This window comes from Carex rostrata, chromosome 17 (genome assembly GCF_964058835.1).
Source record: "Carex rostrata chromosome 17, lpCarRost1.2, whole genome shotgun sequence".
Classification (NCBI taxonomy): Eukaryota; Viridiplantae; Streptophyta; class Magnoliopsida; order Poales; family Cyperaceae; genus Carex; species Carex rostrata.
In genome coordinates this window covers 5,943,311-6,087,489 of record NC_135934.1, presented here as the reverse complement: position 1 = coordinate 6,087,489, position 144,179 = coordinate 5,943,311, and the positions used below count along the sequence as shown (strand labels likewise).

Below are 144,179 nucleotides of genomic sequence, written 5' to 3'. Positions count from 1 at the left end.
ACAAGTATGAAATTTCACATACTAAACTTGCAAAAATTTCGCCATCTTTATTTTTTATTTTACTAACATTTATTTTATCAAATGGATAAATATTAAATAATGTTTCGATCATGATTTATTGACCAATCTAATTAATGAAATACATTATCACATTACGAAAAGAAAGACATTTACACATATCCAATAACTACAAAATTTTCTCTCAACATGTTCTAAATTACATTTCACTTTCAAGAAAAAACATTGCAGTACTTAGAACTATTTTTTTTTTTTGGCTACTGAAATTATTTAACTTATTTGAGTAATTATATCCATATAGTATGATTATACATAGTAATTCAATTTGTTCTTATATTTTACATAATATGTAAAATTGTGTCAAAGCATTCTATACTGTAATAGAAAATTAATAAAATAAAGTTAAGATTGTCAATATAAAAAATTGTCAAATTTTTGTTGGTAAATTATGTATATATAGATGGATAATATAGCAACAAAATTTCTCTTTTCTTAATTGTGGTCTTTACGTAAATCAAGTAGTAGTCCATTTTTTATATTGCATTAAATGTTTCCATTGATAACAACATTTTCAATGTTAAATTAAACCGGACAACATTAATTAAAGATAAATTTGCTATAAACGAAGAATTATCATTTTAGAAAGTTACAATATGTGCCTTTAGAATAGCTAGAGAGGAGAAATAAGGAAATAAATAAATTGATTGTCTCTTCAATTTTAATTGTAACATACCGTGTGACAATATGTGTGGCGAGTATATTTCTAATTAAATTTAGACTTCTACACGTAAAAAAGATGCATTTAATCAAAAAAAGACAAATTATTTGATCGGAGGACCGAGATTAAATTCGAAGTTTCATCTTTCAATCGTAGCCGTTGGCGGATCGGACACCCAACGTGCTTAATAATAGAATGAAGATATATGATAATCTTTTATTTATAATGCACAACTATATAATTTTATATTATTATAATTAGATTGATTTAAATAATTTGTCATATAATAATTTGTTGTAGTAATGTATGACAAAATTGATTTATCTAATATTTTTTAAAACGCAGCCCGTGTCTCTCTCATTTAACATTACAGATGGACCTCAGATAAATAACCAATCAACGGAAGGGGCTTTCTCACACAACCGATAGTAGGTCCCGTAAAAGGCCTTTTGGTTTAGGTGCGGTGTGTTCAGTGCAGTGTTGTAAAAAACGTCCAGTTAAGCCGATTAGTTGTTGATGGTGACCAAATCGTCCTGGTTTTTTCTGATTAATTAACCGATTATTTCTAATTATTTTTTATTAATCGCTTGGCAGTACCTTGTCCATCCGACAACCACATATCGTTATTTACAACACTGGTTTAGTGTGAAACATTATCAATTCTTACTTTCATCCTGGGCACAGTTCATGAAAACCATTCATTGATTTATAGTTTGGTGCATGTGCTCCACACTTAAACGAATTGAAAAATCACCCTCTCTCAGAAATATCTATAAATCCGAGTGAAAATTCAAGAAAATGAGAAATGCCAAGGAAAGAAAGGGAAAGGTCAAATTGGGCGCCAAAATCAAATTCCTTATGTATGGAGAAAGGTAGAGATGAGGAGAACAGATTTGGAGCGTCAATTTAGATCTTGGTCATCAAAGAAGAGTAGAAAGCTGGTGGGTTCTTCGGAGTTGACTTGGTCAACTGATCAATTTCAAGGTGAAAGTTAAAACCGCATAAAGTGAAGTATCATGATCAAGGTTCTAAATAGCGATTATAGCGGCATAGCGGAGAGACAAAAAAAAAAGCTATTGCGAATAGCGTAGTTATAGCGGAAGCTATCACATATAGCGATTTTCCCTTTTCAAACTTTGTATTCTATATTTCTACTAATTATCAACATAATCAATATTATAAAATTGATGTAACAACTAAATGACAACTAATCTAAGTCTATATTTTTTATCAATTATGCAAATAAGAAGGAAAAAAAATCTAAAAAATAACATTATTTAATAGTTTATACTTCATGGTATTACAAAGAGCAATTAATTTTATAAGGTAAATGAAGTCAATATACATATTTAAACATTTTATAATTATAATAATAATCAAAATCAGCTTTCAATTGAAACGAACGATAATAATTTTACAAATGAATACTATAAAAAGAGTAATCAAAATGAAGAATTAGTATTTGAATATTTATCGATATAGAATGATAGAATAAATCACAAATAAAAATAGAAGCATATAGTTTGGTATAGTATACTTATCGTAGAAGACCATGTAGCATTAGAAATAAGAATAGAAGTATAGAAATCCATATAAATTGCAAAAAAAAAATCATGTAGCATAGCGGTAGTTATAGCGAGTCTCATATAGCGGTAATAGCGGTCAGCTATTATAGCTATAGCGGTCGTAGCTGAGTTAGCGCAATTTTATCTCATAGCTTAGCGTTTATGGTCCGGAAAAGCTATGGCGTAGCTATAGCGCCGCTATAGCTAGCTATTTAGAACCCTGATCATGATTAGTGGCGTAGTCAGGATTTGAGTTAAGAGTAAACAAAAATCGAGTTCGAGTTCAAATAAACTGACAGGTTCAGGTTCGAATTCGGGTTTAAGATAGAATTTTATGGATATTATTTTGTATGACCATAATTTATGAAATTTAAACAAGCAGCAAAAATAAAAGCCTCAAAATTTTAAAATTATAACTATCACAGACAAACTTTTTTGGATTTTGTCATTATACAGTCATGCTGGAACACATAGATATTGTTGGTTCCAAAAGCATCTGGGGGGAGGGGGTAAATAGGATCTTTTTTTTTTTAATTTAATCTAAATTAAATTAACTAGCATGTCTATAAGTTATTCTTGACGAAAATTTGAATAACTTGAATATAAACTAATAAGTATGAAAGTAAATAAAATAGTTTAGAGATACTTGACATGAGAGTTGTTTATGGAGTTCGGCACTAACATCTACGTCTCCGGAGCCCGTATGACCAAATGGAGGTCAAAATACAAATGGTGTGCAGGCTGTTGGATTTATTTCATTATAACAGTCGGAGCCGTTGTGTAATGGAAAAATTCATTTCCGAAGTCCATTTTTCTGCCAAAACTCCAATGGCTGACCGTTGTGGCACCATCACAACGCCTATGGCCCGTTACAACGGTCATCAACCATTGTGGAACTTCATCAATCTTCAAATAGGCGTATCTTGGCGCTCGAGTGTCCGATTTCAGCATATGACCACTTTTCGAAAAGCTTGTGAAGAGTAGATATTGATTTTGAAGTCTCAGCATTCATTGGAATAATGATGCAGTCAGTTATCTCAAGGACAAAGGAAACAATCTCAATAATCTTGTTGCAATTCTAAATCTTATGAACCTGTACATATCTCAACTCAAGGAAATTGTTAAATTCAATAAATATATGTTTTGAAAATCTAGTTAAACAGACAAGTATATTATGACACAATCCAACAGATATATGCACACTACCATGCATAGATGTATGTAACACTCTTATACGAGAGTAGCGCATATTTAATTATGAAAATTAGATTTACAAATGTAGTAAAAATAGAAAAGGTACAATTGGTAGACATATCATGGGTTTTGTGAAGAACAAATATCCCATCTCCAGAGGTGTAAGCTTTTTTCAACCCTTTCTTCTTCCCTATGAAGCGTTAGATAATTATGCTAGAAGAAAGCGCAAGTGTTATCCTTTAACTCTAAGGCAGAGGACTAGAAGAGAGGAATCAAGGGAAGAGGGGTGGCGTTTCTTCTTCTCTGTGCATTTCACATTTTTTTCTCCACGTTTCCATGTTTCCGGATCACCGATCGCCTGAGAATCGCCAGATTCGACAAGGGTTTATTCACACGTATCTTTTTGGACAAACGGGTTGAATTATGTTTAGCTGGTTTGGGTTTATAGTGAATCGGTTTTGAGTTGGAGTCAATTGGATCGGGTTTGAGTGAGGATTAGAGGATATAAACAAGGGTAGGCAAAGCTAATTTTAAGGATAGACAAAGTTAAAAATTTATTCTATTTCTATTCAAATTTTCAAATTTAGGAGTAGGCAACTGACTACCCCTGATGTACATTAGCTCTGTCACTCATCATGATGCTCATACGACCTTGCTTTACTACTCAATTGGACTCGAAAGTCGAGACAATGCCTATTAACGGGAACACAAAATGGCACCCGATCGACTTGAGTCAGGTCAAACCAGTCATGTAGAATAGAAGGGGTTTAAATTATTTTATATTTTTATTAGTATTTTATATCTATTTCTAACTGAAATTCTAATCCACTCGAGATAAGGAAAGTTTTCTAATAAATAGGATAAAATGAGGGGCCAGCAGACCCACCGAGTTGGTTTTCAATGCCAGCTCTTCTCCATGAAAAGGCAAAATAGGATTGTAATAAAGAAACTTCACTGTAGTCCCAAGTTCGTCCTCTTATCTTTCTCGGGAAATGCGCATCGGTTAACCAACCGTCCATCCGTGACCTCGGTTGTTCGATCCCAAAAGAGGCCACTCTATCTCTTTCTCGCTGCGGAGAGTACGCATTTCAAGGTACTTGACTAAACATACAATCCAGATTTACTCTCAGCCTGTACTTACTCGGGATAGTGCAAGGGTAATATTATTTGTGCTTTGAGATTCGTATCAAGCTAAAAAGAACAATTTTGAACCATCCGATTCAATTGTAATCAGTCTGGTAACCTGAGGGGATGTGAATTCCACTTCAAGGGTCAAGCACCACCAAAACCCAAAACGAGGCTGGGTTTTTTCTAGGTTGGGCCTATATATGGGCGAGCAGGTGTTAAAAACCCAGTAATATAATTTCTTCTATAACAAACTAAAGGCCACATGGACAATTTGATTATGACTAGTTTCTATCGTTTAATACGCGCATTAAGTCTTTTTGTATATCTTGAATTATTCAGCTACGACTGACGAATATCTTCCGAGCAACTGTTATAAATATTTTTGTCTTTTAATTAATATCCCAGTCAAGGTCAAATTCAATCCATGGAAAATTATTATGAAGTTTGCAACAATAACACGTCTGTGTCCCTATCTTCTCCAAAATTTAGAAATATCTATAACTTGAAATCTTTGTTGGTTCCATTTTCATCTTTAATGGCCGCTTTAGTACTGGCTTGTCTTTTTTTCATTTTCTTCCTTCCCTTCTTCTCCAACTCATGTACACCTACACTTCCATGTAATCCTTCTATTCAAGTTATGCCTCCTTTCTACTTCCAATCAGACATCATCATGGGTCTTAGTTGTCCAGGTTATTTCATAATTGGTTGTGACGATATTAAGCCATCTATTCTCTTATGGCGTTCTTTGTCATTACCATTAGAAAGCATCTCATATAACACCAATATCCTTAGGGTTCGAGATCCTTATCTTAGTAATACTTTGAAAAAATCTGGCTGTGGTCATCTTTATTTTAATTTTCCTAGTCCTGTCAATAACTTTACCAATGCGATGCATACTTTATTAAATACTAGCCTTACTTCTGTGAGATGTCACCCTCCCAGTCAGATACAATCCCCACCCAAGATATTTGGAAAGGACTACAACCTTAGCTACTCGCCGTCTCTTGATGATGATAAGCCTCCACAAAATTGTTTGAGGCCTAACAATTCCGTTGAGTCTTTTGAATACATTTTCTCATTCAAAACTGACAGCGGACAGCTTTCTCTGATATCTGCTAGTTATTCGAGTGATCTTGTAGCGCAGCCCGGTTGCTTTGCAAACTCGACAGAGATTTTCGATCGTGAAGATATTGGTAACTTTACAAACTTGACAGAGGTTTTTGATCGTAAAGATGGTAAATTCACAAACTCGGCAGAGGTTTCCGACAGTGGAGATGATAAAGGTTAGTACGTAGCTTGCAGATTTTTATCAATTTGTTATTTATATATGGACAGTTCCATTTTTTTTTAAACTAGTTGCAAAATACAGTACCATTTTTTTTGGGTAAAATTTCATTTTCCCTTTTTGGCATAATTAATGTTAATGGGTTCTTGACATAACAGCTCTAATTGGGATAAGATGCCGCAATTTGTATTCATAGGAAAAGCAAAAAAAAATATATATATATTAAAAATGAGAACGGTTGCAGGGAAATTTGAAAAACAAGAAGGCAGAATCGGCCCATGGCATCCCAACGGAACGTTGCCAAACTTCGGTTCTACAGAAAAAAGAAAAAAAAAAATTAACATGGGATGCCATGGGCTTATGGCGTCCAACTTTTTTTTAGTTTTGTTGGTTGGGATGGCTTATGGCGTCCCACTATAATATTTTTTTTTTAAGATTTGGAGAGGGATATGCAATGGCGTCCCACTATAATATATATATATATATATATATATATATTTTTTTTTTTCAGAGCTAAAGTTTGATATGCAATGGCTTCTGTAGTTATTAAAAACAAAGTTAATAGCAGAATAGACTGTTTGATATGAAGTAAATAACTAAATATCAAAGAAGAATTCATCCAAAAACAAATCTAGTTGTGATTTGCAGATTGTGACAAGAGAAGACTTTGACCAATAAATAGACTTTCTAAGCTCAGGAGTATTCACTAGAAAACTGTTTCCTTTTTATATATTTTTTTCTGCATGCGAAAATCTTATTCAATTGGGGCCAGATAACAAAAGTTTACCTTGTGAAGGTTAAAATCTTTAGCATCTTTTTTGCACGCGCTGCTATAACTGTGTTAAACCTTCTTTGTAAAGTCATTCGATACGAAGGAATGCTCTTGTAGTCTTGTTATATTACTGCTACTGTTAACTTCAAGGTTGTTAGTTATTCACAGATATTTGTATTATTTTTCTTATATTGCAGCAATGAAAGATGGTGACAATGGGATAGTTCTTATGATAGGCAAGTATCTCTCTTTGCATCATCTGTCATTAAATATCTTCTCCTTGATGCCAAATCTTTATGTATTATTTTTTTAAAACCTTTTGGAATACAACTTGGTATTTGTTCTGGCCTTCTTTTGTTGTCGATCAAGTTGAGTAATATAATTTGAGAAGGGCCATTGCTGCCTCCAATGCTGTTGATGGACCACGATCACTGCGATCACCTAATAATGGGTGGCACATGGTTATACAAATAACCCATTTGTTTGCTTAATTTGTTTAATTTGTGTTTTAAATTTATTTATGATCCATCTAAAAGAACTTGACCAAATATATTTTCTTTTTCCTGTTTAATCTGATTTAACTGTGAGGTGCTGAGCCGTAAGGTGGGTATCAATTATTGAGTGGCTGTTAATATTGTTACTAGCTGGTGGTATGGCAAATCACTAAATTGGCAGGGGTATTATCACTGAACTATCTTGGACAAATGAAGAAATTCACATGTTCTCTTGTATAAACCCATCTGAATTGGATTCAATTCCCCAATACCCCCTGAAAAAAACTTACTCTGTTAGTTTCTAAATATATTTAAAACATTTCCACTCGATAGAAGTTGTATACATTCTAATTACTTTTACTTTTTTAATGTAGGTTTCTCTACTGGATATATAGCATTCATCGTAGCATGCCTTATTTTGATTTTAAAGATTAAAGGTTGCAAAAGTTGTGCTGAATGCATTTTATGGAGCAAAGACAGATCTCAAGGAAATATTGAAATGCTCTTAGAAAAATATGGATCGTTTGCGCCAAAAAGATATCAATATGCAGAGGTAAAGAAAATTACATGTTCGTTTCAGGATACACTTGGTAAAGGAGGTTTTGGCACGGTATACAGAGGAAGACTGCAGGATGGCCGTTTGGTTGCTGTCAAAATTTTGCACAACTCTTCAAGTGATAGAGAGGAGCTTTTAAATGAGGTCCTGAGTATTGGCAGAACTTCTCATGTAAATGTTGTTTGTTTACTAGGCTTTTGCTTTGAAGGCTCCAAGCATGCTCTAATTTATGAATACATGCCAAATGGATCGCTGGACAATTATATATACTCTGAAAATCCAAAAGCAGTTCTTGGTTGGGAGAAGCTTTATGAAATAGCAATTGGTATTGCTAGAGGTTTAGAGTATTTACACCGAGGTTGCAATGCACGTATTGTGCATTTTGATATAAAGCCTCAGAACATTCTGTTAGACGAAGATTTCAATCCAAAAATTGCAGATTTTGGTTTGGCAAAATTATGCCCACCAAAAGAGAGCATTCTTCCAATGGCTGGGAGGAGGGGAACCGTTGGATACGTTGCTCCCGAAGTTTTCTCTAGGAGTTTTGGTGTTGTTTCAATGAAATCTGATGTATACAGCTATGGAATGATGGTGCTGGAGATGGTAGGAGGAAGAAGGAATGCAAAACCAAGTGCTGAAAACTCAAGCCAAGTGTATTTTCCACATTGGCTTTATGATTGTCTTGTTGAAGGAAGTTCACTACAAGCTTGTGATATATCAATCGAAACTGAAGAAATTGCAAAGAAGATGGGCATGGTTGGTTTGTGGTGCACACAAACATCGCCGGCTAATCGGCCCTCAATGAACAGAGTCGTGGAAATGCTGGAGAAAAATTTAGATGAGTTGGAAATGCCACCAAAACCTTACCTCTGTTCTCTGCCTCATTCCACAATATTATCAGATACTTCTCATACTCCCAAGTTTGGATTAAATTCAGAGTCTGATTCCGACTGTTTAGTTGGGGCTAACTCACTATGAGTATATGGGTGGCAACTCACTAGTATCTGTCACAGGTTTGATTAATTAGTCCCCAGGTTTGATTTATGTCATATTTTTACAAGGAGATTGGCATTAGATGGGCTGTCTCCTCAAATGACAAAAATAAGCATTCATTTTGATAGGCAGTCAATGTTATTTGTGTTAAAAATTTAAATTCCTGTTTATAATTGAAAATAATTATTTGTGTAAAAAATTTGAAATTCCCGCAATTTTAATATTCCAGATAATAATTTTTCTTCCACATTTCTCAGGCTCAGGCTCTCTCCCACCCTGTCCATCAGCGAGCTTGGCTGTGTGAGGGTGCGTGCCTTTGGATCCCAAAGCCTAACGGGTCTGCGTACGCAGTTCAAGCACTACAAAATATTCTCCAAATCGGGGCTGAGCCAATGGATTTAAACCCAGTAATATCAATTTCTCCAATACTTCCCACTGGAAAAGGCTGTCAACTATATGACCCAGATAACTCCGAAATTTTTAAATATACCATACCTTCAAAAAAAGATAAATCAAACAATCACGATTTCTAAAAATTTACAATTTTGACACGGCCGCATTCCCTGGATGCGGCCACCTTTTTGCGGGTCGCATTCCCTAGATGCGGCCATCCCCATTTTTTTTCGTTCAGATTGAACTGCTGCACAAGAAGGGGAAAAAAAAAAAAATGGGCTGCATCCCCTAGATACGGCCCGCAGAAAAGTGACTACATTTAGAGAGTGCGGCCGTGTCAAAATTCGAAATTTTCAGAAATCGTGCTTCTTTGATTTTTTTTTTTTTTTTTTAGTATGATATATTTAAAAATTTCGGCAGATAACTAAAGGCCACAATTAACCATGCCATGTAGTTATCTGTTCAACCACAAGATTTTATATTGAAGGTCAACGGGTGGGGTTTTTGTCCAAAGCCCTTTGGACAAAGGCATATACAAAGCTATTCCAAACCGTCTGATTTTTCTTAAAATTCATGCAGACCGTTTGAATTCAAGGAGTCACTTAAATTTATTAAGTTTAAATCATTTGCATGAATCTTAAAGCATAATGAACAGTTAAAGTTCAGCTTTGGACGAGAATTTGTCCAAAGCCCTTTGGACAAAACCCAATCCGGAAGGTCAACAATACCATCAATTGCAGGACAACCAATTATTGTCTGACAAAATAAATACATGCGACAAAACTAGTCTTTCATGGAAACAATTAATGCAAGAAGGTGTTTACTAGTCAACTGTCTTTTAAGCTCAAGGCTGGCTACCTCACTATTACCGTGTTTTTTTTCTCAGTCCTCGTATGTTTTTATTTTTATTTTTTTAAATTGCCTGTGGTTTCAATTGTCTTGGTATCGTTGCCCAAACTACATTAAAGTCTTTTCAGGACTTTTATTAAGGACTTAGAAGACTTTGAATATACCACTGTTTTTTTGAGACAGAAACGAGGGTCAAGCCCTCCTTTAATTGAATCAAAATATGAATATACCACTGTTCTTTTCAAATGGTTAATTTCATTTTTATTTTCCTCTTGTTATCTATAAAACTCTTTATCTATATGTGGTACAAAGTGTACAAAATGCTACTAACACGCCTTTTAATTAGTTAGAAGTAACATCTGAGGGGAAATGGGACGAACCATCCATTGCGCTCAAATCTTATGTGATGTACCGTCTCAGGAAAACTTAACTGGAGCCATTTGGCTTTTTTTCTGTTTAAGAAAAATATTTTAAAAGCAAAAGTAACCTTTTAAATAAACTTCAGTCAAAGGTCAGAAATAAACGTTTGGGTCATGTTTGGTTGAGGTCTAAACTATGAAATAAAGGATTTAGGTCTTTATTAAGCAGCTAAATGGGATTTAATTGAACTGGATTAAAATGACATAAGCCGATCATTAGACCGGTCTAAAATCTAAAAAATTAAGCTACCTGTCAAGGTAGTTTAACATTTAGTCCACACATGTGGTTTAACTTAAGGTTGGTTCAAATAGAATTAATAAAAAAATTACTAAATTATTTCAAATTATCTAATTAAGAGATTTTTAACTCATTAAATATATCTCTATAGTATACTTTTGTACCTAAAATTATTATAAAAAACATATTAATTTATTACATAATTGTAAAATTATGTTATTTTTTAAATTAATAAAAAAAATTGTCTACTTTTTTTTTTTTTTAATTTCTATTGTTGGTGTGTAATATTAACCAGGGAGATACTAACATGTAAAAAATCGAATTTTAACTTCATTTCTTTATATATATATTGAATCGCTTCATAATTTTATTTTATTTAGTTTGCAAATGTTTATAATTTTTTACCTCTAGCAACATAACAGGGGTTAGCTCTACTTCTTAAGCTATAAACTTTAACCAAACAAGAAATAGACTAAACTATAATTTAACTTTAGATCTTAACTATAAATAACTTAAGCCGGCCTAAGTTAGAATAACTAACTTAGCATGTGATAAGAATCATATTGGTTTAGTAAATTCTTTTCTCTTTATGGTTTCTAAAAACATTCTTCTGTCGAGGGCCCAAGGGGACCGGGCCAAGCCAATGTAAATAACAAGAGGCTAGACAGCAAAGTCTTATGTTGCATTAAAAAAGTTAATAGCCCAGCCGATCTATTTTATTTGTAGCATTATTAAAAAATAATAGTGAAAAATGAAGTTTAGGTTATACTTCTAATTTGCCACATAAAATATGTGGAATTTCGTTACTTCACTCAATTCATAGATATATTTCTGATTTTTTACTGAAAAAGTAACATATCACAATTTCTTTATCTAATTAGAGATTGCAAGTAATCATGCTTCTTTTGCCTTGGTACTTTTGATCTTCACTGAAAAAGTAACATATCACATTTTTTTCATTTTAGGACGAGGGCATCTATACATAAGAACCAAACAAATATCTAAACATTAATAGATATACTAATTAATAAGGTCTAGCAGTGAATGTAAGAGTTGTAGGAAACTAAACTCGTTCAAGTATATGATAATATTGCTAGGAGTTTAGTTTTCTCCAATATCTTATCTTCACTAAGCTGGATAGAATTCAAATGTCTATTTACTTTATTTTTGTATGCAAGGTTGGAGTTTTGAAGTTAAGAATTAGATAAAATCAAATCATTGTATTTGGAGAATAATGGTTTGATTTTCTCTGATATGTTATTTTCAATTGCTCAATTGTTCCACGCTCTTCATATTGGCGAATGCCAGCACAATTATTTGGCACCATCAGAAAAGATAAGTGGTGATCGTTTATGAAGTAAAATCCGTTAAGCAGATCTAAAGCAACAAAATATAATCAGCTATTATGCAGCCAACTCTCAACTTCTAGGGAGGTGTCATTGATCAAATACAAAACCGGTTTACGTTTGTTCGAGAAGAGCCGCATGTTTCTTTCTCTCCAAAGTGCCCACAACTCAGCTGCTCATACCACATGCCAAATCAGTTTCCGTCTTTTCTAGAGTCCCGTTTCAGTATGCACCCATAGATGCTCTATGTTCTCCCCACCTCGATAAGTGACCCCATATTGCACCATTAGAGACCCAATTTTCCCTACTCTCTTTTATAACAAGCATAGAATTGTGTTTGTTATATTTATCCCATCTCCTATCAGAGAGAATATATAGTCGTTTTCTTATCACCTCGTCCCATAAAAGGACCTTGCTAAATTTGTTTTAAATAAATCCAAACGGTCTTATTAGAAATCAACATTAGTTTATTATATGCAGTGCATGTCCGGTAAAATGTTATCAATACTTTTATTTTTTTATATTTAAAGAACTCTCTTAGCCAATGCTATTAGAACAAAGAAGAAAAATACTATAGGATCACTGACCTTCCTCCAAAAATACAACAACACACATATGGCTTACCAAATAGAAATCGTGTAAATTAATTTATTAATATAAGAAATCACAAATATTATATCCGTGAGTGCAAACATCCAATATTTTGTATGTGGTTATGGGGTGTGTGTGCGTGTCTGTGTATAAAGATGTTTTGAGTATCAGCATGCCTTGGTAGCGGTGTGGTTTCCTTGTTCATTATCTTCATTGATTTGGCCCGACCTATGATTGCGAGTGGTGTTGTCTTTTTTGCGAGACGTCTCTCAGTTGAATTCAGTATACAACAGTTTCGCTTTGACACATTATCTCTGCTTCTCATCTTCCCTACTAGTTAACCCAAAACTGCACTATCAAACAAGTGAATGTATTACACCTACGACCTATGCATCTCAAATTAAAATCTCAACATCACAGATCGCATCTCACTAACTTGAAAGATAATTTATTGCCTGTACATCCAATTTCATCTTATTTATACCAATTAGATGGTGACTAACTTATAAAACGTCAATTCTAGATGCACCCAATAGAAGATAGAAGTCAATTTTTCTATTTATAAATAAATGAGAAGTCAATTATACAAGGCAATTGCATTCTTCAGAGCTGTACCATCTTTAAGCTCCATCACTGCTAATCTTTGTTATGCTAGAAATCAATTGTTGGCCAATAACCTCCTCCAACTTTCTAAGAAATTGATTCCCACTCTCTCCGGGAAGAGTTTGAACCTCTGATCTTGTAGCAACAATTACAAAATTGTCATTATCCTCAACATCTATTTTGTACAGCTCTACAAACACGTCACTAAGGACACCAACCAAGTGCCTATAAAAGGATCCACTGTCTAAAGGAGGAATCACATTCATTACTAAAACACCGTTCTTACATAGGATTGATTTCACAGCTAGAAGAATATCTTTCTCAATAAATTCCAATGGAGGTGCACTCACCCCGCTAATCACATCTCCAGAGTCCAAATCAACCATAATTGCATCATAAATTGAAGGAGGTTCCTCCAGGCTTGTGTTGCCGCTACCTTTCTCTTGTGCATATCTTTTGATTGTTTTAATACCATCACCAATGTTGATATGAAGGAACTCATCTCCAACCAATCCAAAATACTTTTTAGCTACTTCTAGCATAAATGAATCAGTATCCAGTCCATGTACATCAAATCCCAACCGGGTCCTCAAGCACATTAGAAAAGCACCACCACCGACTCCAACACATAGACAACTCGGCATGATCTCACACGCAACTTTCTCGTCTGCTACATTGGTAATTAGAGAGAGACCAGCAACCATTGGTGCGAGATAAGGCTGCACCAATGACCCGAGCTCGACCTGAAATGACCTGGATTTCAACACTGCCAACAAATCAGAAGTAGAACAAGAAGAAACAACCAAATCAGGTATCAGGCGAACTTGGGTCTGAATTAAATAAGGCATCCTCTTGAATCGAAGCCTTCGGCGAATCTCACAGGAATTAAACTGTTGAATAACAACATCCTCTATAATCATCTCTCCAACAGAAGGTCCTTCAAGCACCTCCACAGGCAATATGTGGAGAGCATCATCCTCAAATGAGAGAAATGGCACTTGAGGTATGTAGCCATGATCAAATGCCGATTTGGGGGAAAGAGCAAGTAGAAGAGGAACGAGAGAATCCTGAATTAAATCAGGATCCTTATCGGGTAGGGGACTTAAGCGGGTATATGTTTTGGGAAAGGAGCAAGGGAGGGAACCAATAAGGACAAGACGGTAGAATGGAGGGGAGGATGAGGAGAGGAGCAACTGGAGGTGTCCGGCCTCGGTGGAGAAAATCCAGTCGTGCTCACGGCCAGGTGGGACCAGCATGACAGCGATCTGAGACTGGGGAGGGGAGACGGGTGAATCGAGCACAGCGATGCGAAGCGGATCAGAGTAGTGATTTGGCGGGTTTGGGTTTGGGAAGGTGAAGCACTGGAAGCGGCAAGGAGAGAGTTCCGAGAAGTCCATGCTAGCCTCCATCGCCTCAAAACTAAACTATCATAAGTTCAAGGAGGGTTCCAGTGCACCAAAAGTTGCAATTTGTTGGGTGTATTAGAACCCTCCTGCATTAGTTCATAACTTGAAATTAATCTTACTGTACCTTTCATGAAAACTTGTTGTGGTGGGCCTATGGGCCGGTCAGGTAATAAGAAACCTAGTAATATCATTTTCTCCAACACTTACCACTGGAAAAGGCTCTCTACTGAATGACCCAGATGGGCCCAAGATACAGAATAGATCTCCATTCTTATATTATGTACGTAGTTGTCCTGATCCGTCAACGATTGAGATTGAAAGATGAATTTTCGAATTGAATATTAACCCTCCAATCACATAATCTGTCTTCTTTTGATTAAATACATCTATTTTATGTGTGGAAGTTTAAATTTAGTTAAAAACATGCTCGCCACACAGACTGCTACATGGTTTATCACATTAAAATTGAATAAATCCTTAGCAATTCATTTCCTTATTTCTCCTTACAATTAAATTATTTCTATTCTTGCAATTAAATTATTTTCTTATTTCTCCATTTCATCCGTTTCATTTCCTTGCCATCTATAAAAACTAATTAATTTGCATATGCCACATTTTTTGTTAACTCTCAATGAAGATTTTTACAATAATCAATTGTCATTAATATGTGTAGACTAACTTATATAGAAAGTTTTCTAAATATCGAAAAATTAGCTCACATAATGAACAAAGATAGAAAAATACAATCCAATGTCTTTTATGAAATAATTAATAATAAATGAAACAATTTATCTAGAGAATAATCATTATAATGAATATAAAAAAATTAATAATAAGAATATCAGAAGGTATTCTTTATGGCCCTGTTCGGCAGAAGAGTGAAGATTACTGTTCACGTGGGAAAAAAAATTCACTCAATTCAAAACTTTTGATTCTTATTCCTCTAAGGCACGCCGAACAGGGCCATATGAAGTTATCCAGGGGAGAGTTTCAATATAATAAATTTAATGTGCAATTTGGGTTATAAATTTTCAAATATAAACAAAAAAATATATTTTGCTACAAAATGTTGTAGCATTATAGAGAATTTTTTATTTTTAGAAATTATTATTAAATAATATAAGAATATAGATTTAGCATGTGAACTTTTTTATGGCTTAGAAGGCGCTGAGTAGGTAACTCGGATTTCAATTTTGGAATTGAGTTTGTAGTCTGGGTCCAAAGTTTAAGTCCGAACCACTAATTTGACTTCAAAGTTTTAATCTGAACTACTAACTTGATTCGAAAATTTTAATTGAAACCACTAACTCAGAGCCTTCTAGACCATTGAAAATCCAACGTATTCAATCTATTTTCCTAAATTATTTAATAATAATTTTTTAAATTGAAAAATTCTCTGACAAAATTTTTGTGCTATAAAATGTTCAAAGTTTACCTTTTCATTTATATTTGAAAATTTATAACTCAAATTGCACATAAAATTTATTGTATTGGAACTCTTTTCAATATAACTTACCCTTTTTGCATAAAAAAAATCTTGTGGTAATTTGTTATAAATTTATTTTACTTGTGGTATTATAATATAAGAATGGAGATTTCATAAAGACAAACTGGATTTTTTTTTCTATTTTTGTTGACCATGTGAGTCAATTTTTCTATGCTTAGAAATATTATGACGGATCAAGTATTTAATTATTGTGAAAACCATCATTGAGAGGTCCAAAATGTGGTAGATCAAGATTGGTTAGTTTTCATAGATGGTAGGAACGTTCTGCACACAGGTGGACAGAGGATTTGATTCCTTCATTTCTCCTCTTCTCCTATAGTTTCAACAATGAAAATGAAAACAATTATATCTTTTCGTATTTTGTTTAAGGTTATTGTATTTTTGTGAATAAATGAATAGCAGATTTTGTGCTGACAAAAGCAATAAATCTTTTTGATTTGAAGAGAAAATGAAGAACATCTAAAACTTTCGTGTAGAGAAATTTCTAATATTAAAATAATTTTCATCAAGAATATATATGTAAAGAAAATCCTTATTTGAATCATTTAATTATATCTTTTTCAAATGTGTTTCTTAACACATCATCTCCTTAAATCGTTTAATGCACTGTCTGACTTCTGGAGAAAATTAGATATTAAATAACAATGTTATTTCAAAAAAAAATTCATGTTATATTTGATTCTTTTTTTCATTTGTTATTATTTCTTTTATTGTTATTTATTATTTGGATTTCCATTTTTTTCAATTTGTCTATTATTTTCATTTAAATATTTTTTTTATTTTGTATGAATGTCAAATAAAAAAGTCTCTTCATATTATATTCAATCTTATAATATGTAACCGTTGTAACGCACGGGCACGATACTAGTAAATAAATAAAGGACATTAGGACACACAATCACTTCACAAATCACAACTGATATCTTGTTAGTTGTTATCGATCCAATCATCCAACACTTGAAAATTAATTTCATTCATCAAGCTGTTAAACATATATATTCTCCTTTCTAGCACCCTCTCATGAACAATTTGATTATGACTAGTTTTTATCGTTTAGTACGAGCATCAGGTCCTTTTTAGTATATTGAATTATTCAGCTACGACTGACGAATATCTTTGGAGCACTTATAAAATATCTTCCCTGCTTATCTTTCTGAGTTTACTTCACAGTCAATGGTAGGATGGAGGTGATGTAAAGATAGAATAATTAGTCGTAAAGACTTGTACTTGACTACAAGAGAAAACCTTGACTAAGTCAATTATCTTTTAAGCCCAAAGAAAAATTATATTTACAACCACATGCAATTTTTCACCAGCAAACCATACTAAAGTCGCGGGAAAAAGATTATAGCTTACCTTTTTCTAACATTTATGCCAAAGTTACCTACCAGTCTACAAGTTATTCTATCTTTGGAAAATATTCCCTTCTGAAATGAAATTGGGGGCCTTATGTTGTTGTTATTATTTTCTAATGAATTGTACCCTAGATTTCGGTCATGCATTGGGTACAGTAGTCAAGCACTCAATCTTTGGGTAGTGAAAGAGATGCATATAATTTAGAAACTAAACTACCTTCTTGGTGACATTTTTCATAATTGTAGGGCCTAATTGCTTATCTTTCAGTATCCCAGTCAAGGTCAGCTAATTCCCCAAAATGAAGTAAACTGTGTTATCGTCAATCCATTGAAAATTATAAGAGGTTGCAAGAATAGCATGTCTGTATCCATATCTTCTCCAAAGTTTAGAAATAGCAGCTATAACTTAATATCTCAGTTGGTTCCATCTTTAATGGCCACTTCAGTACTGGCTTGTCTTTTTTTCATTTTCTTCCTTCCCTGCTTCTCCAACTCATGTACAGATAAACTTCCATGTGATCAATCTATTGAAATTAAGTCTCCTTTCTATCTCCAATCAGATGTTACGAAGGATCCTAATTGTCAGGGTAATTTAACGATTGGATGTGGTATTAATGATGATAAGCCATTTCTCTCTTGGTTTTCCAAGTTATTACCATTGGAAAGCATCTCATATGACAAGAACACTATTACGGTTCAAGATCGTGATCTTAGTAGTTCCTTGAATAAATCTGGTTGTGGTAATCTTTATTTTAATTTTTCTACTCCTGTCAATCATGACTTTCACTTGATGCAAGAGCTATTGAATAGCCTTTCTTCTGTGAGATGTGACCCTCGTAAACCGATACAATCACCACCCAATATATTTGGAACGGATTACAACCTCAGCTACTCACCACAGCATTTTGATAAAGATGATAGGCTTCCACTGTATTGTTGGAGGCCGGATAATTACCTTGCTTCATTTGAGTACATTTTCTTATTCGAAAATGACAGCTCACAGCTTTCTCTTCTATCAGCTAGTTACTCAGGTGATCTTGTAGCAAGGTCCGATTGTTTTGTAAGCTCCACAGAGGTTTTCGATTCTATCAGAGGTTTTCCATATTTTATTAATTTATCCATTAATTTTCTTTCAATCTTTTTGTAAATTATGGACAGTTCCATTTTCTTTTTCCTTTCCCCTTTGTCATAATTAATGGGGTCTTGACATAACAGCTCTAATAGAGACAAGATCAAAGACTTTGACTGATTAGTTAAACTTTAAGCCTATGACTCTTCAAAATTATTACAATAATATATAGCTAACCTTTGGTTTTCTAATTTCCCTTTCAAAGTTTCCTGGTCTTACTTTCATGTGAAAAAATCCCAATTTTTTCCATACTTTTTCTTATAGTTAATTATTATGTTCCCTTCTAAAATCAAATCAGAAGCTTTTTCCTTGATGCCTAACTCAATGTTTAGCACAAGAATTGAATAACATTTTACTTCTAGTACTGATGTTCTTTATTGCTTCCATGACGTGCGGCTCTCTTAATTTGATAAAACCACCACCCAAAATTTTCAGAAAGGATTATAATATGAAATATTCGACAATTGGGATGATGATAGTAGTGTATTGACAGATGGTTCATATCATAATTCCTTTCGGTCCATTGAGTTGACATTGTCATTCAATTATGACATCGATTTATTTCCTAGATATCAGCTAATTATCAAATCATCTTTTACCAGAGCATGAAGGCGTTGCTAACAACACATTGGGACGCGCTTGTGATCAACAGTGTAAAGGTCAATAACTCTGCTAACATTCTATTTGGTTATTTTATTTCTCATTCTTTGCTAGTAAACTGTATTGTAATTTTTTAGTTATTGTGCTTCTAAATGTTATTCACTTTTTAGTCAGGTGAAAAGAAAGCAAGAAGTCTATCAAAATTGATGATTTGTGACATTTTTGCCTTTACCCATATTGCAGGGAAGAACTTTCGAAGAAGAATTATAATAGGCAAGTATCATTTCTCTTTTAGTTTTAGAATAAACTAAACATATGTCTACTTTTTACCATCTTTTACATGAAAGTATATAACCTTCAATACGACCCTTATGTTTTGCACCTATTTTTAGTACCCTGTAAGGGTCTGTATCTTCTTTTGAGGTGTTTGAATGATTGTCTTACTATTTATAATCTTGCTGCAAGGGATTGTTTTTGCCAGTTTAAATGACTGTCTTACTATTTATAATCTTTCTTCTGTTTGCAGTAATTTGTTAGTCTCTTAAAATAAATAAAAACATTTCCACTCTATAGTTTGTAATGTGTATACGTGCTGAATACTTGTATAGGTACAGCAGTAGGATCGTTAGCATTAGCATTCATTGTAGCATGCCTTATTTTGTTGGTAAAGCTTCGAAGTGGCAAAATTTGTGCCGAATGCATTTTATTGAGCAAACACAAACCTCAAGGAAATATTGAAATGCTCTTAGAAAAATATGGATCGTTTGCCCCCAAAAGGTACAAATATGCAGAGGTAAAGAAAATCACATCCTCGTTTCAAGATACACTAGGTAAAGGAGGTTTTGGCACCGTATACAAGGGAAGACTGCAGGATGGCCGTTTGGTTGCTGTCAAAATTTTACACAAGTCTTCAAGTGATAGAGATGAGCTTTTGAATGAGATCCTGAGCATTGGCAGAACTTCTCATGTCAATGTTGTCAGTCTAGTAGGTTTTTGCATTGAAGGCTCCAAGCGTGCTCTAATTTATGAATATATGCCAAATGGATCACTCAACAATTATATATACTCCGAAAATCCAAAAGCAGTTCTTGGTTGGGAGAAGCTTTATGAAATAGCAATTGGTATTGCAAGAGGCTTAGAGTATTTGCACCGAGGTTGCAATGCACGTATTGTGCATTTTGATATAAAGCCTCAGAACATTCTGTTAGACGAAGATTTCAATCCAAAAATTGCAGATTTTGGTTTGGCAAAATTGTGCCCACCAAAAGAGAGCATTCTTTCAATGGCTGAGATGAGGGGAACCATCGGATACATTGCTCCCGAAGTCTTCTCTAGGAGTTTCGGGGTTGTTTTAACGAAATCTGATGTATACAGCTATGGAATGATGGTGCTGGAGATGGTAGGAGGAAGAAGGAATGCAAAATCAAGTGCTGAAAACCCAAGCCAAGTGTACTTTCCACATTGGCTTTATGATTGTCTTGTTGAAGGCACTTCACTACAAGCTTGTGATGTATCAATCGAAACTGAAGAAATTGCAAAGAAGATAGGCATGGTTGGTTTGTGGTGCACACAAACGTCGCCGGCTAATCGGCCATCAATGAACAGAGTTGTGGAAATGCTGGAGAAAAGTTTAGGCGAGTTGGAAATGCCACCAAAACCTTACCTCTGATCTCTGCCTCATTGCACAATATTATCAGATACTTCTCATACTCCCAGGTTTGGATTAAATTCAGTGTCTGATTGCAACTGTTTAGTTGGAGCTCACTCACTACTGGTGTCTGTCACAAGTTTGATTTATGTCATATTTTTACAAGGAGAGTGACATTAGAGTCTGCTCAAGTGACAAAAATAGGCATTCAGTTTGATGGGTAGTCAATGTTATTTGTGTAAATTTTTTAAAATTTGTGTTTATACTTGGAAAGTTCACATTTTATGCTATATCTATATATATTTGGTATCTTTGTATTTGACATTGTTTTATATACGTATATTTCTGCATTGTTAGATTCTTCGAATTATGTAGATTGAATGTATGGTGTAGTCAAAATGAAAAGGTAAAAAAGCAAAGAACTGACATTAAGAAACCTTGCTCGGATGGGCCTTTGGGCCGTGCTGGTACTACGAAACCTGTTAGCTTCATTTTCTTCAGCATTTTCCTCTGGAAAAACTGTCTACTAAATGATCCAGATGGGCTTAAGAAAGAGAGTAGAAGATAACTAAGGCCACACAATTGCTTCACAACTGATATCATGTTAGTAGGAACTTAAATTAACTAAACCATGTAGTTATCTATTCAAGCAAGAGATTTTATTGTCAAGTCAGCCATACAGTCAATTGCAGGGTCCTTGTACTTTTTTTTCTTTTTGGGAAATAGCGGGTGGCTTCAATTGTCCAATATACCTGAAAGTCTTCTCAGGACTTTTTGTGGATTTCCAAAGTTTTTATTTTTACCATTCATAAAAAAAAAAATTTAACTAAAATTACGAAATTTGAGAAATTTCATTTTTGATATAGTTCAAGTTGCGGCCAAATTTTTTCTTTTGTTTTACCAAACTTGTTTGCTTTGACCGAAATGGAGGGTTTTGATTAGCCAAAATATTTGAGAAAAAATAAGAATCATGCTTTTATTTTATTATATTGAATGATTAATTACAAGCATACTATAGTTTGTAAAATGACAATTGAGCTTTTTAAATTAAAAAAAATGAGATAACAGATGAAAAAAAATTAAGGAATCAGAAATCAAAAAGAAATTTAAAGGGTCTTTCGTTGATACCGATAAAACCTAAAACCTTTCTCTTCATATTACAAAATACAAAATCAACAAAACGATCCTATCCGCTATTGTATACGATTGACTTGCATATTTGCGCAACATCTAAGAAAAACACAAGTTAGTGATCTTTATCAGGAGATTTGAAATAAGTTCAAAGCTTGTTGCCAAATGGTTAAAGTTAGTTTATTCCAATATTTTATTTTATTAATTTGTTTAGCTAAATTGTTGAAAAACAATATTTATTTTTAATTACTTTAAAAATATATTGTGTGGACTTGATGGCTAATATATTAAGGAGTTACGTATAATTGATGACTTATAATAAATATGACAAAATTATACAAATTTCATTGGTAGTGTATTTATGAAATTTTTTGCTATAATTTTGTTAGGGGAACACTATAGGCACACAATTAAAACTAAATATTCTCTACATATAAAGAAAGAGTTTTAGAGTTGTAGCAAGTATTGATGGAATGATAAAAATGCGCTGAATTTTGGTCTATGGATGGAGATGCCCGAACAATAATCTAATTATCAAGGTAAGGTTGCCACATTAAATTTGTTTTCTAAACTCACATTTCACAGAGAACTCATCATGTAATCATGCATCTTTTGCCTCAGTAATTTTGACATGCATCTTCACTTAAAAATAAACATCAACTAGTGAGAACCTTACCAATTAATAGCTAGACCTAGACCTTCACAGATATACTAATTAATAAAATCAGGCAGCGAACGTAAGAGTTGTAGGAAGTAGTGAAGTACTGATGGGATGGTAAAAACAATGTAGAATTTTGGTACATGTACATGGTAAAAGGTGATACTTTTAATTTGTCACATAAAATATGTGAAATTTCTTACCTTCACTCAGTTCATAGATATACTTTTGATTTTTACTGAAAAAGTAACATATCTCAATTTCTTTATCTGATTAGAGATTTCAGGTAAAATCATGTTTCTTTTGCCTTGGTACTTTTGATCTTCAATGAAAAAGTAAACATATCACATTTTTATCATTTCAGGACCAGGGCATCTATAAATAAGAACCATACAAATATCTAAACATTGATAGATATACTAATTAATAAAGTCTAGCAGTGAATGTAAGGATTGTAGGAAACTAAACTCGTTCAAGTATATGATAATATTACTAGGAGTTTAGTTTTCTCCAATATCTTATTTTCACTAAGCTTGGTGGAATTCAAATGTCTATTTACTTTATTATTTCTATTTTTTTATTTTTGTATGCAAGATTGAGTTTTGAAGTTGAGAATCAGATAAAATCAAATCATTATATTTGAAGAATAATGGTTTGATTTTCTCTGATATCTTATTTTCAATTGCTCTACGCTCTTCGTATTGGCAAATGCCATCACAATTATTTGACACCATCAGAAAAGCTAAGTGATTTTTTTTTTTTAAATATTGTGTCATTTTATCAAATGTTGTGAACTTGTGATGTATATTGAATCCAACTATTCACTATCATTGAAAATGAATTTCTTTTATTTTTCAACTTCTTGCACAAATTCAAAACGAATTCATGTCAGTGAGCTTAGTGTAGCAGATACAGGTCGAGTTCAGCATGAATTCGAATGAGCTTAGTGTAGCAGATACAGGCCTTATGCTTCGTTCGAACTCAAGAAAATCTGAGCCTTCAATTTTTTGGCAATCGATTTCAGCCCTTCGTTTTAAACTTCTAATAATCTTGGATCTGAGTTTCTTAATTGCGAGTTCAAGACCAAGTCCAAAACGGGTGGGGATCCTCTAAACTTATCCAAACAAATTCGAACCAATTTGAATAAATTGAAAATATAAGAAATTGTTTTAAAAATGGTACTAATTTAGAAAGAACGATCCAAATTCAAATTGAAATTGAAATTTTGAATATATTACAGAGTTGCTAAACACAAAAGTGACTGGTTATCTTTAATATATACAATATTCTTATAATTTTGTTAAGATAGCACAAGGCAAGCCAACATCATGACCGGAAAGAAATTAGATTACCTCAAATATTATAGTTCTTATATGCACAGAAGTTAAAGAGAAGAATAAAGGAATTATAAGATAGAGAGGAGAATGAGAAGGGGGTATAATAGTCATTTCTGAAATTTCTCAAATGTCAGTTTTATATATATTGAAGAATTGATGGGAACATTTCTAATTAACAATCTTTATGGTAGAGACTAGTTATTAGCATAGTCACAAGATTCGCGAATTATTCATGAATTAAATCTGATAATTCGTTTGTTTGGTAATATCAAACCGAACGCTGAATTATTCGGTTGACCAAATTTTGATCAAATTAAACCCGAATTATTCGCGAATTATACGAATTGTTTGCGATTTTTTTTCTCTCTTGCAGGACTGAGATTGTTCACACAAAAGTATGCATAAAGTTTCAGTACAGCAAGCTGTACCTTTTAACTTTGATTACACTTTCGACTCAGATTGCAAGTGTACAATCCTAATCGCATAGTATTATCAGGTATCGATCCACAGGGATGGTTGAAACTTAATTGGACTTTACTTAAATTAAATAAACTCTAGAAGTTGAAAATGTGATTTTGGTGTTTTAAAAAGATAAATAATAATATTCAAAACAATAAATATTTTTGGGGTTTTGTTTAATAAGAATAAAAAGTCGTTTCCAGGGTTCATATTTCATTTCTGTTCAGCTCCGAGGCATACGGCCCGTACAGATTCCCGTACGGTCCGTATCGGACCCCAAGTTGATGTTGCAGCTACTGCTTTCTGTGTTGATACTAATGTCTAGGGTTTCTATCGACCAGATCTAGATACCTAATCTCAACTTTCGCATTTTGGCCTAGTACCCGATTACCGGACTCAAATACTTCCCTCTTAGATGCGTTAAACCTCAATTTTCGCATTTTGGCCTAATTTATCTAAGTTACTTGTCGGTTTACTAAAAGTATCCAAGGACTTTCGCCTCAAGGAAAGTTTCATCTTTCGGGTACTCCTTGGTTTCACCCTACTTCATATACTTTATTCGGTTGGATTAAATGTCATAGACTTGGCTCCTAACACTTAGATGTGCGCATTCATCTAACGAGATGACTAATCGATTCAAGCAAGCACAAATAAAGCAATCAAAATACTACACAACAAGGTAAAAACAAAGCATTCAACACAAAATCCAAGTAGCATACAAACAAAACCAAACTAGAAACTACATCTTAGCCTTGGAAACTAAAAGAAAAGAAAGCAAATAAAACAAGTAAAGATAATGATAAGGGAGCTCATGGCAAAACTCGAGGAAGGAAGAAGATCCGTCGCAAAACTCTCGTTTTCCTCCTCTCTACTTGCTCTCCAAGCCAAGCCCTCGCTCCCAAACCCTAGGTTGATCCCCCCATGATGCAGAATGATCTCCCCCTTGATGCAGAATGATCTCCCCCTCATTTCCTGGTGTGGAATATCTCATTTAATGCCCCAGATCACGCCTCCAAAGGCTTCCTTTTCGGCCCTCTTAAATTATGCTCATTTTAGATTCCAGCTAGATTTTTCGAATTAGCGTCGTACGGCCCGTATGAATATGTGTACGGGCCGTATGCCTGTGCTTTGTCTTGGAGACTTTGTGCCTCTGTTATGGAACCTTCTGTGTGGTTGGGCAGATCTTGTACGGTCAGTACAGAATGTCATACGGGCCGTATGAAAAGTAGTCAGATCCAGTTTTTCGCCTTTTCTCCTGCAAAATACCAAACAAAGCATAGCAGTACCACATTTCATCGAAATACAAGTAAAAAGTCCACATTTATAGGCTTTAAAGCACAGGTTTCAGTGTAAATCAGGGCCGTAATTTAGATATAATATGGAGATATCAGAGATCTCTGATTCGGATAATTCTGAATCATTCCCAAATTATACCGGAATCACAAATTTTTGACCTCGCCGAACTGAACCCGAATAATTCATTTGTCACTTATTAGAGACCCAATTTCGCCTACTCTTTTTGATAAGATGCATAGAATTGTGTTTGTTATATTGATCACACTGAATATATAGTCGTACGTTTTCCCTTAACATCTCATCCCATAAAAGGACCTTGCTAAATTTGTTTTAAATAAATCCAAACGGTCCTATTAGAAATCAATATTAGTTTATGAGGAGGATTCAAATGCCTTCATTTTTTGTGCCTCTACCATGTCTCCATTTTTTAAAACTTTAATAATTCAAAATTTAAAACTTAAAAATCAAAATAAAACCATTAGATATGATATACATCATTTTATCTATGCACATGTAAAAAATTATGACATTTCAATTTTATTTTGATTGTCATCAAGAGCTTGTAAAAAATGCACTAATTTGGATGATTTCTAGACGTTGATTTTTGAACTTATTGATTCACATAAAAACAAAATTGAAATGTGATAATTTTTTATGAGCACATAGAGAAAATAACATAGATCATATCTAACGGTTTTATTTTGACTTTTAAGTTTTAAATTTTGAGTTATTAAAGTTTTAAAAAATGGAGGCATGATGGAGGCACAAAAAATGGAAGCATTTGAACCCTCCTCTTAGTTTATTATATGCAGTGCATGCCCGGTAAAATATTATCAATACTATTATTTTTTTATAATTAAAGAACGCTCTTAGCTAATGCTATTAGAACAAAGAAGAAAAATACTATAGGATCACTGACCTTCCACCAAAAATACAACAACACACATGTGTGTTCGGCAGGCCTTAAGGAGGAATGATGGATTAAGAATTTAATCTATCCTGAGGAGAACTTGTTCGGTTAGGTAGAAAGATTAAGAATGAAAATTTAATATGGGTAAAATATGTGTTGAAGTATGTAATGACCTAAATGCCCTTTGTACTTTTTGTGATTTAATGTAATTATCCTCTCCAACAAAGTTATTACCACTAACTATAAAAATTAAACTTGCCTAAAGTTATTGATTAACTAAATTAGGGAAAACAATTAGTATTTTATTTTGAAGGTCAAGACGACAGTGGTCAACAAATATATTTTATTATAGTTAAAAATGAATTTTAACAGGAGACATTGATATTCCTCAGAGATTTTTTGACAAACTTCACTATGCCAAGCGAAAATCAAATCACACCAGTTGCGAAATTTTCTTTTTTTATCTAGTCATGCTCATTCCTCTCTCCTCTGTTCATGGTCGACATTCATTCCTATGCAAAGAAAAATATAGAGAAGGAAAAGCCAGTGCGGCAGTGCTAGATGCGACAAAAGTTCTTTCTTACGGAAGATTCTCAAACTAACTGAAAAGAGATGATGCAAAGTTATTTTTATGAGAAAAAAATATTTTCATTGTTAAATAGAAAAACCTTCGAGAGATTTTATGAAAGAGTTCGCGAAGAGTAGGAGAATACCCATCAAGTTGGGTGTCTATAGAAAGAGCTTGGCGGGACGAAACTATCGATAGTGCTAGATTTACGAGATTGTTACTTGAGAACCAACAATTTTGAGTAGAGATAGAAAAATGTTTATATTGTAGTGTCTAGAACACCGTGCCATCGTTTGAGGAAGAAAGAGTAGAAAATAATAAAAAAAGAAGTTGCTCCTTAAGGAGCTGTACGAACTAGGGATATGATGGTCCAAAAAGAGTCCAAAATTGCTCTAAGGAGACTCCTAAGGAGGGCAAAACGCTAAGGAGGGGGGAGGATTGGATTAAGACTGTAGTCTAAGGAGGTGTGCTTAATCCACCGTAAGGAGCTGCTGTTCGGTCAATTTTAGACGAATTAAGGTCTTAAGGAAGCTTAAGGACCCTTAAGGAAGGGTTGCCGAACACGAATATGGCTTACCAAATAGAAATCATTGTGTAAATTAATTTATTAATATAAGAAATCACAAATATTAAATCTGTAAGAGTGTAAACATCCAATATTTTGTATGTGGTTATGGGTGTGTGTCAGTGTGTAAAGATTTTTGGAGTAATATATAGCAAATAGGGGTGTCAATGGCACCCTTTTATTTGTTTATCCGACCTGTATTGTATCCGAAAACACGAGTACGGGAAATATTTGTTTTCTTTAGCTTATCGGGTACGGGTAAGAGTAATAATTTTTTCTTTATCTTACCCATTATCGTATAAGATAATTTTTAAAAATAAAATTATATATATAAATATAGATTTTGTATAAAGATGATACATGTAAAGTTTTGTATTTTATTAAATTTTCATAATACAAATTAGTTGTATTCATTATTATTTTTTTCTTATTTTGAAAAATATTTTATCGAAAGCACAAATTAAGATGTCAATGACACTTTTTTTATCCGTTTACCCGACCCGTACCGTATTTGAAAAGATGGGTAAGGATAGAGATTTTTTTTCGTTATTATTACAGATACAGGTATGAAAATGCCTCCACCTGATCCGTACCGTACCTGTTGACACCCCTAATAGGAAACTCTGCTGGGATGGTTAAAAAAAAAATCAGGATGTTGGTAGATGTAGGTGCAATTATCAAACAAAAATAAGTAATAACAATGAATATTGAATGAAGGTCATGTGATACTTGCCACATAAATCATAATATGGATTCATTTTCCTTTACTCATAGAGAACTCATGCTTCTTCTTTGTCTTGGTACTTGGGCATCTTCACTGGAAAAGTAACATATCACAACTTTTCTATTTCAAGACCTGGGCCTCTATATAAGAAAGAACCATACAAATACCTTAACCTTGACAGAAATACTAATTAATAAATCAGGGAGTGAATATAAGAGTTGTAGGAAACTAAACTCGTTAAAGTATATAATAATCAATATTGTTAGGAGTTTAGTTTTCTCCAATATCTTATCTTCACTAAGTTTGATGAAATTCAAATGTCTTTTTGTTTATCTTCATTTTATTTTATTTTGTAGTCCAAGGTTGGGTTTTGAAATTGAGAATCAGATAAAATAAAATCAATATTTTTGGAGAATAATGGTTTGATTTTCTCTAATATCTTATTTTCAATTGCTCAATTGTTTTATACTCTTAATATTGCCGAATGTCAACAAACAATTAAACAATAATTGGGTAGAGAAGCACAATTATTTGGCACCATTGTAAAAGCTAATAAGTGACAGTTTTTCTTAAATTTGGGATGTATATTAAGTGATCATTTTTCTCAAATATTGTGACGTATATTAATCCCCATTATCTCATATTTAATCCAACATAAATCTGATCCAATTTTCTTTTCTTTTTTGCACCAATTTGCGCCAGTTAGTCAGGCACTTTGAATTATTTTGCTAATATACTCGTTCGAGTATATTACAACAGAAATGTGCCTAATAAAATATATGATAACAGAAATGTACCTAATATAAATGTACAAAAAGACCCCTCGATTTGGTTATTCATCCTATTTGCGTTTGTTTATGATGATTTAAAATAGACTAAAAAATAATATTTCTTATATATTATAATCTGGGTTGACAAAGGTCACCAAATAGCATGCATATGGTTTTAAAAAAAATATATGAAATTTGACATTTTTTTTAATAGATAATGGAAGCGGTGTGATTTCCTTGTTCATTATCTTCATTGATTAAACCCGAGTTATGATTGCAAGTGGTGTTGCCTTTTTTGCGAGACGTCTCTCAGTCGAATTCAATATACAACAGTTTTGCTCTGACACATTATCTCTGCTTCTAGTTAGGAAATAAATCTGCTGTGATTCTTCGGGGATCGCAGGACCCTGTTATTCCAAATCCATCCATTTATCTGTCTAGAGATTCGTGCATAAATAGTAAGTATTGTTAAGATTTGTGCATTTCAAAAAATGAAAAGTTAGAATTGGAATAACAGGGTCCTGCGATCCCCGAAGAATCACAGCAGATTTATTTCCTACTTGTTAACCCAAAACTGCACTATCAAATAAGTGAATGTATTACACCTATGACCTATGCATCTCAAATTAAAATCTCAACATCACAGATTGCATCTCACCAACTTGAAAGATAATTTATTTCCTGTGCATCCAATTTCATCTTATTTATACCAATTAGATGGTGACTAACTTATAAAACGTCAATTCTAGATGCACCCAATAGAAGATAGAAGTCAATTTTTTTATTTATAAATAAATGAGAAGTCAATTATACAAGGCAATTGCATTCTTCAGAGCTGTACCATCTTTAAGCTCCATCACTGCTAATCTTTGTTATGCTAGAAATCAATTGTTGGCCAATAATCTCCTCCAACTTTCTAAGAAATTGCTTCCCACTCTCTCTGGGAAGAGTTTGAACCTCTGATCTTGTAGCAACAATTACAAAATTTTCATTATCCTCAACATCTATTTTGTACAGCTCTATAAACACGTCACTAAGGACACCGACCAAGTGCCTATAAAAGGGTCCACTGTCTAAAGGAGGAATCACATTCATTACTAAAACACCGTTCTTACATAGGATTGATTTCACAGCTAGAAGAATATCTTTCTCAATAAATTCCAATGGAGGTGCACTCACCCCGCTAATCACATCTCCAGAGTCCAAATCAACCATAATTGCATCATAACTTGAAGGAGGTTCCTCCAGGCTTGTGTTGCCGCTTCCTTTCTCCGGTGCATATCTTTTGATTGTTTTAATACCATCACCAATGTTGATATGAAGGAACTCATCTCCAACCAATCCAAAATGCTTTTTAGCTACTTCTAGCACCAACGAATCAGTCTCCAGTCCATGTACATCAAATCCCAATCGGGTCCTCCAGCACATCAGCAAAGCACCACCACCGACTCCAACACAGAGACAACTTGGCATGATCTCACACACAACTTTCTCGTCTACTACATTGGTAATGAGAGAGAGACCAGCAACCATTGGTGCGAGATAAGGCTGCACCAACGACCCGAGCTCGACCTGAAATGACCTGGATTTCAACACTGCCAACAAATCAGAAGTAGAACAAGAAGAAACAACCAAATCAGGTATCAGGCGAAGTTGGGTCTGAATTAAATAAGGCATCCTTTTGAATCGAAGCCTTCGGCGAATCTCACAGGAATTAAACTGTTGAATAACAACATCCTCTATAATCATCTCTCCAACAGAAGGTCCTTCAAGCACCTCCACAGGCAACATGTGGAGAGCATCATCCTCAAAGGAGAGAAATGGCACTTGAGGTATGTAGCCATGATCAAATGCCGATTTGGGGGAAAGAGCAAGTAGAAGAGGAACGAGAGAATCCTGAATTGGATCAGGATCCTTATCGGGTAGGGGACTTAAGCGGGTATAGGTTTTGGGAAAGGAGCAAGGGAGGAACCGATAAGGACAAGACGGTAGAATGGAGGGGATGATGAGGAGAGGAGCAACTGGAGGTGTCCGGCCTCGGTGGAGAAAATCCAGTCGTGCTCACGGCCAGGTGGGACCAGCATGACAGCGGTCTGAGACTGGGGAGGCTGCAATTGGGGAGGGGAGACAGGTGAATCGAGCACAGCGATGCGAAGCGGATCAGAGTAGTGATTTGGCGGGTTTGGGTTTGGGTTTGGGTTTGGGTTTGGGTTTGGGAAGGTGAAGCACTGGAAGCGGCAAGGAAAGAGTTCAGAGAAGTCCATGCTTGCCTCCATCGCCTCAAAACTAAACTATCATAAGTTCGAGGAGGGTTCCAATGCACCAAAAGTTGGAATTTGAATTTAGTGACCTGCTTTACCTACTGTTCAAAGGAAGCGGGAGGAGGGGTGAGGGGATCCGGCGGCGTTGGGGAAACGGAGGACAGAGAACGGGAAATAAATGGAGTGCGTCCAGAAAGGAAATATTTTTTTGTAGCGGATGCGATCTGGATCGTGCATCTTATTTATTTAAGATGTTCGGTTAATAATTGAAAGTAACTTGGAGTAATAAATTTGGGTGTATTGGACCTAGGACTGCACACGAATCGAATCAAATCAAATTTCTCTCACTTTTGAGTTGAGTTTGAATAAGATTTAAACCGAACTAGTTTAATTTGTTTCAAAACAAATTTCAATCGAACAAATTAATTGTATTTTTTTCGAATCGAACTGAAGTTAATTGAATCATGAACTACAGATTTTTATGGCAGCCACCAGCAATTTATGCATTAGTTTTCTTCACGCGGTTTCTTTTTACCTTTTACCTTTTACGAATTCACACTGATGAATTATGGGCCAGCCCAAAATTCCCTTGTCTTTTACGATGTTGGATTGATTAAAATCACAGCATGAACCTAATCAAATGAAACTTATTTTTCATTATTAATTTGTTACGCTGCTGAAGCATTTTCTTATTGTAAGTTATCATTATATTAACAACTTTGAGCTCTGATATAAATTTGGTTCCTGCATTATAAAATAATGATGGTTGAAACCATTAGTTGCATTATTTGAGATTCGAATCTAAATAGTTTACAAATCAAATTCGAACGAACTATACCTAGTTTGACTTTGAGTTTGAATAAGATTCAAACTGAACTTATTTGATTTATTTCAGAACAAACTAATTTTGAATTGAATTAATTACGAACTACAAACTTTTATAATAAAGGTATAGATTATGATTCTTACAAAGACATTGAAGTTATATATAACTTGAATTAATTGATTGAGTCATTATTGTACTCTCCTGTGCCTCTTTTGACAAGGTTAATTAAGTTCATTATATAAAAGAAAATTAAGTGTAGATTCAATGGAAGTAATCATTAATCGGCCCTTCGGAAGGTAATAATTGTTAAAAGATAGCTTTCAAAATACACATCCTTCAATATGCAAATGGAGAACCTGAAAATTCCCAAAATAAAATAAAATAAAAATAAAAATGATCAGGAAGAGGAGGAGGAAAAACTTTGTTTCACTTTCTGGAAAGACAGTGTACTTGTTTGTTTAAGAGGTTCAATATAACATCATATATAATTAAGGAAATCACTTACCTTATTTGTTGCCTCATAATGCCAAGAAACTCATCCTGTAGATCTCTGCTAGGGGTGTCAATGATACCTTTTTAGCCGTTTACCCGACCCGTATCGTATTCGATAAGGCGGGTATGGATAAGGTTTTTTTTTCGTTAGCTTATTGGGTATGGGTATGGGTAAGAATTTTTTTTCGTTAAATAAATGGATAAGGGTATGGGTAATGACTATTTCGTACCCGTTATCCTATAGGGTAATTATAAAATCAAAATATATATTCAATTCAATTTTCAACCCACTTAAAAGTATATTCGTGTTTTTGAATTTTTATTCTTTATAAAAAATAATTTAGTTGGAATAGATTGCACATTTATTTTATTTTTTTATTATAAATGCACTTATATATGTGTTAAAATGAATGAGTTTTTGATGTTTAATTTGTAAAATATAATAAAACTAATTATTATACTAGTATTATCCGTTATTCACCCGCTACCGTTTCGTTACCCGATAATATTAATGGGTAAGGGTAGAGTAGGGTAAGATCAATTTTTAATGGGTATGGATAGGGTATGAGTAAGGTCAATTTTAATGGGTATGGGTATGAAAATGTCTCCACCCGACCCGTACCGTACCCATTGACACCCCTAATCTCTGCTCTTCACAAAAGCACCCTTTTATGTTTCAAATATGTTTAGATCTGTATTTAAGTCCATATATTTGTATTTAGATCATGTTTGGTTGTTGTCGGTTGTTCTTGTTCTATAACTAGCTAGTCAACAAGTCAGTCCGTGGTAGGATAGACTCTTAGAGTGTGCTTTCGAAGTCTGTCGTATAGAGAAAGGGGATGGGAGACAAAGGAAGGGGAATGCGATTGTGTTACTCCGTCTATATCCCGAATCAGGGGTACAAATTTCACAACTTTCTACGCTTGATTTTCCCTTGTTACAGTGCCATCTCCCCTCCTCTCCTCTCCGATCTTCTCATTTCTGAAGCGAGTAAACGAAGCGGGCAACAGCAGGCTGAGCACGTCTCCCTTTCCTTCCTGAAGGACTTTTGCCCCCGAGCACACCTTAGATATTAAGTAATTGTATTGGAACTTTGGAAGAACTGATCCTTGGAAAATAAATGAGGTGGTCATTTTCAGATACTGACAAGAGAAGACTTTGACTAAGTCAATTACATATTAACCTCAAGAATACTCATTATTATAGTGATGTCTCCATCTAATATCATTTTCCTTTCTGCGCAGTCTACAAGCAATAAATCTTCCAAGTCTTTCCAAAAGACTAAAGAACTGCCCTCATTTTCCTCTGAAATTTACTTAAAGATACTTTTTAGTGTTGGTTGTTGGTTTTAAAATATAATAGGGCCATAAAGGTAGCTCCGAAATTTTTATTAATATTAAAAAAAATAAAGAATTTCAAAAACTATTCAGGTTTTTGAGTTATTTTGAAATCTACCCAAACCACAAATTTTTTTTTTGCATTTTTGGAATTTCAAACTGCAATTTTTTTTTGTGGTTTTAGGCCTACCCAAACCACAAATTGCATTTTTTTTTTTTTTGTAAAAATCCCTTTTTGCAAATAATTTTTGCGGTTCTGTCTTTTTTTTAAACAGAAAAATTTATAATTTAGTTATTTTTTATATTGAAATATTTAATATATTTCTTTGAAAATAGATGAAATATTATATAATTTAATTTATTAGAAAGACTGCGACAAATAACCCGGATTTTTCACGGCTGTAAGAAAAATTAATATATTTCTTTGTGTGTTACTGGAAAAAAATAAAAATGCTTGAATTCTGAGTTATTGAACTTGGTTTAAAAGTCAATTCTAGGTAAATACAAAAAATATTGTCATCTTTCTAGTACATTTAATTTTTAAAAAGTTATATCTATTTTTGAAATAAAAACAAAAACTTTAAGTTATTTAATGATTGTTATTCAAAAAGATCTCAAAATAGATACAACTTTTTAGAAATTTAATGTACTAGAAGGATCACATATTTTATGTATTACCTAGAAATGACTTTTGAACCGCGATCAATAACTCAGAATTCAAGCATTTTTATTTTTTTTTCCCATAACACACAAAGAAATATATTACTTTTTCTTACGGCCGTGAAAAATTCAGCCCAAAAAATGTTGGTCCGGCTATTTGTCACCGTCTTTCTAATAAATCAAATTATATAATATTTTATATATTTTCAAAGAAATATATTAAATATTTCTAATATTTCAATAGAAAAAATAAATAAATTATAAATTTTTGGAAAGGGAGTTCTGGAATCACCAATAACCTTTTTACGGTTATCTGGTAAAGACTTGTACTTGACGACAAGTAGGGGTGTCAATGGGTACGGTACGGGTCGGGTGGAGACATTTTCATACCCATACCTATTAAAATTGACCTTATCCATACCCATTAAAAATTGATCTTACCCTACCCTACCCTTACCCGTTAATATTATCGGGTAACGAAACGGAAGCGGGTGAATAACGGATAATACTAGTATAATAATTAGTTTTATTATATTTTACAAATTAAACATCAAAAACTCATTCATTTTAACACATATATAATTGCATTTCTAATAAAAAATAAAATAAATGTGCAATCAATTCCAACTAAATTATTTTTTATAAAGAATAAAAATTCAAAAACATGAATATACATTTAAATAGGTTAGAAATTGAATTAAATATACATTTAAGTGAGTTGAAAATTGAATTGAATGTATATTTGAATTTTATAATTACCCTATAGGGTAACGGGTACAAAATAGTCATTACCCATACCCTTACCCATTTATTTAACGAAAAAAAATTCTTACCCATACCCATACCCAATAAGATAACGAAAAAAAAATCTTACCCATACCCGCCTTATCGAATACGATACGGGTCGGGTAAACGGCTAAAAAGGTACCATTGACATCCCTAACGACAAGAGAAAACTTTGACTAAGTCAACTATTTTTTTAACTTTTAAGCCCAAAGAAAAATTATGTTTACAATAGCATGGAATTTTTCACCAGCAAACCAGACTAAAGTCGCAGGAAAAAGATTATAGCTTACCTTTTTCTAACATTTATGCCAAAGTTGCCCACCAGTCTACAAGTTATTATATCTTATCTTTGGGAAATATTCCCTTCTGAAATGAAATTGGGGGCCTTATGTAGTTATGTTGTTGTTATTATTTTCTAATGAATGATACCCTAGATTTCGGTCATGCATTGGGTACAGTAGTCAAGCACTCAATCTTTGGGTAGTGCAAGAGAGGCATATAGTTTAGAAACTAAACTACCTTGTTGGTGACATTTTTCATAATTGTAGGGCCTAATTGCTTATCTTTCAATATCCCAGTCAAGGTCAGCTAATTCCCCATAATGAAGGAAACTATGCTATCGACAAATCCACGGCAAATTATATAAGAGGTTGCAAGAATAGCATGTCTGTCTCCATATCTTCTCCAATGTTTAGATATAGCTATAACTTAATATCTCGGTTGGTTTAATCTTTAATGGCCGCTTCAGTACTGGCTTGTCTTTTTTTCATTTTCTTCCTTCCCTGCTTCTCCAGCTTATGTCCACCTACACTTCCATGTAATCATTCTATTCCAATTAGGCCTCCTTTCTACATGCAATCAAACATTACGAAGGTTCCTAATTGTCTTGGTAAGATACTGATTGGATGTGACTATAATAAGCCATTTCTCTCTTGGTTTTCTAAGATATTATCATTGGAAAGCATCTCATATGAGAACAATACCATTACGGTTCAAGATCCTGATCTTAGTAGTTCCTTGGATAAATCTGGCTGTGGTAATCTTTATTTTAATTTTTCTACTCCTGTCAATGACTTTCACCATGAGATCCGCGAGCAATTGAAGACTAGCCTTTCTTCTATGATATGTGACCCTTTTAATCCGATACAATCACCACCCAAGATATTTGGAACGGATTACAACCTCAGCTACTGGCCATTTTCTGATGAAAATGATAAACCTCCGCCGAAGTGTTGGAATTCCCTTGCCCCGTCTTTTGAGTACATTTTCTCATTCAAAATTGCGAGCGACCAGCTTTCTCTGCTATCAGCTAGTTATTCAAATCATTTTCTAGCACAGCCTGGTTGCTTTGCGAAGTCGATAGATATTCTCGATCATAAAGGTGGTAAAGGTTAGTAGCTTGCATATTTTATCAATTTATCCTGTTAATTTTCTTTAACCTTTTTGTAAATTATGGGCAGTTCTACTTTTGAAATAGTTGTACAAATACAGTTCCATTTTTTATACAAGTTTTTCTTTCCCCTTTGGTATAATTAATGGGGTCTAGCAGCTCTATCAGAGACATACGAGACTTTCCTGATTAACCTTTAAGCCTATGACTGTTCAAAATTATTATAAATAGCTAACACTTTATTTAAAAAATTTCCATTTAAAGTTGCCTGGTCTTACTGTCATGTGAAAAATTCCCAATTTTCCCAATTGAAAATGATCAGATATCATACGGACCGTCAGATTCAAAATGGACGGAACAACTCGCCTTGTACTGTCCGATTAATTAGCGCCTATGCGGCTGTGCACCCCTCCAATAGCTGTCTCCCTGTAACATGCTCACCACCAATTAGCACCTTCACCACCGGAAATTCGATCTTTCTCTTCTCTTCTCTTCTCTGTAGTACTCCTTTCTTAGTTTCTTTCTTCTTTATGCCGCCACCTTGTGCAGTTACTTTTTTTTGATGGTTGGCAAAAAATATGCCAACAAATGCATTGATAAAGAAAAAGTTTTTATATACAAAGCCCTAAAGTTACTCTTATTCTGCTAATATAATAATTACAAGAATACTACCGTGATATCTCAATAATTACACAAAACTTGCCCAAAGGATAATTTCCATAGCCGTATCATCAATTAGACCATGCACTAATTTCCTTTTGTTAGAGAATAGCCTTCTATTTCTCTCTCGCCATAGGGCCCACGCTCCAGCCGCCCATATAACATCCCAGTGAGCCCTTTGCATCCGTGTCATGTTACAGTGTCCCCGTATCCAAGCCTGTAGGATACCCCTCTCGCTCCCGATTATCAAGTTATGGTGAGCGCCCAAACCTCTCCAAAATCTTCTTGCAAAGGGACACTCCCACATTAGGTGATCCCTTGACTCCGTCACGCTGGAGTCACACAGGTGGCAACCCGGTTGCACTATGCATCCTCTTACACCGAGAACTTCCTGTGTCAGGATCTTATCCTCCAGCATGAGCCATATGAAAAACCTTCATGGGGACCTTAATTTTCCATAGCCTTCGCTGTGTCCGAGATCTTAGCCCCCGATCGTGCATGGTTGTATACGCTGTTGCACATGAGAATTTTCCAGTGTCGGTCCACCTCCAAGAGATTTCAGAGCTAGTCCTGTCCACCGAAATTGAGTAGAAAGGAACCAATATAGCGAGATCTTTTATAAAAAAGGACGCATCTTGTGCTGGTAATCTTAATTGCTCTGCCGTAGTGATGCCATACAATCTTCTTATGGTGTTAGCCCATAGACCCGTCTGGTTGCTTTCCATTGTCCAAATCCATTTTGTCAATAGAGCATCATTTTGACAAGCCAGATCGATAACTCCCAGACCTCCATTAGTTTTCAGGGTGCACACCCTCTCCCAGTTAGCTAGGCAGTTGATTCCCCTACATATCCCATTTCCTTTCCAAAGAAAATTTCTCCTCATTCTGTCTATATGTTGCATCACTCCAATTGGTATTTTAAGTGCCTGCATGTAATGCAAAGGCATTGCTGACAAAACTGCCTTGACCAGTGTGATTTTACCCCCATAAGATAGTAGGTTGGATGCCCATCCCTCCAATTTGCCCTGTATAGCTGAGAGCATCGGTTGAAACTCGACCTTCCTCGGTTTTTTGACTGTCAATGGCAGCCCCAAATATCTAATTGGTAGGGTAGAAGATGGTGAGGACAAAATAGTCTGAATCGCCTGCACCAGACCATGTGGGACTGCTATTGGAAGAAAACAGCTCTTTCCCCTATTTATTTTCAGCCCCGTCAGACCTGCATATGCATCAAGCACATGGGTGATAATTCTCAAAGTTGCTGGATGAGCCTCACAAATTATCAATGTGTCGTCTGCGTACTAAATCGTTTCAGGGGATAAGAATACCGGAGCAGGCATCATTTGTACCGCGTTTGCCAGAAATCTGTTTAACGAGTCTGCCACCAGGATAAATAACATAGGTGAGAGCGGGTCCCCCTAACGCAGGCCCCGTTTATGTCGAAAATATCCCGAGTATATCCCATTTACCCTAATCGAGGAAGAGGATGAGCGCAGAATGCTCAGTACCGATGATGTCCATTGCGGTGGAAACCCCCTCTCGATTAGAAGGTTAATAAGAAAGCACCAATCTACTGTATCAAAGGCCTTCTCGAAATCTATCTTGTACAGTACTGTTGTTCGTACAATAATCTTTTACGTCTATTTGACTAATTTGCAAAAACATACAATTATTGAATTTTACGATTTCTTCTATTTTTTAGAATATGTAGGTCCAAGAAGAGTAAGAACTGCTGTATAATATGCTTGGACTGAAGAAATCACGAAGATTTTTATCAAGAATACTAATTGTAAAATCAAAAGCTTGGTAAAATATATATGAGGTTGATTAAATTGAGATAAAACGTTGGTAACGTTTTATAATGATCAGAAGCTTCAAAAGAATCAAGTTATAACGTTATAACGATTATAAAACCGTTGTAACGTTTTACAAACGTTATAACGGTTCACAAACGTTGTAACGTTTAACAGATACAGAACAACTGAAGAACTGTTGTTCAGTTCAAGTTATAACGTTATAACGATTATACAACCGTTGTAACGTTTTACAAACGTTATAACGGTTCACAAACGTTGTAACGTTTAACAGATACAGAACAACTGAAGAACTGATGTTCAGTACAAACTATAAACGTTGTAACGTTTATAAATCGTTATAACGTTTTGGAAACGTTGTAACGGTTATAAAACGTTATGTAACGTTTTACTAAGCTGTCAGAGAATTAAAATCCTAAAACGCATTTGAATAAAACGTTAGTAACGTTTTACAAAACGTTGGTAACGTTTTATATCAAACAGCTCATTTTTGAGCTGCCACTATAAATAGACTGAGGAGATCACTTTTCAATACACCTCAGCCGACCCTAATTAATTCAAAAGTGATTTTCTGAGAGCTTAGCCTACTCCATTGTTGTGAGAGCTTAAAACTTCAAAATCTCTCAAGCAACCTCAAACCTACTTCACTAATCTTGTTATAGATTAGGTTAGAGTGATCTATTGAGTGTTTCTCTTGTGTTCCTAGACAATCGAGACCTTGTTCTCATCTCTTTGAGTTGGCCGTTTGACCTCCCGCTTGGTGTGTAAGGGCTCAACGGTTCACAAGTTGTAATCCTTTCGTATTGGGTAATAGGAAGGCGCACCTCACAAGGTTGCGAAGCCCCGGAGACGTAGGCCTTTGTTTTGCCGAACTCCGTTATCACCCCGCGTGTCAAATTTCTCTAAACTCATCTCTTTACTTTCAATTGCAATTTAATTTCAGTTTTTGAGCAATTAGAGGTGCCCCTAAGGGCAACAAAGTGGTATCAGAGCAAGTTACTCGAATTAAGACACACTTAATTGGAGATTAGATCAACTTGACAAATGGCACCTTATAGATCCGTGAAAGAACCCCTAATTTTTGGTACTACTACCAAAAATTTCATGCATTGGAAGAAAACCATGATTAATTACTTGAATATCCTTGAGGTATGGTATGTGGTTGAAAAAGGGTATACACCAACATACTCAAGTGTAGCTACCGATAGTTCAACCGATGCCAAAATTGAGACCGTTGATTCCAAACAAACCAAGAAAGACAATGACCTAGCAACCAATGCCATATTCAATTTGGTTAGTGAATCGATAGCCTCACTCTTTGGTAGTGCATCAAGTGCGAAAGAAATGTGGGATGCTCTTGTAAACTGGTATGAAGGCAATACCCAAATCAAACGAACCAAAATAACCGGTTTAGAAGCAAAATTTGAAACCTTTAAGGTTGAAGATGGTGAAAGCATTGAGGATATGTATAATAGACTTATGCATATCCAAAATGAGTTTACCGAGTTGGGAGAACCACTTTCTAACAATAAACTTGTAGGAAAGCTATTGAGGGTGATGCTCATGAGGGATAAATGGTCCGGGTTGGTGAGTGCTCTAGAGGCAATCCAAGGCACGCACGACACATTCACACCGGATGACCTCTATGCTCATTTTAGGAGTTTTGAAGAAAAACTTCGACAATCCGGTGATTTGAAGCAAAGCTCAAAGTCCAAAACCGTAGCTTTTCCGGCACAAAACCGAAACTTTCCAAGCTCCTCAAACACCCGTCTTTCAAATGATCAATTTATCAACAAAATTGATCATGAAACATCCAAGGATGCCCTTCTCTTATCCAAAATGTTTCAAGGAATGCTTGACTTTGAAAGAAAATACAACAAAGAACGAGAAAAGAAGAACAAAAGGCTAATGTGTTTCGCTTGCCATAGAGAGGGGCATTCCATTCAAACATGATTCAAGCTATTTCCACAATTGAAGAACACGGATGGGGAAGCACAACAAGATCGAAAACCAAGACAAAAGTATGATGGGTACAAGAAGAAGAAAGCCAAAGCTATGCAAGCTTTGTTCTCGGATAGTGAGACGGAACAATCCGATACGGAATCGGAGAATGAAGAGGAGATCAACCTTGCATTGATGGCAAGTGTAGATGAAGGTCCCTCGAAAATTGACATAGACTCAATTATAGCTAGCAAAAACATCACCGATGAAACAACCATCAACTTTCTCATGGAGCTTGTTAAATCAAGGAATGCCAAGGAGGGAGATGATGGAGTCAACACCTCAACAAACTTCGCTAGTGAGGTACACTCAACACTTAGTCTTGATGGTTATGAGACCGAACTTGAATGTATAAATGAAGGTGGTGAAGAATATAGTGGTGAAATTGATATTGAAAATTGCATAATCACAAATGAGACCAACAATGATTTGTGTACCAATAGATTAGACACCAATGATGCAAGCACTTTCAAAAATGAAATTCTAACGCATGATGATCATGAATCTAGGTTGAAATCACTCCTTGATGAGTCCAATAGAACCTTGGTTGAGAAGGAAGGTATCATTCAAAAATTAATTGCTAAAAATGACATGTTAGAACTTGAAAATAAAAAGTTAAAAGCATCACACTTAGGTGAAATAGGCATTTTAAAAGTTAAAGTTCAAACCTTAGAAACTGAAATTCGGGCATTGAGATCTCCTAGTGAATTATCAAAAGTCACTAGTCTAGATCCCTATTATGTGAGCAAGTTGATACACGATCAATCCTATTATAAAAATGATAGAGTTGGTCTTGGATTTGAGAAGGGTAAATCCTCACTTAAATCTAATCACATGCAAGGCCCTAAAGGAAAAGGGGAACATTCTCAAACTTCAAGTATTCCAAATGCCAAACTAAAGTTTAATTGTGAACAATATTCAACTTATCAATTTTTTACTAAAAATGGTTTAACTCCTTTGAACAAGGAGTCATCTAAATTGAAGTCTTCTCATGTTTCACATGCTAAACAAGATCAAAAGTCACCAAATTATGCATTTAGGTATAAGTACAATAAAAGAATATCTAAGAACAAAAATGCTTCTAAAGATAGTGATAGGAACACTCTTAATCCAAAAGGGTCAAACAAAACATATTTTAAAGGACCCGATGGATGGTTTTATGAATTCAAAAATAAAATTGCTTTACAAAACCAAACTCAAAGAAATGGTTTAGCTAGAGATGTTCCCCAACATCACAATAGATTTGATTCTAATAAAACCAAGAGCATTGCATCTAAAGTTGCAAATAGGTCACATGGTAGTCATAAGAGGAGTTTGCATGAAGTGAAGTACCAACCCATTCTCAAACAAGGCCCTACTACTCAAAAGCAATCAACTACAATATGCAACTATTGTTGCAAACTTGGCCACACTTCCTTAGAATGTAGCTTTAGGAATGTAAACAACAAACATAATGTTGTTTGGGTTCCTAAAGCTATACTAGCTTAGGTTCACACTTAATCTCCCCTAAAAAATATTATAATTGCCAAAGATAAAGGGGGAGATTAAAGACAAGGTATATGTTAGTTACTAACTCAATAATAACTAATATATACTTTGTAGGTGTGTTTGATTTCATCTCAAAAGGAAAGTGCTTGGATCATTGATAGTGGATGCTCACACCATATGACCGGTGACAAATCTAATTTTAAATTCTTAGAACCTTATGATGGAGGTACGGTTACATTTGGAAACAATCAAAGAAAGAGCTCTATTATTGGTATAGGCTCAATTGGTAACCAACACTTGACCATATCCAATGTATATCTTGTTGATGGATTAGACTATAACTTACTCAGTGTAAGTAAGTTATGTGATTCGGGATACTATGCCAAATTTGATGCTAATGCTTGTCACATAGTTAAATCTTCGGATGATGCTCTAATCTATTCGGGTAAACGAAAGAAAAATGTTTATTACTTGTATTTTACTCATTTTGATTCCGGTGAAACTTGTCTAAGCGCCGTATCTAGTGGATCATGGTTATGGTATCGTAGGTTAGGTCATGTTTCAATTGATACCATTAAGAAATTGGTCAAACTAGACCTTGTGCGTGGGTTACCAACACATAAATTAGAACTTGAAGGATTATGTGATGCATGTGTTCAAGGTAAACAAACCAAGAGTAGTTTTAAATCCAAAGACATGGTTTCAACCGATCAACCTTTGCAATTGTTACATATGGATTTATTTGGACCAATTAGTGTACCAAGTTTGGCCAAAAAGAAATACGCATATATAATTGTAGATGACTATAGTCGCTTTACTTGGGTTTTATTCTTACAACACAAGGATGATGCAATTAGCAACTTCATTGAATTTTGCAAACGTGTTGAAAATGAAAAGGGGTCAAAAATCATTAGAATTAGAAGTGACCATGGGGGGGAATTTGAAAATGCAAAATTTGATCAACTTTGCTCTAAAAGGGGATATAAGCATGAGTATTCGGCTCCTCGCACACCTCAACAAAATGGGGTAGTTGAGAGAAAGAACCGAACCTTAGTTGAGCTTGCCCGAACCATGCTAAATGAATACTCCTTACCCAAACACTTGTGGGCCGAGGCGGTAAATACATCATGCTACGTGGTAAATCGCGTAAGCATAAGGACCATATTGAATAAAACACCATATGAGCTATGGAAAGGGTACAAGCCTAAGATATCTCATTTTAGAGTATTTGGTTCAAAATGCTTTGTTCTTGATGAATCTCCCAAAGTGACTAAATTTGATTCTAAATCAATTGAGGGAATGTTTGTAGGGTATTCAAATTCAAGTAAAGCCTATAGAATTTACATTCCATCTCAAAGAATTGTAACTGAATCCGTGCATGTTAAATTCGATGAAAATGCTAATCAAAAGGTCGAGAAAGGTATTGAGATTGTAGGTGTTGAAGTGCCAATTCTTGATCAAGATGAAGTTGAGACAAGAACCGACACAATTGAGAATCAACCCGAACAAACTCAACCCGAAATGGATACAACCAACAATATTGAAACAGATCAAATAATTGAAGATGCAACCAATAATGAGATGGATCCAATAGTTGAAGGACTGCAAACCGAAGAGATACAACCTCCAAGAATTGAGTACCAAATTCCTCAAGACCTAAGGGAAGTACCATCTCATCCTCTTTCTAATGTAATTGGTGATCCTGGGGAAAGGGTTAAAACAAGATCCAAATTAAATCAAATGATAGGTCATTGTGCATTTGTATCTCATATCGAACCTAAAAATTTCAAAGATGCAAATGTAGACCCTAATTGAATTTGTGCCATGCAAGATGAACTTGCTCAATTTGAAAGGAACAAAGTTTGGGAACTAGTACCGAAGCCAAATGATAGAATGATTATTGGAACCAAATGGGTTTTTAGAAATAAAAAGGATGAAGATGGAAATATAATTCGCAACAAAGCTAGGTTGGTAGCTCAAGGGTACAAACAACAAGAGGGTATTGACTTTGAAGAAACCTTTGCACCCGTAGCTCGTCTTGAATCCATTAGAATGCTTTTAGCATACGCCTCAAACAAAAATTTCAAATTATTTCAAATGGATGTTAAAAGTGCATTTTTGAATGGATTCATAGATGAGGAGGTGTATGTTAATCAACCTCAAGGCTTTGTTGATCCAACATTTCCTAATCATGTGTATAGACTCACCAAAGCACTCTATGGACTCAAACAAGCCCCTAGGGCATGGTATGGTAGATTAAGTTCCTTTCTAATTGACAATGAATTCATTAGAGGCAATAATGATACAACTCTTTTCACCAAGAAGAGAGATGGATCACTTTTGGTGGTGCAAATTTATGTAGATGATATAATTTTTGGTTCACCTAATGCGGCACTTGCCGAGGAATTTTCTTCTCTTATGAGTAGTGAATTCGAGATGAGCATGATGGGTGAATTGAATTTCTTCTTGGGACTCCAAATCAAGCAACTCATGGATGGCACCTTCGTTAGTCAAACCAAGTATGCGAAGGAGTTGATCAAGAAATTTGGAATGACCGAAAGCAATACAAGCAAGACTCCAATGGCTACGAATGCAAATCTTGACTCGGATCCAAATGGCACATCGGTGGACATCACTCAATACCGAGCTATGATAGGTAGCCTACTCTATTTAACTGCTAGTAGACCCGATATAATGTTTGCGATATGTCTATGTGCTAGGTATCAAGCAAATCCCAAAGAATTGCACTTGAAAGCCGTTAAAAGAATTCTTAAATATGTCAAGGGTAGTTTAAATTTGGGATTATGGTATGGCAAACAATCGGATTTAGACTTGATAGGATATGCCGATGCCGATTTTGCCGGAGACCGTATGGATAGAAAAAGCACAAGTGGTACATGCCAATTTCTTGGTGGTTCACTTGTATCTTGGTCAAGTCACAAACAAACCTCGGTTGCCCTTTCCACAACGGAAGCCGAGTATGTAGCGGCCGGTAGTTGTTGCACACAAATTCTTTGGATGATTCAATCCCTAAATGATTATGAAATTCGCTTCCGCAACGTACCAATTATGTGTGACAATACTAGTGCCATTATGATATCTAAAAATCCGGTCCTTCATTCTAGAACCAAGCACATAGAGATAAGGCATCATTTTATTAGGGATCATATAGAAAAAGGTGAAATTGAACTCATACATATCGACACCAAAGAACAAATTGCCGATATATTCACAAAACCCCTAAATACTCATCAACACAATGAATTGAGATTTAAATTAGGCATGCTTGAACTTATAGAATAAACATATTCATAACTTATTTCAATATAATCCTTTGCAATCAAAATAGTTCATTTAAAGAGTATTTTACAGAAATAAAACGTTATAACGTTTTTGAAAACGTTGGTAACGCTTTGTGAAAATTCAAAAGTCCGAAAGGTAAAACAAAACGTTGGACAAACGTTACACAAACGTTATAACGTTTGAGAAACGTCACAACGTTTTTAGAAACGTTGCAACGTTTGTTTGACAGGGGCTTACATTGTAAAAGTTTTATTCAAAATGTTGGTAACGTTTGTAAAGCGTTATAACGGTTACCTGACAAGGGACCAAAGTTGCAAAAATTACCTATGAAAACGTTGTAACGCTTTCCAAACGTTGGTAACGCTTTGTGAGAATTCAAAAGTCCGAAAGGTAAAACAAAACGTTGGACAAACGTTACACAAACGTTATAACGTTTTAAGTAAAAACAATGCATTTTTAACAAACGTTGGTAACGGTTTATAAACGTTGGTAACGATTTATAGCGAAAAGATGTTATATTGGCTCCAAATCCGTCCCTTCCTCTTACCTTCTTCATTTTTTCTTCTTTTCTTCTTCTTCTTCTTCTACTCCGCCTCTCTCTCTCTCTCTCTACCCATTCTAGTCATTTTCTTCACCAAATCAAGAGATTCTTCTTGATTTCTCTTCTCCTCTCTTCTCTCTACTCTATTCTCCTCTCCAAATCTCATTTCTCTCTATCTATCTCTCTCTCTCCAAAACCCTAGCCAAAACCCTAGGCGCAAATCCGACGATCCAACCGTTGGATTGACGATTCGGCTTCACCACTGCACTTCTAGGGTTCTCCTCTTCTCGGATTAGCGCTTCACTTCTTAATCGGTAAACTTTCTCTCTAAACCTAATCTAATGGCTCCAAAGAAAGATGCGGTGGCTAAGGGTGGTAAGAAAAGACGTGTGGACTCGGAGGGTGGTCAAGGAAGTGGGGGGAATCTAGAACCAAATTGGATCATTCACCGGTCAAATAGATACCTATTCCGGGATATTGTTGCCTATGAGAACTATGCGGGTTCTTTCATGAATAGGAAAATAACCGAATGCTATCGGTTTGACAAATCCGTAGTCACCTTCTCACAACCCGAGGATGACAAGGTAATTGCTTAAGTGAATCATTTGGGTTGGGAACCTATTATGACATGTTTTGAACCCTACACTCAACTTCTTACCCGCACGTTTTATGCAAACATCAAAACTAGTGATGAACCATTCATGATTACCTCTTGGGTTGGCGGGAAAGAAATCGTGCTTTCTCTGAATAATGTGGCTCAATGGCTTGGGGTTGAGAATGACGGGGAGGAAACCTACCCCTTGAGGAGTTGGCCTCTTTATGCCGATGGAACCTCAAATGATTATAAGAAATGGTTTGACTGAAATTACATATCCGGGTCTTCAATCTATGTTTCTCACCTTCCGTCTCTACATCGGTTGCTTTTTCTTTTCATCAACAACATCCTCATGCCCAAAGCCACAATCAAAACCAATCTTGAGTGGGGACCCATGTACTTTCTTCGTCATCTCATTCAAATGGATGGAAAAAGGATCAACATACCCTACTTCTTCCTTCGACACATTAATGGTGCATTTTCAACCACAAACCACTCTCTACCTTATGCCCATCTCATTCACAAAATCATCCGCATCAACGGTATCCAATTACCTGAAGATGCAGAAGTAACCTTCCCGACCAATTTGGTTGACCACTTGACAAGGATCGGGTGGGTTTATGGTCATTCAGACTCGGGTCTGAGGCGCTACGAACCCGATGCAAGACCCATCAACCAATGGATAAACCATCAAGAGGCCCTACCCAATCAATATTGGGATCCAGAAAAAGAAGTGGCACCAGCTCAACCTCAACCACAACCTCAACCGCAATACGTGCCACAAGCGGGTGAGTTTGTTCCTCCTCAAGGCCAAGAAGCGCAAATGATGTGGCTTTGTCAACAAATGTATGCTCAAAGTCTTGAGATTCAACGGAATCATCAAGCCACGCAAAAGAGGTTCGATAATTTGGAAAAGGGGCAAATGAGTATAAGAAAACAAATGCGAGCACATGCTCGAGCTCTCAATGTGCTTGATGAAGCACAATCCAGTCTCTCAAATCGCTTCATTAAGCAATATGGTCCCTCGGGAAGCCCGGCACGAGCACGTGAGAATCTGGTTGAGGAAGAGGATCTAGATGATGTGGAAGAGGAGCTTGAAGGTAATGGAGGAGAAGAAGTGCCTGACGCACCAAACGACCCCATGAATGACGAATAGACCGCACTAGTTTCAAAATTAAAAACTTGCTAATTTAAAATTGTGTGTTAATTGCATGAATTGTTTGTTGATTGCATGTTTAATTTTAATTGTTTGAATTGGTTCTAATTTAGTTGTATTAGTTGAATTGTTGCTTTGAAATGGTTTAAAATTGTTTTGAATTGTTAAATTGGTGAATTTCAACTAGTTTTAATTTGTTTGAATTGCATGACTTGATTGAATTGTGTTATTTGGAATTTGGTGTGGATATGTATGAGATGTAGATGTTCTTAATTGTGATGTATGAATTGCTAACTTGTTAGGGGGTATATTGCAAAATTGGTTGAATATGTCCAATTGGATATATTGGAGCCTTGACAAGTTGTATTAAATTGCTTGGATTGTATGAATCGAAATGTCTTATATGCATGGTTTATGCATATTGATATATATAAGTTGATATGGTGAATTGAAATTGAATTGTATTGCATGTTAAAGCTATGCCCTCAACTTTATTTTTATTTTCTAAATTATTGTTGCTATATTACTAAATTAAGGGGGAGTGCATGATTTGAGGGGGAGCACTTTAAATTAGTGCTAATTTTTCACCCTTTCGTCGATTTCCAAAAGGGGGAGAAATTGGTACAAATGGATTGAAATGCAAAATCAAAATTGGATTAACTAATATTTGAAAATTTTCGATTTATGCACTTACTCACATTGTATGTTTTTGCAAATCGCCAAAAGGGGCAGTACTGTTGTTCGTACAATAATCTTTTACGTCTATTTGACTAATTTGCAAAAACATACAATTATTGAATTTTACGATTTCTTCTATTTTTTAGAATATGTAGGTCCAAGAAGAGTAAGAACTGCTGTATAATATGCTTGGACTGAAGAAATCACGAAGATTTTTATCAAGAATACTAATTGTAAAATCAAAAGCTTGGTAAAGTATATATGAGGTTGATTAAATTGAGATAAAACGTTATGAACGTTTTCAAAACGTTGGTAACGTTTTATAATGATCAGAAGCTTCAAAAGAATCAAGTTATAACGTTATAACGATTATAAAACCGTTGTAACGTTTTACAAACGTTATAACGGTTCACAAACGTTGTAACGTTTAACAGATACAGAACAACTGAAGAACTGCTGTTCAGTTCAAGTTATAACGTTATAACGATTATACAACCGTTGTAACGTTTTACAAACGTTATAACGGTTCACAAACGTTGTAACGTTTAACAGATACAGAACAACTGAAGAACTGATGTTCAGTACAAACTATAAACGTTGTAACGTTTATAAATCGTTATAACGTTTTGGAAACGTTGTAACGGTTATAAAACGTTATGTAACGTTTTACTAAGCTGTCAGAGAATTAAAACCCTAAAACGCATTTGAATAAAACGTTAGTAACGTTTTACAAAACGTTGGTAACGTTTTATATCAAACAACTCATTTTTGAGCTGCCACTATAAATAGACTGAGGGGATCACTTTTCAATACACCTCAGCCGACCCTAATTAATTCAAAAGTGATTTTCTGAGAGCTTAGCCTACTCCATTGTTGTGAGAGCTTAGACAATCGAGACCTTGTTCTCATCTCTTTGAGTTGGCCGTTTGACCTCCCGCTTGGTGTGTAAGGGCTCAACGGTTCACAAGTTGTAATCCTTTCGTATTGGGTAATAGGAAGGCGCACCTCACAAGGTTGCGAAGCCCCGGAGACGTAGGCCTTTGTTTTGCCGAACTCCGTTATCACCCCGCGTGTCAAATTTCTCTAAACTCATCTCTTTACTTTCAATTGCAATTTAATTTCAGTTTTTGAGCAATTAGAGGTGTCCCTAAGGGCAACAAGTACAACCGGGAGTTTCTTACTCACACAGAAACTCAGGAATTCCCTAGCCGAGAGAAAGGACTCCATTAATGATCTACCTTGTACAAAAGCCGTCTGGTTTGGAGTAATTAGTTTTGATAAGTGCGGCCTCAGTCTATTAGCATAAATCTTGGTAATCAACTTGGCTATAGTGTTTATCACACTGATCGGTCGGTAATCTGAAACTTGTTCTGGATTTGGCTTCTTTGGGATGAGTGTAATAGAAGCCCTATTAAGCCTTTTTATACACGTATCCTTTGTACTAAACTCTCTGATAAAGGCCATAATGTCATGCTTGATCAGTGGCCAGAAAGCTTGATAGAATTCTATTGGCAACCCATCTGGCCCGCTTGCCTTCCCTCTCGGCATGTCATTAATGGCCCTTAAAGTTTCCTCCTCAGAGATTGGATCATCAAGGCTCTTGAGATCTTCTGCCAGAGATGGACCAACTTTTCCGGATAAATCAAAAGGTCGTTGATGCGGTGACCTATGGCCCATGATTTCCAGAAAATGCTGACGTAAGAATTCCGGCATGTCGTTAGCCGGTACTGTTGTCCCTGCATCTGATAGGACTGACACCATTGAGTTAGCATTTTTTCTACTGTTTGCCACTGCATGGAAGTACTTAGTATTCTTATCGCCTAGTTTAAGCCAGGTGCATCTTGATCTTTGCTTCCATTTGGCCTCCTTATCTCCTGCCAGCACTCTGATATGTTCTCTTAGCCGAATCCTCAGTCTGAATTCAATTGTATTTAGTTCTCTGAGTTATTCTACTCTGTCAAGTTGTTGTAGAACCCATTTGGAGCGGCCCAGTTCTGTATCCCTTTTCTTGAATTTTTCCTGCGCCCATTTCCTGAGTTCTTGCTGCACCACATAGATTTTTCGCCTAAAGCTCTCTATTGGTTCTGGGCATGAAATAGAAGCCCAAGCCTGGGCTACCACCTCATGAATATCCCGGTAATTAAGCCAGAATGTTTCGAACTTAAAATGCCTTTTTGGTGGGTTGATATGTGGTGTAATTCTTAACATCAGTGGGACATGGTCAGATGCAGTAGCTGGCAAGTCTCGTAAGTCAAAAGATGCACCACAATTGTTCCAATGGTTGGATAGAAGGGCTCTATCAAGCTTTGAGAATGTCGGTGATGGTCGTTTGTTTGACCAAGTGAATGCCCACCCTTGCAAAGGAACCTCAGTGAGACTTGTATCATCTATAAAATTATTAAAATCCAACATGGTTCCCAAATTGCGAACCTCCCCTGTTGTATCTGTAATAGCACGGTATAAATTAAAATCACCAAGGATCAGCCAAGGCAGAGAGTTTTTTGCTCGAATGCTTGTAAGTTCTTGCAAAAAAATTCTCTTTTCCGGATCCTCTTGAGGCCCATAAACACTCGTACACATAAAAGTTAAATCTTTTATTTTTAATATTACAGTAACTGTGTATTGTAATATAAAGGAATCGATAAGAGAGAATATATGGCTCCACGCGAGCAAAATCCCTCCTCTCGACCCTTCCGCCTCTAAAGAAAAAAATTGTCTAAATTTAGGAGGGCACACTTGCCTAACCTCAAAGATAGAACAATTACTCAACTTGGTTTCTTGAAAACATATTATGTCCGGATTATGTTCGGATGTTAGGTCCTTTATAACCGCACATTTTTTTGCATCTCCCAAGCCTCTCACATTCCAATTTAGAATATTAATAGGAAAAGAAATTGCATTAATCATTTAAAAGAGGTAGTTCACACAAAAACGCACTCGGCGGTGTTACAAACCCGGCACATGCACGGTATCACAAAATTAAACACCTAACACAATGCTAACTACCTAACTCCTCATCGGAGAAATCATCCGCACTATCAAACTCAAACCCATCTAAAACAGACTCATTTAAATTCCGCCCCACATTAACTATACCTACTGATTCACCAATTTCCTGACTTGTGCTTGCTGGATCCCAATTACCTTCTTCAGCTTGGCCGATTGCAGCCCCTGTTGCACTTGGATCCAAGACCCTTCTTCCCAGACCCGATCCAGATGCCACATTAGTGAGAAACCCCATGGCCACCTCCTTCAATCCACAGTATTGGTCCACCAGATCCACTTGTTGCTGTTGAAGCGGATTCGGGGCCAAGACTTCATTCCTCAAAGCCATGAGCAAGGCTGCTTGCTGCTCCGGATTCATGGTGATATTACCATCTTTAGTCGTTCTCTTGACTCTAGGTTTCGTGTTATTATACCTCTTAGTCACACCTCGTACTGAAATTCTCGCACTTCTCCTCAAATTATGCTAGCTTTTGGGTTCAAAAGGCTGGGGTATCAGTGGTGGTGCCTCTTCTTGCTCAACCTCCAATTGGGGAATCTCGGCCTCTCCTTGCACAACCTCCACGTGTAGAGTTGACGCTGCTGCAAAAAGATGTGCTTGAGCGGGGTTTGCCAAGGCACCCAGATATGCCTCTTCTTCATCCCTCAACCTGTCTTGCTCATCCAATTCCAATTGTAATTTATTAATTTCATCGTCAAAGTCCTCTTCTTGGTAATTCGAACCTGTTTGATCCATCTGACCCATTTCGGTTAGTAAAGAAGAATGGTATTCTGACTCTAAATAATCATTCACATCTAAATCCTCTTCATATGACTCAAAAATCAGATTAGAGTTAGAACCAATCACGGGATCTGGCTCCTTCCCTGGCTCCACCAGCACCACCTCTTCCAATTCTTCCTCTGGTTCCTCAAACGGTTCTTCATTCATAGGGTCAGGTTCATTTCTTTCCAACTCAGTTGACTGCTCTGTTTCAGTCAAGTAGTCACCCACCACTGGCTCCATGAGATGGGAGTCAGAGACAAGGCTGTTGGGATGGGGAGAAAGAGGGTGCGGGTTAACGGGTTCAAGAGATAGGCTTGGGTTGGGTAACGGGTTTGAGACTGGTGATATTAAATTCAGCTGTGCCGAATTAATTGGGATAATCTGGTTGGGTTGGGAGTGTTCAGAGGCTTGGCCCGGTTGATTAGCTTGATCCATAATTGAATTTATTATTTGAGTTGGAGAAAATTCAATTACAGGGCCTATTTGAGAAGTTGGGCTTTGGATGAGAATTGGATTTAAATTTGTATTTTCGGCATGGATAGGAGATAAGCTAATTGTTGAATTAGAAGTGGTTATCTGTGCCTTGCTTAGCTGTATCTCGCTGTGCAAATTCAAATCAGGAATTTGAATGTTCTCTCTGACCAAAGTCATCTCATGGGTCCCACTATTGCTCTGTTGAATTACCAAGGTACTAGGTACAATTTTAGAGGCCGTATCTAACCTAATAGATTTTGTTTTAGATCCCCTCTTTTTTGATCTCACTGGACCCTCCATTTGTTCAGGAAATGCCTTACCTTTTCCTTTCCACTTTTGGTCAGTGACCGGAGTCGGTTTTGCGGCGGCGACAGGTTGCGCCTGTTGGTGATGATTCACGAATTTTGGATTTGCCCGCAAGGTCCCACCGAGGTCATCCTTCTCTTTGCCGGTTGGAAGATTTACCCAAATATTATACAAGGTTGCAAACTCAATAGTTACTCCATTACCTTCTGTTATATCTTGGTGACCGGCTACAGCCCTTGCATTATCCAGTTTCACTTTTTTGAAGAAATTTTCGGTTGGAGTTGTGTCAATAGGAAGGCTAAGTGGTACCGATTCTTCGATCCAACTATGAACTTGTAGATCAATGTCACGAGCTATGCCTCGAATCCACATCCTTAAAGCAAGAGGGATGTCGCTTAATTCGGGTATGGCCACCACCGCCATCATACTCTCGAGAGATGACGACTTGGTAAGAGAGGAATGATCAAGCACAATGCCAAAAGAGCTAACCGCCGCAATAAGGTAGTCGATGCACCATGCTTGTGGTGCTAGTTTCTTGAGTTCAACCCACACCTTATACTTTAAAGACATTGGATAACCATTCACTGGAGCACTCCATGGGAAAGCTACGTACCCGAGTTCTTGGAGAGGCTTGCCAAAGTTGAGAAGGAACTTGTGTCGGTCCATACCGATTGGCAATAAAAGGAGGTATTGTTGACCCGACATGTGAGTGATCGGGTAAGGGTAGTCCGAACGGCACGTTGACATCAAGACTGCTTGCAAGATATGAGTCGTGTTAGCGGGACGGAGCCTTGCGTCGATGACTATTGCACGGTTTAAGTCGAGCGCATCTTGCCTCATTTGTTGTGTCTCAGGAATAAAAACATTCACCACTTTCGGCTGGTTCTTGGGGAGCTCCTCTTCCCCCAAGTTGCCTCGTGGAATCAAAGGGTCGAACCGTGTTTGATTCGATGCACGCGAGCACGACTTCGCCTCGTGACCCTTCTTCCAACATAATGCACAAACGCGTTCGTCACTCGTACACTCTTGTTGGCTATGTCCTAAATTAAGGCAATTATAACAGCGGCCCCTCCATTCCTTAAGGTTGGGGTCAGGTGGAAGGGGAAGAGGATTTGGGGGTGGGGAGGAGCCAGGCTTGGTCGAGGTTGTTGCGGTTGAGGCTTTTATTGAGGAAGGCTCCCATGGGTTTAGGTCCAGAAAATGACGCCAAGGTGGATATTGATATCTTTGAGTAGAGTTGGGAGTGGGGATTGATATGGGCCGTGTACGGCCTGTGAGAAGGAGAGAGCAGGGGGTGTGGTGGAGATATTAGGACTTAAATGGGTGGTACGTAAAGCAGCATGGCTTTGCATTAAGTGAACGTATGGAGAAGGAAAATGGTTGGATTTTCTTTTTGCCATTAAGTTCTTTGTTGCTGGTGGTTGAAAGGAATTAATTGTGAAATTTTGATGAAAGGCAGAGTTATCTTTTGTAGTTGAAAAAGGTCTGGCGCCATTCATGCTTGGTAGGGGTATGGAAGGAAATAAAGAAGCAATAGTACCCATGTCATTAAATTCCTTGACATCTCGTTGATGTGGTAGCCGTCTAGCATAATGATAACTACCATTAAATGAGAACTGACCTGGGGAGGGAGAAATAGTACTGTTGAAATGCTTTTGGTGTTGTGAACGGCGGGCTTGAGTGTTGTTTGCAACCCTGTGCTGTGGCCGGCGTGTGAATTGCCTTGGAAAGGTGTCATGTCTCCTCTGTCTCCATTCATTATTTTGCTTGTTTTGAGAGAAAACCCTTGGGAAGGAAAACCTCTGACGACGCCATCCTGCTTTGCTTGGTTGAGTTTGCCGGCAGACAACAGTGTACCAGCCGTCACCAGTATGTGTAGTCTTCAAGTTCCCCATTGCTGATCGCTTTTCAAATCGCCAAAAATCGCCTTTGAAATCTCCTTAGTTAACGGGTCCGCTTACCTTAATGGGTCGTTCATCACATCATTTCATCGTTTGTGCAGTTATTATTGCATACCAGGTGCTCGATCATTTGTTTCTGAAAGAGCATATTAGCTAGACTCCAACATTTCCCCCCACCGTCCATTTTGTATTCAACCACCATGTTTCCTACCACTGTTGAGTTTTGAACACGGCCGTCTGTTGCTCTTTCTCTACCTCGACAATCCCTTTACGCACTTTATCACATGCTTACATAGGTGTTTGATGAAATGCCTGAAAGAGCCTGTTCTTGCTAGGCTTACGTCAACCAGTTTGGTGCTGCAAGACAAGAACTAAGTGATGTACTCCTGGACGGGCTTCACTTTCTATGGGGGCATATCAAAGGATTTGTCTATACTTGGCTTTCTTCATACATCTCTTCTCAGCTGCCATGACACACAAATGCAGTTCCACTATCATCATCACTGCATATTATGTAGTACTCTTGTTAGGTATCTAATTATGTTTCTCAATGAAGAGTGGAATCAAATATCCCTTCTTTTGAATATGAAAAGAAAATTAAACCAAAAAATTTCAAATAGTCAACTGATTTAGTGCTTCTAAAGGCCCGGTCATATTAAACTCAGTTACTCTCTTCTGATATAAACACTTCTTCATAAATCTTCTTTTTGGGGTATTCTAAAGCCTTATCTTATCTCTACTACATTAGCTTGTTTTTTTTTTCAGTCAATTAAAAAAAAAACACTTTCAAACTGAAAATGATGTTACAGAGCAATTTTCTTTTCAACAACCTTGTTGGAATAATTAAGGGGATGGTGATTTCCTGATGTTGAGAAGAGAAGATTTTGACCAAGTCTATTGTCATTTGTGCTTATGCCTATAATTTAAGTAAGCTATTGCTTGCCTTCTTTCCTACTTCCGTCTAACGCTGCCCATGTAATTGTGACTTTAAGGCCTTATTAAATCAATGTTAGATAGTCTTTGGCTCTTTTACTTTTCCAGAGAAATTCCATTTTTGAAGGTGGTCAACCGTTTCTCTGAAGGTTTCCATTTTCTTCTGGTTTGTAGCACATCTCTCACACTAATGTACTCTGGAAATTGCAGATTCCAGTACTAATCACTCTCCACTAATTGATCTCGATTGTGTTTATTATTATTTTAACTAGTTCTTCTTTAAGCTGCTTAGATACCTGCTTCTTTTTCCTCTTTTTGTTAATAAAGCAAGCCTGAGACTAATTTTACTCTTCAATTTTTCATGCTCATGTACTCATTATTCTATATTGACCTCTATTTTTGTTTCTTTGCGCTGCAGGGAAAATGGTCAGAGCAAAAAGACAAGATGTCATTATAATTTGTAAGATATTATTTAGCTTGCATCCTCTCTATTCATTCCATTTCATTAGCATGTAAGATATTATTCAGGCTCATGTGCTCAGTTAACCAGATATGGCTGCAAAATTTCTGGAAGAAACTTCATTTCATAATTCAGCAATATTAGGTTAAATTTACTTCTATGTCCCCGAGCTTCATCTTACAGTCCACTATAGAAAAGAAATGTCAAAGAAAAAAGAAGGAAGAAAGTAGCGTAATAGAAAATTAAAGTTTTTTTTTATTACCTGATTTGTACTGTTCTGAATTAATAAGGCCAGCGCTAATGCTTGCAAGTATCCATTATTCTCTTGCTACTCCTTTTCTTAATAACCTCTCAATCGTTGTTGAACCATGATAATTTTTCCATTTCTCAAGAATAGTTTCCTAATAATCTATTTGTTTTCCCTTGTTTCTTTCATTCCCCATGTTTGTCGAACCTATATTATCTGATATGAAACCTAAATTATTTGTTTAATGTGAAATTGATACTGGCAGTAGAACTTTTTAACTATAAATAATATATATCAGCTGTCAGACCAGTATCCTATCCATTATCTCTGTGTTGAGGTTCTAATGTAGAATATCCCAACATGCTCCCATTAAGATCCAGCTAAAAATATATTCTAACTTGGTAGTGGAAGTTAATTTTTTAATAAGAGAACTAGTGGAAGGTAATTTAAATTAATATATTATCTATTAGTGACTTCATTGTGTAATTTATTCTAAAGTGACCATCTTACTATTTATATTTCTCTTCTGTTTACACTAAATCTGTTAGTTTCTAAAATTAATTAAAAATATTTGCACTCTATAGTTTGTAATGTGTATACATACTGATTACTTGTATTTGTTCTTAATGTAGGTACAGCAGTAGTACCGTTAGCATTCATTGTAGCATGTCTTATTTTGATTTTAAAGCTTCAAAGTTTCAAAAAATGTGCCGAACGCATTTTATCAGGCAAAAACAGACCTCAAGGAAATATTGAAATGCTCTTAGAAAAATATGGATCATTTGCACCAAGAAGATACAAATATGCAGAGGTAAAGAAAATTACATGCTTGTTTCAAGATACACTAGGTAAAGGAGGTTTTGGCACCGTATACAGGGGAAGATTGCAGGATGGCCGTTTGGTTGCTGTCAAAATTTTGCACAAGTCTTCAAGTGATAGAGAGGAGATTTTGAATGAGATCCTGAGCATTGGCAGAACTTCTCATGTCAATGTTGTCAATCTAGTAGGCTTTTGCATTGAAGGCTCCAAGCATGCTCTAATTTATGAATACATGCCAAATGGATCACTAGACAATTATATATACTCTGAAAATCCAAAAGCAGTTCTTGGTTGGGAGAAGTTATATGAAATAGCAATTGGTATTGCAAGAGGTTTAGAGTATTTGCACCGAGGTTGTAATGCACGTATTGTGCATTTTGATATAAAGCCTCAGAACATTCTGTTAGATGAAGATTTCAACCCAAAAATTGCAGATTTTGGTTTGGCAAAATTGTGTCCACCAAAAGAAAGCATTCTTTCCATGGCTGAGATGAGGGGAACCACTGGATACATTGCTCCTGAAGTCTTCTCTCGAAGCTTTGGGGTTGTTTCAACAAAATCTGATGTATACAGCTATGGAATGGTGCTGTTGGAGATGGTAGGAGGAAGAAGGAATGCAAAACCAAGCGTTGAAAATCCAAGCCGAGAGTACTTTCCACATTGGCTTTATGATCGTCTTGTTGAAGGCAGTCCAATACAAGCTTGTGATGCATCAATCAAAACTGAAGAAATTGCAACGAAGATGGGCATAGTTGGTTTGTGGTGCACACAAACGTCTCCGGCCAATCGGCCCTCAATGAACAGAGTCATGGACATGCTGGAGAAAAGTTTGCACGATTTGAAAATGCCACCAAAACCTTACCTGTCTTCTCCCCCTCATTTCACCATATCATCAGATACTTGTCATACTCTAAGTTTGGCTTAAAGTGCAAGCATATAATGCGCCAAGGATTTATATATTTGTACCATCAACTATCAATTCGGAGTCTTATTCCGACTATTTATTTATTTGGGCTAACTCACTGTATATCACTGTACGGGTGACAGCTCATTTGTAGGAGAGTCAACAAAACCCTTTAACTGTTTATACGATATGTAACGTATTCGATGAAGTATGGATAAGAATATTTTCTCGTTAACTTCGTGGATATGAATATGGGTAAAAAAAATATTTCGTTAGCTTATCAGATAATGGCACAGGCCGTATCCGTTACCCTATATAGTTTAATTGATAAATATTATATTACTAGTATCGTACCCGTGCGTTGCAACGGAAACATATTATATAATGAAGAAGATCAAGAGCTTGATTTATAATTTGAATTTCAAACTTTGATGCAAGTAAAGAAATTTGATAAAAAAAAAAAAAGACAAATGACTTGTAGAAATATATACATCTCATAGGCAAAAGCCAAAATGACAAAAAAATATTAAAACCCCTCCTCAATATATGTTCTTTATATAATTAACAACTGAAACTAAGAACGAACATAAACATACTAATAAAAAAAGAATATTTTATCTTATCAAAATTAAAGAAATAAAATTGAAAAAAGATTCACCATAGTTAAAACTTTAAATTGAGTAATGTGTTAAATTTGGAGATATTAAATAATTTGATAAAATATCAAATACTGATAAAATATTTTTAAAAGATATCAACTTTTGCTATTCTTAAAAGTAAATTGATCATTTATCATAATTTTTAAATAAGAAAATAATGAAGGTCACGCTCTATTCAGCTCTCATCTAGTACAACGTTGAGGGCAAAAAGAGATTTTTGTTTATCATACCAGATATACCCCTGTGACCTATTCAATGATCTTCTTTTTATGTTAGATTATTGTGCGTAATCAAATGATTCAAATCACCGTCAACTAATTAAGGAAGGGGAGATATTTATGTAAAGGATGTATCATACATTTGAAAACTCTTTTATCCGGATTTAAAAAAAATAATAATTCTAATTAGTTAAAAAATAGCAGCACAAGTATGAAATTTCACATACTAAACTTGCAAAAATTTCGCCATCTTTATTTTTTATTTTACTAACATTTATTTTATCAAATGGATAAATATTAAATAATGTTTCGATCATGATTTATTGACCAATCTAATTAATGAAATACATTATCACATTACGAAAAGAAAGACATTTACACATATCCAATAACTACAAAATTTTCTCTCAACATGTTCTAAATTACATTTCACTTTCAAGAAAAAACATTGCAGTACTTAGAACTATTTTTTTTTTTTGGCTACTGAAATTATTTAACTTATTTGAGTAATTATATCCATATAGTATGATTATACATAGTAATTCAATTTGTTCTTATATTTTACATAATATGTAAAATTGTGTCAAAGCATTCTATACTGTAATAGAAAATTAATAAAATAAAGTTAAGATTGTCAATATAAAAAATTGTCAAATTTTTGTTGGTAAATTATGTATATATAGATGGATAATATAGCAACAAAATTTCTCTTTTCTTAATTGTGGTCTTTACGTAAATCAAGTAGTAGTCCATTTTTTATATTGCATTAAATGTTTCCATTGATAACAACATTTTCAATGTTAAATTAAACCGGACAACATTAATTAAAGATAAATTTGCTATAAACGAAGAATTATCATTTTAGAAAGTTACAATATGTGCCTTTAGAATAGCTAGAGAGGAGAAATAAGGAAATAAATAAATTGATTGTCTCTTCAATTTTAATTGTAACATACCGTGTGACAATATGTGTGGCGAGTATATTTCTAATTAAATTTAGACTTCTACACGTAAAAAAGATGCATTTAATCAAAAAAAGACAAATTATTTGATCGGAGGACCGAGATTAAATTCGAAGTTTCATCTTTCAATCGTAGCCGTTGGCGGATCGGACACCCAACGTGCTTAATAATAGAATGAAGATATATGATAATCTTTTATTTATAATGCACAACTATATAATTTTATATTATTATAATTAGATTGATTTAAATAATTTGTCATATAATAATTTGTTGTAGTAATGTATGACAAAATTGATTTATCTAATATTTTTTAAAACGCAGCCCGTGTCTCTCTCATTTAACATTACAGATGGACCTCAGATAAATAACCAATCAACGGAAGGGGCTTTCTCACACAACCGATAGTAGGTCCCATAAAAGGCCTTTTGGTTTAGGTGCGGTGTGTTCAGTGCAGTGTTGTAAAAAACGTCCAGTTAAGCCGATTAGTTGTTGATGGTGACCAAATCGTCCTGGTTTTTTCTGATTAATTAACCGATTATTTCTAATTATTTTTTATTAATCGCTTGGCAGTACCTTGTCCATCCGACAACCACATATCGTTATTTACAACACTGGTTTAGTGTGAAACATTATCAATTCTTACTTTCATCCTGGGCACAGTTCATGAAAACCATTCATTGATTTATAGTTTGGTGCATGTGCTCCACACTTAAACGAATTGAAAAATCACCCTCTCTCAGAAATATCTATAAATCCGAGTGAAAATTCAAGAAAATGAGAAATGCCAAGGAAAGAAAGGGAAAGGTCAAATTGGGCGCCAAAATCAAATTCCTTATGTATGGAGCGTCAATTTAGATCTTGGTCATCAAAGAAGAGTAGAAAGCTGGTGGGTTCTTCGGAGTTGACTTGGTCAACTGATCAATTTCAAGGTGAAAGTTAAAACCGCATAAAGTGAAGTATCATGATCAAGGTTCTAAATAGCGATTATAGCGGCATAGCGGAGAGACAAAAAAAAAAGCTATTGCGAATAGCGTAGTTATAGCGGAAGCTATCACATATAGCGATTTTCCCTTTTCAAACTTTGTATTCTATATTTCTACTAATTATCAACATAATCAATATTATAAAATTGATGTAACAACTAAATGACAACTAATCTAAGTCTATATTTTTTATCAATTATGCAAATAAGAAGGAAAAAAAATCTAAAAAATAACATTATTTAATAGTTTATACTTCATGGTATTACAAAGAGCAATTAATTTTATAAGGTAAATGAAGTCAATATACATATTTAAACATTTTATAATTATAATAATAATCAAAATCAGCTTTCAATTGAAACGAACGATAATAATTTTACAAATGAATACTATAAAAAGAGTAATCAAAATGAAGAATTAGTATTTGAATATTTATCGATATAGAATGATATAATAAATCACAAATAAAAATAGAAGCATATAGTTTGGTATAGTATACTTATCGTAGAAGACCATGTAGCATTAGAAATAAGAATAGAAGTATAGAAATCCATATAAATTGCAAAAAAAAAATCATGTAGCATAGCGGTAGCTATAGCGAGTCTCATATAGCGGTAATAGCGGTCAGCTATTATAGCTATAGCGGTCGTAGCTGAGTTAGCGCAATTTTATCTCATAGCTTAGCGTTTATGGTCCGGAAAAGCTATGGCGTAGCTATAGCGCCGCTATAGCTAGCTATTTAGAACCCTGATCATGATTAGTGGCGTAGTCAGGATTTGAGTTAAGAGTAAACAAAAATTGAGTTCGAGTTCAAATAAACTGACAGGTTCAGGTTCGAATTCGGGTTTAAGATAGAATTTTATGGATATTATTTTGTATGACCATAATTTATGAAATTTAAACAAGCAGCAAAAATAAAAGCCTCAAAATTTTAAAATTATAACTATCACAGACAAACTTTTTTGGATTTTGTCATTATACAGTCATGCTGGAACACATAGATATTGTTGGTTCCAAAAGCATCTGGGGGGAGGGGGTAAATAGGATCTTTTTTTTTTTTAATTTAATCTAAATTAAATTAACTAGCATGTCTATAAGTTATTCTTGACGAAAATTTGAATAACTTGAATATAAACTAATAAGTATGAAAGTAAATAAAATAGTTTAGAGATACTTGACATGAGAGTTGTTTACGGAGTTCGGCACTAACATCTACGTCTCCGGAGCCCGTATGACCAAATGGAGGTCAAAATACAAATGTGTGCAGGCTGTTGGATTTATTTCATTATAACAGTCGGAGCCGTTGTGTAATGGAAAAATTCATTTCCGAAGTCCATTTTTCTGCCAAAACTCCAATGGCTGACCGTTGTGGCACCATCACAACGCCTATGGCCCGTTACAACGGTCATCAACCATTGTGGAACTTCATCAATCTTCAAATAGGCGTATCTTGGCGCTCGAGTGTCCGATTTCAGCATATGACCACTTTTCGAAAAGCTTGTGAAGAGTAGATATTGATTTTGAAGTCTCAGCATTCATTGGAATAATGATGCAGTCAGTTATCTCAAGGACAAAGGAAACAATCTCAATAATCTTGTTGCAATTCTAAATCTTATGAACCTGTACATATCTCAACTCAAGGAAATTGTTAAATTCAATAAATATATGTTTTGAAAATCTAGTTAAACAGACAAGTATATTATGACACAATCCAACAGATATATGCACACTACCATGCATAGATGTATGTAACACTCTTATACGAGAGTAGCGCATATTTAATTATGAAAATTAGATTTACAAATGTAGTAAAAATAGAAAAGGTACAATTGGTAGACACATCATGGGTTTTGTGAAGAACAAATATCCCATCTCCAGAGGTGTAAGCTTTTTTCAACCCTTTCTTCTTCCCTATGAAGCGTTAGATAATTATGCTAGAAGAAAGCGCAAGTGTTATCCTTTAACTCTAAGGCAGAGGACTAGAAGAGAGGAATCAAGGGAAGAGGGGTGGCGTTTCTTCTTCTCTGTGCATTTCACATTTTTTCTCCACGTTTCCATGTTTTCGGATCACCGATCGCCTGAGAATCGCCAGATTCGACAAGGGTTTATTCACACGTATCTTTTTGGACAAACGGGTTGAATTATGTTTAGCTGGTTTGGGTTTATAGTGAATCGGTTTTGAGTTGGAGTCAATTGGATCGGGTTTGAGTGAGGATTAGAGGATATAAACAAGGGTAGGCAAAGCTAATTTTAAGGATAGACAAAGTTAAAAATTTATTCTATTTCTATTCAAATTTTCAAATTCAGGAGTAGGCAACTGACTACCCCTGATGTACATTAGCTCTGTCACTCATCATGATGCTCATACGACCTTGCTTTACTACTCAATTGGACTCGAAAGTCGAGACAATGCCTATTAACGGGAACACAAAATGGCACCCGATCGACTCGAGTCAGGTCAAACCAGTCATGTAGAATAGAAGGGGTTTAAATTATTTTATATTTTTATTAGTATTTTGTATCTATTTCTAACTGAAATTCTAATCCACTCGAGATAAGGAAAGTTTTCTAATAAATAGGATAAAATGAGGGGCCAGCAGACCCGCCGAGTTGGTTTTCAATGCCAGCTCTTCTCCATGAAAAGGCAAAATAGGATTGTAATAAAGAAACTTCACTGTAGTCCCAAGTTCGTCCTCTTATCTTTCTCGGGAAATGCGCATCGGTTAACCAACCGTCCATCCGTGACCTCGGTTGTTCGATCCCAAAAGAGGCCACTCTATCTCTTTCTCGCTGCGGAGAGTACGCATTTCAAGGTACTTGACTAAACATACAATCCAGATTTACTCTCAGCCTGTACTTACTCGGGATAGTGCAAGGGTAATATTATTTGTGCTTTGAGATTCGTATCAAGCTAAAAAGAACAATTTTGAACCATCCGATTCAATTGTAATCAGTCTGGTAACCTGAGGGGATGTGAATTCCACTTCAAGGGTCAAGCACCACCAAAACCCAAAACGAGGCTGGGTTTTTTCTAGGTTGGGCCTATATATGGGCGAGCAGGTGTTAAAAACCCAGTAATATAATTTCTTCTATAACAAACTAAAGGCCACATGGACAATTTGATTATGACTAGTTTCTATCGTTTAATACGCGCATTAAGTCTTTTTGTATATCTTGAATTATTCAGCTACGACTGACGAATATCTTCCGAGCAACTGTTATAAATATTTTTGTCTTTTAATTAATATCCCAGTCAAGGTCAAATTCAATCCATGGAAAATTATTATGAAGTTTGCAACAATAACACGTCTGTGTCCCTATCTTCTCCAAAATTTAGAAATATCTATAACTTGAAATCTTTGTTGGTTCCATTTTCATCTTTAATGGCCGCTTCAGTACTGGCTTGTCTTTTTTTCATTTTCTTCCTTCCCTTCTTCTCCAACTCATGTACACCTACACTTCCATGTAATCCTTCTATTCAAGTTATGCCTCCTTTCTACTTCCAATCAGACATCATCATGGGTCTTAGTTGTCCAGGTTATTTCATAATTGGTTGTGACGATATTAAGCCATCTATTCTCTTATGGCGTTCTTTGTCATTACCATTAGAAAGCATCTCATATAACACCAATATCCTTAGGGTTCGAGATCCTTATCTTAGTAATACTTTGAAAAAATCTGGCTGTGGTCATCTTTATTTTAATTTTCCTAGTCCTGTCAATAACTTTACCAATGCGATGCATACTTTATTAAATACTAGCCTTACTTCTGTGAGATGTCACCCTCCCAGTCAGATACAATCCCCACCCAAGATATTTGGAAAGGACTACAACCTTAGCTACTCGCCGTCTCTTGATGATGATAAGCCTCCACAAAATTGTTTGAGGCCTAACAATTCCGTTGAGTCTTTTGAATACATTTTCTCATTCAAAACTGACAGCGGACAGCTTTCTCTGATATCAGCTAGTTATTCGAGTGATCTTGTAGCGCAGCCCGGTTGCTTTGCAAACTCGACAGAGATTTTCGATCGTGAAGATATTGGTAACTTTACAAACTTGACAGAGGTTTTTGATCGTAAAGATGGTAAATTCACAAACTCGGCAGAGGTTTCCGACAGTGGAGATGATAAAGGTTAGTACGTAGCTTGCAGATTTTTATCAATTTGTTATTTATATATGGACAGTTCCATTTTTTTTTAAACTAGTTGCAAAATACAGTACCATTTTTTTTGGGTAAAATTTCATTTTCCCTTTTTGGCATAATTAATGTTAATGGGTTCTTGACATAACAGCTCTAATTGGGATAAGATGCCGCAATTTGTATTCATAGGAAAAGCAAAAAAAAATATATATATATTAAAAATGAGAACGGTTGCAGGGAAATTTGAAAAACAAGAAGGCAGAATCGGCCCATGGCATCCCAACGGAACGTTGCCAAACTTCGGTTCTACAGAAAAAAGAAAAAAAAAAATTAACATGGGATGCCATGGGCTTATGGCGTCCAACTTTTTTTTAGTTTTGTTGGTTGGGATGGCTTATGGCGTCCCACTATAATATTTTTTTTTTAAGATTTGGAGAGGGATATGCAATGGCGTCCCACTATAATATATATATATATATATATATATTTTTTTTTTTTTTTCAGAGCTAAAGTTTGATATGCAATGGCTTCTGTAGTTATTAAAAACAAAGTTAATAGCAGAATAGACTGTTTGATATGAAGTAAATAACTAAATATCAAAGAAGAATTCATCCAAAAACAAATCTAGTTGTGATTTGCAGATTGTGACAAGAGAAGACTTTGACCAATAAATAGACTTTCTAAGCTCAGGAGTATTCACTAGAAAACTGTTTCCTTTTTATATATTTTTTTCTGCATGCGAAAATCTTATTCAATTGGGGCCAGATTACAAAAGTTTACCTTGTGAAGGTTAAAATCTTTAGCATCTCTTTTGCACGCGCTGCTATAACTGTGTTAAACCTTCTTTGTAAAGTCATTCGATACGAAGGAATGCTCTTGTAGTCTTGTTATATTACTGCTACTGTTAACTTCAAGGTTGTTAGTTATTCACAGATATTTGTATTATTTTTCTTATATTGCAGCAATGAAAGATGGTGACAATGGGATAGTTCTTATGATAGGCAAGTATCTCTCTTTGCATCATCTGTCATTAAATATCTTCTCCTTGATGCCAAATCTTTATGTATTATTTTTTTAAAACCTTTTGGAATACAACTTGGTATTTGTTCTGGCCTTCTTTTGTTGTCGATCAAGTTGAGTAATATAATTTGAGAAGGGCCATTGCTGCCTCCAATGCTGTTGATGGACCACGATCACTGCGATCACCTAATAATGGGTGGCACATGGTTATACAAATAACCCATTTGTTTGCTTAATTTGTTTAATTTGTGTTTTAAATTTATTTATGATCCATCTAAAAGAACTTGACCAAATATATTTTCTTTTTCCTGTTTAATCTGATTTAACTGTGAGGTGCTGAGCTGTAAGGTGGGTATCAATTATTGAGTGGCTGTTAATATTGTTAGTAACTGATGGTATGGCAAATCACTAAATTGGCAGGGGTATTATCACTGAACTATCTTGGACAAATGAAGAAATTCACATGTTCTCTTGTATAAACCCATCTGAATTGGATTCAATTCCCCAATACCCCCTGAAAAAAACTTACTCTGTTAGTTTCTAAATATATTTAAAACATTTCCACTCGATAGAAGTTGTATACATTCTAATTACTTTTACTTTTTTAATGTAGGTTTCTCTACTGGATATATAGCATTCATCGTAGCATGCCTTATTTTGATTTTAAAGATTAAAGGTTGCAAAAGTTGTGCTGAATGCATTTTATGGAGCAAAGACAGATCTCAAGGAAATATTGAAATGCTCTTAGAAAAATATGGATCGTTTGCACCAAAAAGATATCAATATGCAGAGGTAAAGAAAATTACATGTTCGTTTCAGGATACACTTGGTAAAGGAGGTTTTGGCACGGTATACAGAGGAAGACTGCAGGATGGCCGTTTGGTTGCTGTCAAAATTTTGCACAACTCTTCAAGTGATAGAGAGGAGCTTTTAAATGAGGTCCTGAGTATTGGCAGAACTTCTCATGTCAATGTTGTTTGTTTACTAGGCTTTTGCTTTGAAGGCTCCAAGCATGCTCTAATTTATGAATACATGCCAAATGGATCGCTGGACAATTATATATACTCTGAAAATCCAAAAGCAGTTCTTGGTTGGGAGAAGCTTTATGAAATAGCAATTGGTATTGCTAGAGGTTTAGAGTATTTACACCGAGGTTGCAATGCACGTATTGTGCATTTTGATATAAAGCCTCAGAACATTCTGTTAGACGAAGATTTCAATCCAAAAATTGCAGATTTTGGTTTGGCAAAATTATGCCCACCAAAAGAGAGCATTCTTCCAATGGCTGGGAGGAGGGGAACCGTTGGATACGTTGCTCCCGAAGTTTTCTCTAGGAGTTTTGGTGTTGTTTCAATGAAATCTGATGTATACAGCTATGGAATGATGGTGCTGGAGATGGTAGGAGGAAGAAGGAATGCAAAACCAAGTGCTGAAAACTCAAGCCAAGTGTATTTTCCACATTGGCTTTATGATTGTCTTGTTGAAGGTAGTTCACTACAAGCTTGTGATATATCAATCGAAACTGAAGAAATTGCAAAGAAGATGGGCATGGTTGGTTTGTGGTGCACACAAACATCGCCGGCTAATCGGCCCTCAATGAACAGAGTCGTGGAAATGCTGGAGAAAAATTTAGACGAGTTGGAAATGCCACCAAAACCTTACCTCTGTTCTCTGCCTCATTCCACAATATTATCAGATACTTCTCATACTCCCAAGTTCGGATTGAATTCAGAGTCTGATTCCGACTGTTTAGTTGGGGCTAACTCACTATGAGTATATGGGTGGCAACTCACTAGTATCTGTCACAGGTTTGATTAATTAGTCCCCAGGTTTGATTTATGTCATATTTTTACAAGGAGATTGGCATTAGATGAGCTGTCTCCTCAAATGACAAAAATAAGCATTCATTTTGATAGGCAGTCAATGTTATTTGTGTAAAAAATTTGAAATTCCTGTTTATACTTGAAAATAATTATTTGTGTAAAAAATTTGAAATTCCCTCAATATCAATATTCCAGATAATAATTCTTCTTCCACATCTCTAAGGCTCAGGCTCTCTCCCACCCTGTCCATCAGCGAGCTTGGCTGTGTGAGGGTGCGTGCCTTTGGATCCCAAAGCCTAACGGGTCTGCGTACGCACTTCAAGCACTACAAAATCTTCTCCAAATCGGGGCTGAGCCAATGGACTTAAACCCAGTAATATCAATTTCTCCAATACTTCCCACTGGAAAAGGCTGTCAACTATATGACCCAGATAACTAAAGGCCACACAATTAACAAAAACCATGTAGTTCTCTGTTCAGCCACAAGATTGTATAGTCAAGGTCAACAATACCATCAATTGCAGGACAACCAATTATTGTCTGGCAAAATAAATACATGTGACGAAACTAGTCTTTCATGGAAACAATCAATGCAAGAATGTGCTTACTAATCAACTGTCTTTAAAGCTCAAGGCTGGATTAGCAATTCGGGATTTACAAAAGGTAAATGAGTCTTTACTTATGAAAGCTCTTTTTAAGGTGGCACAAAATAGTGAGGCGCAGTGGGTAAAAATTGTGATTGCTAAATATTTACCAAGAAGTACCCTGTGGCATAGCTCAAGAAATACTAAATGTACAAATTTTTGGAAAAGTATCATGGGTGTTAGAAATCTGTTGTTACCACTGTTGCAGTGGAAGCTAGGGGATGGTGAAACTTGTAGGGTTTATGGGCAGCCGTGGTTCGTAGGTGCTCTGGAGTTCTTGCCAACAGTGAGGAGTAACCAAAATTTGCAAATGGTGGTGGCTGAATTATCTGAGCAAGCAAGTGGCAGTTGGAATGTGGAGAAATTAATTGAATTGTTTGGCTACAGTAAATGTTTACAAATTGTCTCCTCTGTCATTCCACCACTCCAAGGTGAAGGTTCTGACCGTTTGATTTTTTCTCCATCTAAAAATGGTTCTTTTTCTGTTAAAAAAGCCTATGAACTGATATCATGTGAAAGGCAAGAGCAAGGGAGTTCAAATCAAAAGGATCTTTGGCGGTTAGTTTGGAAGAAAGGCACAATACAACCGCGGATACAGTTATTTCTTTGGAAGCTGCTAAGTCGTGCCCTTCCTCTAAATCACACTCTAGCTACAAGATTACACAAAGGGGATTCTAAATGCCAAGTATGTGGCGAAGGAGAAGAAGACACCACACATTTAATGTTCCACTGTTCTTTCTCACGTGCTTGTTGGTTTATTATTTGCGGGCTCAGATCAGACACATTGGGAGTTGATTCGATACAAGGTTTGCTTCACTTAGGCGATACAGCAACAGATTGGGAGTGGACTCAACGTGCAAATATCCTATGGGCGTTATGGAGGTGCAGGAATGAGCGAATGTATGCGGGAACTGAGCCTACCTTCAAAAGGTTCATGAAATTGTTCAATGAGATAAATATGGAGACTGAGGTAGGCATGACATATCATATGGTTCAATCTGAAAGCACTTTATTCAATTCAGATTTGTCAGTAGATAGATGCAACACTTATTCATGTTATGTAGATGGGTCATGGATGGATCGATGGAGTGGAGGAATAGGCTATATAATTTTTAAGGGAGACTTGCTGATAGAGTATTGTTCTGCTGCAGTGAGAGCTTGTTGCCCAGCTCAAGCAGAAGCAATTGCTTTAGTACAAGCTATGAAAAAGGTGGCCTCCATGAATATAACCTCATGTATATTCTATACAGATTGTCAAGTGTTAGCAAATTCTTGTACTTCATTAAGGCCTCCCAAGTTCTGATTCCGACTGTTTAGTTGGGGCTAACTCACTATGAGTATATGGGTGGCAACTCACTAGTATCTGTCACAGGTTTGATTAATTAGTCCCCAGGTTTGATTTATGTCATATTTTTACAAGGAGATTGGCATTAGATGGGCTGTCTCCTCAAATGACAAAAATAAGCATTCATTTTGATAGGCAGTCAATGTTATTTGTGTAAAAAATTTGAAATTCCTGTTTATACTTGAAAATAATTATTTGTATAAAAAATTTGAAATTCCCTCAATATCAATATTCCAGATAATAATTCTTCTTCCACATCTCTAAGGCTCAGGCTCTCTCCCACCCTGTCCATCAGCGAGCTTGGCTGTGTGAGGGTGCGTGCCTTTGGATCCCAAAGCCTAACGGGTCTGCGTACGCACTTCAAGCACTACAAAATCTTCTCCAAATCGGGGCTGAGCCAATGGACTTAAACCCAGTAATATCAATTTCTCCAATACTTCCCACTGGAAAAGGCTGTCAACTATATGACCCAGATAACTAAAGGCCACAAATTTAACCAAACCATGTAGTTATCTGTTCAGCCACAAGATTGTATAGTCAAGGTCAACAATACCATCAATTGCAAGACAACCAATTATTGTCTGGCAAAATAAATACATGTGACGAAACTAGTCTTTCATGGAAACAATCAATGCAAGAATGTGCTTACTAATCAACTGTCTTTAAAGCTCAAGGCTGGCTACCTCAGTAGTACCGTGTTTTTTTTCTCATTTGCCCTTGTATGTTTATTTTTTATTTTTATTTTAAATTGCCTGTGGTTACAATTGTCTTGGTATAGTTGCCCAGACTACATTAGTCTTTTCAGGACTTAATATAAGGACTTAGAAGACTTTGAATATACCACTTTCTTTTTAAATGGTTAATTTCATTTTTATTTTCCTCTTATTATCTATAAAACTCTTATCTATATGTGGTAAAAAGTGTACAAAATGTTATTAACACGCCTTTTAATTAGTTAGAAATAACATCTGAGAAATGGGACGAACCATCCATTGCGCTCAAATCTTATGTGATGTACCGTCTCACGAAAACTTATCTGGAGCCATTTGGCTTTTTCTGTTTAAGAAAAAGATTGCAAAACAAAAGTAACCTTTTACAGAAACTTCAGTCAAAGGTCAGAAATAAACGTTTGGGTCAATGTTTGGTTGACTACAGAATAAAGGGTTTAGGTCTCCATTAAGCCGTCAAATGGAATTTAATTGAGCCGGATTAAGATGGCATAAGCTGATCATTAGATCGGTCTAAAATCTAAAAAATTAAGCCACCTATCAAGGTGGTTTAACATTCAGTCCACACATGTAGTTTAACTTAAGGTTGGTTCAAATGGAATTAATAAGAAAATTACTAAATTATTTCAAATTATCTAATTAAGAGATTTTAACTCATTAAATATATCTCTATAGTATACTTTTGTACATAAAATTATTATAAAAAACATATTAATTTATTACATAATTGTAAAATTATGTTCTTTTTTAAATTAATAAAAAAAAATTGTCTACTTTATTTTTTTAATTTCTATTGTTGGTGTGTAATATTAACCAGGGAGATACTAACATGTAAAAAATCGAATTTTAACTTCATTTCTTTATATATATATTGAATCGCTTCGTAATTTTATTTTATTTAGTTTGCAAATGTTTATAATTTTTTACCTCTAGAAACATAACAGGGGTTAGTTCTACCTCTTAAGCTATAAACTCTAACCAAACAAGAAATAGACTAAATTATAATTTAACTTTAGACCTTAACTATGAATAACTTAAGCCGGACTAAGTTAGTATAACTAACTTAGCATGTGTTAGGAATCATATTGGTTTAGTAAATTCTTTGGTTTTTAAAAATATTCTTCTGTCCAGGGCCCAAGGGGACCGGGCCAAACCAATGTAAATAACAAAGAGGCCACACAGCAAAGTCTTATGTTGCAAAATACATTAAAATAGTTAATAGCCCAGCCGATCTATTTTATGTGTAGCATTATTAAAAAAATAATAGTGAAAAAATGAAGTTTAGGCTATACTTTTAATTTGCCACATAAAATATGTGGAATTTCTTTTATTCACTCAGTTCATAGATATACTTTTGATTTTTACTGAAAAGGTAACATATCACAATTTCTTTATCCAATTAGAGATTTCATGTAATCATGCTTCTTTTGCCCGTACTTTTGATCTTCGCTAAAAAAGTAACATATCACAATTTTGTCATTTCAGGACCCGGGCATCTATAAATAAGAACCATACAAATATCTAAACATTGATAGATATGCTAATTAATAAAGTCTAGCTGTGAATGTAAGGGTTGTAGGAAACTAAACTCGCTCAAGTATATGATAATATTGCTACGAGTTTAGTTTTCTCCAATATCTTATCTTCACTAAGCTCGGTGAAATTCAAATGTCTATTTAGTATTTACTTTATTTTTTCTATTTTTGTATTTTTGTATGCAAGATTGGGTTTTGAAGTTGAGAATCAGATAAAATCAAACCTTTTATATTTGAAGAATAATGGTTTGATTTTCTCCGATATCTTATTTTCAATTGCTCAATTGTTCCACGCTCTTCATATTGGCAAATGCTAGCACAATTATTTGGCACCATCAGAAAAGATAAGTGATCGTTTTTCTTAAATATTGTGATGCACATCAAGTGATCATTTTTCTCAAATGTTTGTGATGTATATTGAGTACAACTATTCATTCACTATTATTGAAAATGAATTTCTTATTTTTTTTAAACTTTTTGTGCCAATGAATGTGGTTACAAATTTAATCAATACCATGTGGCTCGCTCGAATTCAATTTGCAAAGATAACCTCCTGATCAACTTGCTTAACAAAATTCAAGCCGAAATTGAATGTCAGTGAGCTAGTGTAGCAGATACAGGTCGAGTTCAGCATGAATTCGAATGATCTGTTATAAATATTTTGGTCCCAAGGCCAATAATGTCAAATCCAGTAGAGAAGGAGGCCTTATGCTTCGTTCGAACTCGAGAAAATCTGAGCCTTCCATTTTTTGACAATCGATTTCAGCCCTTCGTTTTAAACTTGTAATAATCTTGGATCTGAGTTTCTTAATTGAGAGTTCAAGATCAAGTCCAAAACGGGTGGGGATCCTCTAAACTAATTCAAACAAGTTCGAACCAATCTGAATAAATTTGAAAATATAAGAAATTGTTTTAAAAATGGTACTAATTTATAATAACGATCCGAATTCAAATTCAAATTGAAATTTTAAATATATTACAGAGTTGCTAAACACAAAAGTGTCTGACTCTCTTTAATATATACAATATTCTTAGAGTGAGTCTATGGTACTATGCATATCACGGGTTGATCCGTGCTATGGCTCAATATTCGACTTTGTAAACATAGGGTGTAATCCAGTGTCACCAAAAAAGGGTGTAATCGGATCCGTCCTCATTATAATATATACATATACATATATAATATATACATATATTGTATATACATATATATAGAGAATGACTAAGCTCAAATCGTTTGTTCCTGGACTCAGGAACAAACGACTCGGTTCTCCGATTTCCAAAGTTCAAACGGCCGATCCAAACCATTAGATGTTTAATCTATATTAAAATGTGCTTGGAGACAAAATTTTATATTTTTTGAAATTTTTTTACTATTTATTAACATAGTTTGAAAGTCACTGTTTTTTTTATGGTGTAGAATTTTAATAAAAACATCGATTTTCAAACCATCTTAATAAATAGTAAAAAAATTCCAAAAAATATAAAATTTTGTCTCCAAGTATATTTTAATATAGGTTAAACATCTAACTGTTTGGATCGGTCATTTGAACTTCGAAAATTGGAGAACCGAGTCATTTGTTCCTGAGTCCAGGAAGAAACGATTTGAGCTTAGCCATATATACATATACATATAAATTTTGATTTATAATTTTATATTTTATTGGTTTAAAAAACAGAAAAAAAAAAAAGTAAAAAAAAAAAAAACCAGGTTCGGACCGGACCCGTGAACCCCGAACCGCCCTGCCCCCGAACCCGAGACGGGCACAAGTTTGAAACGGACAGGGCAGGGTTTTTGAAACGGACAGGGCAGGATTTTTGAAAAAAAAAACCGTGTCGCCCGTGCTCGTGCCCGGGTTCTGCCCGGACTGGCCCGTTTGCAAAAGACTAATTGGGAATTTGGGATGTATACTAAGTGATTACTTTTCTCAAATATTGTGATGTATATTAATCCCCATTATCTCATATGTAAACCAACATAAATCTGATCCAATTTTCTTTTCTTTTTTGCACCGATTTGCGCCAGTTAGGCACATTGAATTATTTTGCTAATATACTCGTTCGAGTATATTACAACAGAAATGTGCCTAATAAATACATGATAACAGAAATGTACCTAATATAAATGTACTAAAAGACCCGTCGATTTGGTTATTCATCCTATTTGCGTTTGTTTATGATGATTTAAAATAGACTAAAAAAATACTATTTCTTATATATTATAATCTGGGTTGACAAAGGTCACCATAATAGTTTGCATATGGTTTTAAAAAAATTATGAAATTTGACATTTTTTTTAATAGATAATGGAAGTGGTGCAAGGTTGAGTTCGAAGTATCACTTTACTACTTACGGTTGCTTTGGGCAAAGTGCTTTTTGGGTAAATCACTAAAGTATTGGCCTGTTTGTCTCGCCTAATTTGCCAGTGTGTGTGCCTGCTGGAGAGCCTTCCTTACGTGAAATAGGGATAGGGTGGTTGTGTTCTTTATGTCCTGGTACAGCCTTGCGCATTGTGCCACCTTCTGTGCCGCTTGCCAGGAGGGCAGGTCCTCTATGCAATTTCTCCTTGCAGCATCTACAAGCACTTTGCAATCCGAGGACCGAGGTGATCATTCTTTTTGCCTCATTTACCTGCATGCTTCATGCCTGTATGATCTCGAGTCCCTGCGATAGCACTTCCGCCTCTGCCTGCAGAGGGTCCAATGCCATGGTTGAGTTGTATACCACCGTTTGATCAAAGATTGCTATCCCAGCTCCAGTTTTTGTTGTAGTATCCCATGAGGCGTCTGTCAGGATCACTGTGGTCTGCCCTGCTACATTAATGTTTTGAGTATCAGCATGCCTTGGTAGCGGTGTGGTTTCCTTGTTCATTATCTTCATATATTGATTTGGCCCGCCTATGATTGCGAGTGGTGTTGCCTTTTTTGCAAGACGTCTCTCAGTTGAATTCAGTACACAACAGTTTCGCTTTGACACATTATCTCTGCTTCTCATCTTCCCTACTAGTTAACCCAAAACTGCACTATCAAACAAGTGAATGTATTACACCTATGACCTATGCATCTCAAATTAAAATCTCAACATCACAGATCGCATCTCACTAACTTGAAAGATAATTTATTGCCTGTACATCCAATTTAATCTTATTTATACCAATTAGATGGTGACTAACTTATAAAACGTCAATTCTAGATGCACCCAATAGAAGATAGAAGTCAATTTTTCTATTTATAAATAAATGAGAAGTCAATTATACAAGGCAATTGCATTCTTCAGAGTTGTACCATCTTTAAGCTCCATTACTGCTAATCTTTGTTATGCAAGAAATCAATTGTTGGCCAATAACCTCCTCCAACTTTCTAAGAAATTGATTCCCACTCTCTCTGGGAAGAGTTTGAACCTCTGATCTTGTAGCAACAATTACAAAATTTTCATTCTCCTCGACATCTATTTTGTACAGCTCTACAAGCACGTCACTAAGGACACCGACCAAGTGCCTATAAAAGGATCCACTGTCTAAAGGAGGAATCACATTCATTACTAAAACACCGTTCTTACATAGGATTGATTTCACAGCTAGAAGAATATCTTTCTCAATAAATTCCAATGGAGGTGCACTCACCCCGCTAATCACATCTCCAGAGTCCAAATCAACCATAATTGCATCATAACTTGAAGGAGGTTCCTCCAGGCTTGTGTTGCCGCTTCCTTTCTCCCGTGCATATCTTTCGATTGTTTTAATACCATCACCAATGCTGATATGAAGGAACACATCTCCAACCAATCCAAAATGCTTTTTAGCTACTTCTAGCACAAATGAATCAGTCTCCAGTCCATGTACATCAAATCCCAATCGGGTCCTCAAGCACATCAGCAAAGCACCACCACCGACTCCAACACAGAGACAACTCGGCATGATCTCACACGCAACTTTCTCGTCTACTACATTGGTAATGAGAGAGAGACCAGCAACCATTGGTGAGAGATAAGGCTGCACCAACGACCCGAGCTCGACCTGAAATGACCTGGATTTCAACACCGCCAACAAATCAGAAGTAGAACAAGAAGAAACAACCAAATCAGGTATCAGGCGAACTTGGGTCTGAATTAAATAAGGCATCCTCTTGAATCGAAGCCTTCGGCGAATCTCACAGGAATTAAACTGTTGAATAACAACATCCTCTAGAATCATCTCTCCAACAGAAGGTCCTTCAAGCACCTCCGCAGGCAATATGTGGAAAGCATCATCCTCAAATGAGAGAAATGGCACTTGAGGTATGTAGCCATGATCAAATGCCGATTTGGGGGAAAGAGCAAGTAGAAGAGGAACGAGAGAATCCTGAATTGAATCAGGATCCTTATCGGGTAGGGGACTTAAGCGGGTATATGTTTTGGGAAAGGAGCAAGGGAGGGAACCAATAAGGACAAGACGGTAGAATGGAGGGGAGGATGAGGAGAGGAGCAACTGGAGGTGTCCGGCCTCGGTGGAGAAAATCCAGTCGTGCTCACGGCCAGGTGGGACCAGCATGACAGCGATCTGAGACTGGGGAGGTTGCAATTGGGGAGGGGAGACGGGTGAATCGAGCACAGCGATGCGAAGCGGATCAGAGTACTGATTTGGCGGGTTTGGGTTTGGGAAGGTGAAGCACTGGAAGCGGCACGGAGAGAGTTCCGAGAAGTCCATGCTAGCCTCCATCGCCTCAAAACTAAACTATCATAAGTTCGACGAGGGTTGGAAATGCACCAAAAGTTGCAATTTGTTGGGTGTATTACCCTCCTGCATAAGTTCATAACTTGAAATTAATCTTACCGTGCCTTTCATGAAAACTTGTTGTGGTGGGCCTATGGGCCGGTCAGGTAATAAGAAACCGAGTAATATCATTTTCTCCAACACTTACCACTGGAAAAGGCTGTCTACTGAATGACCCAGATGGGCCCAAGATACCGAGTAGATCTCCATTTTTATATTATGCACATAGTTGTCTTGATCCGTCAACGGCTGAGATTGAAAGATGAATTTTCGAATTGAATATCAACTCTCCAATCACATAATCTATATTTTTTTGATTAAATACATCTATTTTATGTGTGGAAGTTTAAATTTAGTTAAAAACATGCTCGCCACACAGACTGCTACATGGTTTATCACATTAAAATTGAATAAATCATTAGCCATTCATTTCCTTATTTCTCCTTACAATTAAATTATTTCTATTCTTGCAATTAAATTATTTTCTTATTTCTCCATTTCATCTGTTTCATTTCCCTGCCATCTATAAAAACTAATTAATTTGCATATGCCACATTTTTTGTTAACTCTCAATGAAGATTTTTACAATAATCAATTGTTATTAATATGTGTAAACTAACTTATATAGAAAGTTTTTTAAATATCGAAAAATTAGCTCACATAATGAACAAAGATAGAAAAATACAATCCAATGTCTTTTATGAAATAATTAATAATAAACGAAACAATTTATCTAGAGAATAATCATTATAATGAATATAAATGAATATAAAAAAATTAATAATAAGAATATCAGAAGGTATTATTTATGGCCCTGTTCCGCAGAAGAGTGAAGATTACTGTTCACGTGGGAAAAAAATTCACTCAGACTAAATTTTTTTTTTTTGCCACGTGAACAGTAAAAATAAGTTCAAAACTTTTGATTCCTATTCCTATTCCTCTAAGGACCGCCGAATAGGGCCATATGAAGTTATCCAGGGGAGAGTTTTAATATAATAAATTTAATGTGTAATTTGGGTTATAAATTTTTAAATATAAACAAAAAAATAAATTTTGCCACAAAATGTCGTACCATTATAGAGAATTTTTTATATTTAGAAATTATTATTAAATAATATAAGAATATAGATTTAGCACGTGAACTTTTTATGGCTTAGAAGGCGCTGAGTAGGTAACTCAGATTTCAATTTTGGAATTGAGTTTGTAGTCTGGGTCCAAAGTTTAAGTCCGAACCACTAATTTGACTTCAAAGTTTTAATCCGAACTACTAACTTGATTCGAAAATTTTAATTGAAACCATTAACTCAGAGCCTTCTAGAACATTGAAAATCCAAAGTATTCAATCTATTTTCCTAAATGATTTAATAATAATTTTTAAAATTGAAAAATTCTCTGACAAAATTTTTGTGCTATAAAATGTTCAAAGTTTACCTTTTCATTTATATTTGAAAATTTATAACTCAAATTGCACATAAAATTTATTGTATTGGAACTCTTTTCAATATAACTTACCCTTTTTGCATAAAAAAAATCTTGTGGAAATTTGTTATAAATTTATTTTACGTGTGGTATTATAATATAAGAATGGAGATTTCATAAAGACAAACTGGATTTTTTTTTCTATTTTTGTTGACCATGTGAGTCAATTTTTCTATGCTTAGAAATATTAATGACGGATCAAGTATTTAATTATTGTGAAAACCATCATTGAGAGGTCCAAAATGTGGTAAATCAGGATTGGTTAGTTTTCATAGATGGTAGGAACATTCTGCACACCGGTGGACAGAGGATTTGATTCCTTCATTTCTCCTCTTCTCCTATAGTTTCAACAATGAAAATGGAAACAATCATATCTTTTCGTATTTTGTTTAAGGTTATTGTATTTTTGTGAATAAATAAATAGCAGATTTTGTGCTGACAAAAGCAATAAATCTTTTTGATTTGAAGAGAAAATGAAGAACATCTAGAACTTCCGTGTAGAGAAATTTCTAATATTAAAATAATTTTCATCAAGAATATATATGTAAAGAAAATCTTTATTTGAATCATTTAATTATATATTTTTCAAATGTGTTTCTTAACACATCATCTCCTTAATTTGATTCTTTTTTTCATTTGTGGAGAAAATTAGATATTAAATAACAATGTTATTTCAAAAAACAAATTCATGTTATATTTGATTCTTTTTTTCATTTGTTATTATTTCTTTTATTGTTATTTATTATTTGGATTTTCGTTTTTTTTTTCAATTTGTCTATCATTTTCATTTAAATATTTTTTTAATTTTGTATGAATGTCAAATAAAAAAGTCTCTTCATATTATATTCAATCTTATAATATGTAACCGTTGTAACGCACGGGCACGATACTAGTAAATAAATAAAGGACATTAGGACACACAATCACTTCACAAATCACAACTGATATCTTGTTAGTTGTTATCGATCCAATCATCCAACACTTGAAAATTAATTTCACTCATCAAGCTGTTAAACATATATATTCTCCTTTCTAGCACCCTCTCATGAACAATTTGATTATGACTAGTTTTTATGGTTTAGTACGAGCATCAGGTCCTTTTTAGTATATTGAATTATTCAGCTACGACTGACGAATATCTTTGGAGCACTTATAAAATATCTTCCCTGCTTATCTTTCTGAGTTTACTTCACAGTCAATGGTAGGATGGAGGTGATGTAAAGATAGAATAATTAGTCGTAAAGACTTGTACTTGACTACAAGAGAAAACCTTGACTAAGTCAATTATCTTTTAAGCCCAAAGAAAAATTATATTTACAATAACATGCAATTTTTCACCAGCAAACCATACTAAAGTCGCGGGCAAAATATTATAGCTTACCTTTTTCTAACATTTATGCCAAAGTTACCTACCAGTCTACAAGTTATTCTATCTTTGGGAAATATTCCCTTCTGAAATGAAATTGGGGGCCTTATGTTGTTGTTATTATTTTCTAATGAATTCTCGGTCATGCTTTGGGTACAGTAGTCAAGCACTCAATCTTTGGGTAGTGAAAGAAAAGAGATGCATATAGTTTAGAAACTAAACTACCTTCTTGGTGACATTTTTCAAAATTGTAGGGCCTAATTGCTTATCTTTCAGTATCAGCTAATTCCCCAAAATGAAGTAAACTGTGTTATCGTCAATCCATTGAAAATTATAAGAGGTTGCAAGAATAGCATGTCTGTATCCATATCTTCTCCAAAGTTTAGAAATAGCAGCTATAACTTAATATCTCAGTTGGTTCCATCTTTAATGGCCACTTCTGTACTGGCTTGTCTTTTTTTCATTTTCTTCCTTCCCTGCTTCTCCAACTCATGTACACTTATGCTTCCATGTGATCCTTCTATTGAAATTAAGCCTCCTTTCTATTTCCAATCAGACGACACGAAGAATCCTAATTGTCAGGGTAATTTACCAATTGAATGTGGCATTAATGATGATAAGCCATTTCTCTCTTGGTTTTCCAAGTTATTACCATTGGAAAGCATCTCATATGACAAGAGCACTATTACGGTTCAAGATCCTTATCTTAGTAGTTCTTTAAATAAATCTGGCTGTGGTAATCTTTATTTTAATTTTTCTACTGATCCTGTCAATGACTTTGACTTTGAGCAATTGGAGAGTAGCCTTTCTTCTGTGAGATGTGATCAGATACAATCACCACCCAAGATATTTGGAACGGATTACAACCTCAGCTACTCACCACAGCATCTTGATGAAGATGATAGGCTTCCACAGTATTGTTGGAGGCTGCATAATTACGCGTCATTTGAGTACATTTTCTTATTCGAAAATGACAGCTCACAGCTTTCTCTTCTATCAGCTAGTTACTCAGGTGATCTTGTAGCATGGTCCGGTTGCTTTATTGTAAACTCCATAGACATCTTCCATCGTGATGAAGATGGTAAAGGTTAGTAGCTTCCATATTTTATTAATTTATCCATTAATTTTCTTTTAATCTTTTTGTAAATTATGGACAGTTCATTTTCCAAAAATTTTATTGATGGAAAATACAAAAATTAAAAATATAAGAAGTTTTGGACGAACTTAAAAAATAGAAGACAGCACCTTCCATTATATCCAACTTAGATGCCATAGAGATTGAAATCCACTGCCGGAAAAAAAAAATTGAACTCTATGGACGCCATTCAAGATATCGTCCAGAGTAAAAACAACAAAGATGAGGCGTGCAACACATACAACATTGAATTAGGTATTATCCATTGAGTCCGCTTCTGTTTCACAGTTTTATAAGATCAAAATTAAAAAAAAATATGAATTTTTATAATTATCTTGAAATTAATTTTAACATCACAGTACACATACGAACTCTGTTTGTACAGTAGTATCTCTGACATGTCTCTATTCGGAGTAGGTCTGATGGACATTATATCTATATTTTTGGATACGATGGGCTTCAAACCGTCCGATCTGCTTTAAGATGTGTGTGAACAAAAATTAAAGTGGTTGCACACTAATATTAAAGTGGAGTGCATGGATCTAAAAACAGATCGGACGGTCTTGAAGCCCATTAAACCTAAAATAGTTCCGCCATCAGACATAGTCCGCTCTACTCTAATAGATGATTTTTCTACGTATTATAAGATCACGCTCGATAAAGAAACTTGCAAGTCTTCTCAGTTACTCAAAAATATTTAGAAAATTTGAATCTTTATTATCAAGTAGACCAGAACAAGCAAGACTCAATAGTGACGAAATTGTTAAAAGTCTCTTTAAAAAGTAAACACTTCATCGAACAAGAAGTGATTTAGTGTGATAACTTTTGTTTTAATCACCACCTCAAACTCCTCATCATGAATTACAAATATAAACATTTCTGAGTCAAAAGTCTGATTGATCTTAATTTAGACCCGGACGCCGTCTCGAATGGCGTTCATAGAGTTTAATTTGTTTTTCTTTCCCCTTTAGAAAAATTAATGGGGTGACATAACAACTCTAATAGAGGCGAGATATAAAGACTTTGACTGATTAAGTAATCTTTAAGCCTATGACTGTTCAAAATTATTACAATAATAGCTACCATTTCTTTTTTTTATTTCCCTTTCAAAGTTTCCTGGTCTTACTTTCAAGTGAAAATTCCCAATTTTCCCATACTATTTGAAAAGGATGGATGCCTTTTTCTTATAGTAGATTAATCTGTTCTCTTGTAAAATCAAAACAGATGCCTTTTACTTCATGCCGAACTCAATGTTTAGCATAAGAATTCTATAAGATATGACCCCACCAACATCATCAGGGTTGAAGATTCATCTCTCAGTAGTTCTTTGGAACAGTCTGACTGTGGTACATTTAGTTTGGTTTTCCAGATCCTGTTAATAACTAGAAAGGATTATAATTATGATCTATTCGACAATTGTGGATGATGATAGTAGTGTTCTGACAAACTGTTCAAGTCATGATATCCGCTAATTATTCGACAATTGGGGATGATGATAGTACTATCCTTTATTAACAGTCATTCAATTATGACAATAGAGATCATTCCCTGATACAAGCTAATTATTCAAATCATCTTTTACCAGAGCATGATCGCTATGATAAAACCACACCGGAAACCGCTTGTGATCAACAATGTAAAGGTTAATCACTTTCCTCAAAATTTATTTGGTTATTTTATTTTTTATTCTTTACTACTAAACTTTATTGTGATAGACTTTTGCACATTGCTTGCGGCAATCAATGCTAGTTGAATAGTATGGATAGTGAGTGAGTGCGGAGTTTTTTCTTTACACTTCTGTAAAGAAATCTTTCTTATATCAATATATCGTTACTGCCAAACTTCGCCGCTAACCTTAAAAAAAAAACTTTATTTTAATTGTTTAGTTATTGTACTTGCAAATTTTATTCACTTTCAATCGAGTGAAAAAAAAGTATCAAGTCTACCTAAATCGATGATCCATTTGTGACATTTCTTTCTTTATCCATATTGTAAGTATTCATATATTATCATGCAAGTGTGAATAGTTCGTGTATCAAGTGTTTGTATCTAACATATTCTCTATTTTTTTCCTTATAGCACTAGATGACGTTTGAAAGTATTAATATAAAGTATTGTAAGTATTCATACCTCGTAAAGTAAGTATTCATATTTATAACTAAAGTACGTATTGTTATGTTAAAAAGTATCTTAATTTAATATCTGTTTACAAATTACTCTATTTGGTGCTTGATTGTATTAATATGTAATATAGTAATATGGAAAGTATTTATATCTGTACATTTATGTACTAATATTTACATTGTAGACTATGTTGCATGGATACAGATACGGATAAAAATTCTTATCCTTATCTGTATTTTCAGATACAATATGGATCAGAGAAACGAATAAAAGAGTGTCATTGAAACCCTAACTGAAAGTTTTAATATTAAATATTTTATTTCATAAATAATTAATATTTTATTTTATTAAGTCAAAAAATAAATAAAACAAACTATTGTTGTCAACCGCAGTTTACACCTTTGACCGAATTAAACCTGAATAATTCTCGAACTTTATGAACTTTTCCTAAATTTTACGAATTATTCGCGAATTTTTCCCGAATTTGTTCCAGGACATTTTTTTGATTTATTTTCTCTCTTGCAGGACTAAGGTCTCTGATCCGGATAATTCCGAATCATTCCCGAAATATACCTGAATTATTTCCGAATTACAAATTTTTGACATTGCCGAACCCAATCTGAATAATTCATTTGTCACTATGAGTACAAGCGCTGATGCAAGTGTGGTGGCTAATTGAACTTGATCTAAAATTTATGCATAAGATAAACTAAATTTTCTACTCTTAAATTTATTCATCCTCAAATCTAAAACTTTACGCTGTATTACCTGACATATTAAATGACCTGCTAGTAGAACTCGTAACATGCGATTAGTAAATCATTGTAATTCCCTCTTGTATGAAAGTTCTATTATTTTTTCATCTCATGTATTCAATGCTTCGATGGACTTTACAAGTTGTACATGGATCATCCCATGTGAATTAGCAGCTTATATCTGAGATGCAAGGTCCATCCTAACTCCAGGATAAATATATCGCTTTTCCAGTTACTTTCTGTTGCTCCGTGTCCACCCCATTTGTAATACTTTATTAGTGTTAGTCGGACCCACTGATTTAAATGAGACGCATGGAATATGAGTCGTTACAGGGAGGAGGACCCGTTGTTCGCTGATTGGCAAAGTTTTGTTCGATGACAGTTAGAAGAACGGATGATCAATGCGGGATTTGAGATGGGGAAAAAAATCTTTTCCCTTTTAATTATCTAATAGTGGATTCAACCAATATAAAAGCAAAGTCATTGTCAATATTTAATTGAGAAAAGATTTTTTTTTCCCCACCCTATTTCCCCCATTTATCCCCCAACTCAATCAACTGTCTAACGGATCACTTTAACTAATTAAACTGTCTAATCCCTTCTCTTCGAGTCCCTTCCAGTCCAATGAAAAAAGATACTCCTATTATCTTCCAACAATCTTCTATCATACAAGCATCTTCTATGGCTAGAAAAACCTCTAAAAGCTCCTCAGTCGAGACCTTACCATCTCCATTCGCGTCGAAAACCTTGAACGTCTCTTTGAGCTCTTCTTCCCCATCAGACTTGTAGATCTTGTGAGATCCGCTATAGTTATGCACCCCTTGTAGATCTTGCGAAGATGGAGGAGACCTCGTTGATTGACAGATCCATACAGAGGCAACGAAGCACTGTCACAAACTCATGGTGAGAGATCTTGTGATCATTTAGAAAACGGACCTTGATTGAAGATGATAAGAGATGGATTTGTCAGAGCAAGAAGATGTGGTTGAATTTCATCTCAATTTCACCTTTTGAACTTTATATTTTCGAATTAAAGTAAGAATCGATCTTCCTGGAGCAATTTGAGGAACCAAAGTGGAGCTTTTGGAATTTTTCAGAAAAGTCCTTTCAATTCTTATATTCAAGGATGGCTAATATTTACTGAAAAATTAGTAATTTTTTTAATTTACTTCCTTAATATTAGTACACATTGGATGTTTTATACAAAAACCGTGTAATATAATGAAATGCTCAATAAATTTATCAGTTTTCTGTTATTCACGAAATAAAAGTGTTTGTATTTTTGGAATTCAAAATGTTTGATTATATTTATTTTCTGAATTTGATTAAATCTACTAGATATAAACACTTGAATTTGATAAAATCTACTATGTTTGATTATGTTTTTTGTTATTTTGGTTGTTTGATATTTTAGATATGAATAGATTATTTTTTATATATTAATATTTGCACGCATAGGCATTCATACTTGCATCCAGTTATTTTAGAAATATGTTAGGTACCTTAGATATGAATACTTGTTTTATGAATGTATAAATATTTGCTCGATGTTGTATGAATACTTGTATTCTAGATTTTTAAAAATTACCGTATCGTCGTATTTGTATTGTATATATATCGTATCTGATACGATATCCGTACATGTATCCATATAACATAGTCTACAACGTAAATATTAGTACATAAATGCACAGGTGTGAATACTTTCCATATTACGCATTAATACAATCAAGCACCAAATAGAGTAATTTGTAAAAAAATATTAAATTAAGACATTTTTCAACGTAACAATTCATACTTCAGTTATAAATATGAATACTTACATTACGAGGTATGAATACTTACAATACTTGATATTAATACTTTCAGATGCCAGCTAGTGCCACAAGGAAAAAAATAGAGAATATGTTAGATACAAGCACTTGATACACGAACTACACTTGCATGACAATGTATGAATACTTGCAATACTTGATAGCAATACTTGATATTAATACTTTCAGATATCATCCAGTGTCATGTGAAAAAAATTGATAGAATTTGTTAAATACAAACACTAGATACATGAACTATTCGCACTTGCATGACGATGTATGAATACTTGCAATACTTTATATTAATACTTTCAGATATCATCCAGTGCCATATGAAAAAAAAAATAGAATTTGTTAGATACATGAACTATTTACACTTACATAAGGAGGTATGAATACTTGCATAATTAATATTAGTACTTTCAAACGTCACCTGATGCCAAAAGAAAAAAAAACTGTTGATAAAATATTTTAGATAAAACTATTGATACATAAACTATTAACATTTGCATGACAAGGTATGAATACTTACAATATTTGAAATTAATGCTTTCATACATTATCTCGTGCCATATGAAAATAAAAATAAAAATTTCATAGATTCTGTTAGTTATTAACACTTGACATGTGAACTATTTACACTTGCATTACGATGTATAAATACTTGCACTACTTAATATTAATATTTCCATACGTCATATTGTGTCATATGGAAAAAAATTGATAAAATATATTAGGTACAAACACTTTAGACATGAATTATATACACATGCATTACGAGATATGAATACTTGAACGACGAGATATGAATACTTGCTCGACAAGATATGAATAGTTACACGACAAGGTATTCAGGACGATTTATGAATACTTGCATGACGAGGTAGGAATACTTGCATGACAGACAACCCGAAAGTATGTCATCATGGATCTCATTTGAAAGAGAAAATTACATAGAAGATGTCCATGATTTTAGATTTGTAAATTTCCTCACAGATCATCAGAAATATTGATGAGATTGAACGGAGAAAAAAAATCCAACTCTAAAAACGTGTAAAAGATGTGTGTTATGTATCCAGTTTTTTTTTTTGAAATACTTGGTATCTTAGATATGAATACTTGATATATTATATATTAACACTTGCGCGCATAGGTATCCATATTTGCACGCGTCAGTTATAAAATCTATTAAATATTAGGTGGTCCCCAAGTAATTAATAAAGTTCAGTTAGTTAATGGTCCCCACAAGTAGTTATTGACTGGGAGATGAATGAGAGAAATTGACTGAGGGATAGTTAGTCGATCCCTAATTAAAATCCTAAAGGCTCTTTATGATCAGTTGGCCATCTATTAGATATTTTCAGAGAAAGATAGCATATATATACTTGCCTTCCACTTGGCTATAGATCTCTTTGGTTTAGGGGAGGGGAAGCTTGCGAGAAACTTCCCCTTTTCTTTGGAAATAACATGTACATGGTAGAGATAGTCTTTGGCTCTTTTACTTTTCCAGAGAAATTTTCTTTTTGAAGGTTATGAGTTTTAGGAATAGTATGCGGCCACTTTAGCATGTTTTATGGCCTTTCCTTCATCTTAAAAAGATCATTTTTTTCTTGTGTGCTTGATTTTTCTTAATGTCTTTCTCGTTTATCTGTCTTGCTTCTCTATTCTTCTTTCACCCCTGCTTATCTAGCTCATGCGCGCCACAACCACCACATGAAGTAGTACCATGTAATAAATCTATATATATTGAGATCAAGCCTCCTTTCTTCCTAATGAATAATGTTACAGGCGAACCTTGTGAGAGTGCAATAAATATCAAGTGCGGTCATTTTGATAAGAGTCCGCGAGTCTATCTATTTCACTCGGAAAACGTCTGGTTTTCATTCGAAAATATTCTCTATTACCCAGATTTTTGACTCCCCAAACAAGTTAATAGTTCGTGATCCATCACTTGAAATATTTTTATATTCATCCAGCTATGGAAACCTCCTATTCTCTTTTCCTACACCTCCTGATGAACAATTTGATTATGACAAGTTTTCATTGCTTAGTACGACCATCCAGTCTTTTTGTGGATCTCAACACCTGTCCTCCAAAAACCCGATCCTCAGTGGAGAGTATATGTTAAACTATTCAGCTAAGAATGGAGGAAATCTTCCTAGCAACTGTTATAGGAATGCCCCAAATGCATCTTTTGAGTGGCAATTTTCATTTGATGATGATGGGGATGTAAGTCTCTTGTCAGCTAAATATTCCTATAACATTCTATCTCAGCAAGGATGCTTCGGTCAAAGCATAGTTGGAGGCAATAAAGGTGAGTGGCTCACGGCAGAAAGACCATTTTAAATTGTTCTTTAATTTGTTTCTTTTTTCAAGATCATAATATGTTTCCAATTCATATTACTTCCGTTTATTTTTTTTCTTCTGGTTTGTAACACATCTATCACACTAATGTACTCTGGAAATTTTAGATTCCAGAACTAATCACTCTCCAGTAATTGATCTCGATTTTGATTATTATTATTTTAACTAGTTCTTCTTTGAGCTGCTTAGATGCCTGCTTCTTTTTCCTCTTTTTGTTAATACAGCAAATCTGAGACTAATTTTACTCTTCAATTTTTCATGTTCATGTGCTAATTATTCTATATTGACCCCTATATTTTGCTTCTTTGTGCTGCAGGGAAAATGGTTAGAGCAAAAAGACAAGATGTAATTATAATCTGTAAGATATATAATATTTAGCTTGCATTCTCTCTATTCATCATTCCATTTCATTAGCATGTAAGATATTATTCATGCTCATGTGCTCAGTTAACCAGATATGGTTGCAAAAACTCTGGAAGAAACTTCATTTCATAATTTAGCAATATTAGGTTAAATTTACTTCTATGTCCCCAAGCTTCATCTTACAGTCCACTATAGAAAAGAAATGTCAAAGCAAAAAAAGGAAGAAAGTAGCGTAATAGAAAATTAAAGCTTTTTTTTATTACTTGATTTGTTCTGTTCTGAATTAAAAGACCGGCGCTAATGCTTGTGAGTATCCATTATTCTCTTGCTACTCCTTTTCTTAATTAATAAACTCTCAATCTTTGTTGAACCATGATAACTTTTCCATTTCTCAAGAGTTTCCTAGTCTATTTGTTTTCCCCTGTTTCATTTAGCCCCCCTATTTGTTGAAACTATATACTTTGATATGAAACCTAAATTATTTGGTTAAAGTGAAACCGATCCTAGTAGTAGAACTTAAGAGTATATATAATATCAGCTGCCAGACCAGTTCCTTAGGCATGATCTCTATGTTGAGCTATCAATGTTGAATATCCCAACATGCTCTCGTTAAAATCCAGACAATCAACATAATATTATAATAGCAAATATTAATAATTTGATTTAATATATTATCTATTAGTGACTTCAATGGATTATATATGCAAGGGATTGTTTTGCCAGTTTAAATGACCGTCTTACTATTAATAATTTTTCTTCTGTTTCCACTCTATAGTTTGTAATGTGTATACGTGCTGAATACTTGTATTTGGTATTAATGTAGGTACAGCAGCAGGATCGTTAGCATTCATCGTAGCATGCCTTATTTTGTTGGTAAAGCTTCGAAGTGGCAAAATTTGTGCCGAATGCATTTTATTGAGCAAACACAAACCTCAAGGAAATATTGAAATGCTCTTAGAAAAATATGGATCATTTGCCCCCAAAAAGTACAAATATGCAGAGGTAAAGAAAATCACATCCTCGTTTCAAGATACACTAGGTAAAGGAGGTTTTGGCACCGTATACAAGGGAAGACTGCAGGATGGCCGTTTGGTTGCTGTCAAAATTTTACACAAGTCTTCTAGTGATAGAGAGGAGCTTTTGAATGAGATCCTGAGCATTGGCAGAACTTCTCATGTCAATGTTGTCAATCTAGTAGGCTTTTGCATAGAAGGCTCCAAGCATGCTCTAATTTATGAATATATGCCAAATGGATCACTGGACAATTATATATACTCTGAAAATCCAAAATCAGTTCTTGGTTGGGAGAAGCTATATGAAATAGCAATTGGTATTGCAAGAGGTTTAGAGTATTTACACCGAGGTTGTAATGCACGTATTGTGCATTTTGATATAAAGCCTCAGAACATTCTGTTAGACGAAGATTTCAACCCAAAAATTGCAGACTTTGGTTTGGCAAAATTGTGTCCACAAAAGGAGAGCATTATTTCAATGGCTGAGATGAGGGGAACCATTGGATACATTGCTCCTGAAGTCTTCTGTCGGAGTTTTGGGGTTGTTTCAACGAAATCTGATGTTTACAGCTATGGAATGATGGTGTTGGAGATGGTAGGAGGAAGAAGGAATGCAAAACCAAGTGCTGAAAACCCAAGCCAAGTTTACTTTCCACATTGGCTTTATGATCGTCTCAATGAAGGCAGTCCAATACAAGCTTGTGATGTATCAATGGAAACTGAAGAAATTGCAAAGAAGATGAGCATGGTTAGTTTGTGGTGCACGCAAACAATGCCGGCTAATCGGCCCTCAATGAACAGAGTCGTGGAAATGCTAGAGAAAAGTTTAGGTGACTTAGAAATGCCACCAAAACCTTACCTCTGTTCTCTGCCTCATTCCACAATATTATCAGACACTTCTCATACTCCCAAGTTTGGATTAAATTCAGAGTTTGATTCCGACTGTTTAGTGGGGGCTAACTCACTATGAGTATATGGGTGGCAATTCACTAGTGTATGTCACATGTTTGATTAATCATTCCCCAGGTTTGATTTATGTCATATTTTTACAAGGAGACTCACATTAGATGGGCAGTCTCCTCAAGTGACAAAAATAGGTATTTGGTTTGATGGGTAGTCAATGTTATTTGTGTATTTTTTTTTTTTTTTAATTTGTGTTCATACTTGGAAAGTTTACATTTTACGCTATATCTATATGAGAAGGGCTCAACTGCCCCCTTACTTCATGCTCCAATGGTATCCTAACATTTTTATTTTCGATTTCAAATTTCAAACAAAAGATCTGAACCGCTCAACTGATATCCTTGTTAAAATGTGCTTTGAGATCAAATTTTATTTTGAAATTTTTTTACTATTTTTTAAGATAGATACAAAATCACTGCTTTTGGATGGTTCACAATTTCCTAAAAAAACATTGATTTTGTATCTATCTTAAAAAATAGTATTGTTGTTTATTTTATCAAGTATCTAATTAGTTAATAGATTTAAAACAGATTAGCTATATAAACCCAATTCAATATTATTTTGTCCTCACCTAACGAAAATCCGCTCCAGCTAACGCATCTGCGTAGCTCTATAAATCCAATTCAATATTATTTTGTCCTCACCTAACAAAAATCCGCTCCGGCTAACGGGTCTGCGTAGCACTTCAAGCACTACACAATCTTCTCCAAATCGGGGCTGAGCCAATGGACATAAACCCAGGAATATCATTTTCTCCAATACTTCCCACTGGAAAAGGCTGTCAACTATATGACCCAGATAACTAAAGGCCACACAATTAACCAAACCATGTAGTTATCTGTTCAACCACAAGATTTTGTAGTCAAGGTCAACAATACCATCAATTGTAGGACACAACCAATTATTGTCTGGCAAAATAAATACATGTGACGAAACTAGTCTTTCAGGGAAACAATTTATGCAAGAAGGTGTTTACTAGTCAACTCTTTTAAGCTCAAGCTTGGCTACCTCACTTGTACCGTGTTTTTTTTTTCCTCAATTGTCCTTGTATGTTTATTTATTTATTTTTTAGAAAATTGCCTGTGGTTACAATTGTCTTGGTATCGTTGCCCAGACTACATTAAAGTCTTTTCAGGACTTTTATTAAGGACATAGAAGACTTTGAATATACCACTGTTCTTTTCAAATGATTAATTAATTTCATTTTTATTTCCTCTTATTATCTATAAAACTCTTATCTATATGTGGTACAAAGTGTACAAAATGTTACTAACACGCCTTTTAATTAGTAAGAAGTAACATCTGAGGGGAAATGGGACGAACCATCCATTACGCTGCACCGACTCAGGAAAACTTATCTGGAGCCAATTGGCCTTTTCTGTTTAAGAAAAAGATTGCAAAACAAAAGTAACCTTTTACAGAAACTTCAGTCAAAGGTCAGAAATAAACGTTTGGGGTCATGTTTGGTTGAGGTCTAAGCTATGGAATAAAGGGTTTACATCTCCATTAAGCCGCCAAACGTGATTTAATTGAGTCAAATTAAAATGACATAAGTCGATCATTAGACCGGCCTAAAATCTAAAAAATTAAGCTACCTATCAACATGGTTTAACATTTAGTCCACACCTGTGGTTTAACTTAAGGTTGGTTCAAATGGAATTAATAAGAAAATTACTAAATTATTTCAAATTATCTAATTAAGAGATTTTAACTCATTAAATATATCTCTATAATATACTTTTGTACATAAAATTATTATAAAAACATATTATTTTTTTACAAAATTGTAAAATTATGTTTTTTTTACAACAACAACAACAACAACCAAGTCTTTATTCTCAAACAAGTTATGTTCTTTTTTAAATTAATAAAAAAAAGTTATGTTCTAGAACTAACTCCTGTTATGTTTCTAGAGGTAAAAAATTTATAAACATTTGCAAACAAGAAATAGACTAAACTATAATTTAACTTTAGACCTTAACCATGAATAACTTAAGCCGCCAAAGTTAGAATAACTAACTTAGCATGTGCTATGAATCATATTGGTTTAGTAAATTATTTTCTCTTTATGGTTTCTAAAAACATTCTCCTGTCCGGGGCCCAAGGGGACCGGGCCAAACCAATGTAAATAACAAGAGGCTACACAGCAAAGTCTTATGTTGCAAAATACATTAAAAGAGTTAATAACCCAGCCGATCTATTTTATTTGTAGTATTATTAAAAAATAATAGTGAAAATATGAAGTTTAGGTTATACTTTTAATTTGCCACAAAATATGTTGAATTTCGTTACTTCACACAATTCATAGATATACTTCTGATTTTTTACTGAAAAAGTAACATATCACAATTTCTTTATCTAATTAGAGATTGCAAGTAATCATGCTTCTTTTGCCTTGGTACTTTTGATCTTCACTGAAAAAGAAAAACTGTCACATTTTTTTCATTTTAGGACCAGGGCATCTATAAATAAGAACCATACAGATATCTAAACATTAATAGATATATATACTAATTAATAAGGTCTAGCAGTGAATGTAAGACTTGTAGGAACCTAAACTCGTTCAAGTAATAATATTGCTAGGAGTTTAGTTTTCTCCAATATCTTATCTTCACTGGTGGAATTCAAATGTCTATTTAGTTTTTTTTTTTCTATTTTTATATTTTTGTATGCAAGATTGGGTTTTGAAGTTGAGAATCAGATAAAATCAAATCATTATATTTGGAGAATAATGGTTTGATTTTCTCTAATATCTTATTTTCAATTGCTCAATTGTTCCACGGCGAATGCCAGCACAATTATTTGACACCATCAGAAAAGATAAGTAATTGATTTTCTTAAATATTGTCATGCATATCAAGTGATGTATATTGAGTCCAACTATTTACTATTATTGAAAATGAATTTTTTTTTTTCTTCAACTTTTTGTGCAAATTCAAAACGAATTCGTGTCAGTGAGCTTAGTGTAGCAGATACAGGTCAAGTTCAGCATAAATTCGAATGATCTGTTATAAATATTTTGGTCCCAAGGCCGATAATGTCAAATCCAGTAGAGGAAGAGGCCTTATGCTTCGTTCGAACTCGAGAAAATCTGAGCCTTCAATTTTTCGACAATCGATTTCAGCCCTTCGTTTTAAACTTCTAATAACCTTGGATCTGGGTTTCTTAATTGCGAGTTCAAGACCAAGTCCAAAACGGGTGGGGATCCTCTAAACTAATTCAAACAAGTTCGAACCAATCTGAATAAATTTGAAAATATAAGAAATTGTTTTAAAAATGGTACTAATTTATAATAACGATCCGAATTCAAATTGAAATTGAAATTTTGAATATATTACAGAGTTGCTAAACACAAAAGTGACTGACTCTCTTTAATATATACAATATTCTTATATTTTTGTTAAGATAGAACAAGGCCAGATCATGACTGGAAAGAAATTAGATTATCTCAAATATTATAGTTCTTATATGCACAGAAGTTACAGAGAAGACCAAAGGAAATATGAGATAGAGAGGAGAATGAAAAGGGAGAACAATAGTCATTTCTAAAATTTCTCAAATGTCAGTTTAAATTGAAGAATTGATGGAAACATTTCTAATTATACATTTTTTTATGGGTAGAGACTGGTTATTAGAGACCCAATTTCTTTTTTGATAGTTGTCAGCAAAGTACGACAACATATATATTGATAAAAAAATATATATATTTACAAATATAAGCTAAAAATTTCTCAGCTCTCTCACTGTACAATCGATGTAGTATTTTATTTATAAAGTAAAATCCGTTAAGCGGATCTAAAGCAACAAAATATTGTTAGTTTGTAATAATCTAGAAGTCAATAATACGATAAGTTAATCATAAAGCTTTGTTCATGAATTGAATGTTTATTTATATATCATTTTGTTGCCTTGAGTATTATTGCATTTGTGGATCATTTCGAGTTCATGACTGAAATTGTGAAACTCCGTAATATAGATAATATATACTCTTAAAAGGTCACTGACCAAGGTAATTAGCAGGAACACTAATTACCGCTATAAGGTTAGTATGTGGATTAAAAGATGGTTAAGTTTTACAAACCACCTGACACGAGATGTCATTTTAATCACATAGATACATGTTCTAGGAACATGGTATTTGACAGACCCCGAATGAAACATTAAATAGAATTGTGTTCGTGTCATTTATGTTTTCATTCAGTGTCAAAGTTCTACAGTATGAGGTATTTATCGTTCCCACTAAGAAATATATATGAGTAAGTGTTATCTAACGCTGTCCGTAAAAAGCAGCCATAACGGTAGCATTTCCATATATATAACTTAGCTGAGGAAGTGATAGTCTGCCAAGAATACTACTTGTCCCTCGTATCTCTATACGAGCTATAGCATCACTGGGCCCCTTGATAGAGTTAGATTATCTGCATGCGGTATAATTACAAGAGTAATTATATTTGATAATCTACTCAAGATCAAGAAAAGATACAGTTAATAAGGATGACACATATCTACCTTAAAACTGATCTGATAGCTATGAGACAGAAGAACTGACACAAGTAAATTGTTTACTGGATCGTGATATTGTACAGTACAGCATCATCTGTGTAATTGGATGGTCATGATGTGTTGCCAGATGCCACCCATGACTAACAGAAGTTAAAACAGTTTTAACTCTGTTTACCAACATAACACAGATCCTATTGGGTCACACCATATAGGAGCTACTCGGAGAATCTTACTGATTAATTATAAATTGATTATAATTAATATTAAGATGGTTATAATTAATTATACGTGATATAATTAAATTATAAATGTCATATAAAATTGACAAGCAGAAACAACGGTTAATTTATAAACGTACACGTTACGTTGTATAAAAGTTACCGAACAACAACCGAAACCGAACCGTGAGAAATATAATTGTTTAGAACAATTATATATATATAATTTTGATTTAGATTTTAAATATTAATTATGGTTTTAATTTTAGGCTAACCAAGCAAATTAAAATTTTAATTAAAAATTGAAATCCAAAAATTCAAAAATATAAATCAAATTCATTTGCATGTCGGCCGAATCAAACATATATACATTTCTATATATATATTCAATATATATATGTGCATGTGCAAGTTGGCTTTATAACAAAATATACATATATATTAAATATGCATGTCGGCAAAGCAAAATATATATAAATCAAAATGAATTGATTTCGGCCATGTAGCAAAAATCAATTTGATTTTTTCATTTGATGGAAACCGCCACAAAAATGGCATATTATTGTAATTAGCCAAATTTTTGGGGGTATTTCGGTAATCGGCGAACCTCCTCATTTTCCTATAAATAGAGGGGTAGGGGTAGAGATTAAAACTCACTAATTCACGTGTTAATCTGATTACTTCGTTAATCGGTTTTTCTCTCTTCCCCGGTTTCGGTTATTACGAGATTCGGAAAAATATATTTTTGCAAACTCTGCGGTATTTCTTGTTTTGCTTTTTAAGTGAAACGGAATAACTTTGAGTCTTAAATATATTTAAATTGTCCCTTTTTCGGTGAATAGTGTTTCTGCAGAATTCCGCGGTTTACGGTATTTCTGGCAGAAGAAGTAAATCGCTCTCCGGTTAGTCCTGGTGGATAACCAATAGAGGTATCACACGTGTGATACTGCGAGTCGATTCCATCCCTGGTGAGGCTCTACTCGCTCGGTCTGCATTCCAACTGAGATTTGGAATCAAGGTATAAATTGTTATATTAATCTATTTAATTTGTAAATAGATTTAATGCTTTAGAAAATCAATTATGGAGTAGATCTGTAAATGAATTAAATGAGGTTTTGATGCCGAAGGAATACTGAAGGTGGACCGCCTTGGAAGGTTTCCTGACATACCTCGTTTAATTTTTAGCTTAACTTAACCGTAAAATTTTTGTTTTACACACTTCCGCTGTTAAGCTAAAGTAATGGGTTTGAACCGTTCCATAAGACCCAACAAATATAGTCAACTATTATGCAGTCAATTCTCAACTCCAGGGAGGTGTCATTGATCAAATATGATACCGGTTTACGTTTGTTAGAGAAGAGCCGTTTGTTAGAGAAGAGCCGCATGTTTCTCTCTCCAAAGTGCTCACAACCCAGCTGTACATACCACATGCTAAATCAGTCTCCGTCTTTTCTAGAGTTCTGTTCCAGTATGCACCCATAGATGCTCTATGTTCTCCCCACCTCGATAAGTGACCCCGTATTGTACCATTAGAGACCCAATTTCGCCTACTCTTTTTTATAACATGCATAGAATGGTGTTTGTTATATTTATCACATCTCCTATCATACGGAATATATAGTCAAAACCATCTCGTCCCATAAAAGGACCTTGCTAAATTTGTTTTTAATAAATCCAAACGGTTATATTAGAAATCAATATTAGTTTATTATATGCAGTGCATGCCCGGTAAAATGTTATCAATACTATTTTTTTATTTTTTATAAAAAACGCTCTTAGCTAATGCTATTAGAACAAAGAAGAAAAATATTATAGGATCACTGACCTTCAAAAATACAACAACACACATATTGCTTACCAAATAGAAATCATTGTGTACATTAATTTATTAATATAAGAAATCACAAATATTATATCTGTAAGAGTGTAAACATCCAATATTTTGTATGTGGTTATGGGATGTGTGTCTGTGTAAAGATTTTTGGAGTTACATAGCAAATAGGGGTGTCAATGGCACCCTTTTATTTGTTTATCGATCCGACCCGTATTGTATCTGAAAATATAGATAATGGTAAGATTTTTTTTTCGTTAGCTTATCAGGTATGAGTAAGAGTAATTATTTTTTTCGTTATCTTACCCGTTATCGTATAAGATAATTTTTAAAAATAAAATTATATATATAGATATATATTTTGTATAAAGATTATACATGATACAATAAAGTTTTGTATTTTATAATACAAATTAGTTGTATTCATTATTATTATTGTTTTTCTTGTTTTGAAAAATATTTTATCAAAAGCACAAATTAAGATGTCAATGACACTTTTTTATCCGTTTACCCGACCCGTACCGTATTTGAAAAGACGGATAGTGATAGAGATTTTTTTTCCGTTAATCATTACGGATATGGATATGAAAATGCCTCCACCTGATCCGTACCGTTCCCGTTGACACCCCTAATAGGAAACTCTGCTGGGATGGTGAAAAAAAAACTCAGGATGTTGGTAGATGTAGGAACAATTATCAAACAAAAAAAGTAATAACAATGAATATTGAATGAAGGTCATGTGATACTTGCCACAGAAATCATAACAGGGATTCATTTTCCCTTACTCATAGAGAACTCATGCTTCTTCTTTGTCTTGGTACTTTGGCATCTTCACTGGAAAAGTAACATATCACAACTTTTCTATTTCAAGACCTAGGCCTCTATATAAGAAAGAACCATACAAATACCTTAACCTAACAGAAATACTAATTAATAAATCAGGCAGTGAATATAAGAGTTGTAGGAAACTAAACTCATTAAAGTATATAATAATCAATATTATTAAGAGCTTAGTTTCCTCCAATATCTTATCTTCACTAAGCTTGGTGAAATTCAAATGTCTTTTTGTTTATCTTCATTTTATTTTATTTTGTAGCCCTAGGTTGGGTTTTGAAATTGAGAATCAGATAAAATCAAACCAATATTTTTGGAGAATAATGGTTTGATTTTCTCTGATATCTTATTTTCAATTGCTCAATTGTTTTATACTCTTAATATTGCCGAATGTCAACAAACAATGAAACAATAATTGGATAGAGAAGCACAATTATTTGCCACCATTGTGAAAGCTAATAAGTGACATTTTTTTTTAAATATTGTGATGTATATTAAGTAATCATTTTTCTCAAATATTGTGATGTATATAACATAAATCTGATCCATTTTTTTTTTCTTTTTGCACCAATTTGGGCAAGTTAGTCGGGCACTTTGAATTATTTTGCTAATATACTCGTTTGAGTATATTACAACTGAATTTTTTTTTTACAAAAATTTGGGAATTTCGTTTATTTTTTTCTATAAAATGATAACTAAAAAAAAATTCGACTACATCACCTGCATCTGTGGATTGGGCCCATACACATTTTTCACCTACAACATTAAGAGCATGTTGGGCTCCTAGGCGGGAATGAAAATGGGGTTGGGTTCAGGTCCAATTTGAATGGCCGAAATACTGTACGAGTGAATTTTTATTTTTCCACGAGACATAGTAACAGCCGAACAAATCCAAACTTATAGTTATGTCCCTTTTCATTTCATCATCATTATTCTTTTTTAAGCCAGTAGTTTCCTTGCCAAAACAAAAGAAACAATTAATGTTTTACAAAGCTTCCTAAAAACTTCAAAGCTCTGTACCAGTATAACTCATACCAGAGCAATCCACTTCTTGCCTAAATCAAAAGTATTAACCTCAACAATAGCTCAGATTGAAAAGTTGAGTTTTAAAAAAAAGAACGCTGGACCCAAAATGAGAGGCGCAACAGGCGATTCCCAGGCGATTCCAGGCGACACCCAGGCGACACCAACGAAAACCCAAAACAAACTGCCGGAAGTCAAGACCTTCACGTCAAACACCAACGGAAACCTCACTAACACCATCCCCACCATATTACAAAGAATCCATAAACCAAAACCCCACACCGTGCAACCTACAACCCTAGCAAAGACAAACATTAATGAAGCTTCCATCAATGCCACAGCAACCATCCCTATCCAAAACAACACAGAAAAAAAGGCAACCACCGAAGGACAATCAGCCGGACTAAACCAGCAAGCAAGGATAAGACAGGCCGTTAACCCTACATGGGTACGAGAGCATAACACTCAAGGCCACCAACCAAGCACTGAAGAAGAAATAAATGAAGGATGGCAAAGAGTTGTCTCCAAAAGGACTAAAAAGCTGGAACAAAAACAACACAAGCAACCAACGGGAAACTATCACAATCAATTCCTTCAGGAACACCACGCCAAAGCTTTAAGGGAGAAAAGATGTTTTAGATGTCTAGCAAAAGGGCATGTCAGGGCACTGTGCAGAGAACCACCTAAGTGTTACAGATGCCATAAATTTGGACACTTAGCAGCAAGATGCAAAGACTCTATAAAACCTCAACCTACACCTCATACACCACCACCAACCATCCCAACACCTTTAAACAAACCAAGAACAATTAACCCAGACAAAAAACGGTCATACTCAGATACTCTCAAAGAGCCGGAAATGGCCGAAGAGTTTTGGGATGAACGTCCGGAGGAAGAAGACATCTTTCTCACAGTGAAATCCCCACCTAGGCAGAGCAACCTACCACTGCAAAGCTCTGCCTGGATAAACCTCCTCAACGGACACCGCTCGCCGGGCCTAGCACTAGCCATTAAAAGGATGCTAGCAGAACGATTCGGGGCATACCCGGAATATTTCAAAGTGCATGAAACCGACAGGGGAAGGTACCTGCTAACCTGCGCAAACCCGGAACTCCGCAATGCAATAGTTCAGCGTGGTCCATATGTAATTCCTGAGTATAGAATTCATATCAACCTCACAAACTGGATAGAAACATCCGACATGTCCTTCCAACCGCCGGGTTATGAGGCATGGGTACAACTGACCGGAGCACCACTACAACTCTGGAACGAGGAAGAGCTGGAGAAGATATCTGTCAAACTAGGCACAATAAAATATGTTATGCCCTATGGTTTACACACAAGACAGATGGAAAGAATCACAATGATAATTGCACCCAAACACCCACGCCGCATACCTAAGTTTCTCAGAGTTTACATAGGAGACTACACCAAGAGGGTCAGAGTGAAACTAATGGGGTGGCGCATGGCACAGCATGGATATTTCCCACCTCCCATACCACCCAACGGAACACAGCCAAGAAGCAGCTATCCACCTCCGCCCTGTCACAACTACCTCAACCCTGGAGAACAAGTCTACCCACAGTCACCCGAGTTTGAGTCGAGAGGCAGCAGCGGAGCCTCCAACTTGTTGTGGATGGCAACAGCTACTGCGGCGGAACAGCCCAAGCAGACCCCTTTCAAGAAATGCAAACTTGTCTGGGTGGTCAAAAAGAAGACTACAACCAAAAAACGGGCACTGACAACGGCAAAGACTAAGAGAAACAACACTAGCAAGAAGATGGCATGGGTGGCCAAGGAAAAAACCATGGCGGACAAGAAAACTATGACAGAATATCAGAATGGAGGTCAGATGCATGCAACAAGAAAGGCCATACAGAAAGGCAGCAACACGGAGATTGCACCAAAAATAACACTCTTCGGATCGGGTGTGAAAGAAAGGATATGTATTCAGATGGGGGACATAACGGTGGCCACTGTAGCACACTACCCTTTGCAGGAATTTTCAAACAACAGTTGTCTAATCACTGTTAACTGGTCAATTCTTACTAACCTTTTTGCTGTCTCGCAGGCTAGAAAGTCTAGATTTGACAAGGGAGCCGTTAGCATTAAAATCCCACCAGCTCAAACTCAAATACAGCTGGCACCCAATGTCAAAGGGAAGTTCTGGGCTCTCCACAAGTGCTTACTAATTGGGCCAGGAATAGAATCCCTCTTCGTCTGGCCTGCACAGATGGGCTTCAAAACAATGGAGGAAGAACTTGGGCCTACAATAATTGGACCACAACTGAATATTAGGTTTCAGTCTGAATACTTGGAGCTCGGACAGGTAACAGAGCCGATCAAAGCAATAGAATGGGCCATCCCAACACAGCAACCCAAGTCTCAGCTAGAAACGCCAAAGCAAACAAAGAAAGAGAGGAAGAAAGACCAAAGCTCGGGCCCAATGCGCAAGAGCCAGAGGCTGGAAAACAAACACAAGGGACCGTATGAATCAACAGTGGAACGGGCCTGCAGGCTCAAAGGAGACTACGTCTCTGGAGTTAAGAAGAAAGAACGCAAAGGGAAACCTCACACCAAACCGACTCCGGAGTATCTGGCCACTTCTGACCCGTTAACAGCATATCAAGCGGAGATCGTCGTCAACACTGCCGGGATAGAAATGACGACCGAAATGGAGGCTGAGATCGGCTATCTGACAGCTCAGGAGGTAACAAGCGAAGTTGGTGAAGGCGCCGTGATACGGCCCTGAGCAAGCTGCAGCAAGATCGGTGCTTTTGTTGCTATTTAAAGTTCTTATGTTAATCAGAATTTTGTACTCGCATGGGGGCCCTGCCCCAGCCGTTTTACTAATTTCAGTTCTTTACCTTGCAATCACTGTACTACAGAACCGGTATGATACCGGGTTTAAGGGGGTTGGTGCCGATAGGATCTTGTTTTGTTGTAATCGGAGCCCCGCTGTTATGTACCAGTTCCAATTTCGGTTTCAGTATATGAATTTGCTATTTGCTTACATCACGGCTCATGCCCATGTGATAATTGCTGAGATTAATGTTCCCTTATGAATTACAACACCAAATTCAATTCGATATCTTGGAATGTAAGGGGAATAAATGACAAGGATAAACGAATAGCAATTAGGCAAACAATTTTATTAGAGAAACCAGATATTGTGTGTATGCAAGAAACCAAGATACACACCATGACAGAAGGAATTGTCAAAGAGACTTGTGGAAGATATTTTGATCAATATAGAACGCTGGATGCAAATGGAACTAGAGGAGGGATTCTAGTTGCATGGTCAGCAAGGAAGTTTACAATACAAGACTTAATAGTGAGGAAATACACCATATCTATACTTCTTGAATTCAATAACTCCAAGCTAAAATTTTGGTACACAGGCGTATATGGGCCATCTGTGAGAGGAGATAGACCTGAATTTTTTCGAGAATTGAAAGCAATCAAACCGCAAAGAAGAGAATCGTGGATCCTTGGAGGTGACTTCAATGTCACAACAACTCAACATGAAAGGAACAACCCGCAATCAGATTGGAGGGGATCAGTGGCATTTGCGACCGTGCTGACAGATCTGGGCCTACTCAATCTCACATTACAGGGTAGACAATACACTTGGTCGAACGAAAGGGAGGACCCGTCAATGGCTAGATTAGATAGATTTTTAATATCTCCGGAATGGAATCAAAACTTCCCCAACTCTCAGCAAAGACCATTACCTAACACCTCATCTGACCACTGCCCAATATTGTACACTACAAACACAAAATTCAGAAAAACTAACATATTCAGGTTTGAAAATATGTGGTTGAGATTTCAAGACTTGGATACTGTAGTTGCAACTGTATGGGAGGAATTAGGCATGGCTGAAACACCACTACAGTTGCATCAAAAGCTGATGGCTACACAAAACCGAATCAGAACATGGGCGGCCACCAAGGTGGGAAATATTAAAGACCAAATAAAGACTTGCAGAGACTACATTGGATGGTTAGACGAGATTAAAGAAAACAGAAGACCAACTGGCCTAGAAAAGTACATAGAAAAACTCATCAAGAAAAGATACAAAGAGCTATCAATTCTAGAAGAAGACTTATGGAAACAAAGAGCAAAGACGAGATGGAACCTAGAAGGAGACAGAAACACACATTACTTTCATGCCGTAGCTTCAGGACAAAAAAGAAGAAATAACATTACACAGATACAAGTCAACGGAAGGATGCTCTCGGACCAGAAAGCAAAAGGAGAGGCTTTCTTTCAATACTACAAGGACCTAATGGGAAAACAGTCACCACCAACCCCAACAATTCATTGGGCAAATCTCTACGGTCAACAACATGACCTAACTGATCTAACAAAACCCTTCACAATAGAAGAAATACAACAGGTAATTCGGGAATGGCCAAATAACAAGACCCCGGGCCCGGATGGCTTCACGGGAGAATTCTACAAAAAATATATCTTGTTAGTGGCCCCGGACATCCTAAGAGTTATTTGCTACGTTACAAGCAATGACCTCACACTGTCACCACTCAACACTTCACATGTGATATTAATACCAAAGAAAGACAATGCATCAAATCCCCAAGAATACCTCCCGATAAGCTTGATACACGAAATCCAAAGAATATTCTCTAAAATTCTTGCAATCAGGCTACAGCCGAAGATAGCGGAACTGGTGGATACCACACAGACGGGATTTGTAAAAAACAGACAGATCACGGAAGGATTCATATATGCGCAGCATATCTTGCATCACACATATCAACAGAAAATACCAATTGCGATATTCAAAGCGGATATACATAAAGCATTTGACACGGTAAGCTGGGACTACATGCTAAAGGTAATGGAAAACTTAAACTTTTCTCAAACATGGATAACTTGGATCAAAAATCTGGTACTGACAGGCACTTCACAAATACTTATCAATGGCTTATTGGGAAAAAAAGCTAATACTGAGGCGAGGAGTACGACAAGGAGACCCGGTATCACCACTCCTATTCATCGTTTCTATGGATTTTCTTAGCAGGTGGTTACAGAAGTTAAGAGACACAGGAGCAATCCAACTGCCGTTCCAAAACATGAAACCTTGTCTCTTATATGCAGATGATGCATTATGTTTCAGCAAACCTGATCTAAGACACATACAGATGCTCAAAATCACATTCACTGCATTCAAAAATATATCGGGCCTAGCTGTCAACTTCCACAAATCAGAATTGCTCATTTCTAGAGAGTCGCAACAGCTTGGACAACAACTAGCTGCGACCATGGGATGTAAAATGGGACAATTCCCATTCACTTACTTGGGCTTACCTTTATCAAATACAAGACTAAACAACTCTACATTCTTGCCACTAATTGAGAAATTCAACAAGAGACTAGCGGGTTGGGCAGCTAGATACCTCTCAATTGCAGGAAGGTTGACCTTGTTAAATTCAGTCCTATCAGCATTACCAACATACTACATGACTTTGCCTCAAAATACCCAAGGGAACAATCAACCAAATTGACAAGATAAGAAGACACTTCTTATGGCACGGGGTAACACACAATGGGAAAAAAATGAGCCTAGCAAACTGGGAACTGGTATGCATGCCAAAAAAACTAGGTGGACTAGGTGTCAAAGATCTACACGTGTTTAACCAAGCAATGCTCCTAAAGTGGTGCTGGCAATGGGCCTCACCGACAGAAACACTCTGGAAATCAATATTCCGGGTCACAAGCAATGCAGACCATCTCATACCGGATTCTTATTTCTTCACACACACACTCACAGAGGCAATAAAATTCTTCCAAATTTCGGTTTCTTATGAACCGGGTAATGGAAACCGAATTGCATTTTGGCATCAGGACTGGGGAAGAGGCATCATGAAATATCGGTTCGAAACACTACACGTTCACAAAAAATGAAGAAGCTACCCTAGCTGAAGTTTCACAGACAACGCAATTTCACCTGTTATTCAAACCAACACTATCCCAGGATGCGCAACTTCAACTACAGGCACTGCAAACGGATCTCCAGACAAACCCGATAACACTCGCAACATAACACACAAAAGTTCACTGGAAGTGGGACAAAAATGGTATTTTCTCAGTAAAATCAGCTTACTGGAATATCAAAAACGGGCCGGTCATTAAATCGACTCTGCAGCGACTGTGGAAACTTAAAGTGCCACCTAGAATGATTGTATTTGCGTGGTTAATGTCCCTCAATAGACTACTAACCATAGACAGACTCATAAGGAGAGGCTGGCACTTAGTGAACAGATGTGAGATGTGTAAGCAAAATGCCGAAACATCTAAACACTTGTTCAGTACATGCCAGGTCACTATAGCAGTATACCAGCAGGCGGCCACTGTGATGGGATTGGTGCGAGGAATACCGGTACAGAAAGAGGCACTCACAAGTCACAAACATACCACAAAGACAAAGGAGATAATGATCATAGCGAGATTTGTGATATGGCGAGAGAGGTGCAGCCGAATATTCAGAGGAACTGAAAAACAACCGCAGGAATTAGCAGAAGAAATAAAGGAAGAATACAAAGAGGCACAATCAACAGCGAGGAGGATCCAACAGAGGGGGCGCACATAAAAAACAACAAAGAGAGAGAGGAAGAAAGCTCTACACCACTGTTTTCTTTTCACTTTTTTCTTTATTCTCTAGTTTACTAGTTTGATTTTTGCATCTGTGTTTCTTTCGTATTTAGGGTTCAAATACCTGAGCCAACTTTTTCTACTTAATCTGAACAAGTAACAAAACTCTTGTAATCTTGTTCCTTTAATCAAAGGAGGGCTAGACCCTCGTTTCTGTCTCAAAAAAAAAAAAAAGTATTAACCTCCAACGCACGAATACATTATGAAAGAGATTGAAAATTTCATTAACCTGTATAGGCACGGGACTAAAATATCGAACACATCAAATCTTGTTGTAATTTTTGAAATTTATTATTCAAAATTTCACAACATGTAGCAATTTCTAAGATTCAGTACATATACAGTCCTGCCTAAAGCCAATCTTAATTTCAAATTTCAAGAACGCTAAACTTATATATTGATTTCTTCTTTAAAAAATTGTAACAAAAATGAGATAGAGAGGAGAATGAGAAGGGAGTACAATAGTCATTTCTGAAACTTCTGAAATGTCAGTTTAAATTGAAAAATTGATGGGAACATTTATAATTATACAATTTTTTTATGGGTTGAGACTGGTTATTAGAGACCCAATTTCTTTTTTGATGGTTGTCGGCAAAGCACGACAACATAAAAAGAGTATTTACAAACATAAGCTAAAAACCTCTCAGCTCTCTCACTGTACAATCGATGAAGTATTTTATTTATAAAGTAAAATCCGTTAAGCGGATCTAAAGCAACAAAATATAGTCAGCTATTATACAGCCAACTCTCAACTTCCAGGGAGGTGTCATTGATCAAATACGAGACCGGTTCACGTTTGTTCAAGAAGAGCTGCTCATACCACATGCCAAATCAGTCTGTCTTTTTTTGGAGTCGTTCCAATATGCACCCATATATGCAGTGCATGCCCGGTAAAATGTTATCAATACTATTTTTTTTTTTATAAAGAACGCTCTTAGCTAATGCTATTAGAACAAAGAAGAAAAATACTATAGGATCACCGACCTTCCTCCAAAAATACAACAACATGACACATATGGCTTACCAAATAGAAATTATTGTGTAAATTAATTTATTAATATAAGAAATCACAAATATTATATCTGTAAGAGTGTAAACATCCAATATTTTGTATGTGGTTATGGGGTGTGTGTGTCTGTGTGTAAAGATTTTTGGAGTTATAGCAAATAGGGGTGTCAATGGCACCCTTTTATTTGTTTATCTAACATGTATCGTATCCGAAAAAACGGATAAGGTTAAGATTTTTTTTCATTAGCTTATCAGGTATGGGTAAGAGTAATTATTTTTTTCGTTATTGTATAAGATAATTTTTAAAAAAAATTATATATATAAATATATATTTTGTATAAAGATGATACATGATACAATAAAGTTTTGTATTTTATTAAATTTTCATAATACAAATTAGTTGTATTCATTATTATCTTTTTATTCTTGTTTTGAAAAATATTTTATCGAAAGCACAAATCAAGATGTCAATGGCACTTTTATATCCGTTTTTCCGACCCGTACCGTATTTGAAAAGACGGGTAAGGATTGATAGAGATTTTTTTTTCCGTTATCATTACGGGTACTGTTGGACGGATATGAAAATGCCTCCACCCGACCCATACCGTACCCGTTGACACCTCTAACAGCAAACACTGCTAGGATGGTTTAAAAAAAAAACTGTCAGGATGTTGGTAGATGTAGATATAGGAACAATTATCAAACAAAAAAAGCAATAACAATGAATATTGAATGAAGGTCATGTGATACTTGCCACAGAAATCATAATAGGGATTCATTTTCCTTTATTCATAGAGAACTCATGCTTCTTTTTTGTCTTGGTACTTTTAGCATCTTCACTGGAAAAGTAACATATCACAACTTTTCTATTTCAAGACCTGAGCCTCTATATAAGAAAGAACCATACAAATACCTTAACCTTGACAGAAATACTAATTAATAAATCAGGCAGTGAATATAAGAGTTGTAGGAAACTAAACTCGTTAAAGTATATAATAATCAATATTGTTAGGAGTTTAGTTTTCTCCAATATCTTATCTTCACTAAGTTTGATGAAATTCAAATGTCTTTTTGTTTATCTTCATTTTATTTTATTTTGTAGTCCAAGGTTGGGTTTTGAAATTGAGAATCAGATAAAATAAAATCAATATTTTTGGAGAATAATGGTTTGATTTTCTCAAATATCTTATTTTCAATTGCTCAATTGTTTTATACTCTTAATATTGCCGAATGTCAACAAACAATTAAACAATAATTGGGTAGAGAAGCACAATTATTTGGCACCATTGTAAAAGCTAATAAGAGAGTTTTTCTTAAATATTGGGATTTATATTAAGTGATCATTTTTCTCAAATATTGTGATGTATATTAATCCCCATTATCTCATATTTAATCCAACATAAATCTGATCCAATTTTCTTTTCTTTTTTGCACCAATTTGCGGCAGTTAGTCAGGCACTTTGAATTATTTTGCTAATATACTCGTTCGAGTATATTACAACAGAAATGTGCCTAATAAAATATATGATAACAGAAATGTACCTAATATAAATGTACAAAAAGACCCGTCGATTTGGTTATTCATCCTATTTGCGTTTGTTTATGATGATTTAAAAAAGACTAAAAAATACTATTTCTTATATATTATAATCTGGGTTGACAAAGGTCACCAAATAGCATGCATATGGTTTTAAAAAAAATTATGAAATTTGACATTTTTTTTTTAATAGATAATGGAAGCGGTGTGATTTCCTTGTTCATTATCTTCATTGATTAAACCCGAGTTATGATTGCAATTGGTGTTGCCTTTTTTGCGAGACGTCTCTCAGTCGAATTCAATATACAACAGTTTTGCTCTGACACATTATCTCTGCTTCTCATCTTCCCTACTAGTTAACCCAAAACTGCACTATCAAACAAGTGAATGTATTACACCTATGACCTACATCTCAAATTAAAATCTCAACATCACAGATTGCATCTCACTAACTTGAAAGATAATTTATTTCCTGTGCATCCAATTTCATCTTATTTATACCAATTAGATGGTGACTAACTTATAAAACGTCAATTCTAGATGCACCCAATAGAAGATAGAAGTCAATTTTTCTATTTATAAATAAATGAGAAGTCAATTATACAAGGCAATTGAATTCTTCAGAGCTGTACCATCTTTAAGCTCCATCACTGCTAATCTTTGTTATGCTAGAAATCAATTGTTGGCCAATAAGCTCCTCCAACTTTCTAAGAAATTGATTCCCACTCTCTCTGGGAAGAGTTTGAACCTCTGATCTAGCAACAATTACAAAATTTTCATTATCCTCGACATCTATTTTGTACAGCTCTACAAACACGTCACTAAGGACACCGACCAAGTGCCTATAAAAGGATCCACTGTCTAAAGGAGGAATCACATTCATTACTAAAACACCATTCTTACATAGGATTGATTTCACAGCTAGAAGAATATATTTCTCAATAAATTCCAATGGAGGTGCACTCACCCCGCTAATCACATCTCCAGAGTCCAAATCAACCATAATTGCATCATAACTTGAAGGAGGTTCCTCCAGGCTTGTGTTGCCGCTTCCTTTCTCCCGTGCATATCTTTCGATTGTTTTAATACCATCACCAATGTTGATATGAAGGAACTCATCTCCAACCAATCCAAAATGCTTTTTAGCTACTTCTAGCACAAATGAATCAGTCTCCAGTCCATGTACATCAAATCCCAATCGGGTCCTCAAGCACATCAGCAAAGCACCACCACCGACTCCAACACAGAGACAACTCGGCATGATCTCACACACAACTTTCTTGTCTCCTACATTGGTAATGAGAGAGAGACCAGCAACCATTGGTGCGAGATAAGGCTGCACCAACGACCCGAGCTCGACCTGAAATGACCTGGATTTCAACACTGCCAACAAATCAGAAGTAGAACAAGAAGAAACAACCAAATCAGGTATCAGGCGAACTTGGGTCTGAATTAAATAAGGCATCCTCTTGAATCGAAGCCTTCGGCGAATCTCACAGGAATTAAACTGTTGAATAACAACATCCTCTATAATCATCTCTCCAACAGAAGGTCCTTCAAGCACCTCCACAGGCAACATGTGGAGAGCATCATCCTCAAAGGAGAGAAATGGCACTTGAGGTATGTAGCCATGATCAAATGCCGATTTGGGGGAAAGAGCAAGTAGAAGAGGAACGAGAGAATCCTGAATTGGATCAGGATCCTTATCGGGTAGGGGACTTAAGCGGGTATAGGTTTTGGGAAAGGAGCAAGGGAGGGAACCGATAAGGACAAGACGGTAGAATGGAGGGGAGGATGAGGAGAGGAGCAACTGGAGGTGTCCGGCCTCGGTGGAGAAAATCCAGTCGTGCTCACGGCCAGGTGGGACCAGCATGACAGCGGTCTGAGACTGGGGAGGCTGCAATTGGTGAGGGGAGACGGGTGAATCGAGCACAGCGATGCGAAGCGGATCAGAGTAGTGATTTGGCGGGTTTGGGTTTGGGAAGGTGAAGCACTGGAAGCGGCAAGGAGAGAGTTCCGAGAAGTCCATGCTAGCCTCCATCGCCTCAAAACTAAACTATCATAAGTTCGAGGAGGGTTCCAATGCACCAAAAGTTAGCAATTTGTTGGGTGTATTAGAACCCTCCTGCATAAGTTCATAACTTGAAATTAATCTTACCGTACCTTTCATGGAAACTTGTTGTGGTGGGCCTATGGGCCGGTCAGGTAATAAGAAACCCAGTAATATCATTTTCTCCAACACTTACCACTGGAAAAAGGCTGTCTACTGAATGACCCAGATGGGCCCAAGATACAGAGTAGATAAATAAATAAAGGACATTAGGACACACAATCACTTCACAAATCACAACTGATATCTTGTTAGTTGTTATCGATCCAATCATCCAACACTTGAAAATTAATTTAATTCATCCAGCTGTTGAACATATATATTCTCCTTTCTAGCACCCTCGCGTGAACAATTTGATTATGACTAGTTTTTATCGTTTAGTACGAGCATCAGGTCTTTTTGTATGGTATATTGAATTATTCAGCTACGACTGACGAATATCTTTGGAGCACTTATAAAACATCTTCCCTGCTTATCTTTCTGAGTTTACTTCACAGTAAATGGTAGGATGGAGGTGATGTAAAGATAGAATAATTAGTGGTAAAGACTTATACTTGACGACAAGAGAAAACCTTGACTAAGTCAACTATCTTTTAAGCCCAAAGAAAAATTATGTTTACAATGACGTGGAATTTTTCACCAGCAAACCAGACTAAAGTCGCGGGAAAAAGATTATAGCTTACCTTTTTCTAACATATATGTCAAAGTCACCTACCAGTCTACACGTTATTCTATCTTTGGGAAATATTCCCTTCTGAAATGAAGTTGGGGGCCTTATGTTGTTGTTGTTATTTTCTAATGAATTCTCGGTCATGCTTTGGGTACAGTAGTCAAGCACTCAATCTTTGGGTAGTGAAAGAGATGCATATAGTTTAGAAACTAAACTACCTTCTTGGTGACATTTTTCAAAATTGTAGGGTCTAACTGCTTATCTTTCAATATCCCAGTCAAGGTCAGCTAATTCCCCAAAACTAAGGAAACTGTGCTAACGCCAATCCATGAAAAATTATATAAGAGGTTGAAAGTATAGCGTGTCTGTATCGATATCTTTTCCATATATAGTTTAGACATAGCTATAACTTAATATATCAGTTGGTTCCATCTTTAATGGCCACTTCAGTACTGGCTTGTCTTTTTTTCATTTTCTTCCTTCTCGGCTTCTCCAACTCATGTACACCTATGCTTCCATGTGATCAATCTATTAAAATTAAGTCTGTTAAAACCTTATTGTTACACATAAACAATTCAATTCTATATGCCACTATTGATCTACCTATGCCAAAATGATCATCATGCAAAATTTATCAATTCTTAGGGAGCAGACGCAATAGCTGACTCCATTAGCGTATTTATGCAAAGCTTCTCTCAAAAACGGTTGATGAACTTGTAAGACAGCGGCAAGAAAAACTTCGTGCCGATGTAGAGGTTGAAGCGTCGGCGGCCTCCTTAGTGGTAGGATAAAGCCTTCCAAAGCTACAAGACTGTCCTTGTGAGATCGTGTTCACAATTTCTTAATTTTGTCTTCTTTTGATTAAATGCATCTGTTTTATGTATAAAAGTCTAAATTTAGTTAAAAGCATACTCATCACATGTGCTGCCACACGATAAATTACAATTAAAATTGAACAAATTCTGAAATTTAGAGATATATTTATCTGTTTCCTTATTTCTTTGTTTTTATATTTTTTCTCTTCAATTGAGAGGACTCCACCTTTCATTTTTTTATTTCTTTATTTCCTTCTTTGTTTCTATACGAATCATAATGAAAATCATTTTTTTTATTTCCTTATTTTCTCTTTCTTTGTTTCTATACATATTGGAGTGGACAATTTAGAATATATTTCCAATATATAATATATCAATGTGTGTGTGTGTGTGTGTGTGTATTCTAAATTGGAAACAAAGAAGAAGAAGAATATAAATTGGAACGTGTGTGTGTATTTCTCTTATAATATGTGTGTATATATATATCTTATATATACACACGATAACACTTTTTATTTATGTTTTATTTATATCATATTATATGTCGATGTTGAATTGTTGTATAATATTTGATATTAAATTCGAATCGAATCGAGCTATTATTTGATATCATTGGTACTTAAAAATAAATAATCATCACATCATCAAATTGTTATCAGAGATCGTGATTAAAGTTAATTAAAAATACAGAATCATATAAATTTTCTATTAACATGTGTTTTAATTTTTAGATAATTATTATTTTCATTGATATATTTGTTTCTTATAATATATTCCGTTGCAACCCACGGGTATGATGCTAGTAATAAGTTATTCATAAATCTTCTTTCCGAGGTTTTCTAAACCCATATCTTTTTTGTATTTCCCATTAGCTTTTGTTTGTTAGTTATTGTAAAATCATTTTTTTTTTGTTAGAAAAGATATGGGTCGTTGCCGTAACTGTGAAGTCAATTTTAAGAAAGGCTTTCACAGCGAAAGAAATTAACGTGGCTGAACATTTCTCTTTTGAATTGTTTTGGAAAAATCAATTTGATGGTTGGTTTCCTCATGTTGACAGGAGAAGACTTTGACCAAGTCAACTGTCTTTTATGCTCATGTCTATTATCTAGTACATTATTGCTTTCCTTCCTTTTCTACTTCCCCTTTAAAGCTGCCCATGTAATTGTGACTTCTGTCGAATAATTTGACACTTTAATATCTAATTAAATATTGACAATGACTTTGCTTTTATATTGGTTGAATCCACTATTAGATAATTAAAATCCTAAAGGCTCTTTATGATCAGTTGGCCATCTATTAGAGACAATGACTTTGCTTTTATACTGGTTGAATCCACTATTAGATAATTAAAATCCTAAAGGCTCTTTATGATCAGTTGGCCATCTATTAGATATTTTCAGAGAAAGATAGCATATATATGTTATGTATGTGGGCCTAATTTTAGGAGTATGCGGGGGGTGGCAGGGGGGCGGCAGCCCTCTGCGAGCGGTGTCTGAGGCTACGAAGAATTTTATTTTCAGAGAAGTCAATTGCATGAAAATCCTTTAACCGAAGGTCCAGATTAGTCAAATTACCCATTAAGATGTGCGGTCCAGATTAATCTGTTTTTCGCACCCTTTCAGTGGGTTTTGTATTTTATATATGCATTAAATCTCTCTGTAATTTGTTGTAACTGACTTTGAGAAATAGTGAATTTTGTTTGGCGAGCGGCCATGGGTTTTCTTTCCCTAGAGGGTTTCCCACGTAAAATATGTGTGTTATGATTGTGATTCTCTCTCAATTTTCTTTCTTTCTGTGTTGTGTGATTGCTCTCGGGTACTCGTATTCTCAACAACTGGTATCAGAGCAGGGTTCTTTCTTGAGTGGGAGCAATGGCGGAAGAGGGGAAGTTACGAATTGAGAAGTTCGATGGCTCTAATTTTGGGTTCTGGAAGATGCAAGTTGAAGACTACCTATATCAGAAGGATCTCTATTTGCCTCTCGACGACAAGGCTAGCAAACCAAATGATATGGACGACAAGACTTGGAACATACTGGATCGAAAGGCTCTGGGTGCGATCAGGCTTTTGTTGTCCCAGTCGGTAGCCTTTAACATCTCCAAGGAAAAGACCACACAAGATGTGATGAAAGCCCTAACGCAGATGTATGAGAAACCATTAGCGTCAAACAAGGTGTTCTTGATAAAACGGTTGTTCAACATGAAGAAATCTGAAAATAAATCCATGCAAGAGCATTTGAGTGATTTCAATACCATCACGAGTCAGTTAGAATCCGTGGGTATTAACTTTGATAATGAAGTGTTGGCCCTTGTTATCCTGTCGAGTTTACCCGATAGTTGGGATAGTCTGGTTATGGCGGTGAGTAACTCTTCGGGATCTAATGTTCTCAAGTTTGAGGATGTAGTAGGGGTTCTTTTTGATGAAGATACACGAAGAAAGAACAACTTGTCTAGTGTTATTTCTGGTGCAGCCCTGAATATTGAGGAATGGGGCAGATCCTCAAAGAGGGGCAGTGGCAGAGGAAATGGACGGTCACAGTCTCAGAAAAGTCAGTCAAGGGGTACTCAGTTAACTTGCTGGAACTGCAAGAAGAAAGGTCATCTCAAGTGTGAATGCAAAGCACCAAAGAAAAAGGTGGATGGGAACGACAAAAGCAGTACCTCAATGAATGTCTCAAATGAATCAGGTTTAGAAAATGAATCATTAATTATGTGCTGTGACAGTAAAGATGACTGTTTGTGGATACTAGATTCTGGTGCATCATTTCATGCCACTTCAAATAGGAAGTATTTCCTAAATTATGAGAAGGGGAATTTCGGCAAGGTGTATCTTGGTGATGATGAATCATGTGACATAATTGGCAGATGAGATGTGCAGATAAGCATGCCAGATGGGAAACAATTGAGGTTGCAGCGTGTGAGACATGTGCCGAAACTTGCTAGAAATCTAATTTCTGTAAGCCAACTTGCTGATGATGCAGGGTTTGAAACAAAGTTTACTAAAACATCCTGGAAGCTCATAAAAGGTGCTATGATAGTAGCACATGGGAAGAGAGATGGCAGTCTCTACAAGGTTCTTAATGAAAACTCCATAAACGTGGCCTCCTCCAAAGTCAGTGCAGAAGTATGGCATCAACGTCTCGGGCATATGAGTGAAAAAAGAATGAAGGTAATGGTGTGTCAAAAGGGAAGTTAGACAGGTTGTCATAAGTAGATCTATCTCTGTGCGAAGGCAGTGTGTTTGGAAAACAGAAGGTTGTTAGCTTTTCTAGAAGTGGCAGAACTCCTAAAGCTGGAAAGCTAGAACGGGTACACACGGATGTCTGGGGACCTTCGCAGGTATCTTCTCTTAATGGTTCTCAATATTATGTTACTTTCATTGATGATTCAACTAGAAAGCTCTGGGTTTACTTTATGAAAAATAAATCTGATGTGTTTGAAATTTTCAAAAAGTGGAAATGTCTAGTTGAGAATGAGACAGGTCTGAAGCTGAAATGCTTAAGATCAGATAATGGAGGCGAATATTGCAGCAAGGAGTTTGATGAGTATTGTGCTGTGAATGGGATCAGAAGAGAAAAAACAGTACCAAGGACACCACAGCAGAATGACGTAGCTGAGCTTATGAACAGAACAATCACAGAACGCGCTAGAAGCATATTGTTGAATGCTGGTTTACCTAAATATTTCTGGGCCGAAGCTGTGAATACTGCTGCATATCTGATCAACAGAGGACCATCTACTGCGATTGATTGCAAACTGCCTGAGGAGGCTTGGACAGGAAAGGAGGTAAAACTTTCACATTTACGAATATTCGATTGTATTTCCTATGTCCATGTCAGTGCTGAAAATAGATCAAAGTTAGATGCAAAATCAAAAATATGCACTCTGTTAGGATATGGAGGTGATAGTTTTGGTTATAGACTATGGGATCATGAAGGTAAAAAGGTCATAAGGAGTAAAGATGTCATATTTAATGAGGATGTTTTGTATAAGGATAAGATCAAAGAGAAGAAGAAACCAGAAAAATCAGAATATTTTGAGCTTGATGATATTTCTTCAAATGGTCTTGGTCAGCGTGTTGTAGAACAGGTTGATGAACATGAAGTTCAGGAGGAGCCGGTGACACCACCCATTGCAGTTCGACGTAAGAGACGAATTGTCACTGCCCCAAACCGTTACTCTCCATCTCTAGACTATCTATTGCTCACAAATGATGGCGAGCCTAGCTGCTATGAGGAGGCAATGCATTCTGAAAGGAAAACAGAATGGAAGAAAGCGATGGATGAAGAGATGAACTCACTGCATACAAATCAAACGTGGAAATTGGTTGAGCTCCCAGTCAAAAAGAGGGTAATTCAAAATAAATGGGTATACAGGTTGAAACAAGAGCATGATGGCTCTCAAAGATACAAGGCCAGATTGGTGGTGAAAGGTTTCCAACAAAAGGTAGGTATTGATTTTACTGAAATTTTTTCTCCTGTAGTAAAGCTCTCTACGATTAGAACTGTTCTAAGTATTGTTGCTGCTGAGGATCTGCATTTAGAACAGTTGGATGTTAAAACTGCTTTTCTTCATGGTGATTTGGAGGAAGACATATACATGGAGCAATCGCAGGGATATGTAAAGGCTGGTAAGGAGAACTTCGTGTGTAAGTTGCAGAAAAGCCTTTATGGTTTGAAACAGGCTCCGAGAAAATGGTATATGAAATTTGACAGGTTTATGTCAGGGAACGGATATATTCGTTGTCATGCAGATCATTGCTGTTATTTCAAGAAATTTGACAATTCTTACATCATTTTGCTCTTGTATGTCGATGATATGCTAGTTGCAGGTTCTGACATGAAGAAGATTAAAAGTTTGAAAGAGCAAATGACAAAGGAATTTTCAATGAAAGATCTAGGGGCAGCAAAGAAAATTTTGGGACTAAAGATTGAAAGGGATAGGAAGAACAAGTTGCTAAAACTATGTCAAAGGGAGTACATATCAAAGGTGTTAAAGAGGTTCAACATGGAAGGTGCAAAACCGGTCTGTACACCTTTAGCTGGTCACTTCAAAAATCTTTCAAAACAGCATTGTCCCAAGACAAAAGATGAACAGAAGAGAATGAAAAAGATTCCATATGCATCAGCAGTGGGTAGTCTCATGTATGCCATGGTTTGTACAAGACCCGACATTTCTCATGCAGTGGGAGTTGTGAGCAGGTACATGTCTAATCCCGGTTTTGAGCATTGGAATGCAGTAAAATGGATTCTCATATATCTTGTAAGAACAAAAGATATGGCGTTGTGCTATATAGGTGCAGATATACAGTTGCATGGTTTTGTTGATTCTGACATGGCTGGAGATATGGATAGTAGGAAGAGTACCATAGGCTATGTGTTTACTCTTGGCAGTGTAGCAATTTCCTGGGTGTCAAGGTTACAAAAAATTGTTGCATTATCTACTACTGAGGCTGAGTATGTTGCAGTTGTTGAAGCATGCAAGGAGATAACTTGGTTACGAAGCTTGTTAAATGAATTGGAGCACAAGCAAGTAGATTGACGGTTACAAAGTGACAGTCAGAGTGCAATTCATTTGGCGAAGAATTCTGCATTTCACTCAAGGACAAAGCATATCGACATAAGGTATCACTTTATTCGGACCATGCTTGAAGAAGGATCATTTAAGTTGGAAAAGATTCACACCAACAAGAATCCTGCAGACATGCTTACCAAGTCAGTCACGAGAGAGAAGCTGGAATTCTGTTCGGCTTCTCTTGGTCTTGCTACTTGAGAATGGCAAGACGCCGCCGCCAAAGGACACTACAAAAGGAGATAAATCTACTACTCAAGAGATGATTTGGGAATCAGTCCCAAGTGGGAGATTTGTTATGTATGTGGGCCTAATTCTAGGAATATGCGGGGGGTGGCAGGGGGGCGGCAGCCCCCCGCGAGCGGTGTCTCGGGCTACGAAAATCTTTTAACCGACGGTCCAGATTAGTCAAATTACCCATTAAGATGTGCGGTCCAGATTAATCCATTTTTCGCACCCTTTCAGTGGGTTTTGTATTTTATATATGCATTAAATCTCTCTGTAATTTGTTGTAACTGACTTTGAGAAATAGTGGATTTTGTTTGGCGAGCGGCCGTGGGTTTTCTTCTCCTAGAGGGTTTCCCACGTAAAATCTGTGTATTCTGATTGTGATTCTCTCTCAATGTTCTTTCTTTCTGTGTTGTGTGATTGCTCTCGGGTACTCGTATTCTCAACAATATATACTTGCCTTTCACTTGGCTATAGATCTCTTTGGTTTAGGGGAGAGGAAGCTTGCGAGAAACTTCCCCTTTTCTTTGGAAAAAACATGTGATGGTAGAGATAGTCTTTGGCTCTTTTACTTTTCCAGAGAAATTTTCTTTTTGAAGGTTATGCGTTTTAGGAATAGTATGCGGCCACTTTAGCATGTTTTATGGCCTTTCCTTCATCTTAAAAAGATCATTTTTTTCTTGTGTGCTTGATTTTTCTTAATGTCTTTCTCATTTATCTGTCTTGCTTCCCTATTCTTCTTTCACCCCTGCTTATCTAGCTCATGCCCGCCACAACCACCACATGAAGTAGTACCATGTAATAAATCTATTGAGATCAGGCCTCCTTTCTTCCTAATAAATAATGTTACAGGCGAAACTTGTGAGAGTGCAATAAATATCAAGTGCGGTCATTTTGATAAGAGTCCGCGAGTCTATCTATTTCCCTCATCAAACGTCTGGTTTTCATTGGAAAATATTCACTATAACCAAGGTTTTGACTCCCCAAACAAGTTAATAATTCGTGATCCATTACTTGAAACATCTTTAAATTCATCCAGCTGCGGAAACCTCCTATTCTCCTTTCTTACACCTTCCCATGATCAATTTGATTACGTCGAGTTTTCATCGCTTAGTATGAACATCCAGTCTTTTTGTGGATCTCAACACCTGTCCTCCAAAATCCCAATCCTCAGTGGAGAGTATTTGTTAAACTATTCAGCTACGAATGGAGGAAATCTTCCTAGCAACTGTTATAGGAAAGCTCCAAATGCATCTTTTGAGTGGAAATTTTCATTTGATGATGATGGGAATGTAAGTCTCTTGTCAGCTCAATATTCCTACAACATTCTATCTCAGCCAGGATGCTTCAGTCAAAGCATAGTCGGAGGCAATAAAGGTTAGTGGCTCATGGAAAAAAGACCGTATTAAATTGCTCTTTAATTTGTTTCGTTTTTCAACCTCAATATGTTTCCAATTCATACTATACTTCCGTTTATTTTTTTTCTTCTGGTTTGTAACACTTCTCTCACACTAATGTACTCTGGAAATTTCAGCTTACAGTACTAATCATTCTCCACTAATTGATCTCAATTGTGTTTATTATTATTTTAACTAGTTCTTCTTTAAGCTGCTTAGATACCTGCTTCTTTTTCCTCTTTTTGTTAATACAACAAATCTGAGACTAATTTTACTCTTCAATTTTTCATGCTCATGTGCTAATTATTCTATATTGACCTCTATATTTTGCTTCTTTGCGCTGCAGGGAAAATGGTCAGAGCAAAAAGACAAGATGTTCTTATAATTTGTAAGATACTATTTAGCTTGCATTCTCTCTATTCGCCATTCCATTTCATTAGCATGTAAGATATTATTCATGCTCATGTGCTCAGTTAACCAGATATGGTTGCAAAAACTCTGGAAGAAACTTCATTTCATAATTCAGCAATATTAGGTTAAATTTACTTCTATGTCTCCAAGCTTCATCTTACAGTACTCCACTATAGAAAAGAAATGTCAAAGAAAAAAGGAAGAAACTAGGGTAATAGAAAATTAAAGCTTTTTTTATTACCTGATTTGTTCTGTTCTGAATTAATAAGACCGGCACTAATGCTTGCAAGTATTTATTATTCTCTTGCTACTCCTTTTCTTAATAAACTCTCAATCTTTGTTTTACCATGATAACTTTTCCATTTCTCAAGAGTTTCCTAGTCTATTTGTTTTCTTCTGTTTCATTTAGCCCCCCCTGTTTGTTGAAACTATATACTTTGATATGAAACCTATATTAGTTGGTTAAAGTGAAACCGATCCTAGTAGTAGAATTTAAGAGTATATATTCTCTCAAAACTTAAGAGTATATATAATATCAGCTGCCAGATCAGTTCCTTAGGCATGATCTCTATGTTGAGCTATCAATGTTGAATATCCCAACATGCTTTCGTTAAATTCCAGACAAAAATAATATTATAATAGCAAATATTGATAATTTGATTTTAATATATTATCTATTAGTGACTTCAATGGATTATATATGCAAGGGATTGTTTTTGCCAGTTTAAATGACTGTCCAACTATTTATAATTTTTCTTCTCTTTGCAGTAATTTGGTAGTCTCTTAAAAAAAATTAAAAACATTTTCACTCTATAGTTTGTAATGTGTATACGTGCTGAATACTTGTATAGGTACAGCAGTAGGATCGTTAGCATTCATCGTAGCATGCCTTATTTTGTTGGTGAAGCTTCGAAGTGGCAAAATTTGTGTCGAATGCATTTTATTGAGCAAACACAAACCTCAAGGAAATATTAAAATGCTCTTAGAAAAATATGGATCGTTTGCCCCCAAAAAGTACAAATATGCAGAGGTAAAGAAAATCACATCATCATTTCAGGATACACTAGGTAAAGGAGGTTTTGGCACCGTATACAGGGGAAGATTGCAGGATGGTCGTTTGGTTGCTGTCAAAATTTTACACAAGTCTTCAAGTGATAGAGATGAGCTTTTGAATGAGATCCAGAGCATTGGCAGAACTTCTCATGTCAATGTTGTCAGTCTAGTAGGTTTTTGCATTGAAGGCTCCAAGCGTGCTCTAATTTATGAATATATGCCAAATGGATCACTCGACAATTATATATACTCCGAAAATCCAAAAGCAGTTCTTGGTTGGGAGAAGCTTTATGAAATAGCAATTGGTATTGCAAGAGGCTTAGAGTATTTGCACCGAGGTTGCAATGCACGTATTGTCCATTTTGATATAAAGCCTCAGAACATTCTGTTAGACGAAGATTTCAATCCAAAAATTGCAGATTTTGGTTTGGCAAAATTGTGCCCACCAAAAGAGAGCATTCTTTCAATGGCTGAGATGAGGGGAACCATCGGATACATTGCTCCCGAAGTCTTCTCTAGGAGTTTTGGGGTTGTTTCAACTAAATCTGATGTATACAGCTATGGAATGATGGTGCTGGAGATGGTAGGAGGAAGAAGGAATGCAAAACCAAGTACTGAAAATCCAAGCCAAGTGTACTTTCCACATTGGTTTTATGATCGTCTTGTTGAAGGCAGTTCACTACAAACTTGTGATGTATCAATCGAAACTGGCGAAATTGCAAAGAAGATGGGCATGGTTGGTTTGTGGTGCACACAAACGTCGCCGGTTAATCGGCCCTCAATGAACATAGTCGTGGAAATGCTAGAGAAAAGTTTAGGCGAGTTGGAAATGCCACCAAAACCTTACCTCTGATCTCTGCCTCATGGCACAATATTATCAGATACTTCTCATACTCCCAGGTTTGGATTAAATTCAGTGTCTGATTGCGACTGTTTAGTTGGAGCTCACTCACTACTGGTGTCTGTAACAAGTTTGATTTATGTCATATTTTTACAAGGAGAGTGACATTAGATGGGCAGTCTGCTCAAGTGACAAAAATAGGCATTCAGTTTGATGGGTAGTCAATGTTATTTGTGTAAATTTTTTAAAATTTGTGTTTATACTTGGAAAGTTCACATTTTATGCTATATCTATATATATTTGGTATCTTTGTATTTGACATTGTTTTCATAAAAGCCACTGATGGAAAATAAATTAAGATTTATATACGTATATTTATGCATTGTTAGATGCTTCGAATTATGTAGATTGAATGTATGGTGTAGTCAAAATGAAAAGGTAAAAAGCAAAGAACTGCGAAACCTTGCTCGGATGGGCCTTTGGGCCGTGCTGGTACTACGAAACCTGTTAGCTTCATTTTCTTCAGCATTTTCCTCTGGAAAAGCTGTCTACTAAATGATCCAGATGGGCTCAAGAAAGAGAGTAGAAGATAACTAAGGCCACACAATTTCACAACTGATATCATGTTAGTAGGAACTTAAATTAACCAAAGCATGTAGTTATCTATTCAAGCAAGAGATTTTATTGTCAAGTCAGCCATACAGTCAATTGCAGGGTCCTTGTACTTTTTTTTCTTTTTGGGAAATAGCGGGTGGCTTCAATTGTCCAATATACCTGAAAGTCTTCTCAGGACTTTTTGTGGATTTCCAAAGTTTTTATTTTTACAATTCATAAAAAAAAAATTAAACTAAAATTACGAAATTTGAGAAATTTCATTTTTGATATAGTTCAAGTTGCTGCCAAATTTTTTCTTTTGTTTTACCAAACTTGTTTGCTTTGACCGAAATGGAGGGTTTTTATTAGCCAAAATATTTGAGAAAAAATAAGAATCATGTTTTTATTTTATTATATTGAATGATTAATTACAAGCATACTATAGTTTGTAAAATGACAATTGAGCTTTTTAAATTAAAAAAAAATGAGATAACAGATGAAAAAAAATTAAGGAATCAAAAATCAAAAAGAAATTTAAAAGGTCTTTCGTTGATACCGATAAAACCTAAAACCTTTCTCTTCATATTACAAAATACAAAATCAACAAAACGATCCTATCCGCTATTGTATACGATTGACTTGCATATTTGCGCAACATCTAAGAAAAACACAAGTTAGTGATCTTTATCAGGAGATTTGAAATAAGTTCAAAGCTTGTTGCCAAATGGTTAAAGTTAGTTTATTCCAATATTTTATTTTATTAATTTGTTTAGCTAAATTGTTGAAAAACAATATTTATTTTTAATTACTTTAAAAATATATTGTGTGGACTTGATGGCTGATATATTAAGGAGTTACGTATAATTGATGACTTATAATAAATATGACAAAATTATACAAATTTCATTGGTAGTGTATTTATGAAATTTTTTGTTATAATTTTGTTAGGGGAACACTATAGGCACACAATTAAAACTAAATATTCTCTACATATAAAGAAAGAGTTTTAGAGTTGTAGCAAGTATTGATGGAATGATAAAAATGCGCTGAATTTTGGTCTATGGATGGAGATGCCCGAACAATTATCTAATTATCAAGGTAAGGTTGCCACATTAAATTTGTTTTCTAAACTCACATTTCACAGAGAACTCATGTAATCATGCATCTTTTGCCTCAGTAATTTTGACATGCATCTTCACTTAAAAATAAACATCAACTAGTGAGAACCTTACCAATTAATAGCTAGACCTAGACCTTCACAGATATACTAATTAATAAAATCAGGCAGCGAACGTATGAGTTGTAGGAAGTAGTGAAGTACTGATGGGATGGTAAAAACAATGTAGAATTTCGGTACATGTACATGGTAAAAGGTGATACTTTTAGGCCGTGTTCGGCTGTAAAGGAATGCATGGGATGGGATGAGATTTCTCAAATAATTTCCATCACCGTTCGGCAGTCAAGGATTCTCCCAAATTAATTCCCATTAAATTCCCATGCAACTTATTTTTTTCTCTTCCAAAAATACTGTTTCAATGGGATAAATCAAATTGAGTCCGAGTTCATTATTTTTTTCCCAATTGGAGCAGCTACTATGAAGATCAATATTTTTTGTTGTTTCTTAATTAACATGATTAATATATTTTATCATAATTATTAAAAGAACAGTTTTTTTTTTACAAAATTTTAATTTAAGAAATAATAATTAATAAATATTATTATGTTATTGTTTAATAATTTATTTAATTATATTAATAATTATTAATAATTATTTGTTACTAATTAAAAAATAAAATTACCTACATATTGTTTCAATTAGAACAAAATAAACAGAAAAGTCACCAATTTTTTTTCTTAATAGATAAGAAATTGAAATAGATACATGTATTTTAATAATAAATCAAGATTTCCCGCAACTAATCTCACGGTACAACCGAACACTCATTTCAGCACATTCCCATAATCAATCCTATGCGTACCTGTGCCTGTGGGTTCCCACTTTTTCAAAAGTGAGTTCCCATCCCCGTCAAATCCCATCCCGTGTAATCCCGTGACAAACGAACACGCCCTTAATTTGTCACATAAAATATGTGAAATTTCTTACCTTCACTCAGTTCATAGATATACTTTTGATTTTTACTGAAAAAGTAACATATCACAATTTCATCTGATTAGAGATTTCATGTAATCATGCTTCTTTTGCCTTGGTACTTTTGATCTTCACGGAAAAAGTAAACATATCACATTTTTATCATTTCAGGACCAGGGCATCTATAAATAAGAACCATACAAATATCTAAACATTGATAGATATACTAATTAATAAAGTCTAGCAGTGAATGTAAGGATTGTAGGAAACTAAACTCGTTCAAGTATATGATAATATTGCTAGGAGTTTAGTTTTCTCCAATATCTTATTTTCACTAAGCTTGGTGGAATTCAAATGTCTATTTAGTTTTTTTTTTTTCTATTTTTATATTTTTGTATGCAAGATTGGGTTTTGAAGTTGAGAATCAGATAAAATCAAATCATTATATTTGGAGAATAATGGTTTGATTTTCTCTGATATCTTATTTTCAATTGCTCAATTGTTCCACGGCGAATGCCAGCACAATTATTTGACACCATCAGAAAAGATAAGTAATCGTTTTTCTTAAATATTGTGATGCATATCAAGTGATGTATATTGAGTCCAACTATTTACTATTATTGAAAATGAATTTCTTTTTTTTTCAACTTTTTGTGCAAATTCAAAACGAATTCGTGTCAGTGAGCTTAGTGTAGCAGATACAGGTCAAGTTCAGCATAAATTCGAATGATCTGTTATAAATATTTTGGTCCCAAGGCCGATAATGTCAAATCCAGTAGAGAAGGAGGCCTTATGCTTCGTTCGAACTCGTTTTAAACTTGTAATAATCTTGGATCTGAGTTTCTTAATTGAGAGTTCAAGATCAAATCCAAAACGGGTGGGGATCCTCTAAACTAATTCAAACAAGTTCGAACCAATCTGAATAAATTTGAAAATATAAGAAATTGTTTTAAAAATGGTACTAATTTATAATAACGATCCGAATTCAAATTGAAATTGAAATTTTGAATATATTACAGAGTTGCTAAACACAAAAGTGACTGACTCTCTAATATTATATTTTTGTTAAGATAGAACAAGGCCAGATTATGACTGGAAAGAAATTAGATTATCTCAAATATTATAGTTCTTATATGCACAGAAGTTACAGAGAAGACCAAAGGAAATATGAGATAGAGAGGAGAATGAAAAGGGAGAACAATAGTCATTTCTGAAATTTCTCAAATGTCAGTTTAAATTGAAGAATTGATGGAAACACTTCTAATTATACAATTTTTTATGGGTAGAGACTGGTTATTAGAGACCCAATTTCTTTTTTGATAGTTGTCAGCAAAGTATGACAACATATATATTAATAAAAAAAAGTATTTACAAATATAAGCTAAAAATTTCTCAGCTCTCTCACTGTACAATCGATGAAGTATTTTATTTATAAAGTAAAATCCGTTAAGCGGATCTAAAGCAACAAAATATAGTCAGCTATTATGCAGTCAATTCTCAACTTCCAGAGAGGTGTCATTGATCAAATATGATACCGGTTTACGTTTGTTAGAGAAGAGCCGCATGTTTCTTTGTCTCCAAAGTGCTCACAACCCAGCTGCACATACCACATGCCAAATTAGTCTCCGTCTTTTCTGGAGTTCCGTTCCAGTATGCACCCATAAATGCTCTATGTTCTCCCCACCTCGATAAGTGACTCCGTATTGTACCATTAGAGACCCAATTTCACCTACTCTTTTTTATAACATGCATAGAATGGTGTTTGTTATATTTATCACATCTCCTATTATATAGAATATATAGTCAAAATCATCTCGTTCCATAAAAGGACCTTGCTAAATTTATTTTAAATAAATCCAAACAGTTCTATTAGAAATCAATATTAGTTTATTATATGCAGTGCATGCCCGGTAAAATGTTATCAATACCATTTTTTTATTTTTATAAAGAACGCTCTTAGCTAATGCTATTAGAACAAAGAAGAAAAATATTATAGGATCACTGACCTTCAAAAATACAACAACACACATATTGCTTACCAAATAGAAATCATTGTGTACATTAATTTATTAATATAAGAAATCACAAATATTATATCTGTAAGAGTGTAAACATCCAATATTTTGTATGTGGCTATGGGATGTGTGTCTGTGTAAATATTTTTGGAGTTACATAGCAAATAGGGGTGTCAATGGCATTCTTTTATTTGTTTATCTGACCCGTATTGTATCTGAAAACACAGATAAGGATAAGATTTTTTTTTTCGTTAGCTTATCAGGTATGGGTAAGGGTAATTATTTTTTTCGTTATCTTATCCGTTATCGTATAAGATAATTTTTAAAAATAAAATTATATATATAGATATATATTTTGTATAAAGATTATACATGATACAATAAAGTTTTGTATTTTATTAAATTTTTATAATACAAATTAGTTGTATTCATTATTATTATTGTTTTTCTTGTTTTGAAAAATATTTTATCAAAATCACAAATTAATATGTCAATGACACTTTTTTATCCGTTTACCCGACCCGTATTGTATTTGAAAAGACGGATAGTGATAGAGATTTTTTTTCCGTTAATCATTACGGATACGGGTATGAAAATGCCTCCACCTGATCCGTACCATACCCGTTGACACCCCTAATAGGAAACTCTGCTGGAATGGTTAAAAAAAAACTCAGGATGTTGGTAGATGTAGATCAGATGTAGGAACAATTATCAAACAAAAAAAATAATAACAATGAATATTGAATGAAGGTCATGTCATACTTGCCACAGAAATCATAATAGGGATTCATTTTCCTTTATTCATAGAGAACTCATGCTTCTTTTTTTTCTCGGTGCTTTTGGCATCTTCGCTGTAAAAGTAACATACTAACATATCACAACTTTTATATTTCAAGACCTGGGCCTCTATAAAAGAAAGAACCATACAAATACCTTAACCTTGACAGAAATACTAATTAATAAATCAGGCAGTGAATATAAGAGTTGTAGGAACCTAAACTCATTAAAGTATATAATAATCAATATTATTAAGAGTTTAGTTTTCTCCAATATCTTATCTTCACTAAGCTTGGTGAAATTCAAATGTCTTTTTGTTTATCTTCATTTTATTTTATTTTGTAGCCCTAGATTGGGTTTTGAAATTGAGAATCAGATAAAATCAAACCAATATTTTTGGAGAATAATGGTTTGATTTTCTCTGATATCTTATTTTCAATTGCTCAATTGTTTTATACTCTTAATATTGCCGAATGTCAACAAACAATGAAACAATAATTGGGTAGAGAAGCACAATTATTTGGCACCATTGTAAAAGCTAATATGTGACAGTTTTTCTTAAATATTGTGATGTATATTAAGTGATCATTTTTTCTCAAATATTGTGATGTATATAACATAAATCTGATCCTTTTTTTTTTTCTTTTTGCACCAATTTGCGCCAGTTAGTCAGGCACTTTGAATTATTTTGCTAATATACTCGTTCGAGTATATTACAACAAAAATGTGCCTAATAAATATATGATAACAGAAATGTACCTAATATAAATGTACAAATTGACAAAGGTCACCATAATATATAGCTTACATATAGTTTTAAAAAATTATGAAATTTGACAATTTTTTTAATAGATAATGGAAGTGGTGCAAGGTTGAGTTCGAAGTATCACTTTACTACTTACGGTTGCTTTGGGTAAATTATTTTGAATTTATTTCTCCCTTTTCTTTTACACAGCAAAAATCTGACTGAAAGCGGGAGACTGGGAGGTAATGGAAAGGAAAGGTAAGGAAATTAAAATGTGAATGCAATGGGATTAAATTTTTATTAATTTTGAAAGGAAACATTTGTTTCAATTGTCGGAATAATTACAATTATTCCAATAAACAACTAGCAAAATATTTATATAGAGGGCTGCAAATTTATTGAATACCATTACCATATTATGGCTCTAAAAGTTAAAAAATACAAAATTAGAGTGAAAAAATAACCGTAATACTAAATAACTCCAACAAACAGTTGTACAATCACTTTTTTTTTTTAAATAAAAATAAAAGATAAAAGCAAACATTAGTTCATCTCTATATCTCCCGAATATATTTTTTTTTTTGAGAAAAAACATGGGTCAAGCCCATATTTGATTCCATTGAAATGGTAAATTACAAAAGTTTTGTAATGAATTAAAATACAAGAAAAGATAAGCTCAAACAGCTGAGCCGTGTTTTAAAAGAAAAGGTGAAAAGGTAAATTTAACAAAATCAGAAACTAAAGCATAAATTACGGAGAAAGCAGAGAAGTTGTAAATTTTGCAGAACATGCCCCTGCTGTTTTCTTCACCGTACTATACCAGTGAAGTTTCTGTTGGTTTCCTCTGCCTGCACTGTTCCATTTGTTCTCCGTTATTGGTAAAATTGAGTCTGCCACCATATCTCAAGTATCAACTCTTCAGGTTGTTTTTCTGCTTCTCTAAATGACCTCGCACATCTTTCCCTCCAAATGATGAACTGCATAATTAACAGCAGCGCTTTTTGTCCCGTCGTTAGCTTTCCTCCCTGCTCAGTATCTATTATATTGATGAATGGTTCTGGTGGCCAATTGGATGATGGTTTACTCCCAGTGACTTTCCTGTACACTTCTCTAGTGAAAGGGCATGTATGAAATAAATGATGTACCGATTCATTTGCCATCTTGCATAAGGTGCACCGTGATACAATGATACACCCCCTCCTCTTGAGCTTGTCATGGGTCAGTATTATGTTCCTTATTGCCAACCATCCAAAAATAATCATACGAGGTGGTGCTTTAAGTTTCCAAATTCGGCTGAGATCTGATGCTTCCCCTGAATCTCTTTTGATGGTGGTATATGCTGATTTTATCGAAAATACCCCTGTGGTGGCAGCACACCACTGTGTGTCATCCAGCTTGTGTTGAATTAGCCTCAATTGTTGCAAGTATGCCCTTAATTGTTGAAGTTCAGTTTGCGCTTGGCTTGACATGTTTGGTCTGAAGGAACTGGAAAGGTTGTGGTTGTGGTTGTGGTATGTCACCGCCCCTTGGTATAAAGATATTTCATAATTCATGGCGAATGAATATAGAGTTGGGAATTTTTGTTTCAAGATTCCTTTCCCCCAGTCGTGTTCCCATAGTGATATGTTCAGCCCATTGCCCGGTAAGAACTTGAGACGGCTGTAAAAAAGGTCCAAAATGTCTCCCTTCATTTGGTTGAAAACCACCGCATCCGGTACATACCGTAACCTGCCCGTTGTATTTGCCAAGAGTGGCTTCCATAATTTTTTTTCCGGCTTGTACCACCACCAAAACCATTTCAGTAGCATTGATTTATTGAATTCTCTTAAATCCAATGCACCCAATCCCCCTTGATTTTTCGGTGAACATACCACTCTCCAATCCACCAGATTGAAGCCCTTTTTGAGATCCCCCGCCCCATGCCAAAGAAATGAGCTCCTGATTTTGTCAATCTTTCGTATGACCCATTCCGGTAATTTGAGTACCGACATATAATGCACAGGTAATGAAGAGAGGATTGAATTTATTAATACAAGTCTTCCCGCAATCGATAAGAACTTGGCAGCCCAACCCGCCAATCGTTTGTTTAGTCTATGCAGGAGATCCAAATACGCTGTTTTTGGCAGCCTTCTATCCGATAGGGGTATACCCAAATAGACAATCGGTAGCTCTGAGAGCTTGCAATTTAGCACTCCTGCTATCTCCGTTTTGTTTTCTTGGTTGGTATTTGTTATTATCAATTCTGATTTATCAAAGTTTATTGCTAAACCCGATATCTGTTGAAACACCAGAATTGATAATTTGAGTGCTTGCGCCTGATTAGGGTCGGGCTTGAAGAAAAGCAATGCATCATCTGCATATAGTAAACAAGGGTGCATCTCTGTATATGGTAATCTAATTGCTCCAATTGATCTAAGCTTTTGTAGATATCTCGCAAAGAAATCCATTACTAGAATGAACAGTGAGGGTGACAATGGGTCACCTTGTCGAACTCCACGTTTGAGCAGAATTTTTTTCCCCATTAAACCATTTATGAGCACTTGTGAGGATCCTTGCAAAACTGCACTCTTTATCCATGTTATCCATTTTTCGCATAACCCCAATTTTTCCATAACTTGGAGAATGAATTCCCAATTTATTGTGTCAAAAGCCTTCTTTATATCCAACTTAAGCATTGCAAATGGCAACTTTTCCTTTCGTGTCGTGTGCAGCAAATGTTGCGCATATACATAGCTTTCTGCGATTTGACGTCCCTTTTGAAACCCTGTTTGCACATCCATTATGAGTTTTCCCATAGTTGGCTGCAGGCGGTTCGCAAGAATTTTAGAAAAGATTTTTTGAACTCCATGTAACAGGCTTATTGGTCTGAATTCCGAAGTTTTGGTTGGCGCTTCATTTTTGGGCAGTAGGACTATGTGAGAGATGTTTAAAGGGTGAAGGCTACCTCCTGTTTGTGTTATGATGTTGAAGACCTCAAGCAAATCTGGTACCAATATCGACGTGAAGCACTTGTAAAATTCCCCGGATAGGCCTTCTGGACCTGCACTTTTGTTATTTGGCCATTGCTCTATAGCTTGCAATATTTCTTGTGTTGAAATCGGGTTTGATAAGTGTTGTAGATCGTGTCGCTCTTGGTACAGATTCTGCCAATGAATCAGTGGCATTGGTGGTGGAGGTGTTCCCATGAGATTGATGAAGTAATCAGAAAAAGCCTTTGACTTTGTGTTTTGATCCGAGTAAAGGACCCCATTCTGTTCTATTTGCGTTATCATGTTTGATCTCTTGGATTGAGATGCTATTGCATGGAAGTATTTTGAGCCTCGATCTCCCTGAAGCTCCCATCTCGTCCTTGCCCGCTGACGCCAAATATCCTCCTCTAAAATTGCCAATGCCGTGTGCCTCTGCTTGATTATTGCTATCAGTAGCTTTTCCAACTGTGTAGCTGCTCTCAATTCCCTTGCCTTATCAATCCATTTCAGAAAATCTCTACATGTTGTTATCTGCGATTTGATGCTTCCAATGTGTTCCTTGGTCCAAGCCTTGATCAATTGTTGCAGGTCAGTGATTTTACTCTGAAGCTGTGAAGGATTTGTAGCAGTTCGTGCCGTTTGCCAGAAATTTCTGACGAGGTCCTGAAACTGAGGGAATCTCAACCACATGTTCTCAAATCTGAAAAATCTAGTTTTCTTGAAGCCGGTTTTTGCTGTAAGAAGCAGCGGACAATGGTCCGATGAAGAGTTAGGTAGCGCACGCTGCATTGAATTAGGGAATTTGGTATTCCAGTCCGCCGAAATGAGGAACCGGTCCAATCTAGCATGATGCGGGGATTGTTGGTTATTGGACCATGTGAATCTTCTACCCTCTAATTGCAGATTTAGTAATGTGAGTTCGGAAATTAAATCTGCGAAAGCCATGGAGGCTCTCCAATTGGTGCTACTTACATTCCTCTCTTCTGGTGCTGCCGTGACATTAAAGTCACCGGCAATTGCCCATGGTGTGTTGTGAATGGGCTGTGCTGCTCGTATCTCTTCAAAGAATTGTTCTCTCTGTCGCCGGTTTGATGGTCCATATACAGCCGTGAAGGTGAATTCCGCCAAGTCATGACAGTTTCTGAAGGTTGCTGTTAGTGTGTATTCCTTTGTTTGTGATCTTACCAACCCATACTTGCGTTGACACCTGTTGAGGCATTTTTGTCGGCCTATTGTTTTGGTGTAGACCGGCGCGAACGTCTCTGCAGATACACTCCCTCCCTTGAGTAGGTAAAGGGGAGGAAGCTTATTATTTGATTGTGGGGATTCTTTTCCTTCCGACAGGCGCAAGCCCCTGCCGTTAACTACCCTGGGTAGTACCCAGGAACCTCCGATTAAGGGGCTAGACGAAATGACATGATTAGGGTAGGGTATCGAAAGTGCAGTTTAGGAGAGAGGGTGAAACTGAATCAGAGGGGTAGTACTGATTCAACCCTCGAGGGGCATACTAATGGTGTATGCCTAGGGTTTTCTAGGACTTTTATTTAATTTGGGTTTTGCCTAAGATTTTGTAGGGTTTTTTGTTTAATTTGAGGTTGCCTATTACATGCAAGGACTTTAGCTGATTTGAAGGTGCCTAGGGTTTTCTAGGGCTTTTGTTTAGAGTGCCTATTTCATGCAAGGACTTTAGCTGATTTGAGAGTGCCTAGGATTTTCTAGGGCTTTTGTTTGGGGTGCCTATTACATGCAAGGACTTTAGCTGTTTCAAGGTGCCTAGGATTTTCTAGGGCTTTCGTTTGGGGTGCCTATTTCATGCAAGGGTTTTAGCTGAATTTATGTCATGGGCGACACCGGACTACATGAGTGGGTGTCTGGAACACTTCGACAGCTTACGGGTCGGACTGGCGCAGAGGGTTTGGACCAGGGCGTATCATGTGCCCGTGGCATCTATGGGGTTTTCCTTCCCTTAGGGTGCCTGTTACATGCAAGGGCTTTAGCTGAATTTATGTATTGTTGGGGTGGCGTGGAAGCCTTTGGTTTGGATGGCGTGGAAGCCTTTGGTTTGGGTGGCGTGGAAGCCTTTATTTGGGTTGGCATGGAAGCCTTTTATTTGGGTTGGCGTTGGCATGGAAGCCTTTGTTTTGGGTTGGCATGAGAGCCTTTGGTTTTGGATTGGCGTGAGAGACTTTGGTTGGCGTGAAAGCCTTTGGTTTTGAATTGGCGTGGAAGTCTTTGGATTTGGTTGGCGTGAAAGCCTTTGGTTCAGGGTTGGCTTAGAAGCCTTTGGATTTGGTTTGAGTTTACTTTGGTGCATCGGGTTTACTTATGTTTGGTTTATGTTTTGGCATGGTTCGGGTTTAAGCTTGATTTTGCTTGGATTTGAGTTGAATTTAGTTTTATTTGATTTTGGGTTGGTCTTGGGTTTGACTTGGGTTTGATTGTGATTTTGGGTTTATTTTGGTTAGTTTAGGCTCGCCTTGAGTTTATTTGACTCATTTAATTCATATGGTTTATTTGAGTAGGTTTGATTTATTGGGTTTTGCATGTATGTGGATTTTTTTTTAGTATGGTTAGAGCTTCGTATTTTATATGTGTTTGGTTTGAGTTAGGGGTAGTCTTCGGGTTTATTTTCAGTTCGGGTATACGAGTCTGGATGAGCTTACTACGTTCAGGTTTGTGCGAGGGTGCACTCACTCGGTTGAAAATTGGATAAGAAGAAAAATGTTTAGATCACTCCAGTAAAAATCGACTTCTTTTATTCTTCAAGCTTTAGTTAATATATTTCTCTTTTCTTTCGCGTGTGTTCAGGAACCGTGGAAACAAAACTTGTAGATACTTCAGTGTAGGTCGCTGCAAGCTTTGATCTGGTATTCATACAGTCTTGTAAAGAGATTATAGCATCGAGCAGTCTGCTATGTATATTTCTTCAAAAAGTGACTAATTACATGTTGACCAAAATATTAGTGTCACTTGATTTTTTTTTTTCTTTAATGCCCAGTGGTGACTATATGTACATGTATACATGTACGTAGCTTGATATTTTTCATGTTCTGCCACTCTATTCAATTGGTACTTATTTTCTTTCGTTTCCAGCAACCTTTTATTTCAATTCTATTTGACTCTCGGTCATTTTATTTTTCAGGGGGAATTTCACGTATACCCTTCAAAAACTGCGAAATTACGTATTTCCCCCTCCAAATTCTAAAATAACGTATTTACCCTTCCAAACTTGAATAACTCACATATTTACCCACTGCAATTTTAATATATATCATATATGCCCAAAATTCAAATTAATCATGTATAATGTTCAACAAACATATAACTAATTACATAATCTAACTTTTAGCCTCCGCTTCTTAAAGTTTGACTTCTGTTTTATGTTTGACCGTTGTTTTTTTATTTCACCCAACCTTTTATTCGGCCTCCATTTTGTATATCCTGTTACTCCCCAACTTTTCTTATATCTTCCAGTTTTCTTACTTCTCTCCCAACCTTATTTCTTTTCTATTCCATTAGCAACGTAACATCTTCTTTTTTAATTAATTTCCTCTTTGTATTTTCTCTTCTCCAGTAATGTTTTTTTTTTTTTTTTTTTTTTTCAATTTGGGCACTTCACTTTACTTAGGAATTAATATATTAGCATTACCACTGTGTCTTTGATTATTGTACCAGTGATACCAGAACCTCTAATGTTTTTTCTTTTCTCTTAAACTTCATGTACCAGTACTTACATTGTTATTTTTAATTGATGCCTATGGGTTATTCTAGAAAAAAAGAATGGAATGAATCTACTTCAAGCATTTGAATAATTGTGCAAAATCCAAACAAAATCATTAGCCAAATTAATTCAGAATTGTGCATAAACCAAACAAAATCATTAGCGAAATTAAACATTATCGTTATTGTCATACAACAAAAGTTAGTTATCATGAATACCTTCACCTCCAAAAGAAAACAGACCAAAAGACAATTAGATCATATCACAACTATTGGACAAATCAAACATTATCTTGCATTTGAGCTTGGTATTGCATTGGAACGCACGACTTCGACTTCTTGCCCCGGTATGTTTTTTGATTCTTTCCTCGTCCCCTAATTCAAAAGATACAAGATTGTCAACATTCTATATGTTAATATATTATTTCCTTCCCATTGTTTTTGAAGGAAAAGTAAGGGTCAGGATTACAGTATGTAAAACAAAAAGAAAAAAAATATAAAAAAAAACTGAACTACAAAAAAAACGTAAATTGGAAAAAAAAATAATAAGAAAAAAGCAACAAAGAGCAGTATCAGTACACATTGCTACTAACATCTAGTTCACTTCATATCCAAATTCAATTTTTCAAAATTTAGCTCAATTTCTCATATTTCATTGCTAGTTTTTTATATGTGGTTAATTTACAAATCAACCCTCTAATTCTTCTATAATTCCCTTGCAATCTATTTTGGTGATTTTTGCTTATACATGATAAGCCAGAACTGAGCTGAATGACATCTACATACAAATCAGCCCTCTAAATTTTTTATTTTTTTAAAAAACGATAAATTTTCAAGGGTATCTATAAATAAGCTCAATTACCTTTTACTAGTGGATGCTTGAGATGCATTTTGAGAGGTGTCAAATTCAGATGGGTTAAAGGATTGAGATGTATTCACAACATTTGCCGGATTCTTACAAGTCTTTTGATGGTGTCCGTACATACCACAGCGCTGACACTTGTGTCTTCTCTTAGGCTCATCTGATGGCACTATTCTTTTTATCTTAGGACGTCCAGGTGGACGCTTGATTGTAGGTGGGTATATCTTCTCCTCATTTTCTACACGCACCCATTGATCCTTTCCTGGCATTGGAGCAATATCCGTAGCATACGCGGCTTTGAATTTCTCTATTGTGAAGTACGGATCCACATATTTTTCCCAATTAGTATCCCTTGTGAAAGCAATAAAGGCCGCCGCATGCGCACATGGAAGACCTTTAACTTGCCATACCCGACATGAGCATTTTTTCTCATCTAAGATAACCTCCCAACGTTCTCCCTTGCATTTTACTTCAGCTCGATTGTCACTGCTTCTACAAACTTCGTATATACCCAAGTTCTACAAAAAAAAACAGAAATATAATAAGTAAATATTATATAAATATTGTATGTACCTTGCTGATTTTGTATGTACCTTGCTGATTTTGTTGAGGTGATTTTTAGCTTTAGGAACTAACACGCCCTTCCATTTTTTCACAATTCTCCTCTTCTTATCAAATAATACCATAATCTTTTCTCTAATGGCATCAAGAAGAACAAGCACAGGTCGGTATCGCACTTCACCTATCCAAGAATTAAATGTTTCAGAGATGTTGTTAGTGATGTAATCACACTTGGCTAATGTACCAAACTTGCTTCGACTCCATATCTTCTTATGGTGCTCATTAAGATATGCAATTGCTTCTTTCCGTTGTTTAGCGATTTGCTCTAGTAATATGTCATGCTCAACAGGACAGTAGGTTTTTGATGCACCATACATTTTTTTCTTGAAGAAGTCACCACGGAATTTTTTCTTGAAATTGCCATACAAGTGCCTCATGCATTCTCTGTGCTCGACATTAGGATAGACTACTCCGATAGCTGCTTCCAACCCCTTTTGCATGTCTGATGAGATAACAAGACCATTTGGTGTCCCAATTGCTCTCTGTAGTGCCTTAAGAAACCATGTCCATGATTCTGTATTCTCTGATTCAAGCACACCATAAGCTATTGGAAACATGCAATTGTTACCATCAATGCCCGTGGCAGCTGCTAGTACACCATTGAACTTTCCTTTTAGATGACATGCATCAAGGCCAAGGTAAGGACGACAACCCGTAAGAAATCCCTTGGAGCAAGCTGCTAGCGAAATAAAGAATCTTTGGAAATATTTCTTGCCATCTTTTCTCTCAAATTCAATGTCCATGACACTTCCTGGATTTCTTCTTTCTAGCTCTCCTTTGAAATCATCCATCCTTGTAAAAGAGTCCTCCCACTTGCCATACATATCAGTATAAGCTTGTTCTTTTCCTCGGAAAACTTTCATGTATGACACATCAACATTGAAATTCTTCATAAGCCACTTTCTGAGCACCGCAGGAGAGATGTCCCCATCAGATTTTAATTTGTCAATAACTACATTAGCAATCCATCCTTGAGTGGCAAACTTGTTACCAGATTTGTTGCTCCGTGTACATGAATGTACCTGTACCAATTTTCTGACCTATGCAAATAAAAAAATCAAGAGATAGAAAATTAATTTTGCTATTAAAGGAAGGATGTTCACAATTTATCAATCTTCTAGCTTTTATTCATCTTAAACTTACTTCAAAAGTAACATCATCTTGTAGGATAGAAGCATGAATTCGCCATGGACACTCTACATTTGCACACCTCGCTGTGAATCGTGTCGGCTCACTTTTCTCAATTAAGTACTCAAACTCATTTACTAATGCATGATGATTCAGAGCCCTTCTAAATTCAACAACATTTGGAAATTTTGAGTTAACTTCTATTTTTGGACTTTTCTTGTTATACCCATAAGATTCACATTCGAAAGTTTTGTTTTCATCTTCATTATCAGTGTTATAGAGGCTATGATAGCTTTCTTCACTAACACAATAGTCTGAATCTTCCTCATAGTGTGCTTCTTCACAAACTTCATCTTGTTCACTGCACCGAAATATCGTACAATTAGTTTAAAGAATTGAAATATGACCAGATTTTTTATTTTGGTAAAATATGTTAAACTTGTACCTTTGCTGTTTTTCATTTCTATCAACATCTTTTTCAGCCGTTACATACACGGTTACTTCTTTCTCCTCCTCATACATGCTTAACATCACTTGAAAATTATCATCAGAATCAAGATCAATGAATGTTTGCTCCGTAGCATACTTGTTCATAAATCGCATATATAAAACCAGGTCACTCTTAGATGGATAACGGTTCATCACCTCTTCAGTTAATTGTTCCAAGTTGTATGAGCTCATATCTGTGTAGATGCATTTTTGGGAGCCAAAACAATATCGTTTCCTACAAGAATTCTTAACTTGCCGAAAGAAGCCTCCATATTTCAATCTTATCCTGTAATTAGACGGAACTCGTCTAATATAGAAAACATATTGTTAAAACCCAAGTCTCCACAAAATTGAATTATGAATAATGGTATTTTGCTTCATGTTAATAAATTCTACACATGCTATTTCATGCAAATTATAGTGTTCTGAATGGTACAACAAAAGGAACATAGTCTATAGGGGCAAACCAGTAATTATTTTCAATTAAAGTTTCAACATTCAAATGAAATTCATTAATCATGTCAATATCATTAATCTCAAGTTATTCCAACTAATCCTTATTCAATTTTTCATCAGACTAGATAACTATGCACATTCAAGCAAATTTTATGTATTATAAAGGAAATGCAACTAGGTGACAATGTACAACAAAATGAACTATATAAAAGAAAAAAAATTGCAAAGCCACATGGTCAAATAGTTCAATTAATAGAGCAACCTTGTCATTTTGATGGAAAATACCAGAGTGTACTTGAACCTGGTACTGGTACTGGTACAGTACCAAAAAAGCTTGATTTTAAGTAGTCATATTCTGATTCTTAGTTTATAACATGATGTCATCTTAATTTGTTCATTTTACAAACTTATTATTGTAATTGTTACTGAAATTCTGGAAGAGAAGAAAATAAGTCGAAAGTATCGCAAAAAAAATTAAGACGACGGACGAGCTTACTCGATTGTGGGTGATTCTACTCCGAGCTCCCATCTAGGTCTCGAGTGTTCTTCCTCCTCCGGTTCAAGCTCCCATCTAAGTATCAAGGGCTCTTCTTCTTCGGATGCCATCTCCAACAAGGTGATTGGAACGTGTGTGGGAGCGATCAAGAGCTTTTGGCTTTGGAAAAGAACAGTTTTTGGCTCTAGAGAAGATGTGCTGGAAAAGAAGAAACCTTTTGACATAGAGAAGTGGAAGGGAAGGGTTAGGGTACCCTTTTGGCGCTAAAATAAGGCGGGAGAAAAACACTGAAGAAGAAAAAGAAGGGATGTCTTGATTAATTATAATTTATAGGATATTAATCATAATCAATCGTAGTTTATTGTTAATTGGGTAAATATGTGAATTATTCAAGTTTGGAAGGGTAAATACGTTATTTTAGAATTTGGAGGGGGAAATACGTAATTTTGCAGTTTTTGAAGGGTATACGTGAAATTCCCCCTATTTTTCATATCTGTTCAATCAATTATGAGTTTTTCATTTGACTCCCTTTTATATTTTTTTTGTTATCACATATATCCCTTGTCTTATCTTTTCAATCAAGCTGCGTACTTCCCTTTATTTACTTCAGCAGCACCTCGGCTTTAATTTAATTCTTTCGAATATTATTTTCATGTCTAATTAAGAGGGAATTTCGACAGCATTTCTGCCTCATTCGCACTCGTCATTAGAATGATTATGGCATCCTACACGCACCGAGTGCTTCGGATCCTTTTTTTTTATTATTGGCGCCCTACACGCACCGAGTGCTTCGAGCCCATTGAATCACCCTATCGGCACCCTACGCGCACCAAGTGCTTCGAGTCCGATGGTAGCGAGTGTTTGTGTAATTTTGCCCAACCGGCACCCTACATGCACCGAGTGCTTCGAGTCCGGAAGTAGCGAGTGTTTGTGTGGTTTTGCCCAACCGGCACCCTACGCGCACCGAGTGCTTCGAGTCCGAAAGTAGCGGTGAGTTGTTTCAAGTGTGTTGTGTTTCTTTAGAATATTTTCACGAAATTCAAAAGAAGGAAGAAGATGTCAGGAATGGAATTCACTTCAAGCAATGTAGAAACCTTTCTCTTTTATTTTACCTTTTTGATTGTCAAGAAAGAATGGAGTATATATTCCTTTGTATTATCTTCCCTCACTCTCACTATTTTTAATGTGTATAATTTTGACTCTCTCTCTCGGTGTCTCTCTTTGTATGGGTACGTGTATTCTCCTCTGTCTTTCCTCCTTCTATCTCCCTTCTTCCCTTTTTTTCTTGAATTTCTGAGTTGTCTTTTATAGAGCATGAGGGTATTATTGCTGCCAAAAATCATGCTCAAATTAAACCGGCCAACCTTGCCATCTTCAAATTAAATGAGCCAATCTTGCAATTTTTTAATTCCCAGATATTATGCTATTATCATCATCATAACAGTGAACGTCAAGCTTAATTTCATTGTATTATGCTCCGGATTGTTCGTTTCAGTTTCTTTGATGGTGTGGATTCAACGTACTTAGAACCAATTAAAACATTACACTGCTACAATGTAAATTAATATATATATCCTTTGCACCGGTAAAGCAGTGTGGTCTTATTTTAATTATTGATCCCAATTTGATGAGAGCATCATATGCTAACTTAAATTTGTATTTATCATATTGGCCTATTGGCACATGTGGACATAAATATGCACCGTTATAACAAGGTGGTGTCTTTTAATTTTATCAATCTCAATTTCATTACTAATTTTTTTATTGGGCATCATGCTTATCACATTAGCACATGTGGCTAGACTGGAACACACAATAAATTTTAGTGAACCCACTCGTATTTGTATAATTTATGACGAAAGATTGTCAGCATATTTAAGTCAAGAATGATTTGGGCATGATGTACCGCTCAAGGAGTGATTGCTATTAATAAAATTGGTAACGGTGCCGCATGTATATTATTATCATTACAATGGTGACGATCATAATTTAAAGCCATTCAACTCAAATGAGTAATTTGGACAGCTTTTACCACTTATAAATGTGCACCGTTACAATGCGGATTCTCATAATTTTATCAACATTATAAACGATGTGGTCTGATGACTACGAAATTGGAACAAATCCAATTATAAGGTGGCCCATAATACATGAAAGGCTTGTGATCTATATTAAAATAGAATTTATCCGAAGCCCATTATATATATAAATAAAAAAATATCCGATTATCACATAAAAAATAAAAAAAAATAAAAAAAGACTTTGATCCAGTAACGAATCTGGATTTGCAATGTATCGTCCAGTAGCGACTTATTTCTCTCTGTATATATTTTTTTTATATTTATTTATTATATATTTTAGAATAATAATCGCAATGGTAAGTCAAGGTGGATCAAGAGGCGGCTTAGTTTTCACACGTAACCATCAGTCTCGCATATTTCTTTTTTTTATACTTTATATTTTTTTTTTCTCTTCGATATTTTTCTTCTGATGCATTGTACTGAATCATTTTTTTTTTGTACGATAGGTGACATTTTAGACATGTCCTGCAACACTCGAGTTGTATGAAGTCCGGTTATTTGAGCATCACATTTAGGGTAAAACAACACCAAGCTACAAGAATTCCCCCTCTTGTTCCTTGTTCTGGTAATTGTAGATACTGGTCCACCTCTCTCCCGCACATTTCACGGAACTGTGTTGTGCTAATTTGCTCCATCTTTGTTTCTTGAAAAGTGATTATGTCGGGTCTCTCCATTAATACTGTTTTTCTCACTGCCAACCTTTTATCCCTCTCGTTGAGCCCACGCACATTCCATGAAAGGATATTGATTTTGGTGTTGTAATTCATTAATAAAACAAGTAAAACTTCCATTGACCTGATACAAGAATGCCTTAATGGCCCTTACAATACTAATGGTATTCTCCTCCAATCTGCTAACCACTCTAAATCCATCCTCCTTCCCAATAACTAAAAAACTAAACTTAAAATTGAAATCCTGAAATTGTAAATACATTAAAAAAACTTGTATCAATCTACTGGCATGGTGTCAATTTCCCTCTAATTGTTGCATGGCTGTGGAGAAGCTCCAGTGGGCCACTTGATTGCCTCCTCTATTTGGGTCTGAAGATCCGTTGTGGCCTCCAGCCCTGCTGCTGCAACTACCACTTCCGCATGTTCTTTTGAGATAGGATCGTATGTGCTTAGGTACTCCAAGGTCGGCTTGACTGGTTTGTTCTGCTTGAGCTTTGGTTTGGGGCATTGCATGATCTCTGCGATGCTTATGAATCCTTGATTGGTTCTTGCCTTATCGACCGCTGAGATGTAGCGACCTGAATTTTTGACTTGCAACCTCTCACTTTGCTTTATCTCCTTGAGTGGCATATCTTCCCCTTTCTCCTTGTCGGCTCCCACTATGAAATCCTTATCCTGCCGATTAAATCCAATAAATTTTGGTGACCCCTCAAATCCTGGAGGAGGCCCCTCTAAATCAGATTTATTTTCTTCCATTGCTGTTGGGCTCGGATCAGGCCCAAGAAAAACCGAGCATCCAATATTCTCTTCCATTGTTGTTGGGTTCGGATCAGGCCCCAAGAAAACCGAGTTGGCAGTATTTTCTTCCAGTGATGTTGGGTTCAGATCAGGCCCAAGAAAAACCAGGTTTGAAGGCTAGGCTCCAGAATCTTCTCCCCCCTTTTCACTGCTTTCTGTTGATTCTTTTGCATCGACGGTGTGGTTTGAAACTGGGCCTTGAGCCTGCTGGGCTTCTTTGTTGTTGAAAACTGTATTCTTTATAAGTCTCGTTCCTTCAATGAGAAGTTCGGTCCCCTGCTTTGAACCGTCCAGCTATCCTGAAAAAAGATATGATTTACCTCCCAAGTGTTCTCCACTTGCGTTTGTTTTTTCTGGCGTTTTGAGAAATGGAAATGAATCAACTTCCTTTTGTCGCCCTTCTGGAAACAGCTGCTTGTTTAATGCTAGAACCTCGTATTGTTTGACCACCTGTGCTATACTCGCCTCCCAATGCTGTTTGTCTTGATTGGTTACTGTGAAATCTCGTGAGGAAGCATGTATTTTCCTTGAGTCCTGTGCGATTTCTTTACCTGGTTTTTGACCGTTTAGCTTAGGCAAGTCAGCTCCATTTGTATTTAGAACTGGAGTCTCCATTTGACCACCATGGACCTCTGTGTTGTTGACTAGCACCTCCCTTCCCCTTTGTTCCTGTGCTGCACATGCATTGCATCCTCCATTGTATGCTACCTGTCTTCTGAGTAAGTTTGGTTGAATGTTTCTCCTTGGTAGAGTGTTGCTTGTGCCCGGTTGGTGGCGGTCACCTCCGTCGGCCGTGTCATCAGAGCTCGTGTCATCGTCTTCATCGCCTCCATTAGCCGGTGGATCAAAAGGGATGTTAGAGTTGTGTATCTAACCCTCCATCTCTACGTGTACTATCCTTGAGTATGGATTTTTTGTTAACCACAGAGACGGCGGTATGTCAGCTGGATCATGGCAAGCTACAAGAACCTGCAGTACCTTGAAATTCCCATTAATCACTACCTGTGTCATCCTTTCAGCATAGCCAAAGCCCGAGATGAGGTTGTTGACTTGAGGGTAGTTCCAGTATGTGAACGGTAAACCATGCAGACGGATCCTTGCTTTGTGTGTTGTTGGATCCCTGATCATAGCCAAGTTAGGAGTCCATTCACGTAGCTGGATTTGCACACCGGGTGCTATCATGAAAGCCCCTACGTAACATGCTTGGTTCCTAAGCATGTTTGAGGTAAAGGTTACAAGGTATTCTCCAAATGCTGGGTCAGTTTCGGAGACTGTGAATTCCCTTGGGTGTCTACCCATTGATGCTGCCAATGAGTTAGCTATACGGAAAGGGATCTGCCTAAGCTGCACATTCGGTCCGAGAAGCACCACCGCGGATCTGTGCAAAAGGGTGTTAGGAGGCCTTATGTCATTGTTGGGTGGGAAGAATATTTTGAGAGGGGCTGCCCTAATAATCACTGCAGGGTTCTCCATTGGCATATTTTCCCAATTCTCAAGGTCCATGACTTTGTTTTGTGTTGTGTGTTGGAGGCGGGATTGTGGTGGAAGAGCTGTCTTGGTTAGCTGAGGTTTAGCTGTGGGTATGAGTGGCTTGCTTTGCTTCTGTTGATGTTCTTTTGTAGTGCACATTTTGGCTATGTGACCTATCCCTTTGCACTTAATACAAGTTACACCATTACGGCACTGGAAATGTGTATGTCCTCGTTCGAGACATTTAAAACACCTTCTCTGCT

At 35.5% G+C, this 144,179-nt stretch overlaps 11 protein-coding genes across 12 annotated transcripts; 6 read left to right on the top strand and 5 right to left on the bottom strand.

Moving 5' to 3' along the window:
• Positions 1-5,170: 5,170 nt before the first annotated feature.
• LOC144568815 (LEAF RUST 10 DISEASE-RESISTANCE LOCUS RECEPTOR-LIKE PROTEIN KINASE-like 2.5) lies at positions 5,171-8,889 on the top strand. The gene is made up of 4 exons (XM_078319209.1): positions 5,171-5,240; positions 5,716-5,906; positions 6,878-6,916; positions 7,549-8,889. Exons 1-4 carry the CDS (start codon positions 5,221-5,223, stop codon positions 8,706-8,708), a joined length of 1,410 nt encoding a protein of 469 aa, XP_078175335.1. The 5' UTR covers positions 5,171-5,220; the 3' UTR covers positions 8,709-8,889.
• A 4,290-nt stretch (positions 8,890-13,179) lies between these two features.
• On the bottom strand, positions 13,180-14,571 carry LOC144568075 (uncharacterized). The gene has a single exon (XM_078318305.1). The coding sequence runs from the start codon at positions 14,569-14,571 to the stop codon at positions 13,180-13,182; it is 1,392 nt and encodes a 463-aa protein (XP_078174431.1).
• A 5,201-nt stretch (positions 14,572-19,772) lies between these two features.
• LOC144568812 (LEAF RUST 10 DISEASE-RESISTANCE LOCUS RECEPTOR-LIKE PROTEIN KINASE-like 2.1) lies at positions 19,773-20,905 on the top strand. Its single transcript, XM_078319206.1, has one exon. It carries the CDS (start codon positions 19,899-19,901, stop codon positions 20,826-20,828), a length of 930 nt encoding a protein of 309 aa, XP_078175332.1. The 5' UTR covers positions 19,773-19,898; the 3' UTR covers positions 20,829-20,905.
• An 8,914-nt stretch (positions 20,906-29,819) lies between these two features.
• On the bottom strand, positions 29,820-31,570 carry LOC144568452 (uncharacterized). Its single transcript, XM_078318807.1, is given in 2 exon segments — positions 29,820-31,142; positions 31,145-31,570. Coding segments are annotated over 2 exon segments (1,428 nt in total). The 5' UTR covers positions 31,502-31,570; the 3' UTR covers positions 29,820-30,071.
• A 4,624-nt stretch (positions 31,571-36,194) lies between these two features.
• Positions 36,195-59,258, top strand: LOC144568809 (LEAF RUST 10 DISEASE-RESISTANCE LOCUS RECEPTOR-LIKE PROTEIN KINASE-like 2.5). Its single transcript, XM_078319203.1, has 3 exons — positions 36,195-36,977; positions 57,012-57,053; positions 57,933-59,258. The coding sequence occupies exons 1-3, from the start codon at positions 36,323-36,325 to the stop codon at positions 59,042-59,044; spliced, it is 1,809 nt and encodes a 602-aa protein (XP_078175329.1). The 5' UTR covers positions 36,195-36,322; the 3' UTR covers positions 59,045-59,258.
• A 5,929-nt stretch (positions 59,259-65,187) lies between these two features.
• Positions 65,188-68,994, top strand: LOC144568808 (LEAF RUST 10 DISEASE-RESISTANCE LOCUS RECEPTOR-LIKE PROTEIN KINASE-like 2.2). Its single transcript, XM_078319201.1, has 3 exons — positions 65,188-65,979; positions 66,951-66,989; positions 67,622-68,994. Exons 1-3 carry the CDS (start codon positions 65,232-65,234, stop codon positions 68,779-68,781), a joined length of 1,947 nt encoding a protein of 648 aa, XP_078175327.1. The 5' UTR covers positions 65,188-65,231; the 3' UTR covers positions 68,782-68,994.
• Positions 68,995-76,310: 7,316 nt separating this feature from the next.
• Positions 76,311-77,797, bottom strand: LOC144568794 (uncharacterized). 2 transcript variants are annotated; one of them, XM_078319186.1, is made up of 2 exons: positions 76,856-77,797; positions 76,311-76,768 (listed from the first exon to the last, which is right to left on the bottom strand). In XM_078319186.1, the coding sequence occupies exons 1-2, from the start codon at positions 77,777-77,779 to the stop codon at positions 76,373-76,375; spliced, it is 1,320 nt and encodes a 439-aa protein (XP_078175312.1). In that variant the 5' UTR covers positions 77,780-77,797; the 3' UTR covers positions 76,311-76,372. The 2 variants fall into 2 exon arrangements, with proteins under 2 accessions (XP_078175312.1, XP_078175311.1); XM_078319185.1 differs by having other exon boundaries at positions 76,311-77,797.
• A 10,062-nt stretch (positions 77,798-87,859) lies between these two features.
• LOC144568811 (LEAF RUST 10 DISEASE-RESISTANCE LOCUS RECEPTOR-LIKE PROTEIN KINASE-like 2.5) lies at positions 87,860-91,435 on the top strand. The gene is made up of 3 exons (XM_078319205.1): positions 87,860-88,820; positions 89,187-89,228; positions 90,057-91,435. Exons 1-3 carry the CDS (start codon positions 88,628-88,630, stop codon positions 91,214-91,216), a joined length of 1,395 nt encoding a protein of 464 aa, XP_078175331.1. The 5' UTR covers positions 87,860-88,627; the 3' UTR covers positions 91,217-91,435.
• An 18,043-nt stretch (positions 91,436-109,478) lies between these two features.
• Positions 109,479-110,882, bottom strand: LOC144568074 (uncharacterized). Its single transcript, XM_078318303.1, has one exon. It carries the CDS (start codon positions 110,880-110,882, stop codon positions 109,479-109,481), a length of 1,404 nt encoding a protein of 467 aa, XP_078174429.1.
• Positions 110,883-118,687: 7,805 nt separating this feature from the next.
• LOC144568810 (LEAF RUST 10 DISEASE-RESISTANCE LOCUS RECEPTOR-LIKE PROTEIN KINASE-like 2.5) lies at positions 118,688-122,295 on the top strand. The gene is made up of 3 exons (XM_078319204.1): positions 118,688-119,610; positions 119,977-120,018; positions 120,893-122,295. The coding sequence occupies exons 1-3, from the start codon at positions 118,935-118,937 to the stop codon at positions 121,945-121,947; spliced, it is 1,773 nt and encodes a 590-aa protein (XP_078175330.1). The 5' UTR covers positions 118,688-118,934; the 3' UTR covers positions 121,948-122,295.
• Positions 122,296-135,034: 12,739 nt separating this feature from the next.
• LOC144568458 (uncharacterized) lies at positions 135,035-139,192 on the bottom strand. The gene is made up of 6 exons (XM_078318814.1): positions 138,897-139,192; positions 137,901-138,251; positions 137,471-137,816; positions 136,300-137,367; positions 135,707-136,224; positions 135,035-135,219 (listed from the first exon to the last, which is right to left on the bottom strand). The coding sequence occupies exons 1-6, from the start codon at positions 139,118-139,120 to the stop codon at positions 135,126-135,128; spliced, it is 2,601 nt and encodes an 866-aa protein (XP_078174940.1). The 5' UTR covers positions 139,121-139,192; the 3' UTR covers positions 135,035-135,125.
• Positions 139,193-144,179: the final 4,987 nt, after the last annotated feature.

Bases quoted from the DNA above. Each gene is read 5' to 3' on its own strand.
- LOC144568808 (XM_078319201.1), top strand. From the start codon at position 65,232: ATGGCCGCTTCAGTACTGGCTTGTCTTTTTTTCATTTTCTTCCTTCCC. The intron at 65,980-66,950 runs GTTAGTACGTAG...CTTATATTGCAG, and splicing joins CGACAGTGGAGATGATAAAG to CAATGAAAGATGGTGACAAT. The intron at 66,990-67,621 runs GCAAGTATCTCT...TTTTTAATGTAG, and splicing joins TGGGATAGTTCTTATGATAG to GTTTCTCTACTGGATATATA.
- LOC144568458 (XM_078318814.1), bottom strand. From the start codon at position 139,120: ATGTCAAAAGGTTTCTTCTTTTCCAGCACATCTTCTCTAGAGCCAAAA. The intron at 138,252-138,896 runs GTAAGCTCGTCC...TTTCTATATTAG, and splicing joins GTAGAATCACCCACAATCGA to ACGAGTTCCGTCTAATTACA. The intron at 137,817-137,900 runs GTACAAGTTTAA...ATTTCGGTGCAG, and splicing joins AGAAATGAAAAACAGCAAAG to TGAACAAGATGAAGTTTGTG.
- LOC144568809 (XM_078319203.1), top strand. From the start codon at position 36,323: ATGGCCGCTTCAGTACTGGCTTGTCTTTTTTTCATTTTCTTCCTTCCC. The intron at 36,978-57,011 runs GTTAGTAGCTTG...TTTGCGCTGCAG, and splicing joins CGATCATAAAGGTGGTAAAG to GGAAAATGGTCAGAGCAAAA. The intron at 57,054-57,932 runs GTAAGATATTAT...TTCTTAATGTAG, and splicing joins ACAAGATGTCATTATAATTT to GTACAGCAGTAGTACCGTTA.
- LOC144568812 (XM_078319206.1), top strand. From the start codon at position 19,899: ATGCTCTTAGAAAAATATGGATCGTTTGCCCCCAAAAGGTACAAATAT.
- LOC144568075 (XM_078318305.1), bottom strand. From the start codon at position 14,571: ATGGAGGCTAGCATGGACTTCTCGGAACTCTCTCCTTGCCGCTTCCAG.
- LOC144568811 (XM_078319205.1), top strand. From the start codon at position 88,628: ATGTTAAACTATTCAGCTAAGAATGGAGGAAATCTTCCTAGCAACTGT. The intron at 88,821-89,186 runs GTGAGTGGCTCA...TTTGTGCTGCAG, and splicing joins CATAGTTGGAGGCAATAAAG to GGAAAATGGTTAGAGCAAAA. The intron at 89,229-90,056 runs GTAAGATATATA...GTATTAATGTAG, and splicing joins ACAAGATGTAATTATAATCT to GTACAGCAGCAGGATCGTTA.
- LOC144568810 (XM_078319204.1), top strand. From the start codon at position 118,935: ATGTCTTTCTCATTTATCTGTCTTGCTTCCCTATTCTTCTTTCACCCC. The intron at 119,611-119,976 runs GTTAGTGGCTCA...TTTGCGCTGCAG, and splicing joins CATAGTCGGAGGCAATAAAG to GGAAAATGGTCAGAGCAAAA. The intron at 120,019-120,892 runs GTAAGATACTAT...ATACTTGTATAG, and splicing joins ACAAGATGTTCTTATAATTT to GTACAGCAGTAGGATCGTTA.
- LOC144568815 (XM_078319209.1), top strand. From the start codon at position 5,221: ATGTACACCTACACTTCCAT. The intron at 5,241-5,715 runs GTAATCCTTCTA...CAAAACTGACAG, and splicing joins ATGTACACCTACACTTCCAT to CGGACAGCTTTCTCTGATAT. The intron at 6,917-7,548 runs GCAAGTATCTCT...TTTTTAATGTAG, and splicing joins TGGGATAGTTCTTATGATAG to GTTTCTCTACTGGATATATA.
- LOC144568794 (XM_078319185.1), bottom strand. From the start codon at position 77,779: ATGGAGGCTAGCATGGACTTCTCGGAACTCTCTCCGTGCCGCTTCCAG.
- LOC144568074 (XM_078318303.1), bottom strand. From the start codon at position 110,882: ATGGAGGCTAGCATGGACTTCTCGGAACTCTCTCCTTGCCGCTTCCAG.